Source organism: Anolis carolinensis, chromosome 5, assembly GCF_035594765.1.
Source record: "Anolis carolinensis isolate JA03-04 chromosome 5, rAnoCar3.1.pri, whole genome shotgun sequence".
In the NCBI taxonomy this organism is placed as follows: Eukaryota; Metazoa; Chordata; class Lepidosauria; order Squamata; family Dactyloidae; genus Anolis; species Anolis carolinensis.
Genome location: NC_085845.1, coordinates 118,962,814 through 119,088,164, shown reverse-complemented (window position 1 = coordinate 119,088,164; position 125,351 = coordinate 118,962,814). Strand labels below are relative to the sequence as shown.

The following is a 125,351-nucleotide window of genomic DNA, read 5'->3' as shown; positions in this document are numbered from 1 at the left end:
GGCCAGGGCAGTGGACATGATCTCTCCCAATCATCCCTTCCCATGGAGTGGATCTAAGGAAGCACCCTGGTTCTCTAGGGAACTGATGGTGATGAAACAAATGGGATGGAGATCAGAGTGATAGTTGAGCAAGACCTGGAGCAAGTTTAAACACAGGCTAGAGTTCATTGGAAAGTGGTACTTACATCATTGCATCCACACATCATTATCCAGTAAAGCTATCTCAATTCATTATGGTTCTTTCATTTTCTGCCCTACAAGAGCAGTATATACATCATTCGGCAATCCACTGTGAAGAATTTATAAGGCACTTCGTGGCTGTAATCATTGTGCTCTTTTATGAATGCTATAGTTGATATGAGTTGACGTAACCGTGGCCCTTTTTTGTCCTGTTTAATTGGGTAACTTTCTGTTTGTGGAACCTGAAGCTATGGACATAATCCTTGGAGAGGTGAGAGCCACCACATGCATAGTGAACCCACAGTTTTCTTAGCTGTTAAAAGAAACCCAAAGAGAAATGATGGATTGGATAAGAAGAGTAGCTAATGCCTCATTTCAGTTTCCATCTTGCTTAAAAGAAGCTACGGTAAGGCCATTGATGTAAAAAAAAATGTATTGCAACATACTGGAGAGCACTTGACTAGTCTCCAGTCTCCCTTTTAGGGGCATGTGGTAGCCTCCCAGCTCCAAGAGTTCCCAAATTAAAATGATTTTCCATATCCAATTCAATCTCATTTCATTCCTGGCTAAGGAACAAATGCAGCTTTGGTCACTTCAGTAGATAACTTATGCAGAGAATTAAACAGGGGAAGTGTTTCCCAGCTGGTTTTGATTGACCTCTCAGCAATTTTTAATACAATCAATCATGGTATATTTCTGGGCTACTTCTCTGGGATGGGACTCAAGGCTGCTACTTTACAGTGGTTCTGTCACTTTGTAAGGGTGGACTCAATAGTGGGAATGCCTATTCAACACAATAAGAACCAACATGTGGTGTTGCTAGGAGCTCTGTTATGTCTATCATGCTTTCATGAAGCCCTGGGAGCATTCATCCAGCATTGTGGGGTTAATGTCATCAGTATGCTTAAGACACACAATTCTGTCTCTCCTTTCCATCTGAATTCAAGGAAGCTGTTAATTTCTGTTGTCAGTAATGGACTGGATGAGGATGAACTCATTGAAACCTAATCCATATGAGACAGAGATGCTTCTGGACAGTCGAAAGGCAGATTACGGAGTGAGGTAACAATAGTAATCTTAGCTGAGTATCTTGGAATCGGCTAATTAAGTGTTCCCACAGCAATTTATGGAAAAGGAGATCATATCCTGGCCATATTCATAGTTACAAAGGCTTGTGTTGTCATACTATTGTCTAATCTCTCCATCTAAAGAGATGGGACTCAGTTTCTGATTCCTGAAGGAGGCCACATTCATGTTTGTTGATTGTCTCTTTCTTTTGGTCTGACCTGTCTAAAATCTCATTTTACGAAATTTAAGCTAAATACTCTTCAACAGAAATGATCTAGCTAAAGGTAAAGGTTTTCCCCTGACATTAAGTCTAGTTGTGTCTGACTCTGGGGGTTGGTGCTCATCTCCATTTCTAAGCTGAAGAGCCAGCATTGTCCATAGACACCTCCTAGATCATGTGGCCAACATGACTGCATGGAGCGCTGTTACTTTCCTGCAGAAGTGGTACCTATTGATCTACTCACCTTAGCATGTTTTTGAACTGCTAGGTTGGCAGAAGCTGTGGCTAATAGCAGGAGCTCACTTCCCGGATTCGAACCACAAACCTTTCAGTCAGCAAGTTCAGCAGTTCAGTGGTTTAACCCGCTGTGCCACCAGTTGCTTCAGAAATTATCTACTAAAATAAAAAGACATTGAATCTCCATGTGTAAAGTGAAGCTTATATTAGGAGTTACTGCAGCCAGAACTAGCAACACACAGCTTGATATTTGGCTACCACACTATAGGTTTGTTTTGTTGTTGTTTTGTTACCTGGGTAGAGGTTCTATATGGGTCCAAGCAATCATTGGGGGCCTTAGCGCTCCTTAACAGAGGAGAGTGTTCAGGCTGAGAATTTGCATAGCTAGTGATAAGTCCTTGTTTGGCTTGCTCTAACTTTTGGCTTCTTCTCTGGCTTGACCTCCTGGCTTGACACCATCAACTCTGTCTCGCATTGTGACCCTTGGCTCCCACTCAACAGCTGTCTGCAGTTCAGCATTGACAGCTTGATATGGCAAGACAGAAAATTGTCCCACTTAGAGCAGCTGGTCCCTTTAAATGTTGAGAATAATCACAGAGGCTTGGTGAGAACATGCAGAACATGAAGCAGAATGCAAAGGAAAAGACTGGTTAAAAGGAGAGTGTAGACACTGACAGCATACCCAATCAAAAACAGGCCACAAAACCTTGGACAGCTCCAAGGGCAATAGGTAAAGCACAGCTCAAGCTTCCTATATGAGAGCAGGTCCTAGCCATTGATTTAGGAGAGCATGGAGGCTGCTTAACTGAGTGGCACTTTGGCTTTGCACTCCTGGAATGTTTTATAGCTTAAGATTAATCTCTTAGTGACTCAGGCAGAGAACGAAGGGATGTAGGTGAATTGATATATGTATTTCTTTAAGACAGGAGTGGGCTTGATACAATATATAATACCCCATCTCCAGACTTGCACTTTGTGTGTTGACTGGATCCTCCTATTGAAAAAAAATGCCCTTAAAAATAATTATTGCACCTATAAGACCCCACGTCTGTGGTTTAATCAAAATATAATTTCCCCTTACATTTATATATTAACAGATGCATGCTCTTTGTGGTGATGCCAGCTGCTTTGTTTCTATATTAGTTAAAGGTAAAGTTTTTCCCTTGACATTAAGTCTAGTCGTGTCCGACTCTGGGAGTTGGTGCTCATCTTCATTTCTAAGCCAAAGAGCAGACATTATCCGTAGACACTTCCAAGGTCATGTGGTCGGCATGATTGCATGGAGTGCCGTTACCTTCCCATCGGAGCAGTACCTATTGATCTACTCACATTTGCATATTTTCAAACTAACCTAGTTCATTTGCATATTTTCAAACCTCCTAGGTCATGTCGCTGGCATGACCGCATGGAGTGCTGTTACCTTCCCACAGAAGCAGTACCTATTGATCTACTCACATTTGCATATTTTCAAACTGCTAAGTTGGCAGAAGCCGGGCTAACAGTGGAAGCTCACTCCGCTCCCCGGATTCGAACCGGTGACCTTTCGGTCAGCAAGTTCAGCAGCTCAACAGTTTTATCCGTTGCACCACTGGAGGCCCCTGTTCCTATATTAGTTTGTATTTAAAATATTTTTAAATTGGTGCAGATTCACTGTTAAGAGATATTTACAAGAGTTTTTTATTTTTAAGTTGGCTTTTAAAGAGAGTTCCTAATTTTGTTTTATTGTCATAGCATATAAATATGCTTGGCACAACTAGTGTTGAAATTGCTTCTTGTGGTCTGCTAAGGCAGTGAAGAAATATTAGCCAGGAAGAAGAATGTGTGTGGTTTCAATTTATTGCTGCTTTTAACATATTACTCATTTACCAAAGTTGGGGTGAGATTTAGTACATAGAAAGATTTAAAAAAAGTCCCCTGCAGCATCCACTTCCTAAAGATGAGGTTTTGCACCATCCAGGAGTTGTTATAAATGACAAAGAAGACATCCTTGAAGTGACAGTTAGCATTTTGCCAGCTTGTAGCATGTATACAGCTGTTGCCACAAAAAGAAGGGAAACTCAGGGCCAGGCTGTCTGTCGGAAACAAGAAAAGAAACAGCACGGACCATTAGTTACAGATCACTGGAGGCCCTGTACCACCATCTGCTGGGGGTCCAGGTCGGCATCAGTCAGGCAAAAACTCAATGCCTTTGCTGAGCTATGCCCAGCAGTACATGTTTTCAAGAACAATAAAGCCAACCTGCTCCCTAGACACTAGAAGCTCAACACCCTGTCACATTTCAAACAAAGAAAACATAGCCCCGAGTGAATATGCATCACAAAAGGCCGACTGGAAGTAGAGGGCAGGCATTGCAGTGTAATCCATTCAAGCCAGGAGGAAAAAAGAGAAAGGACAAAAATGTCAAAGTGGTGTGGGGATGGATGGTTGTCATTCAATAGAAAATAGTGCATGGAACAAAAACGGGAAGGCTTTCATAAGAAATGTGAATACAAGGCAAACTAGCAGGTAGGAAATACCAAATCCTTAGTTGCTTTGTGTCTAAATAGTCCCTAACCACCAGCAGCATTCTTCTCTAACTAGAAAAACTACTAGAAGGTATGTGTCCTCTTGAGAAGGAACATGTAGCACCAGCCCACAATATTTTGCTGCCTGAAGGGAAGAACAAGATGATAGTTTTCTAGCTCAAGTTATTTGAAAACTGCTACGGTGGCTCAGTGTGTTAAAGTGCTGAGCTGCTGAACTTGCAGACCGAAAGGTCCCAGGTTCAAACCCGGGGAGCGGAGTGAGCGCCCGCTATTAGCTCCAGCTTCTGCCAACCTAGCAGTTCAAAAACATGCAAATGTGAGTAGATCAATAGGTACTGCTCTGGTGGGAAGGTAATGGTGTTCCATGCAGTCATGCCGGCCACATGACCTTGGAGGTGTCTATGGACAACGCCGGCTCTTCGGCTTAGAAATGGAGATGAGCACCAACCCCCAGAGTCGGACACGACTGGACTTAACATCAGGGGAAACCTTTACCTTTTACAGTAGTATTATCAGCCTTCTACCATGCTTTGGAAGCCTCTGGTTATTTTAGAAAGACGAAGACTATGCCACAATGTCACTAATTCTGTTCTAAGTATATTTCTATTTCAAATAGCACCCACACTAGTTAGATGCTGGTTGACTAGCATATAATTCAATGTCCTCACTGATCAACAAAGCAACAAAGAGTTGCCAGGTCAGAAATGGTTCCTAGTTAAGCCTGCTGAGGTTATTAATCATTATGCATTAAACTACATCCACAATTGATCAGAGCTTGTAATTATGTCATAGGCTACTAAATATGGTAATCTCTGTGCTTTTGGGCCACATTTAGGACCTCATCAGATGGGCAAAATTGTCCGTCCTATGAATATTGGACCTCAGTTGAAGCACAGAGCCACCGACTCCCATCACTCGATGTCAGTCTACTCGTGGTGGGGCTCCGTGGCACAAGTGAAGTGAAAGCATGGTAAGCTGCCACTGCGGCATCTCAGGAGGCTTCTCGTGTTGCATAGGCAACAACAGGGAGAAGCCAGACAGTGGATATTTCTCCCCATGGGATGGGATAAAGAGCAAGGTGGGTTGCAAGGTGACGAGTTTCCCATGCTCCCCACCAGACCCAACAGGATTCACCATGATGCGTGGTGGATCTCATTCTTAATGTGATGAGGTCCTTAGACGAGTGAAGTAAAGATTGTGGGCCTTTCATTCTATCACCACTCACTATATATAGTTTGTCTGAAAGGATTTCCCTACTTCCAGTTTAAAGTGACCTGTCTAAATCCTTGATTTCCATTTAAAGCCTCGGGCAATGTCAAATAAAAAAAAATCTGTGATGCCTCAAACCTTTCTGTTCACTGTCTGCTATGACTGTTCAGAAGAGAAAGAAACAAATATAGGCTGTAACCATGCTGCAGAATTATAGCAGTTTGACACCACTTTGTACTTTTGTAGGATATTTATAGCCTTCTTTATCAGAGTTTTACAATATATTACAAATCCCAGAATTCTGTAATATGGCAATTAATGTGGTTTTAAATTGCTATAATACTGCAATGTAGCTACTTTCATAGATATAGATAAATATACATATATGGAGCAAATGTTCCTTTCACAAGTAGAACCTTTGAAAAAGACTGGAACTAGCAATGTGTCTCTGGAAACTTAAGCTTGGATTCGAAAATAAGTCAGCCTGAGGTTCATGAGAGGAAAGTTTATGGCTTTTTCTTTCACAAATATCCTATAGCACTCCAAAAAGTCAGGAGAGTTGTGAGAGTTCTCAGTTGCAGCTGATGGCTTCCATCTCAGGGAAGCAGTGAGTCTGTAGGCAGATCTGTTGTGTAGTTTATAGGAGCTGTCCAAGGTGCTGAACCCTACCTTCAACATAAGTTGAACATAACATAAGATATCAGAGCTACCAGCCACAACTTGGAGGAGAACAAGGGCCAAAATTGGGAAGATCTTTGACTGATTTGGGATAATTTTCAGGAGGAGTCCCAGTTCTTCAGAGATGCTTGAGCAAGCAACAATTGGAAGACAGAATGGGATTTTTTTTTCTTTTGCAAGCTTATTTAAGATAACTCATTTTTGGATCTAAGCCTAAATAACAACGTGATCTGAGATAATATGAGAAAATGGCATTAAAGGTGCCTAAGAAAGCCCTACAGAATTAAAGGGGTTGCCCTAAGTTGACAGGCAACCCGAAGGCACATACACACAAAATAATAATAATAATAATAATAATAATAATAATAATAATAATAAGGAGCCCTGGTGGCGAAGTGCGTTAAAGCACTGAGCTGGAGACTGAAAGGTCTCAGGTTCAAACCTCGGAAGCAGCATGAGCGGCCGCTGTTAGCTCCAGCTCCTTCCAACCTAGCAATTTGAAAACATGTCAATGTGAGTGGATCAATAGGTACCGCTCCGGCGGGAAGGTAACGGCGCGCCATGCTGTCATGCCGGCCACATGACCTTGGAGGTGTCTACGGACAACGCCAGCTCTTCGGCTTAGAAATGGAGATGAGCACCAACCCCCAGAGTCAGACATGACTGGACTTAACGTCAGGGGAAACCTTTACCTTTACCTTTAATAATAATAATCATCATCATCATCATCATTATCATCATCATCATCATCATCATCATCATCCAATACAACAGCCAGCAGAGTGTCTGCTATGGACTCATCTTGTTGTGTTTCAAATAATAATAAACTTTATGTGTATCCCACCTTATCTCCCCAATGGGGACTCAGGACAGTTAACAACATACATACAGGAGCAAACATCCCTAAGGTGCAATCAACAAATAATAAGACTAAATAGTCCCTTTGGAGAGATGGGGGTGGGTTACAAAAATAAAGTTATTTTTACAATACATTAAATAATAACACATTAAACATCGACATCAAACAATAATAAAATTTACAGCAAATTAGACAGTGCATGACTAAAGATTACATTTGAACTGCGCTATTAAAATCAGACTTGAGAAAACATTAAAATTTAAATAGATTTAAAATCAAAATCAAAATCTGTACAGGATACTTAAAAAGACAAACTAAATGGGGCCCATGTCAAAAAAGAAAAGAAACCAAAGCACTCACGGGCTACAAAGTGTTATATCATTTCCTTATATTTTCCCTGAGGACAAAAGATTGGAAAATATGAGTGAATCTGAAAACAACCAACAGCCCTGAAAGAACAGAGATTTTTTTCTCTGCTCTTTCTTTATAAGATAATGTAAACATATGTGGGTTTTCAGAACAGATGCACACACTCTTTAGACACATACTATGAGGATTCTTGGCCCTAATTTCCAATACTATTTATTAGTGTGTATATAATGAGAAAGCTTCATAGACTACAGTTGATGAAGGCTGATGAAGGAAAATTAAGCTGAATATGGCACGGTGGCTTTTATTCAATTCAGTTTTAAAATTGCAAAGTGGAAGACCCATTAAAATATGAAGGCATCTATGCTCACAAGAAAATGAGAAATGCGAATACCAGATAATTATAAATCAGATACTTATTAGTATCTGGCCTGAGTTTCTCAAACTGTGGTCCTTCATATGTTTTGGACGTCTGCTCCCACAATTCCTAACAGCTGGCAAGTCCAAAACACCTGGGGGAGCACAGTTTGAGAAACACTGGTCTAGGAGATGCTGACTGCACAGGGAGGCTCATACCATATAACAGGATACCATGCAAATATTATGCAAGTTTGATTATGCAATAGCTCTTTTCCTAAGTGCAGGACATGAGCAGCAACTTGTATAAACTTCAAATTAAAAAAGCCAGTGGCAATCTCTAATGCTGAATTTGATTAAACACTATTCCGTTCCAACTGTACTCTTTGTGTGTTCATCTGCTAGCTCATTCCTTATTAAATATTCTTCCGTGCCTCTAGAGGAGGTCTCTGGTTGGATTTGTTTGAAAGAAGAATTAATGAAATATCCAGAAGTGGTGGAAATATATAGCAAAATTTGTCAAGGGAGCAGATGAGCCTATATATATAGGAGCATCCGGTGGCCTAGGGGATAAAAGCCTTATGACTTGAAGGTTGGATAGCTGACCTGTCGTATAGGCAGCCCATTTTCGTTAGCGGGACACGAATATGAAAATGAGACGACACGAATGAAACTACACAAAATTAACAGCATTTCTATATGAATGCACACCTCTATTACCATCAAAGTATCTTGTGGCATCTGTAATGCTTCTTTCTTCTCCACATTAACTTAGTTATGTCTAAGTCACTTTGAAACTAGCATGAAACTTTAACTATGATATGTCCCACTAATTTTAGTGAAAACTAAATCCAACAACTCATTCTGAATCCATCTTATTGTCCAATATTACTTCTCTTCCCTATAATAATATAATAATAATAATAATAATAATAATAATAATAATAATAATAATAATAATAATTTTATTCTTGTACCCTGCCTCTATCTCCCCGCAGGGACTCAGGGCGGCTTACAAATGCAAAAGAGTATACATACAAAAACATCAAACACCAAAAACGCACAAATGAAAAATTAAAACATATGATTAAAATTATAAGACAAAGTTAAAATACATCAATAAAAACATAAGGATGAGCTGATCAAAGTGCACTAAGTGAGACTTGTAAACATAGAGGAAGTTAAAGGTGCTATAAGAACATTGGGGAGAACCCAAATGCGAGTTGAACCCTGAGGCTATATAAAGAAATTACCCATGCGGATGCAACCAATCAAGGATAACCATTTGTGCAAGAATTTAGCATTCAGGAGGGTGGTACTTATTCAAAAGCCTGTGTAAACAACCAGGTTTTCAGGCTTTTCCTAAACCCTTCCAAAGTGGCAGCTAGCCGAATTTCCCTTGGGAGTGCTTACAGATGTTTGCAATGTACAGATGTTTGGTTGCATTTCCATGTAAACTGAAATATCTAGGTCCCATCACCTGACCACAGAAAGACAATCCACTTCCTAAAAGACATGGTTAGATTGCACTCATTTGAGAGAGAAAATTATTTGGATCCTGGCCATGAGTCAAAATAGCATCTTTGCACGGGTCTAGGGAGGATTGCACTAACCCAAGAGTTCTATTGTTCTAGGAATGCTGACACATCTAAAAAAAAATAGATAAGAGAAAATTAAAGACAGAACCATTAGTCTGATTTACAGAAAAAGAATTTTGTCAAGAACATTTGGGAATAGAAGAATGCAAGAACAAGCACAAACCTAGCATTTCAGCCAAGAATGTCTGAGCACAGAGGGGAAATCAGCCAAATGTCAGCCGCTCACATTGTTTAAGTGTCAGCCACAATAGTACAAAAATAAAAATATAAAAATGCAGCTATTGTCAAGAAGAAACATTAAGATCATTTGTTTCCATATTACCTATAGCTGGTTCTGAGAAAGATGTCTATAGGGAACAGTGTTTAATACATTAGAAACAGATGGGTGCTGAGGACACTTTAGAGCCGTCTTCCATAGGACAGAGTGATATATACGGATGGGCTATAATATAGCATCAGCTTCATATGCAGAAGGGAGTAAATCAGTGGTTCTCAGGCTGTGGGTCCCCAAATGTTTTGGCATTCGACTCCCAGAAATCCTAACAGCTGGCAAACTGGCTGGGATTTCTGGGAGTTGTAGGCCAAAACAACTAGGGGCCCACAGGTTGAGAACCACTGCAGTAGATTCAGTCCCTGGCCATTGTTACTCAAGAAATGCTGAGGGTACAGAGCTGGAAGACCCAGAAAAGAGTCACTAACTGAAACAATTTGTAGTAGATGAGTTGTGAGAAGGGCAGAAGACTTCTCCACCAAGCCTTCAGTGAGCCACATGTTATCATGAGATTTGGCCATGTTCCATGACATCTATTGAATCCTAGCTTCAATAGATGCTTTGCCTTGTGGGGGACACAGTCAATATGCACCAAGGATGAACCATATCCTCAATGTTATCTCTAATCATAGATAGTAATCAAGAATCATCAGTGCATCACTTGTCTTCTCAGTTGAAAAGGTGAGTGGCACAGGAGATAATAGTTACTGTTATTTGTGATTAGAGATAAAAGTATGTCTCCCCTGAAATCATCTTGCTTTATCCTTTGCCAACTCGGAATTAATGTCCTAGCTGCTAGCATCACCATCGATTTTGCCATGACTACTAGTGGAGCAGATGGGCCAGATTATATCTGTATTGAGATTACCCTACCCCACAGTAGATACTACTGAGTCAGATCAATATCTCCCAAATTATGTGCTTCACTAGGGTGCCACAGAAGGACTGGCAGCATGTTATAAGAAATACATTCAATGATGAAAAAAGTCCTGAGCCCAAAGGAGCACAGAGAAACTACCTGGTACAAGTACAGATGACTGAATGCTGTAGGTTTGTGTTTTGTTTACTCAGGAGGCATGGTAAGTAATATCATGTCACTTATAGGTAGTATATGATGACTCTTACTTTACACATGAAAAGTAATTATTTCCAGTTGTGAGAATTAGACATGGTCCCAAGCCAAGAGCCTTAATTGATTAGGTATAAGATTATTTTGAGACAGTGGAACTGAATTATGTCACGAGGCTATCTTGAAGCATTCAGATGGGGACTTTCCTATGATTCTGGGACATAGTTCAGAAAATATCTGGGTTTTTTTTCAAAAGCAAAGTCTCTCTCCAATTTTAATTTGGCAAAAATTATTCCTTTAGAATATCAAGTGATAGGGGCACTGGTCCCTATCAGATTGTTCATCTGTAAACTGTAACATAAAAGGTAAGGTTTTTCCCTGACATTAAGTCCAGTCGTGACCAACTCTGGGGGGTTGTTGCTCATCTCCATTTCTAAGCCGAAGAGCCGGCATTGTCCGTAGACGCCTCCAAGGTCATGTGGCCGGTATGACTGCATGGAGTGCCCTTACCTTCCCGCCGGAGCGGTACCTATTGATCTACTCACATTGGCATGTTTTCGAACTGCTAGGTTGGCAGGAGCTGGAGCTAACAGTGGGCGCTCAAGCCGCTCCCGGGATTTGAACCTGGCACTTTTCGGTCTGCAAGTTCAGCAGCTCAGCGCTTTAACGCACTTAGCCACCGGGGCTCCTTGTAAACTGTAACATACACCTTCTAAAAAGCATTTGAAAATTTCACTTTTTCACAGAAGTCTGAAGGATCAAAGTGGAATTGTTTTTCGGTGGTAAAGATGACACAGAAAATTAACTGAAATACTATTCTTCAGAAGGAAAACTATTCCACTCCCATTATTTTCATTTTAAAAAGAATATGTCTTGAGTTGTGCTATCTCTATGGGAATTCCCAGATTATCTACTTCCTGAGTGGTCTCATAAAGTAAAGGGCAAGTAGGAGTTCTGCACAGTTCTGCACAGCCAAGTTATTGTTCAAATAAGACCTCATCAGATGGGAACTTGGACACTATGACACTTGGAATTCAGTTGAGGCATGGAGCTCACCATCATAACACAACGTCGGTCTACTTTGAGCAGGGCTGCATGCCTCAGCTGAAGTCCAAGTGTGATAAGAGGCCACTTTAGAAACACAGGAGGCTTCTTGTGTTGCATAGGAAACAACAGAGGGATCCTGGGCAGTGATGTTTCCACCTGTGGAATGGGGTGAGGAGCAAGGCGGGCGATGCAGGAGCCCCTTGTTGGACCTCACCGGATTCGCCATGATCCATGGCAAATCCTCCCTTCAATATGATGAGGTCCATAGTCTCATCTCTAAGTACTATACACCCAGTGCATAATGTAGGTTCTTATTGGGACACTCTCCACGAGTAATGCCATTTTTGCTCTTTGTGTTGTAGTGCTTCTTACCGGCTGGAAAAGGCATTGTGGGAATAATTTTCACTTTAGTAACATCAAATTTAAAGAAACAAATCAGTTCTTCATTATTATGAAATCATAACTGAATAGCAAGAAGATAAGGAAATCAAGGAATTCTGACCAGGACACCAACTTGTAACAAAACACACACACAATGTGTGTGTGTGTGTGTGTGTGTGTGTGTGTGTGTATGTGTGTGTTTTGTTACAAGTTGGTGTCCTGGTCAGACTTCCTTGACACCTACCAGCTTCTGAAAGGAAAAAAAAAGTTTGTAATAAATCAAACAGAATGAGTGAGAAGTTATTTTGATGGAGTTTCTTTTTCTCCTTCACACTTTGAAGGCTCAGCTTAACTTGGGTAGAAGGATTCTAAGTGTCTCCAGTTTTCATTTAGGAGAAAGGTGCAACAATTTGGGGTTAATGAAAAAATTATTCTTGCTTACCACATTTTTAAAAATCTCTACATTACGTTCACACAGTATTGCTATTTTCCTTTCTCCTGAGAATGTTTATATATTGTGGAGCAGAAAAAAGTACCATAACCAAAAGAGTTTTTATGTTTGTATAGTAACTCAATATCCAAACATCAAGACCAGCAAACACAAAGAGAAATAAGATTTCGCAAATATATTTTAAAATCATTGGTACAGTAAAGTCTCACTTATCCAAGCCTCGCTTATCCAAGCTTCTGGATTATCCAAGCCATTTTTGTAGTCAATGTTTTCAATATGTCATGATATTTTGGTGCTAAATTCATAAATATAGAAATTACAACATAACATTACTGCGTATTGAACAACTTTTTCTGTCAAATTTGTTGTATAACATGATGTTTTGGTGCTTAATTTGTAAAATCATAACCTAATTTGATGTTTAATAGGCTTTTCCTTAATCCCTCCTTATTATCCAACATATTCGCTTATCCAAGCTTCTGCCGGCCCGTTTAGGTTGGATAAGTGAGACTCTACTGTATTATGAACTGTTTGTTTTAATGGATTTTAACTGTGAATTTTTAAATACTGTTTATATTTTAATCTGTTTTAATATTTGCATATTTGTATATTTTAAATTGTATGCTGATGCTTTTATGTTAAGCCGCTTTGAGTATCCTTTGGGAGAGATAAAATGAAGTACAGTAGAGTCTCACTTATCCAAGCCTCGCTTATCCAAGCCTCTGGATTATCCAAGCCATTTTTGTAGTCAATGTTTTCAATATATCGTGACATTTTGGTGCTAAATTCGTAAATCCAATAATTACAACATAACATTACTGCATATTGAACTACTTTTTCTGTCAAATTTGTTGTATAACATGATGTTTTGGTGCTTAATTTGTAAAATCATAACCTAATTTGATGTTTAATAGGCTTTTCCTTAATCACTCCTTATTATCCAAGAAATTTGCTTATCCAAGCTTCTGCCGGCCCGTTTAGCTTGGATAAGTGAGACTCTACTGTATTAATAATAATAGTAATAATAATAATAATAACAACAACAATCTCCCAAGAATTTCAGCCCCTTCCCCGAATACCTCCATCATGAAAGCCCATTGTTTGTGCCAATCTGTTGACAATTTGAGCACTCCACTTCATCTTCTCTATATCACAATTTGATTCCTAGAGATTCATAGAGAGAATATTTTAATCAAATTCAAAAATTATGAAATATGCCAAAGTAAAACCATCAAATATGGCAAGTCAATTAATTTGGGAGAAGTTATTGTTTTGCCTTCCCCCAATGAGGCTACTTTTTCGTTCTTACTTACAGAAATAGCATTTTTAATAGCAAGTGGGGAAAGAGTTGGAACATTGGATGAGATCCTGTTCATTGGAGCCGCAGTGGCGAAATGGGTTAAATCCTTATATCGTCTGGATTGCTGACCTAAAGGTTGGTTGCTGACCTGAAGGTTGCCAGTTCAAATCCGCAAGACGGGGTGAGCTCCCGTCTGTCAGCTCTGGCTTGCGGGGACATGAGAGAAGCTCCCGAGCAGGATGGTAACACATGAGCAACATCTCTGTAGATAGCCAATTCTCTCACACCAGAAGCGGTATGTTCTCAAGTCGCTTTTGACACGATTTAAAAAATGATTTATAATTATACTAATGTAGCTCTGCCGAAATTATTAGATCACACTGATGTGCAAGTAACTTTGTGACAGATGGCAAGGCCATGCATTCCCCCACTGCACAACATTTTTGAATTCCCCAACCACACCTTACGGAAACTTTATGCAACAGATTATCAGTGCCCAGAGCTTGTACAACTTTGAAAAGGATACCATCCTTGTCTGATCTAAGCGAAACAGCATTTACACTAGTATAGAACTACAACAAAATTCCAACCATTTTGTACTAGTCTATGTGGAAGGAGATATCCTAGATGAACTGAATTGTAGGTTTCCTTCTGAGTAACTTCAGCCACATAAAGGGCATCTGAGAGAGAGAAAAAGTCATCCCACCACATAAGCTTTCGAAAATCAAGTCAACATCCCAGCCAATACAAATATTCAAATCTGAGATGCAAGAACATAATTCAAACATCACATGTGGGAATGGACTGTTTCATTTTTCTCCTCACCACTGGAACGTAATTCAGACCCATTGAATTTCAAAGCTGGATACAAATTGGGGAGGGAAGAGTAAATGCATAGGACAGAAAAGGTTATTTGGATGTTTACTTCCAATGACCTAGCGTACCCGCTGTGCCTGAAAGCAAGCCATCGTTTTTCTGGAAAGCTTAAACCCCCTCATTTTTGTCATTTTGAAAATCCACGGAGCTTTGCTTTGAGCGTCAACCAAGAAAAACCCCATCTTATAAATAATAGTGTTTCTTGATTGGCTGAAGGGCTGGGTCAATATTGGTTTTGGCAACTACTTTTGGCTGCATTTAGTCAGAAAAATATGCTGGCCACAGTGCTAAAAAGTTATGTCAGCATGTGTCTCTTTTTCCTGGAGCCATGCTGGGAAGGGGCAGGGAAAATAGTTTTCAAAGTTACTTCCATAATTCAACCTACTGTATCACCTCAACATTCAATCTTTCCCTCTTGCTTGTAATCCAATGGATTACTTGCTGCCCCTTCCCATTGGTGGGTGGAATGGAATTACCGTATATACTCGAATATAAGCCGACCCGAATATAAGCCGAGGCATCTAATTTTACCACAAAAAACTGGGAAATCATTGACTCCAGTATAAGCCGAGGGTGGTAAATTTCAGAAATAAAAATAGATACCAATAAAGTTACATTAATTGAGGCATCAGTAGGTTAAATGTTTTTGAATATTTACATCAAGCTCTAATTTAAGATAAGACTGTCCAACTCTGATCAAATCATTATTCTCATCTTCTTTAATGTAAATGTGCTTATGTATCCTTTTAATAATAATAGAGTAAAATAATACATGTAATAATAATAATAAATACAGGAAAATAATACATGTAATAATAAATAGAGAATAATAATAAATGTAATAATAATAATAATAATAATAATAATAAGATCAGAGTGAAATAATAAATGTATTATTAATAATAATAAAAATAGAGTAAAATAAATGTAATAGTAGCAACAATAACAGAGTACAATAATACAGTAGAGTCTCACTTATCCAACATAAACGGGTCGGCAGAATGTTGGATAAGCAAATGTGTTGGATAATAAGGAGGGATTAAGGAAAAGCCTATTAAACATCAAATTAGGTTATGATTTTAGAAATTAAGCACCAAAACATCATGTTACACAACAAATTTGACAGAAAAAGTAATTCAATACGAAGTAATGCTATGTAGTAATTACTATATTTACGAATTTAGCACCAAAATATCACGATTTATTGAAAACATTGACTACAAAAATGCGTTGGATAATCCAGAATGTTGGATAAGCGAGTGTTGGATAAGTGAGATTCTACTGTAAATGTAATAATAATAGAGTAAAATAATAAATGTAATAATACCAATAATAATAGAGAAAAATAATAAATGTACCATACATTCTCGAGTATAAGCTGATCCAAATATAAGCCAACCAGGATCCTCACCCGAGTGTAAGCCAATGGGGGCTTTTTTAGTCCTAAAAAAAGGGCTTAAAAACTAGGCTTATACTCGAGTATATACAGTATGTCTTTAATGTCCATGGATACAGATGAGGTGGTAAATCTGTGTCTTGCCAGTTTAGTTTGGGATTTGTATGAGGAAATGTTCAACTCATATGACAGACTGCAAGAACTGAGGAACAAGAGGGTATTTGAAAGAAGCAAGTCGAAGCAAGACAGAACAGAGTCACAGTCTGGTAGAGTGAAACAACTTTGTTGGAAGGCAGGAAAGGGTTTTCATCAGTTATTCTTGAGTTCCTGTCTCTTTCTCTCCTGAAAAACAAGGTTGTGTGTGCTTGTACAAAATATTGGATAAATGAGGACCTATTGCACTCAGATCAGGTGGAAGATCTAATCATCGGCTGGAGTAAGATCTAACTTCTTAACATGTCAACTTCCGTACAACTTCCATAATATGGATCTGGCCTCCTCTTCTTTATTACCTCACATGGAAAAAAAGACTTATGCTAGCCTCAGTGAATAGTATTTTCTATCCATTAACTTACCATGGAGCCAAGCATGTGTATTGGTTTCCGCATCGGACTACAACTTTGGAGACCAGAGTTCCAATCCCTAGCCAGGCCATTAGGTGACCTTGGTCAAGTCACATTTTCTCAGTTTCAAAGGATGGCAAAGGAGAACAACCTCTTTCCAAGAAAACCCCATGATAGGTCAAAAAAATACATGAAGGCAAGCAACAACAATATAGTAGTAGTAGCATGGTTTCTGTGCAGCCCATTTATAGCCTGGTTAATGAAATGTTTTCATAAAATCTACTAGATTGTCTTGTTAATCATACACTTTCGTCACTAATTTTTTTTTTTGTACCACAGGAGGTTTGGAAGGTTAAGAAGGAAGAAGGCTTAAGTCTTCTCTATCTATATGGGATAGTGGTGGTCCTGATCCAGATTGGCTCCATTAGTGCTTGCTTTAACATAAAACAATATATTTTGCTATAATCATCATCATCATCATCATCATCATTGTCAGCTCACCACAGCCGCTCCTGAATGAACACACGAGACTCTCTGTGGTATCACCAGGAACTTTTACTGTAGGAAACATGAACATCAGAAAAGCCAAGAATGGGAGGCTCCGGCCAACCCTCCTTTATATACCCTCCCCCTCATTTGAACAGTCTCTTCCCGCTCAGTAAAACCCCGCGCAAATTCCCCGCCAAGTCCATCAGCCGTTTCTCCTCCGAGTCCTGGGACGCAGGTGTCTTATCACTGTCAGTGACCCTGAAACTCAGAGCCACATCCAGGCTCTAGTAGCAGGGTTCTGACATGGCGTCCTCCTCCCCTTCGTCCTGGAAGGAAAAGATTAAACACAACTATTGTTCCCCGCTGTCCAGAGTTCCTTTATACTTTTTTAACAGGCTGCAATGGAATACCGGGTGTACCTTTCCTAGGTCCTTTGGTAGCCTCAGCTCATAGGTCACTTCGTTTATTCTTTTTGCTACCCTGAATGGCCCTATATAGCGTGGAGCCAATTTCTTGGATGGGAACCCCAATTTCAGGTTTTTTGTGCTCAGCCAAACCAGATCTCCTTCGCCTAATTTGTCCCCCTCTCGGCGCCTACGATCCGCAAAGAGCTTGTACTTCTTTTGTGTTTCCCGCAATGCCTCTACCACGGTTTGCCACCCTTGCTTGATTTTGGCCGGCCATTCCTCGTCGGTCTGGCCCTCCCCTTCCTTCCACTCGGGTAGCCTGGGGAAAGGTGCCACCTCCTGTCCGTATACTATTTCGAATGGGGCACGACCTGTGGCCGAATGTACGGCCCCGTTAAAAGCCATCTCAGCAAACGGAAGAAGGTCCGCCCAATCATCCTGTCTATAATTGGTGTACATCCTTAAGAATTGGCACAGTGTCTGTTGGGTACGTTCGACCCCCCCGTTGGTCGCGGGATGAAAGGCCGAGCTCAGGTTCCTTTCTGCTCCTAACAGCTGTAAGAATTTTCCCCAAAATTTTGCAGTAAATTGGACTCCCCGGTCACTAATTATCTTGTCGGGACACCCATGTAGGCGATATACATGCTTCACATACAAATCAGCAAGTTTTTCAGCTGAAGGGAGTTTTGGCAGAGCCACAAAGTGTGCCTGTTTTGAGAATAGGTCCAATATTGTCCAAATGTATCTGTGGCCTCTGCTGGGGGGTAGTTCGCCTACAAAATCCATGGCTACGCATTCCCATGGCCTCATGGGCTCCACCACCTTCTGCAATAGCCCCTGGGGCTTCCCCGGTGGTGTTTTTCCCTCTGCACATAATTCACACTGCGTGACGTACCCCCTGGCGTCTTTCCTCATTCCGGGCCACCAGCATTGTTTGGCCAACAGTTTAATGGTCCTGGTGGGGCCTAGATGACCCGCACCCTTGTTATCATGGTACTTCCTTAACATTTCTCGTCTTAAACATTCAGGAATATACAATTTCTTATTTACAAACACCAAATCCCCACACAATTCTCCCTTTTCTTTGTTTGTTTGTAACCATTTGTCCATTCCATACGCTCGCTTCAACTCTTCCTCCCATATTTCTCCTCCCCCCGTGGAAATGGCAGTACGTTTGTTTTCTTTGGCCGCTTGTGCTCGAGTTAGTACCGCCAGGCCCCATTGCTTATCAAGAAAAATACTCCCTTCAGATTCCTGAATTCCTCCCCCGTGCTGAGGCATCCGAGAGAGAGCGTCAGCGAGTATATTATGTTTCCCCTGGAAGAATCTGAGTCTGAAATCAAAACGGCTGAAATATTGGGCCCATCTAATTTGCTTCGCTGATAGTTTACGAGGGGATCTTAGATACTGTAAATTTCTATGGTCAGTCCACACCTCAAACGGTGTTCCACTTCCTTCCAGAAAGTGTCTCCAGCACTCTAGTGCTTTTAGAATCGCTAAGGCTTCTCTCTCCCAAATCGGCCAGTTTTTTTCTGTATCGCTAAACTTTTTTGACAGATAGCCACATGGCTTCAGGTTCCCCCCCTCGTCTTTCTGTAGCAGAACTGCCCCATATGCCCGGTCTGACGCATCGCAATGTAATACAAAGGCTTTAGACATATCAGGGTGCTGTAGGACAGGCTCCTCAGTAAAACGCTTTTTAAGGGCTTCGAAAGCTTCCTGGCATTCTATTGTCCAGGTCAGTTTGGCCCCTGGGGCCTTCACTTTGGCTGTTTCTCCCCTGCCTTTAGTCTTTAACAAATCCGTTAATGGCAAAGTGAGGCGCGCAAAGTCCTTGATAAATGTTCTATAGAAGTTTGCGAACCCTAGGAAGGATTGCAGCTGCTTCCGTGTTTTGGGGGCTTCCCACCCCCTCACGTCTTCTACCTTCGCAGGGTCCATCGCCACTCCCTGGGAGGAAATCCTATACCCCAGAAAGTCTATCTGGTCTTTATTGAACTCGCACTTGGCAAGCTTCGCATACAGTTTTGCTTCTCTCAACTTTTGCAGGACTTCCCTGACTAGTTCTATGTGTTGCTCCTTAGTCCGAGATACTAACAATATGTCATCTAAAAAAACAAAGACTCCCTTGTACAACAATGGATGCAACACTTCGTTGATTAATTGCATGAACGCGGCGCCTCCGCCGCACAAACCGAAAGGGAGCACACGATAATTGAATAATCCGAATGCACAGGAGAAGGCCGTCTTCCACCTGTCCTCTGGTTTAATCTGCAATTTATGGTACGCTTCAATTAAGTCCAATTTAGTGAATATCTGTCCCTCCGATAACTGGGCGATCAAGTCCTTTACTAAAGGTAGGGGGTATTTATTTCCAGAACTGATTGCATTCAGGCCCCTGTAGTCAATGCAGAGCCTCAGCGTTTGGTCCTTTTTGCGCCTGAACAACACAGGCGCCCCTAGAGGGGAATTTGAAGGCTCTATGAAACCCCTCGCTAGGTTTTTATCAATGTATTTTCTCAGTTCCTCCTTTTCCCTAGCCGACATTGGGTATATTTTTGCCTTAGGAAGCTCTGCTCCTGGGACTAGCTCTATCTTCACTTCAACTCTCCGCTTCGGTGGGAAACTGTCTGCTTCCTTCTCATCGAATACGTCCACAAAATCCCGATACTCTGGGGGTAATTTATCTGCCAGTTCTGCTATCCTGATAGAGTCTTCCTCCCCCCTTTTCCCCGGCTCCCTTTCCACTTCCTGGCTCCCTCCTTCCAACTTCATCCTGAAGATCATGCTCTTATCCTCCCAGTTGATTTGCGGGTTGGCCTGCCCCAGCCATGGCATGCCTAGTATAACATTATAGCTGGCTATTTGTGATATCACAAATGACACCTTTCCTTCCCAACTCCCTATCTTACACTTTACATCTTCGGTACTGTACTTAGCTAATGATCCCGATGCTGTGGATCCGTCCAACTGCGAAAAAGCTATTGGGGATTCTAGGTTCGTTCTTTCGCATCCCAATCCCTCGGCTAATTCAGGGGAGATGATGTTCCTGGAACATCCACAATCCACAAATGCTTTGCAGGTTGCTTGTTTGCTGCCACTTTCCAGCTGAATGGGGACCACTATCATGGCTTTGTCCTGACTTACCAACCCCCCCGAGTGGTGCCTCATCGGTGGTTCTTCCTCGGCGCGTTTCCCTGCCACGGCTCTTGGTTTGGGCGGGCCTCCGCCTTCCCCTTTTCTCTGCCAGCACTCGGCAGCCCTGTGGCCCAAACGGCCGCACACGAAGCAGCCCCTCCTGCTGGTGCTCACGTTCCCTGTCGGCTCCGTTCTCCTCCCGGCTGGGGTTGATCCCTCCTTCCGGCTCCCCTCTTTCATCTGCGGCCGCTGCTGTAGCCCTCCTCGGTGCCTCCTCGCCTGGGCCAGCGATGTCTCGATGCGCCCCGCCAGCTGAATCCATCCGCGCAGTGTGTCAGGCTCATCACGACGCACCGCCCAGGAGAGGATCTCCCGCCTGAGCCCCTCTTTGAAGAGTTCTATCTTTGTCACTGCAGACCATTCCGGCACCTTTTCAGCGAGGCATTGGAACTCCTCCGCATACTCCGATACCGACCTCTGCCCCTGGGAGACGGTCTTCAACTCCTCCCTCGCCCGGATCTGCTCCAGTGGATCTCGGAAACGGGTCTCCAGGGCCCCCATAAAGCGTCGGAGTGACCCCAGACATGGGTCGCGCCGCGCGTGTAGTTGAACGTACCAGCTGGCCGCTCCCCTCTTCAACACTGCACCAATGGCCCGTACCCGGCTGGATTCCGTTCTAAAAGTGTGGGCATTGTCCTCCATATAGCCCCTCACCGTGGTCAGGAAAAAATCCAGTTCAGAGGACTCTCCCCCAAACTCGATCCTTAGTTCCTCTCGTCTCGGTAGGGGTCCCTGTGGTGGCAATCCCCAATTCTCCGCCCGTCGCAAGCCCCCTTGCGGGCCAGTGGGCCCCGCTGCTGCTTCCCTTTGTCCTGTGCCACGCCCGGCATTCGCCAGGGGCACCAGGGTCTCAGTTGGGAGCGTAGCCGGGATTCTCGGAGGCTTTTCCCCTTCGTCGTCACTCTCCTCCACCCGCGTCAGGCTCGTTTGGATCTTGGGCCGGGCACCGGGCTCCTTTCGCATTTCCCTTCCCTTCGGTGCTGGGAGGTCTGCAAAGCCCTGGCTGCTTCCCATGCTCACGTCCCACATTGAGCTAGCCCGGAGTTCCCTTCCTCGCTCCGGCTCCGCCAAAACCGCCAGGCGCTCCATCGCCCTCGACATCACTGCCAGGGTGGTCTCCATCGCCGACATCCTCTCCTCCAGAAACACCATCTTTTGCGGGCCTGGGGAAGGTGAACCTTCCTCTCCTCCGGTGCTATCTCCCCGCACCACTCCGCGCCTCTGGATTACCCCATTTGGCTGGGCATAAGCGGTGGATGACGCCAGGGCCGCCAGCTGGTGGAACTCAGCGTCCGTCTCGGGAGTGGCCCTTTCCGACCTTCCTCCTCCGGCGCCCAAGAGCTCTTCATCCTCCACTTGCATGTTACACCTCACCGCTACAGCGGGATGGTGTCCGTATTCTTGGCTTAGTGTCAGCTCACCACAGCCGCTCCTGAATGAACACACGAGACTCTCTGTGGTATCACCAGGAACTTTTACTGTAGGAAACATGAACATCAGAAAAGCCAAGAATGGGAGGCTCCGGCCAACCCTCCTTTATATACCCTCCCCCTCATTTGAACAGTCTCTTCCCGCTCAGTAAAACCCCGCGCAAATTCCCCGCCAAGTCCATCAGCCGTTTCTCCTCCGAGTCCTGGGACGCAGGTGTCTTATCACTGTCAGTGACCCTGAAACTCAGAGCCACATCCAGGCTCTAGTAGCAGGGTTCTGACACATCATCATCATCATCATCATCATCATCATCATCATCATCATCTTTATTTATATTCCACCCTTCTCCCTGAAGGGACTCAGAGCGGATAGTAGATATTGGATAAATGAGTACTTATACATAGTATATATCAGGGGTCCTCAAACTTTTTAAGCCGAGGGCCGGTCCACAATCCTTCAGACTGTTGAGGGGCCGGATTATCATTTGAAAAAAATACAAACAAATTCCGATGCACACTGCATATGTCTTATTTGTAGTGCAAAAACAACAACAACAAGAAGAAGAACAATGAAAGAACAATACAATATTTAAAAATAAAAACAATTTTAACCAACATATATTTATCAGGATTCCAATGGGAAGTGTGGTCCTGCTTCTGGCCAATGAGATAGTCAAGTTAATTAGGGTTGTTGTTGTTGTTGTGTGCCTTCAAGTCATTTCAGACTTTGGATGAGCCTAAGTCTAAAATTTATTTATTATTTATTTACTTCATTTATTTACTACATTTGTATCATACCCTTCTCACCCCAAAGGGGACTCAGAGTGGCTTACAAATTATATGTACATACAATATATTATATTATTAGCATAGCACAATATTAGCATTATATATTACTATATTGAACTATACCACTATACTGTAATATTATTAGTAATATTATATGTAATATAGAATATATAATTAATATTATTATATGGTATTATTATTAGTGTTATATTGTATTACATTATAATATTATTATCAATATTGTATGTATATACAATATATTATGGAGTCCCGGTGGCAAAGTGCGTTAAAGCACTGAGCTGCAGACCGAAAGATCCCAGGTTCAAGCCCGGGGAGTGGCGTGAGCTGCTGCTGTTAGCTCCAGCTCCTGTCAACCTCGCAGTTCGAAAACATGCCAATGTGAGTAGATCAATAGGTACCGCTCCGGCGGGAAGGTAACGGCACTCCATGCAGTCATGCTGGCCACATGACCTTGGAGGTGTCTATGGACAGCGCTGGCTCTTCGGCTTAGAAATGGAGATGAGCACCACACCCCAGAGTCAGACATGACTGGACTTAACGTCAGGGGAAAACCTTTCCCTTTACCTTACAATATATTATATTATAAAACTGAGGGCGGGGGCCAGGTAAATGACTTCGGAGGGTCGCATCCGGCCCCCGGGCCTTAGTTTGGGGACCCCTGGTATATATAGGGCAGACTGAGGCAAACATTCAATGCATTAATTATAATCACATACAATGAGACACACAACACATGCGAAGCAAAGGCTTCTCCTTTCATTTCCGGCTTTGGAGACGGTGCTCATCTCTGGCTCTGAGGAGGTGCCCTTCTCCATTTTCAAGCTGAGGAGCCAGTGTTGTTACTTCCTGGTCATGTGGCCGGCATGACTGCTATACACTACACTTTTAATATAATTTAACCCAAGGAGTGGAATGGTCCATCTACCCTGGATTTTAATTTGCATTTTATGGGAGGTATCCAGGGTTCCATTTGTTATTTCCCTCCTGCCCAATTCAGCCAGTCTGGATATATTCTTAAAGATTTGACTAAAGCCCAGGGAAGATTCATCAGGTCACTGATTTGGAAGCACTGGGCCAAAGCAAGAGTGTATACACAGGATTATTTCCCATTGGGAAGTTTCACTTTAAGAGTTTGTCTTAAAATTTTCTGATCTGAATGCATTATAATGGACTACAAGGCTTACTAATTTGTTTAAAATATTTCATATGTGTTAAGATAACCCAGCTGTGTCCTGTAGAGTCTCCCAGTTTGACTAGTGTTTCCTGAACACAAATCCTTTCCCTACTTACACACAGTGTGTAAATGACTCTCAAAAACAAGAAGAGGTGCAAAAGGCAATTTCTGATGGTGGAATAGTTAATAGTCATGACCTCTATCTGCCCCAGCTTATTTTGTTTAAGAAAAGTTTAAAACTCCATTAATGTTAATTTATTCAATCCTTGGCATGCTCCTTCACTACTATAATTTTTAAAACCTTAACAAAGTTTGATGTCTTATGATATTCTTTGCCCTTAATGAGTTTTGACGGACTTTTATATAACTGAAAATGTTTAGCATAACTTCAGCTCCACAGATATTAATCAGCCCAATGTACATTCCAGATTCCACCCTTCATTGCCAAAATGTCTTCTTGCTGCTATGCATAAGTTAACATGGAATTTCCTTTTATTCTCTGGAACTCATCTTTTCACATCCCTTAATAATATTACAACTCGAACTATAATTGTTTCTATAGTAGTTATTCTATCTGTTTACAAAAGTGGAGACAATTTTCGATTTGGCAATGTCATCTTTGGGAGGATGGTAAAGAAAGTCTCTGATATTTCTAAAATTAATATTATGGGGGTTTTTTTCTTTTTGTGGTCCCAATCCCCTTTGGTAGATTTTGGGACTGAATGGGGGGCTGAAGCCTGGCTGGAGAACATGAAGTCAGCCCATTCACCCAAGGGAAAGCCCAAAGTTTGGGTAGGAAGTATTGACTAAATTCTGGGAGAAACTGAGATATAATATCCCAATTCCTCCCAAGATTTAGTGATGTCTGGAAGGGCCCTCAGTCTCTCCCTTTCACTGTCTTAAACTTCTTTTATAATGTCGGATCAGAGTTTGGAAAGAAGACATTAAAAGTAATGATGGCCAATGATGTAACTATTAGAGACTGACAGTAAAAACATCATTCCCATTAATCTTCTGGTGTGCTCAAGAACAGCTAGTACTAGTTACTCATTAGAACTTATAAAGGGTGGGAGGTAGCTGGGGTGAAGATTTCTGTTCTTTTAAAAAATAAAACTGTTAAAACAAAGTTTTACAGTACTCAAAGGAGTCTAAAACCCTGTTTGTTGTTGTTGTTATGCTACTATTATTATTTCTGTTCCACGTGACCTTACTCCAGGAGCAGCAATCCAGCACTGCAAGAAATGGATTTGGGAGCCACCCACACTTCCTGTATGGGCTGGAACACAGTGTCGCTAAATAAAATTCATCGGAAGGAACACTTGATGTCCTATGCAGCTCCGAGAAATATCAGATCCTTCTTAGAAGGGAAACAGAAACTGCCACCCTTTTATGCAAAGATAAACACTCATATTGAAACTCAGTGGTTACAACACACAATAAAATATGTTTCTTTGGGGAAAGTGATTACACTATCAATTTGTCTCATATGAGTAACAAGAGTTAATAAATGGCTTTTCAAAGTCTGACTGTAGATTTTCCAATGTCCCATCCAAAAAGCATCCCCACCCCTAATTTATTAACGCAATCTGTGGAACTTGTTTTCACTAATACTCCCAGGAAACTATGGTGGAGATGGACAACTACAAATAGTTTGAAGGTCATTACTGTTAATGTGGGATTTGTGTATTGGTAGTGTTTAAATGCAATTTGTGTCTTGGTTTGTATTGCATACTGATTGCATCATCCAGAGTGTGCTATAGTCTGGAAAGAGTTAATTGCTGAGAAGCTGTGTTGACCTTGATGTGTGGCTGGAACTGGGGAGTGTCCAGACACAAGTGTGTATGCATTACTGATTACATCAGTTTAGTTCAGTTGATTGCTGTCTGCCTAGGTGTTAAGTCCTGTGTCCATTGTCTGCAAGCCTGTTTGTCTTGTACAGTAAAACTTTGTATATAGTTTTACCAGCGTCTCTGGATGTCACTTCGTGCTGCATTCCTCTGACTCCATCCAACTGCTGCTGCGCTGCATAAATTACTCTGACAATTACCACCCCTTCCCCCATTTTTTGTTATGACTCCTTCAAGTTATTTCTGAAAAGCCAGAAATTATATCCAACCACTTCAGGGTGCAGGGTTGTGTGTTTTGCTGTTTGAGACCTTTGGTGGGGGTAGGGGGAAGTTTTTAAACAGAGAATTATGCTACTTGGAGATCTTTAAAAATTTTAATTTCTTTAAAAATCAGACAACCACTGGATCTACATTGCCCTATATCCCAGGATCTGATCCCAGATTATCTGCTTTGAACTGGATTATATGATTTTACATTGCCAAATAATCTGGGACAATCAGATAATCTGGGATCAGATCCTGAGTTATAGGGCAGTGTAGATTCAGCCTCAGACTGGGGCCCCATCTATACTGCCATATAATCCATATTATTAAACAAATACTGTATATACTCGAGTATAAGCCTAGTTTTTCAGCCCTTTTTTTAAGACTGAAAAAGCCCCCCTCAGCTTATACTCTGGTGAGGGTCCTGGTTGGCTTATATTTGTGTCAGCTTATACTCGAGAATATATGATACATTTATTATTTTTCTCTATTATTATTGGTATTATTACATTTATTATTTTTCTCTATTATTGTTGCTACTATTACGTTTATTTTACTCTATTATTATTATTAATACATTTATTATTTCACTCTGATATTATTATTATTATTATTATTATTGCATTTATTATTTTACTCTATTGATTATTACTTGTATTATTTTCCTGTATTTATTATTATTATTACATGTATTATTTTACTCTATTATTATTAAAAGGATACATAAGCACATTTACATTGAAGAAGATGAGAATAATGATTTGATCAGAGTTGGACAGTCTTATCTTAAATTTGAGCTTGATGTAAATATTCAAAAACATTTAACCTACTGATGCCTCAATTAATGTAATTTTATTGGTATCTATTTTTATTTCTGAAATTTACCACCCTCGACTTATACTGGAGTCAATGTTTTCCCAGTTTTTTTGTGGTAAAATTAGATGCCTCGGTTTATATTCGGGTCAGCTTATACTCGAGTATATACAGTAATCCAGATTATCTGCTTTGAATTGAATTCTATGAGTTCACGCTGCCATATAATCCAGTTCAAAACAGATAGTCTGGATTTTATATGGCGGTGTAGATGGGGCCCCAGTTACCTAAACCTCTGCCTATAATGTGATGTATCAGCCTAAACCTAGTGGGCCTGAAAACAGGCTGCAGCAATTGCTAAGTTTATGAACATTCAGAATCCCATGCTTTTTTAAAAAAAAAGAAACAAGGAGAGATCATAAAGAGCTAGCAGTGTTACCATACATAGGGCAAGTCTAAATGGGCAATAAAACCCAGGCTCATTCTGAATTAAGATGGCAGTCCAGTGTAGATTTACTGGCCAGTATAGATTTACCACTTCATCACACATAGGTTTGGAAACATTCTAGCATACTGCCAGGACGCTTCCTCAATGGAGCCCGCCGAATGCCATCACACGACGTAATGCAACTTCCGGCGGGGATCTGTAGAAGAATCGTCCTGGCAGCATGCTAGGTTACTTCCCTGAGAACATGGTTTCTCGTGGTATTTATTTATTTATTTCTCGTGTCAGAAGTGAACCAAGGGTACAAGTCGTAATGGGTTTGCAAACATAGAGATTTTTTTAAGAAAACAAAATTTGGCATGAATACTAAATGTCTTTTGCCCAGTAGCTGGCCACTTGGAGTGCCTCTGGTGTTGCTGTTAGAAGGTCCTCCATTGCGCATGTAGCAGGGCTCAGAATTCATTGCAGTAGGTGGTCTGTGGTTTGCTCTTCTCCAAAATCACATATTGCAGACTCCACTTTGTAGTCCCATTTCTTAAAGTTGGCTCTGCATCTCGTGGTGCCAGAGCGCAGTCTGTTCAGCGCCTTCCAAGTTGCCCAGTCTTCTGTGTGCCCAGGAGGGAGTCTCTCATCCGGCATCAGCCACTGATTAAGGTTCCGGGTTTTAGCCTGCCACTTTTGGACTCTCACTTGCTGAGGTGTTCCTGTGAGTATCTCTGTAGATCTTAGAAAGCTATTTCTTGATTTAAGGCATTGGCGTGGCGGCCAATATCCGAACAGAGGATGAGTGGGAGATGTCAATGCCTTGGTCGTTTCATTGTTGGCTGCTTCCAACTATCCTTGTGTCTCATGGTGCGTTTAACCTTTTGGTGTATATCGCTTAACTCTACATTAAAACTCCCCAGCAGTCACTTTAGAAAGCAGCAAGAAATAAAGAAGTTCGAAGCTGATTTGAGGATGCAATGGCCATAAAATGAACATTGCCAATGTGCACTTCAACATGCACCAAGGGCAAAACATTGCTTTTTTAAAAATCCCAAGGAAGTCTGAGGTCAACCAAAAAAAATGTGCTGCAGCTGATCCTTGTGTATCCCAGATCTAGGGCAAAATCAGCTCCATAGAATGTGGAGCGCATTGTAGATCTTCACCCCTGCTAAAGCACATTAAAGGTAATTGAGATACATTTTATTTTTTACAATGTACAATCCAAACTGAGGTATTTTAGGGTCGTAACTGTTGTTCTCATCACAGACTGTTCACTTTCCGTGATCTGGAGCATTCATTTTGAGAGTGCTCTGAGGCCAAGCAGAGTTTGAAAGATATTGCTAAAGGCACTTGACTTTGTGCGTGCATCGGTTTGCTTTGACGGCTCTCTCCACAGAGTCCACTATAGAGTTACATACATGTTTCATGAAGTTCCAGTCACAATATTGTATTTAATTAGAACAGAAATCCAAACATTGTGATCATCCCTTAGAAAAGTATGAGTAAACCTTACAAGTTAAGAGGGAAAACTCAAGCTTCCTAGCTTCTTGTTTCCTTTGTAAGTTTTTTTTTTTGTGGTCAGTGAGGCATTAAAACAACAGAAAGGGTATTTGCCAGGAGAAATGATGGATGAGTTAAGGGTTGCACATTCCCGTTCTGCCCACAAACTCTTGGGAATGGAATTCTGACATTATTCTCATGAGGAAAATGCATAGCTGTGAATCCAATACTTTTCTCATATTCTATCCTATTCTACCTTATTCTATCACACACAAATCTTTCACCTGAAATAGTCCAGGCACTCCCTTTTTCACTAATCTTGGAAAGGAAATAAAATGCTAGAAATGACGGTGCCAAGGCCAGCTCTACCGTTAGGTAGAGTATGGTGGCTACTTTAGATAACAGATGCTGAAACCACTGGCAAGGAATGTGATGATTTGAAGGACAGAACTGTTGGGTGCCACAAGGTCTGGCTCTGTATCTTTCCGTAGTTAGTCCCAAGACCCATCCCAGGTAGTTAGTTTCTTTCATGTTCCCTTTCTGTCATTCACTTGTAACTCAGCCCTCATTTCTTAGGTCTCACCTTCACATACAGTAGAGTCTCACTTATCCAACACTCGCTTATCCAATGTTCTGGATTATCCAATGCATTTTTGTAGTCAATGTTTTCAATACATCGTGATATTTTGGTGCTAAATTCGTAAATACAGTAATTACTACATAGCATTACTGCGTATTGAACTACTGTTTCTGTCAAATTTGTTGTTAAACATTATGTTTTAGTGCTTAATTTGTAAAATCATAACTTAATTTGATGTGTAATAGGCTTTTCCTTAATCCCTCCTTATTATCCAACATATTCGCTTATCCAACATTCTGCTGGCCCGTTTATGTTGGATAAGTGAGACTCTACTGTATAACACTCATTCCTTTTCTTTTCCTTCCTTCCTTTCTTTCTTTCTTTCTTTCTTCTTTCTTTCCTTTGAATGTTGGACTATGACTCTGGAGATCAGGGTTTAAATCCCTGCTCAGCCATGTAAATCCACTTGGACAAGTCACACTCTTTTAACTTCATAGGACAGTTACGGCAAACAGAGGGCCCTTCTACACATGCCCTCAAATACGGGGAAAAAAACTGGAATAAAAGGGGATGGTTAAATAGCATTTCATGAAAATGCATGCTGATTTGGATTAACAGCCAAAAAACATGTGTTAAAAGGGTGCACTTAAAACCCGATTTCAACCAAAAAAAATGTGCATATTCGCATCACTGTATATCCCTGCAGTCAAGGAAAACATGTGATTTCATTTGTATAATCTGGTGTGGACTGCTCCAGCACATGTGCCATTTAAAAATCCCAAAACAGATGATCTGGACGGAGAGCCACAGACACACAGGTGGCTAAATGGTAGCACAAATGGAAAGCAATTTCCATGAGAACTCTCTGCAACCATTCCTTTGTTCTGATCTTTGAATTTACAGGAGGGTGACGAGAGATAATAAGACATCTGCTTGTGTGTACATTTAGATATCTGCATAAGTGTGTATGAGGTCCAGCGCATCTTGAAGCATCGATTTTTTAAAAATAAAAGTAAACTTCCACCAAATGTCCCCCACCCATCTTACGGATTTCTAAAATCCACTACAAACAAACAAGCGAGCATTTACCGGACTTACAGTTCTGTATTGGGACTTGCTGTCAGATCCCATAAATTTTTGCCTCACTTATTTGTCCCGCATTTTGACGCTGTCTGGAAATGCCTAAATGTATCTTGCCAGGAAAATCCCATGATCCCTGCCATAAGTCAAAGGTCATTTGAAAACACCCAACAACAACTATAAAAATACAGGCTTTTGTCACCTTTTGACATCTTGATTTCTCACAACCTTTTTTTTTTTAGTGCTTGCTAAATACAGACAAGTTTCAAAAATTAACAAGACCTCTTCTCTTTTATCAGTTTTTTCTTGTCTACATTTGGGTTTGGTTATCCAAAGTGTGCAATTCCAAGGCTTGCCTAAAGAAAGAATCGATCCTTCCTTGAATCGCTTTTGGATAAGTGAAAAAGCTCTTTTAGCTTTATCATACATCCAAAAGTGATACATAGTGTGTTATTTACATTTTTCTGTGGCCAAAATACATAAGCTGCCCTCCCACCAACAAAATCTGCTTTCTGACAAGGCTCCAGTCCCTAAGTTGTTGCTTCCTGTAGTCGAAAAGGACATATCTTCCTAATTTTCCAGACTTGGAAGTATATATTGTGTCCTTAGGAGGAACCATATTGTTTTCTGATGTTTCCATAGACAGGAGGTTTCAGTTGCAAATTCATTTTAAGCATTTACAAAATACTTTTTTAGAACTCATGAGGGATTTCTAACAACGAGAACAAGAGTATCTTACTATGGTTAAAATCCCAAAAACATTTCTCCAGGAATGGGATCCCTCTAATATACTAGGACATATATCAGAATAAACAGTCCTAGGATTGTGATCTCTTAGAAGTAAAATGAAAGTAGTTGAACATTTGCGCTCAGGAACTGAAAAATCTATTTTTATCTAGCAGAGCATTCCCAGCACCAGAAAGAATGTTTTCAAAGTTCTTTCAAAAAATAACAAATGATATTTGTTTATTGGAGCTGTGGATGTTCTCCAAGTAATTACTTACATATGTTTGGGTTGTGCCCCAGGGTAAGCAAGTCCTGGGATGAGGTAATAAATAGAGTGACTGTGGTTTTGGAAATTGACAACCGCAATCCCCCAAACGTCCTGAAAGTAGGAACATTTGGATCTTTCAGCACACGGAATTCCAAAGAGACTCCACGAGGTGAAAGAGAATCCAGACATAAATGTCACCAAGCTGTCCTATGAAGAAGTGATAATACAGAAAGAGAAAGTGGAACAAAACATCCTCTCACAGTCTTTAGACACACACACAAAAGTCAGAAGATAACACTTCTGTGCAGTTTCTATTAATGTTGATTGGGTTCCTGCTCAGGGCTTTTGCACGGGTAGGAATACAAGTCCATTCTGACTGAATTTTCTAATAGACTTCTATCTCAGGGTTAAATTACTCATTTACGGCTAGTTCTATCCCATTGCAAATGTTGAAGTATGTTCCAGCTTCTAATCCAGGTAGCCTTTGTCATGGGCAGTAAACAACGGTAGTGCTTATTTTCCGATTCAGCTTTCATTACAAGAGAATTTTGAAGGATCAACATGTAATTGTCAGAGGAAGACCTTAACTGCTACAATCACTTCCATCATGTCAAGTTCAAACAGCTCTACAGAAAAGTGTCAAAAGAAACAAAGAACAAAGGACAAGTAACAGAGATGGTTATTTATGTCTTCTTGAGTCACAGGTGCATAGGTGCACAGAACTTGGAAGATTTCATATTTCAGACCACAACTCCTATACCTCACCACCACCACTATTTCAGCAATGCCATAGACATGCTAAAAGCTTGGAAGCACAGAATCTGAAAAAATTGTTACAAATATACTGGTTCCCCTCAATTTCTTACATTTCACTGCAAACTACATGTGTCTGAGAAAGGAAATAAGGTATACAGTGTTCCTTCACTTATCACAGGGGTTACGTTCTAGGACCACCCGCAATAAGTGAAAATCCACAAAGTAGGGACGCTATATTTGGATGCTATATAGGTACGCTCCCATCGCCGCCACTGCCTTGTGAGGCAAAAACAAAGCCACTTCAGCCTCCTTTTTTCTCCCTTCGGCTTCTCCTTCCTCTCTCCCTCCCTCCCTCCCTCCCTTCTTTCCTTCCTTCCTTCCTTCCTTCCTTCCTTCCTTCCTTCCTTCCTTCCTTCCTTCGGCATATCCTGAGGAAGGAAGTAGAAAGAGGGATTCATAATATTATTTTAGGATTTATAATATTATTTTAGTATTTATTAAAAAACCGCAAAACAGCAAGTCCACGAAAAGCGAACTGCAAAGTAGAGAGGGAACACTGTATATCTAAACTATTGAGCAAGTGCATGGGCTGCAGACATAACCTTTCACTGCTCTGCTTACTACCTGTTTCATTTCCCTAAAATAGCTTCATATTGAGATGATAAATGTTACTTACAACCTCATCATATGGGCTAATTTGCCCATCATATGCCGGTTTCTCTCCCCTTTTACCATGGAGCCCATTAAAAAATGTACATCTACTTCTGGCGGGGATCTGTGACAAAAGGGGAGAGGAAGCAGAGTACAGTGGGCGAAACAAGAGGCTTCCCGTGTTGCACCATGGAGCCCATTAAAAATGTACATCTACTTCTGGCAGGGGCCTGTGGCAAAAGGGGAGAGGAAGAGGCTTCCCATGTTGCACCAGCAGCAATGAGGGGAAGCCTGATGGTGGATGCTTCCCCCTTTGGATTGGGGTCCTGGGTAAGTCGGATGACACGGGGCGTAGGGTGACAGTTTCTTCATGTCCCTCAATGGGACCCACGCAGAGGCGGTTCAATCACCAGGCCAACTAGGCAGTTGCCTGTGGCACCATCTTGTTGGGGGCGCCATCGAGGCAACTCCTGTCTCCTGCAGCCTGTCTCCGCAAGGTATTGAACTGCTTTTTCTGTTGATTTGTTGTAAAACATGGTGTTTTAGTGCTTAATTTGTAAAATCTTAATGTAATTTGATGTTTAATAGGCTTTTCCTTAATCCCTCCTTATTATCAAACATTTTCGCTTATCCAACGCTTTTATTTTTCAGTGATTGGTTTGGGGAGGGGCGCGCCAAAATTCTGTTCGCCTACACTTGAAAAATACCTAGGGCCAGCTCTGGACCCATGGGCTCGGCATGAAGTGTGTCAAATCCCGAGGTTAATGTGATAAGGTTCTTAGAGCTCATCCAGAGTGATCTAAAGAAAAATGAGTCATTGTGATATAGCTTTTGCGGGGGAGGGTTGCTAGTCTCTGTTTCCCCCACATCCACTTATTCCATTCTTTTGGAGTGCTGTTTGTAGTTATTTTATGCATCTGTACTAGTCCTCCTCTTAAGTTAGTTTCAAAGGTGCAGTGAGTTGAGGGAAAGCCAGCTTAGTGTAATGTTTGAGAGCAGGTCTATAGTTCTGAAGACTAGGGCTTGGATCTCTGCTTGGCCATGGAAATCAACTGGGTGGCCTTGTGCAAGACACTCTCTCTCAACCGCAGAGGCAGCCAAAGGCAAACCCCTCTGAGCAAACTTTGCCAAGAAAACCCCAGTGGGTTTCTTTGGCTAAGAAGAGCTTCAAACCCTAATTTCTAGTGTCATAGTGCAGCGTTCAAACCACTTGCTGGAGGAGCGGGTGGTTAATCCAAAGCTATGCATTTCACTTTTGTATTCAGCCTAACCATCTGGCTTCTTTTATTTCACTTCAGGCAACTGTGATAAGTGGGATATAAAAAAATCTTATTTAACGCATATATGCTTGAGAGTATTACGTTAACAAACTATAGTTATCACTTTACGTAGATGGACATTAGCAGGGACTTTGACAAATATCCACTCATTCAACAAATAGTGGAAGGCTTTGTTGAAAAGATGCTGCCCAACCATTCCACCACAATACTTTATAAATCACAGTCAGGCAAATACGGCCATATGGGATATATTACAGAGCTTTACAGCAAAAGGATTGCTTGTTGTTTATGTTAAACCCCATAGCTGCCAGTTAATTGGCTTTTTTTATTTGGAAAAGAACACCCGGCATTTCATTCTGGCTTTACAGCTCCAAAACAAAATGGTTGCCAGTAAATTTGGTTTTTCCAGTACACCCCAACATAATGGATACCACAGCATCTCCAAATTAGCAGAGGAGGCAGTCAGCACTTTCAGTTAGTCTCTTATTATCGATGCTGTAGAAAGACAGGAGGTCAAGAACCAAAATTCTTCTCTTCTTTGCTCAATTCTATTAAATGTTCCCTGACATCTTCCTGACAGATGCTATATCCAGTAGGCATGAGCGATCAATTTAAAAAGTTTCAAAAGTCATTGCAAAATTGGGGGCACTGGCATTTAATTTCTGAAGTGTTTCTAAAGTGTAGTTAGGGAAAATTTCATTACTACGACAAGAGTAACGAAATTTCATTACTTTTTCATTATAGTAAATCATTACTATAATCAGGGAAACTTCAGGAACTCCTTTCTCCCTCATTTTTACAGCTATTGGGGTGAAACTTGCTACAGTGGTAGAATATATTTACCACTGTTAGCTCATCAAGTTTCAGAACGTTTCACTTGTCTACTGATTTTTAGGGAATTTTCAAATTTTTAATAAACAACATTTTAAAAAGAAAATTACAAGAGCTATCTTCTTGTGCCATTTTCTATACAACAGGGGATCATTCCCCCAACTTTCAGAAATATTCATAGGTAAAGGTAAAGGTTTCCCCTGACGTTAAGTCCAGTCGTGACCGACTCTGGGGGGTTGGTGCTCATCTCCGTTTCTAAGCTGAAGAGTCGGTATTGTCCATAGACACCTCCAACGGCATGACTACATGGAGCACCGTTACCTTCCCACCGGAGCGGTACCTATTGATCTACTCACATTTGCATGTTTCCGAACTTCTAGGTTGGCACGAGCTGGGGCTGACAGCGGGCGCTCATTCCGCTCCCGGGATTTGAACCTGGCACCTTTCGGTCCGCAAGTTCAGCAGCTCAGTGGTTTAACACACTGTGCCACCAGGAATAGATTTTAGGAAATTTTTGGAAGTTTTGACAAAAACATTTTTAAGCCAGAACAACTATCTCATGGAATGTCTCTCACATTAAACCAATATTAACCAATTCTACATGTTCATAGAATCCTAGAGTTGGAGGAGACCCCCAAGGGCCATCTAGTCCAACTCCCTTCTTGCAGGCAGAAGGGCACCATCAAAACTCTCCTGACAGATGGCCATCCAGCCTCTAAACTAATTAATATGCTTCCCCTATTGAGTTTGAAGGGACCCCCAAAGGCCATCCATTTGGGGATTTCTTCCCAACCCAGCACAGAGATTTACTCACTAGAAATATTAGTCAGTTCTCCTCTTTGCAAATTCAACAATTTATTGTAACTCTGGCTGGCTGCTGGTACGGAGGGACAAATCTTCCCCCTCTCCTGATTGGGACTTTTTGATGTGAGCAGAATTCTGGGAAATGAGTTTAGGGCAGGGCCTTTTGCATTCTCTTCAATAGGGCTCCTCGCCTTCCCAAACTACATTTCTCAGAGTTCTGTGCTTTCTTTCCCAGTGAACTCTGCTTTCTCTCTGCTGCTTCCCTCTCTTAATGGAAAGATGTCATCAATCTAAGGAGGAAAAGCAGCCTTTTTGGCTTTGCTTTGCTCTGCTTCCTTGCACTGAAAATGACTTCGGGAGGCTTCCAAGATTTACAAAATGCAAACAAAAAAGCATTGAGTAAGTTTCAGTTCTTAAGTTTTTGATGTAGGGCACGCCCACGTGTTAGATATTGCCTCGTAAGTATGAATCTAAAAAATTTGATACGACTTATGGCGACTTACAAAAAAATGCACACTCCTAATATCCAGTCTGCAAAATTACAGCCATTTGAGACCACATTAAAGGTCATGGCTCAGTACTCAATCCTGGGCTTTGTAATTTTGTGAGATATTTATTATTCTCTGTTAGAGTGTTCTGGTGCCACAACAAGCTACGAGCCTTAGGATTCCACAGGATTGTGCCATGACAGTGAATACCATATCAAACTGTATTCAATCTAAAGTGTAGAAGCACCTTAAGAGAGTTAATAACATTTGTATCACCAGAAGTTGGCTCTGCAAACACATCCCTCATTTCTTGTACCCTAGTCCAGTCCGATGTGCCCTCCACATTTTCATCACTCCCAGACCCATCATCCCCAGAGAAACCCAAAAAGGACTCCTCCTCTGTGGGAGCAGTAAGTATATCCCGGAGCTTCTTCCTCTCCCTTTCCTCATCTGATTCCTGCTCCCGAGTAACCCTTTTAGTTCCTCTATTCACATTAATCCCATCTCCTCCCTCAATCATTGATTCCTCATCACTTGAAAACCCTTCAAACGTGTCTTCCTCAGAAGGTGCCATAAGTATCTCCTGGATCCGTTTCCTTTGTTGTTCCTCATCTGGCACCTGCTCAAGATTACCCCTTTTCCTCCTACTAGTACTTCTACTACTGTTTGTAATATTGCCAGGAGACTCAACTACAACACTGGGTAACTTACACGCTATCCGTTTGTGGACTGAGATAGCTTTAATTGCACCGCAATTTCTACTCCAAGGAATATAACTTGCTGCTCCGGAGAAAGCCAGAGAATATGAAAGGAGCCATTTAGCCTGGGTATCAGTTCATCTTCATTCTACATCTCTTTCCAGCTGACCCTATTCTCCTGTCATGTAGGTTCGATTGGTTAGGATCTCTGGCGGTTTGTGTTTCAAGCTGGGTTTCTTTCCATTGGTTTCTTTTTCCATTGGTTTCTCCATTGGTTTCTTTTCTGCCATTTTGACAGCAATAATGAACTATTTGTTCATTTCTTCTGAGCATTTATGTAAATATTCGAAAGTTAAGTGCTGATGGTGCCAGCAATTAGACAAGTCTTGCATTTTCATACCCGCCTACCTGTCCCTAGCAGGCATAATCTCCCACCAACTGTCTGGAAAATCCCAGTGCTGAAGAAGACAGTCAGAAAGCCCAAAGCACTATTGTGTCTCACACCTTCCCACTCCTGAGAACTTATTCAAAATAGACTGCAAAGAAATCAGCAGCTCCTTCCTAATTTTAAACCCTCACCCCAGAAAACATAATATGTAAGAGTGAAAATGAGAAAGGAGATAGAGGAGGGACAAGTCTGTAAATCCAACCATCTTCTCCTTACGTCAAAGCTGTAGCTGTACTACACATGTCTTAACACTTTGGTACCATTTTAACTGGCATGGTGTCATCCTATGGAACTATGGTGTCATCCTTGGAATCCTTTGCCAGAAAGCATTGATGCTGTAGCTTAGGACAGTGTATTGAAAAATGCTGGGTACTTCACCAAATGACCAACCCAGGATTCCATTGGATGAAGCAATGAGGGTAAACGTGATATTAAAGTGCAATAATTGTACAGTATGAGTGTTGAGCCAGGCTGCATTTGTTCATTTGTAAGAAAGATACACTGCATCTGTTCAAAAGGACTAATAGAGAATACTAATTTGGGGCATTTTTATTCTTGCCTGGGTTATTTGAAAAAGTCAGTTTTTTAATTGTACAAAATGCAACCCTGAAAAACACCATCGGTACTTAAAAGTTTGTTATGTTGGGCAAGTTTGCTCTAGGGGCAGCATTGGTGGGGTTCAGTGTGCTCTCTGGCCATAGGTTGAACTACAATTACCACTATGGTGAGTCTGTCCCCACAAACCCCTCCGGTAGGTTGAGTTAGTCATGTGGGTTCTGTGTGCCAAATTTGGTCCAGATTCATCTTCGGTGCAGGTCACAGTTCCTCTAGTTGTGAGTGAACTACAAGTCCCAGAAAGGAAGGTCAGTTCACCCCAAACCCCTCCAGTCATCAAATTTCGGCATAGCAGATATGTGTGCCAAGTTTGGTCCAGATCCATCAGTGTTTGAGTTTACAGTTCTCTCTGAATGTAGGTGAACTACAACTCCCCCAAATCAAGGCAAATTTTCCCCAAAGACCTCCAGTATTTTTTGCTGGTCATGGGGGCTCTTTGTGCCAAGTGTGATCCAATTCCATCTTTGGTGGAATTCAGAGTATTCATTGATTGCAGGTGAACTATAAACCCTGGTATCTACACCTCCAAAATGTCCAGATCAATTCCCCTCAAAACCCATCAGAATTCAAGTTTGGGTATATCGAGTATGCATGGCACATTTGGTCAAGAACCATAATTGTTTGGGTTCATGGTGTGCTCTGGATGTAGGTGAACTGCAACTCTTACAATTCCCTCCAAAGACCTCCAGTATTTTTTTTTCTTGGCCATGGTGATTCTGTATGCCAAGTTAGTTCTGGGTCCATCATTGATGGAGTTCAGCGTGTTCTTAGACTGCATTCTTTAAATGCACTTTCCAAGCTCTGCCCTAGAATCTAAACATTTTGTGAGGAGCCTCCAGACAGATAATAAAAAGCCAGAAGTGAAGACCAACAATGAAACAAAGAAAGAAAGACTAAAGGACTTTTATCTTGGGCGAAGATGAATGTTTTAAAAATGGGCTTTCGTGTATTTATTTAAAATAAGTAATGATAAGATTGGAAAAAGAAATAAATACTTTATTCAAGGCTGGCAGTTCTAAAAGTTCCCACCATCACCACAGATTATAAAGCCACCATGTTATGTGTCTTCAAGTCATTACTGCAGCCTTAAGGCAACCTATCACAATTTTTTTTTTTTTTTTTTTTTTGCAAATGGTATTTGCCATTGCATTCCTCTGGATCTGTGACCCTATATCCCAGGATCCGATCACAGTTGATCTGCTTATACCAGATTATCTGGCAGCGTAGACTCATATAATCCAGTTCAAAATGGATCTGGGATCAGATCCTGGGATATAGGGCAGTGCAAACCCAGGTTCAAACCCCGGGAGCTGCGGGAGCGGCCGCTGTTAGCTCCAGCTTCTGCCAACCTAGCAGTTTGAAAACATGCCAATGTGAGTAGATCAATAGGTACCGCTCCGGTGGGAAGGTAACGGCACTCCATGCAGTCATGCTGGCCACATGACCTTGGAGGTGTCTACGGACAACGGCGGCTCTTCGGCTTAGAAATTGAGATGAGCACCAACCCCCAGAGTCGAACACAACTGGACTTAACGTCAGGAAAACCTTTACCTTTACCTTTAAACCCAGTGTAAGGTCTTCCAATGGATTTTTATACCCTGAATGGAGACAGGAATTTTGGTCTCCAACACTCAAACCAGAATATCATCCTGGCTCCCAAACCTATTATAATGAGGAAAAAATAGACCACATTTTTGATCAGGGTTACCTCTTTCCCTGTATAGCAGTGGTTCCCAACTTTTGGGTCTCCATGTGTTTTGGACTTCAGCTCCCACAGATCCTAACAGCTGGTAAGTTGGCTGGGATTTCTGGGAGTTGAAATCCAAAACACTTGGAGGCCCAAAGATTGGGAACCACTACTGTATAGGCTCTGTCCGTAACTCTCTTCTGTGGGGGATTCTTGCCCTTTTTTCTTTTCTTTTTTTTTTTGCATGGGGGCAATGTCCATACCTCTCAGTATAGAGGCAAACCAGAGGTCCTTTTACTTTACACTATGATTTCACTTTCGCTGTCATGGTCCCATCCTATGGAATCCTGAGATTTGGAGTTTAGGACAAAGTACAGTATTCCTTATCAATGGACCCATTATCCATGATGTCACTTACCCACATTTCAAAAAAAAAACTTGGTCCACAAGTATTTATGGGACTTTTTAGTCCTCCAGTGCTATTTGATGACGTGCTTCCCGCTCAAGCAAGGCAGTCAAAATATAGGGTTTGCTATTATCCATGGTATTCCCCACAGTAACCTATGGATGCGAGAGCTGGACCATAAGGAAGGCTGAGCGAAGGAAGATAGACGCTTTTTAACTCTGGTTCTGGAGGAAAATCCTGAGAGTGCCTTGGACCGCAAGAAGATCCAACCAGTCCATTCTCCAGGAAATAATGCCCAGCTGCTCACTGGAGGGAAGGATATTAGAGGCAAAGCTGAAGTATTTTGGCCACATCATGAGAAGGCAGGAAAGTTTGGAAAAGATCACGATGCTGGGGAAAATGGAAGGAAAAAGGAAGAGAGGCTGACCAAGGGCAAGATGGATGGACGGTATCCTTGAAGTGACTGGCTTGACCTTGAAGGAACTGGGGGCGGCGACGGCCGACAGGGAGCTCTGGCGTGCACTGGTCCATGAGGTCACGAAGAGTCAGAGACGACTAAACGACTGAACAGCAGCAGCATTATCCATAATAGGAGCCTCCGGTGGCCTAGGGGATAAAGCCTCATGACTTGAAGGTTGGGTTGCTGACCTGAAAGCTGCCAGGTTCGAATCCCACCCAGGGAGACCACGGATGAGCTCCCTCTATCAGCTCCAGCTCCATGTGGGCTCATGAGAGAAGCCTCCCACAAAACATCAAAAACATCCGGGCGTCCCCTGGGCAACGTCCTTCCAGACAGCCAATTCTCTCACTCCAGAAGCAACTCCGGTTGCTCCTGACACGGAAAAAAAAATATCCATAATATCAAATATTCACAGAAGATTTTGAAGTGTATCCACTGCTCATATGAGGAGCACACTGTATTTAAAACTCTCAGCCAAAGCACTTTAGTGTCTTACCAAACTACAGACTGCATATGATTTTGCAGAATCATGGTGACTTAATTGGTAGGATCTCAAGAGAAATATGCAGTCAGGCTAATATCCTGGACCTGAGACATATAGGGCTACAAAACTCACTTCAAAACTCCAGATGACTTCTCCCAGCCATTTCATGTATATGTTAAACAACATGGGAGACAAAATGGAGCCCTGAGGAACCCCACAGGACAATGGCCTGAGGTTCAAACAGAAGTCCCCCAACACCACCTTCTGGTTATGGCCCGCCAGAAAGGAACAGAGCCACTGTAAAACACTGTAAAAGACGTCCCAGAAATATAATGTTTGATGGTCTCAAAAGCATGGTATCCAGAACAGGCAGATGATAACATGGCACAACGTTACAATAGCTGAGAAGGCAAATGAAGGCTGCAACAGATAAGTGACCACGGATGGCCATGGTATCCATGCCACTGGATTAGAACCTCTTCTAAAGGTTGGGCTGTAGCACAATTGGTAAATCATCAGCACCGAAAGGTGGCCAGTTCGAAGCCCGGTCGGGGGTGAGCTCTCAACCTCAAGCTCCGCTCACTGTTTACCTAAGCAGTTCGAAAACAGTTTATAAGCTGTAAGTAGAGAAATTAGGTGACTGAATCTGAGCGCAACATCAACCTCCAAGGCACCAAAAAACTGGACTTCAAGACTACGTACCTCCTTCTGTTTGTCTTATTCTGTTCTGTCCTGTCTCCAAACGGCATTGAATGTTTGCCGTGTATGTGTACTGTGATCCGCCCTGAGTCCCCTTGGGGAGATAGGACAAAATATAAATATATCTCACAGCCTCTGAGGATGCCTGCCATAGATGTGGGTGAAACGTCAGGAGGGAATGCTTTTGGAACATGGCCATACAGCCCGGAAAACACACAACACTGGAATATAAATAAAGTGTTGCTGTTGTTATTGTTGTTGTTGTTGTTATTATTATTATTATTATTATTATTATTATTATTATTTTATTGTATGACACAGCAAACAAGATAAATATGCTGGATTTCATATCACAAAATCACAAGTCGAACACTTCCCAAGTGTCTAGGACGGTGTGATGTATTTTTGGATGATGCGCGCAGATCCCAGTAGGGTGGCCTTTTGCAGTTGGCAGATCGTAATTTTGTCAATGTCTATTGTTTCCAAATGCAGACTGATACCTTTTGGCATGGCACCCAATGTGCCAATCACCACCAGGACCACCTGCACTGGTTTCTGCCAGAGTCTTTGAAGTTCAATCTTGAGGTCCTGATAGCAGCTGAGTTTTTCCTGTTGTTTTTCGTCAATGCGACTGTCACCTGGGATGGCAACATCAATGATCCAAACTTTTTGCTTTTCCATAACTGTGATGTCTGGTGTGTTGTGTTCCAGAACTTTGTCGGTCTGGATTCGGAAGTCCCACAGTATCTTTGCGTGCTCATTTTCCAATACTTTTGCAGGTTTGTGATCCCACCAGTTCTTTACTGCTGGGAGGTGGTACTTGAGGCATAAGTTCCAATGAATCATTTGGGCCACATAGTTGTGCCCCTGTTTGTAGTCTGTCTGTGCAATTTTCTTACAGCAGCTGAAGATATGATCAATGGTTTCGTCAGTTTCCTTGCACAGTCTGCATTTTGGGTCATCAGCTGATTTTTCAATCTTGGCCTTAATTGCATTTGTTCTGATGGCTTGCTCCTGGGCTGCAAGGATCAGGCCTTCTGTCTCCTTTTTCAGGGTCCCATTCGTGAGCCATAGCCAGGTCTTCTCCTTATCAGCTTTTCCTTCAATTTTGTCAAGGAACTTTCCATGCAATGTTTTGTTGTGCCAGCTGTCAGCTCTAGTTTGTAGTGCGGTTATCTTGTACTTTTTTTTGTCTGCTGTGCTATGAGGAGTTTCTGATTTTTGACTTCAATCAATGCAGGTTGTTGTTGTTATTGTTATTACTATTATTATTACTATTATTATTATTCTATGAAGATTGTGTGTTGGTCACTGTCCACCAATCCCCGCACATGAAACAAATTCATGTACAGGTGTTTTCCAAGCAAACCAAAACCAACAAAAGACTCTACCTTTGAAAGACAATCATACTCAGCCACAAGTGATTGCTGATGATGATGATGACAATGATGATTATGAGGATCATGAATTGTGCAGTATGGAAGGTCCCCAGATTGCATCAGCCAATATGCTTGAAAGAGTGTACCATATAATGACTGGAAGTCTTTATGTTAGGATGCATATTTGTAGTAAAGAACAGTGGTGAGGAGGGCATAGACACTGGGTGTGATCCTGTGTCCCCATCCCATCCCTCTGCCTTCTTTCAGTTTATATGAGTGCCTGTCTTGTATTCAAAATTCAACAATATCTAATCAAGCAGTATGGCATAATAGATTCAATGCCAGGGAAATGTTTCTACTTGGCTACAAGGTTCACTGTGTCTCAGCCTAATCTGCTTTACAAAGTTGTAGTGAGAATGAAACTGTGGAAGTCTCGAACTATATTACCCTAACCTGCTTGGAGGAAGGGAAGATTGTTAAAATTGTAAATCTTCATACTGCTGCAGTGAGCTCTTCTTCTCAAATTGCAAACAGATTTCCATGCTATGTACCTGTTTCATCCGGGATTTCCCCTGTAGGTTTCCAAGAAGGCAGCCTCCCTATTAGTCATAACGCATGAGCGTGAGCCAAGTTGGAAGAAAGGCAAAAATCAACTCATAAAAATAGGCAATTCCTTCCTGTAATTTACAATACTATAAGTCATCTGAGAAAAAATAGCAATGGAAATGATTTCCAAATGATTTTATGCCCCAGTGAAGACTCCATAAGGTCAGTTGAATATACAGTGGGATATAGAACATATTACTGTACTAGTTTTTATTATGCTTTTTTTTTTAAATGCAATGTTCTAAACAATTTTGTTCGACCTCTTTATGCTATTGCATGTTTTGTAGAATTTCTTCAGTGTCCTATGTCTTTTGTATTATACTTTTTAATTTTTTATAGCAGTGAACATTTTAGTCAGCCAAATTCTAGTGACAGAATATGGACTTTGATCCATGAAACACATTTTGGATTCAAATAAAAACAGGACCTTCTCCAAAATACAGTTGTGTGGAATTCCAATAAAGACAGAAAAATGTGAACTGCCATTGGGTTGGATTCAGATTTTCAGATTTTCCACAGCTGGAAAGGACATTTGGGTTGTGTGCTCTAGTTCTGGTATTTCCATTTGGAAGACAGCATAAAAATACAAAATGTCATCTGTTGACTTTTCGGTCTATCCTTGCTATGATTTATTCATAGCATCATTACTACTGACTGCCTTGGCCTTAATATTGCAATCTATTATAGATTTCTGTTTTACTCAAGGTACATTGGGAACAATTTTACAAAAGATCCTCACAACTTATACAGTGCTGTTTATCCTTTTCCTTATAGGCATTTATTCTAAGATGTTTTGTTTTTCTAAAATTATCTTTTGTCATAATTTATTGTTTTTGTTTTAGACTTTGTTGAGAGCTTTTGTGTAGCCAACAATGGGATTAAATCTCCAGTAGAAAATAAAATAAATTTATGTAATTTAATGAGCTGTTGAAGAATTAATTAATTTCCTTCCTTTCAATGAAAATGAATTCACAAATCAGCTTACAAGTAGTAAAATAAGTACTGTATATACTCGAGTATAAGCTGACTCGAATATAAGCCAAGGTACCTAATTTTACCACAAAAAACTGGGATAACTTATTGACTCGAGTATAAGCCGAGGGTGGGAAATGCAGCAGCTATGGGTAAATTTCAAAATAAAAATAGATGCCAATAAAATTTCATTAATCGAGGCATTAGTAGGTTAAATGTTTTTGAATATTTACCATATTTCAAAGAAAAACAATAAACTAGCTCTATAAGTGGAAAAATAGGGGCAACAAAAACAATATGGTATCAACAATAACCTAATAATAATAATAATAATAATAATAATAATAATAATAATAATAATAATAATAATAATAATAAAACTTCATTTGGATCCCACCCTATCTCCCCATGGGGACTCAGGCCGGCTTCCAACATAGTAACAGGCAAACATTCAATGCTTATATAAACAATACAGAGCTAGATATAGATCTATAATTATAGATACTAATTTCACATATGCATTTCCCCTGAAACATTTGCAAATCCCCTCTGTGTGTGTGTGTGTGCATTTCCCCCCTGTAATATTTGCAAGCCCTATATATAGGTAGGTAAGAATATATTTATATCTATCCAGACATCTCTCTTTATATAGATATTTGCAGAGACTTGCAAACATATGAGGGTAAATTCATATATTAAAATAATGTATATGGCTACAGATACATAGGTACATGGATCTATATGTATAAAGGATTTGCAAAGACCTGCAAACTTGCAAGACTGTTTCTCTTTTCAAAACATTCCCTTGATTAAGAGCTAGGGAGGCTTTTCAAAAGTAAACACTGATAAGAGGAGAAGAGAGAAATAGATCACATATTGCAAGCAATAGCCTGCAGGCTCTGTTGCTGGCCTTGACCCGATTATAAGCCGAGGGAAGCTTTTTCAACTCATAAATAAGGGCTGAAAAACTCGGCTTATCTTCGAGTATATACGGTATTCTAATTCTAATACCATTGAAACAAACATCTTCATGATAGAGGTAATGTTTTCAAAGTTTTGTTGAACATGTCCCCCATGACCTTCTGGCAAACAAACTAGTCAAATGTGGGCTAGGCAAACTATGGTTAGGTGGATCTGTAATTGGTTAAGTGAATGGACCCAATGGGTGCTGACCAATGCTTCCTCTTCATCCTGGAAAGAAGACACAAGTAGAGCGCCACAGGGTTCTGTCCTGGGCCCGGTTCTGTTCAACATCTTTATTAATGACTTAGATGAAGGGTTAGAAGGCATGATCATCAGGTTTGCAGACGACAACAAATTGGGAGGGATAGCTAATACTCCAGAAGACAGAAAAAACGATCTTAACAGATTAGAGCGATGGGCCAAAACTAACAAAATGAAGTTCAACAGGGAGAAATGCAAGATACTCCACTTAGGAAGAAAAACCGAAATGCAAAGCTACAGAATGGGGGGCGCCTGGCTCGCCAGCAGTGCATGTGAAAAAGATCTTGTAGTCTTTGTGGACAAGTTAAACATGAGCCAACAATGTCATGCTAAAAAAAGCCAATGAAGTTGAAAATCAGATGCCCTGAAAAAATTGTAAACTACCTGTGACTCCTCTATGATGGCATGATGGCAACAGTCTTGGACAACAACAGCTCCGAAAGTGACCCATTTAAGGTGAGATCAGATGTCAAATCAGGCAACATTATTGCCCCAGCCTTATTTTCCATTTTTATAGCTATGATTGTACACCGTATTGATGGGAAGCTTCCCACCAGTGTGGAAATCTATTGGACAGATGGAAAGCTCTTTAACCTCAGCAGGTGGAAAGCCAAAACTAAGGTCATAACAACTTCTGTTATAGAATTCCGGTATGTTGACAATAGTGTAGTCTCTGCTCATTCAGAGGAAGATGTACTTTAAACACCAGTTAAAATTAATGAATAAACCAGTTTTTTTTAACCTGAAAAAAATTCTGGAGAGTGGGGCTGAACACATAAACACACACCTTGGCTACAGGCATGCTTCCTGCTGGCTCAAGCCCCATCTGCCTATTTGTGCAATAGTTTCCTGGAACTGTAAGCTTGTTTATATCAAACTGCATTTGTCCTGTACAAGTATATGCTCTTAGAGTTTTGAGAGATCTTTCTAGAGTTCTCGACTGTCTACCCTATATAATTTGGTGTCATCAGCAAATCTGGGTGCCTAAATTCTCACTCCAACTCCAGACCATTCATGACAATGTTAAAAGAAGTCCCAGAATAAATTTGGTGTGTCAAGAAATCATGAGCTTCTCTCCATTGTGAAAACTCTCAATTTCATTAATTTCTTTGCTATTCTTTGATAAGTTACTGATCCATAAGAGGAACTTTGGTATAGGTTTTAAGTTACATTATGTAGCGTTGACTAGTTAAATAATAAATAAATCTTTATTTGTACCCCGCCACCTGAAGGGACTCGGGCGGCTCACAGAAGCACTCCAAGTGCCACATATAGACAACAATACACAAGTACAGTAGAGTCTCACTTATCCAACACTCGCTTATCCAACGTTCTGGATTATCCAATGCATTTTTGTAGTCAATGTTTTCAATATATCGTGATATTTTGGTGCTAAATTCGTAAATACAGTAATTACTACATAGCATTACTGAGCATTGAACTACTTTTTCTGTCAAATTTGTTGTATAACATGATGTTTTGGTGCTTAATTTGTAAAATCATAACCTAATTTGATGTTTAATAGGCTTTTCCTTCGTCCCTCCTTATTATCCAACATATTCGCTTATCCAACATTCTGCCGGCCCGTTTATGTTGGATAAGTGAGACTCTACTGTAATAACCTAGTATTGTTTATTGGCTGTCTTAAATTTTATGAGGTTTTTTTTCAGATCAGTAGTACACATTATAACTGATCTTCTACTAATTCACATGATCAAACACTATACAAAGATTTGACTCTTTTGACTTTCCCATTCACCCTTCTTTTTCCAGTCTCCCTATTTTAAAGACATTTCACCTTTAAGATTAAATGTGACTTGAACATGCTTTGTTGACAATGTTCCACTCACATATGAATTAAATTTGATCACAGTGTTTGTAAGTCTCTCACATGTTCCATTATAAATAAAGGTGTAATCTCACCTTTTATTTGTTCCATTACCACCTATTTATAGGCAAGTCATTTGTGGTATCTAGAATGTTTTGCCTTTTTATTGTGACAAGAACACGCCTATGTAGTTCACCTTGTGCATGGAACAGAGAGCATTTCAGAAAGTTCTGGCTTTCCACATCCTGACTAGCAACCACAATTTGGTTTCCAGGACCTCACAATCAATTTTCTTGAAATAATTGGTGTTTTCATACACCGCAAACACTATTTGTAGCTCAGCACTATCTATTGGGCTTTTTAGATAAGTAGTGATACTTTCAACTGTCATCTGAGGAATGCATTTCACCACAAAGTCTGCACACCCACCACAGATGCAACTATCAATAGGTGCATCTACAATGTAGACTTAATACAAATAGAGTAGAGGGCGATTGGTGCTACTTTTAGGTTCTCCTGGAAAAGGCCTCTTGCCTCTTACTACTCAGAGAAAGGAATAATTCCTTTTTTGATAATAGTTAAGATACAGTACTTAACAAATGGATAATATTTTTTATTGTGTCAGAAACAACTTGAGAACATACTGCAAGTTGCCTCTGGTGTGAGAGAATTGGCTGTCTACAGAGATGTTGCCCAGAGGATGATCGGATTGTGAGGATTTATAAAAAGGCACCATGATATAATGGGTTGACTGGAAAGGCATGTGTCAACAGCTGATTGGCTGAGCCAGCCAGGAGCCAGAATTCTAATTGGCTACTGTCTCTAGCTTGCTTCTGAGACAAATGGTTTTAACTGCCACTTTCACCTCGGAGAGTGAAGAGAGCGCTGGCTGGAAACTGTCAGGAAGGAAATGGCTGCCAACTCTTCAAGACATAATTATTTATGAGGCATATTTAAAGATTGTTTAAAGGGACTATTTATTCTCTATATTCTCTATGTGAATTCCGAGATATTGCTGTATATATTGTTGTCCTGTTTGATCTTTTGAACTAAAGTAAAGATACTGTTACTTGTTACACAAGCCTGAGAGGCAACAAGGGGATCAGCAACTCTTGATCTAATCTTAACAAATGTGGAAGACCTGATCAATACAGTTGAAGTGGTTGGATCCTTAGGGGCAAGTGACCATGTGCTCCTGCAGTTTGCAATACAAAGGAATGCTGAAACTAAGACAAGTCAAACACGCATTCTGGACTTTAAGAGAGCTGACTTCCAAAAAATGAAGGAATTACTGAGCGGCATTCCATGGACGCCGATATTAAAAAACAAGGGAGTTAAGGATGGATGGGAGTTTTTCAAAAGTGAAATACTCAAGGCGCAAATGCAAACAGTGCCAACAAAGAAGAAAAATAAGACAAGTGCAAAGAAGCCAGAATGGATGTCCAAAGAACTTCTAACTGAGCTAAAGCTCAAAAGTGACATGCACAAGAAGTGGAAAAGGGGAGAAATCACCAAAGAAGAATTCAAACGTATAGCCAACACCTGTAGGGAAAAGGTTCGCAAGGCTAAAGCGCAAAATGAGCTCAGGCTTGCCAGGGACATAAAAAACAACAAAAAAGGCTTTTTTGCTTACGTTGGTAGAAAAAGGAAGAAAAAGGAGGCGATAGGGCCATTGCAAGGAGAAGATGGGGTGATGGCGACAGGGGACAGGGAAAAGGCAGAACTACTTAATGCCTTCTTTGCCTCGGTCTTCTCAGAAAAAGAAAGCCATCTTCAACCTCAGCAACACGGAATGGACGAAGGATTGGGGGAAATCCAACCCCAAATAGGGAAACAAGTTGTCCAGGAACACTTGGGCTCTCTAAACGAATTCAAGTCCCCAGGGCCAGATCAGCTACACCCAAGAGTACTGAAGGAACTAGCGGAAGTTATTTCAGAACCACTGGCAATTATCTTCGAGAGTTCTTGGAGAACGGGAGAAGTCCCAGCAGATTGGAGGAGGGCGAATGTGGTCCCTATCTTCAAGAAGGGAAAAAAGAACGACCCAAACAATTACCGTCCGGTCAGCCTCACATCAATACCAGGCAAAATTCTGGAAAAGATCATTAAGGAAGTGGTCTGCGGACACTTAGAAACAAATGCGGTCATTGCTAATAGTCAACACGGATTTACCAAAAACAAGTCATGCCAGACTAATCTGATCTCTTTTTTCGATAGAGTTACGAGTTGGGTCGATACAGGGAATGCTGTGGATGTAGCGTACCTGGATTTCAGTAAGGCCTTCGACAAAGTCCCCCACGACCTTCTGGCAAACAAACTAGTAAAATGTGGGCTAGACAAAACCACGGTTAGGTGGATCTGTAATTGGCTAAGCGAACGAACCCAAAGGGTGCTCACCAATGCGTCGTCTTCATCATGGAAAGAAGTGACAAGTGGAGTGCCGCAGGGCTCCGTCCTGGGCCCGGTTCTGTTCAACATCTTTATTAATGACTTAGACGAAGGGTTAGAAGGCACGATCATCAAGTTTGCAGACGACACAAAACTGGGAGGGATAGCTAACACTCCAGAAGACAGGAGCAGAATTCAAAACGATCTTGACAGACTAGAGAGATGGGCCAAAACTAACAAAATGAAGTTCAACAGGGACAAATGCAAGATACTTCACTTCGGCAGAAAAAATGGAAATCAAAGATACAGAATGGGGGACGCCTGGCTTGACAGCAGTGTGTGCGAAAAAGACCTTGGAGTCCTCGTGGACAACAAGTTAAACATGAGCCAACAATGTGATGCGGCTGCTAAAAAAGCCAATGGGATTCTGGCCTGTATCAATAGGGGAATAGCGTCTAGATCCAGGGAAGTTATGCTCCCCCTCTATTCTGCCTTGGTCAGACCACACCTGGAATACTGTGTCCAATTTTGGGCACCGCAGTTGAAGGGAGATGTTGACAAGCTGGAAAGCGTCCAGAGGAGGGCGACTAAAATGATTAAGGGTCTGGAGAACAAGCCCTATGAGGAGCGGCTTAAAGAGCTGGGCATGTTTAGCCTGCAGAAGAGAAGGCTGAGAGGAGACATGATAGCCATGTACAAATACGTGAAGGGAAGTCATAGGGAAGAGGGAGCAAGCTTGTTTTCTGCTGCCCTGCAGACTAGGACACGGAACAATGGCTTCAAACTACAGGAAAGGAGATTCCACCTGAACATCAGGAAGAACTTCCTCACTGTGAGAGCTGTTCGACAGTGGAACTCTCTCCCCGGGGCTGTGGTGGAGGCTCCTTCCTTGGAGGCTTTTAAGCAGAGGCTGGATGGCCATCTCTCGAGGGTGCTTTGAATGCGATTTCCTGCTTCTTAGCAGGGGGTTGGACTAGATGGCCCATGTGGTCTCTTCCAACTCTACTATTCTATGATTCTATGATTCTATGAGTGACACTTTATTATACTGCAGGGTATATCTTGGTTCTACAACATACAACACGGATGTGTTACTATCCTGCTGGGAGGCTTCTCTCATGTCCCTGCAAGCTAGAGCTGACAGACAGGAACTCACACAGTCTCACAGATTCGAACCACCAACCTTCCGGTCAGCAACCCAACCCTCAAGTCAGCAGTTCAGCCACTACAAAAATTTCCAGACTTAGACATTAGTATAGTATTATGAAGGAAGACAAATTAAATGGTAGGGATGCAACTATAGGTAGGGAGTAATCTACTATGTATTAAATATCCATTAGCATAGTTTGGATATTTACCTTGGTGGTGCAGCGGCTTAAACCTTTGTGCCGGCTGAACTTGCTGACAGAAAGGTTGGTGGTTCAAATCTGGGGAGTGGAGTGAGCTCCCACTGTTAGCCCAGCTTCTACCAACTTAGCAGTTTGAAAACATGCAAATGTGAGTAGATCAATAGGTACCACTCCAGCAGGAAGGTAACAGTGCTGCATGCAGTCATGCTGGCCACATGGCCTAGGAGGTGTCTACGGACAACGCTGGCTCTTTGGCTTAGAAATGGAGATGAGCACCAAACCCAGAGCGGGACACAACTAGAATTAATGTCAGGGTAAAACCTTTACCTTTACCTATAGACACTGATTTAATAAATAACACATACTGACTCAATTATAGAAAGTTCCTTGTGTTGCCAAAGTTTCATACTCTTTTACAGAGTATGCCTTTACTATTCTGCATTTATGGTGCTAAAGGAATAGCTTGAGTCTTTGACAATTAGAATTCACTCATATTTTTTTTAAAGCCCTCACAATGTAAGGCATTAAAACCAACAAAAAAGGAGCAGTGGCCAAACTGGAGCACTGGATTTGTTTCCACCAGCAATCAGGTTTATTTGCTTTGGTTTTATTTTATTTGCTTTCCGATGATTCAGATAGGAGTTCTGTGGTCCTTTCCAAGTGAACTTGCACGTTCTGTATATTTTGAGGCTGCTGGCTTATCCAAACGTGCAAAGCATTGGCTGGCCAACAGTATTTTCCTATCCAGGCTTTTTTTAAAATAAAAACTTTCAGGAGGAACTGAAGGAATGCTTCTTCTAAGCCAGGTTATTCTTCTAAGCAAAACCGTAATACCATCTTTTCCCTGACATCTTTTGTAAGTTCATCCCATAGATCATTTCACAATCTGTTGTAGTAAGAATATAGGATACTTTCTAAACATGTTGTCTGAACTCTTTGGAGAATGAGAGACTCGTGGATGTAAAAGATGTGATAAGTAGAGACAAAAAAGCATCTACACCAATGCCACGACTGTTACTGCTAATGCCGCGACCCCTGAATACAGTTCTTCATGTTCTGGTGACCCCCAACCATAAAATTATATTCGTTGCTACTTCATAATTGTAATTTTGCTACTATTATGAATCGTAATGTAAATATAAGGAGCCCCTGGTGGCGCAGTGTATTAAAGCGCTGAGCTGCTGAACTTGCCGACTGAAAGGTCTCAGGTTCGAATCCGGGGAGCGGAGTGAGCACCCACTTTTAACCCCAGCTTCTACCAACCTAGCCATTTGAAAACATGCAAATGTGAGTAGATCAATAGGTACCGCTCCGGCAGGAAGGTAACAACGCTCCATGCGGTCATGCCAGGAGGTGTCCTTGGAGGTGTCTGCGGACAACGCCGGCTCTTCAGCTTAGAAATGGAGATGAGCACCAACCTCCATAGTCAGACACAACTGCACCTAATGTCAGGGGAAAACCTTTACCTTTACCCTAATGTAAATATCTGATATGCAGGATGTATTTTCCTCCATTGGACCACATTTGGCATAAATACCCGATACGTCCAAATTTGAATACTGGTGGGGTTGGGGGTGATTGATTTTGTCATTTGGGAGTTGTAGTTGCTGGGATTTATAGTTCACCTACAATCAAAGAGCATTCTGAACTCCATCAACGATGGCAGTGAACCAAACTTGGCACACAAAACTCCTATGACCAATAGGAAATACTGGAAGGGTTTGGTGGGCATTGACCTTGAGTTTTGCAGTTGTAGTTCACCTATATCCAGAGAGCACTGTGGACTCAAAATAATGATGGATCTGGACCAAACTTGGCACGAATATCCAATATGCCCAAATGTGAACACTGGTGGAGTTTGGGGAAAATAGACCTTGATATTTGGGAGTTGTAGTTGCTGGGACTTATGGTTCACCTACAATCAAAGAGCACCTTGAACATCACCAATGATAGAATTGGGCCAAACAGAAGGAGATCTTCAGCGTTCTTTGCCAAAGGGGTTCCTAAGACCATCAAAAATACATGTTTTCTGATGGTCTTTGGCGACCCTTCTGACACCCCCCCGGGTGTCCCGACCCCCAGGTTGAGAAATGCTCATCTACACTCTCTCTGGACTTTTTTATGCCTGGGCAGAAAAATGGCAGTGACTTATGTTCTTTAGTGCTTTCCCTCAAAGAAGCACTAAGAGAATAGAGATGACTGGGGTTTCTTTTAGGGTCTCCTGGGATGGACTAAGCTGTTGCCTTTCAACACTCAACACAGAAAAGGTTTCTGTTTCATAACACTTATCAAAAAAGAAACCATCCCTTTCTTTGAGTGAATTTCCCTTCTACGGTGTAGATTTCTCTCACTTCCAGTAATCTAATCCAGGTTCTTAACTATCAGTCGTTTGTATATGGTATTCAACCAAAAGGACAGTGAAAGCTGCCTTCTGAAAACTATCAGGAAAATGTAATCTGCAAAATTACAATTGGCAAACTGTCTCATTTAACAAGATGGTACAAATATTGATAATCATGTTGAAGAAAATGCCTACTTTGCCTTGAGCAAAAATAAAATCACTTTTGTAAAACACAGTCTTTGTATGCATATGCTGTGGCATGCATCTTGTGTGGGCAGAAGTTTTCCATTGTGGACACACAATGACCAGGTGAAGACAGATCAAAAGACAACAGTCATTTATGTGAGCAAGTCAAGAGGTCATATGTAAGATGACAGAAAAAGCTATCACCTGCGGTAGAAGGTGTGAAACCAATTCCCCTCCAAGCATTTCATGTGGTATTTATAACAGGCAGGAGATCAATAGATCTGCATACCAAGCGAACATGCCTCTTCCTCTAGACCAGGATGCCTTAAATTTTTCCACTTGGGACCCCTTTTGGCCTGAAAATTTTTTAAGTGACCACAGATATATGGTTATATAAAATAGCTATAAAAATCAAACGTTTACTGATAATAAACCAGCATTTACAAGGCTTGCTAAAGAGACTGATTTTCCATTTTATGAAGTACAGCTGAAGTTATCACACTGTTTGAATGGATACATTCTTATTATGTACATACTGTAGTTACATATATTAACCAGTTTTCTGTGAACATTTTAGCATACACACTGAAATTTATATAAGACAACACTCTGATCCCAGTTATAATTGTTTTTTAATTATTTGGTCATAGGGTTGCTTTGAGTTTTTCGGGCTGTATGGCCATGTTCCAGAAGCATTCTCTCCTGATGTCCTTGTCCTTTTACCCCCCACCTCACAATCTCTGAGGATGCCTGCCATAGATGTGGGTGAAACGTCAGGAGAGAATGATTTTGGAACATGGCCATACAGCCTGAAAAACTCACAGCAACCCAGTGATTCTGGCCATGAAAGCCTTTGACAACATATTTGGTCATAGTTATATGGACAATTTGAGAACTCGAGAACATCCTGGATTAAATTTATACATAGATACTATAATGTGCAAATACACATGTGCAGCTGTTTTATTGTGGAGTTTTGTTGCTCTCTACAGTATCTTCTTATGTCATTTCTTTTTTCTTTAAGTTTGCCATTTGGCTGTCCCTAAGAAGAAGCGTAAGGGGTTTACATATCCTAAAAGCACTGAATCCTGTCTGATCTTGATAGTTAAGTGGAGTCAGCTCTGGTTAGTACTTAGATGAGAGACAATCAACAAATATCAGATAATGAAGGCTATATTTCAAAGGATGGGACTGGCAAAACTACTTCTAAATAGTTCTTGCCTAAGAAAATGCTATGAGAAATTCATGTGGTTACCATAAATCGACAGGTAACTTGAAGGCACATAGACACAAGAAAGAAGAGGTGCATTTAGGTGTAACCAAGTGGAAAGCTATGGAAACTAATGCATACTGTTACCCTTTTAAACCAAATATGGGATGGTTAGGTCAGAGGTAAAAGGGTACTTTAGGAACTACACATCCCAGCCCCTAAGGAGGCAAAGCAAAGGGAAGCAACACTGGGAAGCAACTCCCTAGCACTCCCTTCCTCTTCTGAAGTCCTTACCACTGAACTCATCCACCAGGAACTCATGAGATTAGTTTTCAAGTAGTTGTCAAAACATGTCCAATCTGTCTCAAGCATGGGTTTGCTGGTGTTTCTTTTCATCAAAAAAGTTAATCTGTCCATATCTTTTATCTCGATCATTTTTTCTATACAGAGCTCCTTTTTGGGGATAGTTTCCGATTTCCAAAATTTTGCAAATATTATTCTGGCTGCTGTTATCAGATATACAAAGAGTTTGTCCTTATTTATATCCTCCGTCACTTTTATTTCATACATCCCTAAGAGATAATGTTTTGCTTTCAATGACAAATATATCTTTAATTTTTTTAAATTCTTCGTGTATCATTTTCCAATATGTGAAGGTTCTATTACAGCTCCACCACATATGATAATAGGAACCGGTTTGTTCTTTACATTTCCAACACGTTTGTCCATATCTTTGTAGATAGTTCCTAATTTTTACAGGGTTATAAGAGGTGGAATATTTAGTAAACCCCATCTCATCATTTTAACTTGGATAATGAAGGGATGTGTACCAAGTTTGGCCCAAATCCATCAAGCTATATTAGAGCCTTTGAGTTTCAATCATTCATTCATTAACACATACATACTTTCAATTTTATTTTTATATTTTTCAGCACACAAAAATACTCAAGGGAAAAATGGCAATGACTGCAATGAGAAATGCTATATTGTTGTCATATTCTCGTTGTAAGCTGCCCCGAGTCCCCACGGGGAGATGGTGGTGGGGTATAAAGTTGTTATTATTATTATTATTATTATTATTATTATTATTATTATTATTATTATTATTAAATGTTTTTCATGTAGACTGGGAAGTGGCCCTTTCACTTCAATTACCTTTATTTTCAGAGAGGTTTGTGATTCGATCTGTATGTATCTTCTAGAGCAGGGCTTCTGAAATTTTTCCCACTCACAACCCCTTTCCATCTGAGAATTTTTTACAGGATCCTAGGTATATAGGTATGTAAAATAGATATAAAATTCAAACATTTACTGACAACAAACCAGCATTTGCAAGGATTGCTACTCGCTAATTTTGCTTTCGGTGGCATACAGCTGAACTATTTTCTAGAGTCCACTGGAAACACTGCATGTTGTTAACAGATCTGTGTAAATGGGGGGCATTCAGAAACCTTTTACTGTGGCCAAATTTTTAATGACCACAACATTGAGCTAAAAAAACCCCATTAGGGGTTGGAACCCACACTTTTAGAACACTGCTTCTTAAAATTTGGGTTTCAACCCCTAATACAGGTTGAAGTACTTACCTACACTGTGAGGGCAGGCTACCAAATCAAATCAAAACCAAGAGAGACTTCAGCACCCTTTACAATTAGAGTCATAGAATCATAGAGTTGGAAGAGACCACATGGACTATTCAGTCCAACCCCCTGCCATGCAGGAAAAAACCTGGAAAGTGAGTTGCCAAAAGAAGCAAGCAAACCAGATTTGTCAAATGTTCTATCAATCACTGTTGTCGTTTTCACTTACAACTCAATCTCTTTTTTTTCGGCCCAGTGTGTACACGCACCCACTTGTGTTTGCTCTGTTTCCTAAAAAGCTTGGAAAGAACTAATTTCCCAGGAATGTGTGACCTTGCTTTAGCAAAACATGTTATTGCACTCTGGTGTAGCAGAGCATAGGACAAATACAGCTGCTTTTGGTTTACGTCTGTCTCAACGGCGGTGCAATTGATGTCGGACTGACTGTACACAATTCTGGGAAAAATGACAGTTAATCATTGCTAGAGTACAATGGGAGAAAACTTAAACAAGTGATTCTGGGATTTTTCTACAAAAAAACAAACAAACCGAAATACACTAAATGAGCAAGTCATCCTTAGTGTTGAGTCTCCTGAATTGAATACACCAAGGTTAAAGATATTCCCCTCAAATGGATAATAATTCTTTATTAATTCACATGAATTCTCTTTTTGGGCCCATGCTTCCATTAAACTATTCTTCTTCTAGAGATGTATTTGTGAGTATAAGGATACAATTTTAAAAACTGAATGATTTCCCAGCTCACTCTATTCAGTAGTCAAAATGCTCAGATAGATATGAATGGTGGGAAAAAAATGGAAATTGATCTCCTTCCAGGCTTCTCTACATCATACCATTTAACATCAGCTGCTTCGGGGAAAGCATTTGAGAAAGATGTGCTGATTTTTTGTGGTTGTCTTGCTGTATTTTATATATAAGCCACCTTGGAAAGAATTGTATCTTTAAAGACAAGACACACATGAAGACTCCACTGTCTAGACCACTGCTTCTTAAACCGTGGGTCCCGATCCCAAATGCGGTCTCCTTAGCTCAATGTTTGGGTCCTGAAAATGCTGGCAACAGTAAAAGGTTCCTGAATGTCACCTAGTGGAGGTTTTAGACAGTTACATGAATTTGCTGTGCAATTTTGACAGCGGATGCTACAGAAGATGCTTCAACTGTACTTCAAAAAATCAAAAAGGAAAATCAGCATTTTTAGCAAATCTTGCAAATGCTGGTTCATTATCAGTAAGTGTTTTACTTTTGTATACTTATTTTATGTATCTATATATCTCAAGTCACATAAAAATTTCTCACACCAAAAGTCGTGAGTGGAAAAGTTTAAGAAGCCTTGGTGTAGACCAGGCACGGGCAAACTTTGGCCCTACCGGTTGTTAGGAATGGTGGGAGTTGAAGTTCAAAACAACAGGAGGACCGAAGTTTGCCAATGCCTGTTCTAGATCAATGATCCTCAAACCTTTTCAGTTTTGGGCCAGTTTGGGGAGTCCTGCTCTCATATAATCATATAATTGGAAGAGACCTCGTGGGCCATCCAGTCCAACTCCCTGCCAAGAAGCAGGAAAATCACATTCAAAGCACCCCCGACAGATGGCCATCCAGCCTCTGCTTAAAAGCCTCCAAAGAAGGAGCCTTGACAAAGAATGATCAACCAACAGTATTGAATGATCAACCAACCCACCCACCCATATGCTACATTTTATCCCTGATTGCATCTTCCCAGCAATCCCCAACATCACATCTGGCTGTTGGTAAATAAAACAACAGATGTGTTCTAGACCTCAGCAGTGTGTCTTATTTGAATGAAATGCATACTTGTCTATTTCACATGCCTTTGTGTCACTCTGTTACCAATCACATTCAATTTATGATGGTAAAAGCCCTTGCTATTTCAAAAATAAATTCACCTTTTTGCCAGCTGTCCTGTTTGAAATTGTCATTATGACTGATGAACTATTTGCGGACATCAAGTTGGCCTCTAAAAGCACAGGATTTGGCTATAACTATACCTTTAAATTGAAGCTGGGCTAGTCAAAATTGGAAATTATTGTTTAAAGGCTTGCCAGGAATAGTGGGGGGAAACACATTTCCAAGAGACCAAGTAACATGATAAAATATATTAGTTTTACTTTATATAATATTTATGCATTCAGGTTTTAAGGTATTTTTCAACAGTGACTTTATTTTAGACCCAGCTTCTCTTATATTAAAAAATTCATTCTGCAGAAATCAAACGTGAAATAATACTGCATCAGCTACAGATGATGTACATAATTAAGCGTTAAATTTCATTTCCTCAATTAAAAATTAAACTCAAGACACCATCCAATTTTTTTAAAAAAAACAAATGAATAATTTATATTCTTTAAAACAGGAAAGTCTTTATTCTGAAGACCTGCACTGCAGTGTGTGTGTGTGTACATGTATACACATACAAATCATTATTACAGGTCATCCTCCTTCGCTGCACAAGCAACTATTATTATTATTATTATTATTATTATTATTATTATTATTATTATTATTATTATTTACACTGCAAAATTCTGTTTGAATCAAGGCATAATTTACAGATACACAGAGGCATTCAGATTTTCAATACTAGTTTTCTATTTTACAAATATTTCATTTTTCAGTGCATTTATAGAAATTCATAGAAATTGTATAATCATGTCTCATCTATGTCCACCAAAGCAATTCCCTCCCATTCCTCCACTGAAGAAAAAGGTCATTATTCTATTTGTTCAGCAGAAACACCAAATGCAGTTTGTTACATTACTATGGGATCACTGACACACAATACTTTTAACCCATAGCAACTGCTCCTCCCGCTAGACAAACTGATGCTAAACAGAACAGCCCAACATACAAAGTCCTTCTTCAGTATTATCTTCATTTACTGAAAAATCCACAACTCCATGGACTGAAGAGGGGAGAATAGACCCATTCTCGAGATGGCATTCAAAGAGAGTTTTACTTTCTTCCAAATGGATCAGACCACACTTTTAATCCTAAGGAAAGAAAAAGTGGATTTTTAAAAATGGCAGCAAAACAGGAGTTATCACATCATCCCTTTCACATATTAATAGGAGTACAGACAGCCCACATCACAAGTATCCACAAGAAACAGAACTTTAGCATGAATGATCCCACAGTAGCCCTGATTTATGGAAAAACTGGTTTACAAAAGGGGATTTCTGGGAACATTCTTGACGTGTAAAAGCCTTGACTTGACAGGCATTCAGTGACGAGTGAAAAAAATGCTGAAAAACTGTATGACACATACATGTATGTTTTTAAAATACCGGGTTTTTTTTTTATCATGTCAGAAGCGATTTGAGAACATACTGCAAGTCGCTTCTGGTATGAGAGAATTGTCAGCCTTTAGAGACGTTGCCCAAGGGACACTTGGATGTGTTACCATTCTACTGGGAGACTTCTCTCATGTCCCCACAAGCTAGAGCTGACAGATGGGAGCTCACCCCATCTCATGGATTCAAACCACCAACCCTCAGGTCAGCAACCCAATCTTCAGATCAGGAGTTCAGCTGGCACAAGGGTTTAGCCCATTGTGCCACCATGGTTCTATTTTTGATCAATTTGCACAGCATATGGACCAAAGGCACAAACATTTATTTCGAGATCAGATATTTGAACAAGATATTTAATTACAGTTGGACCTCCACATTTGCATGTTTGTCTTTTTGCAGATTTGATTATCCATGGATTTGATTCTAAATGTTCTCTCTATGAATCTCTTGTTCTCAGTGCAATTTTTATGGTCGACATCCCCAGGAAAGCTTTTTTTTTTAACTTGAGACAACACCTGTTTAAGAATATCTAGATTCTCCAGTGCAATTCTATGAACAACAGTCAGCATACGTTGACCATAGAGAAGTGCTGGAGAAAGTAAAAATTCCCAGATAGGTGTTCTCTCAGGTTAAAAAACAGTGGGTTTTTTAATTTTCAGTTTTATTTTATTAATTAAGTTTGGGAGGGGGAGTCTGTGCCCTAGTCCCAGTGGCTGTGAAGGATGGACTCCCTTTAAAATAATTATACACACGCTTCATTTAAAGTTGATTCCAGAAGAAAAAGAGAATGTAGTCAGGTTTCCAGCTCAAAATGCTTGATGAAGCAGCTCCATCTGCTGCTTGGGCTGGAAACTCAAGATTATCAGAAAGCGTGGACATTTTCTCAGACAACATCTGACCCAGGAATAATAATAATAATAATAATAATAATAATAATAATAATAATAATAATAATAATAATGTTTATTGTATTTATTTATACTCCGGGTTGCTGTGTTTTCCGGACTGTGTGGCCATGTTCCAGAAGCATTCTCTCCTGACATTTCGCCCACATGTATGGGAGGCATCCTTAGAGGTTGTGAGGTCTGTTGGAAATTTGGCAAGCGGGGTTTATATATCTGAGGAATAATGTCCAGGGTGGGAGAAATAAATTTTGTCTGGCAAGTGTGAATGTTGCAAGTGGCCACCTTGATTAGCACTGAATAGCCTTGCAGCTTCTAAGCCTGGCTACTTCCTACAGGACAGTAAATAAAAGAACAACACTCAGAAACGGGAATTCCAGACAAGAAACAATCAGAGTCAGTTAACACCTCCCCCTGGCAGGCAGCAGCCAGGCTTTGAAGCTGCAAGGCTACTCAATGCCAATCAAGGTGGGCAATTGCAACATTTACACTTGCCTCAAACAGACAAGAGTTCTTTCTCCCACCCTGCACATTCCACAGAAATATAAACCCAACCTGCCTAGTTTCCAAAAGACCTCACAACCTCTGTGGATGCCTGCCACAGAAGTGGGCAAAACATCAGGAATAAGGCCATGTAGTCCACAAAATCCACAGCAACCCAGTGATTCCAGCCATGAAAGCCTTCGACAACATATTTATACCACACTTATTCTCTCCACAAAAGTGCCTTAGTGACAGATGAGCTCCTCTCACCCAAAACCATTTCCCCAAATAAAAAACCAGTATAGCCTCCTCTTCATGAGGGATATGAGTAGAAAAGAAATAATAATAATAATAATAATAATAATAATAATAATAATAATAATAATAATAATACCTAGATTTTTATATGGGTCAGAAACATGCCCTAGAATAACACTGGAGGACCTGGAGAGGTCTACAAACACTTCAGGAGAAGAAATTTCTTGGCAGACTAGTGAAACCAATGGACATCAATTCTATGGATAAGGAGATCATATTATACTCCAATTGCATATTCATAGATGTACCTGGAGGCTGAACATCTTCCTGAATAATGCCAGCTCGATTTGCTGCTTGCTCCTTTCCTGATAAAGGCAAAACATTAAAACATGAAAAGTGGTAAGTAAGAACAAAGATACAATTAAACACATCATTGTAATAAAGGAAAAGGCTTAGAGCACAGACCCGACCCAATTGTAAGTTTACTGCAAGATCTAATCAAATAACATGGGAACCATATGGGAACTCAAATGAGTCATTTCAGCATTGCAGTGAGTGGAAATTATCTCACACTTCCATAGGGAAGTTACTTTTCTTGCTGCCCACAAGCAGTTATGTTCAACATTATAATATGCGATGATCCCTCCACAACTTGGAAAAGTTACACTTGGTTATCACAGTTGCAATGGTTTCCAGAGTGGAGCCAGCATGGCCAGTGGTCCTATTGACTGGAGAATTATAGTCTAAAAGGAAATCTAGTTTTGGAATCAGCCGCAGCATTTTAAAGGGCCATTTAATTTTATTTTTTTAAATTGTGTCAGAAGCAACTTGAGAACATACTGCAAATTGCTTCTGGTGTGAGAGAATTGTCTGCCTACAGAGACGCTGCCCAAGAGACACCCAGATGTGTTACCATTCTGCTGGGAGGCTATTCTCATGTCCCCGGAAGCTACAGCTGATAGACGAGAGCTCACCCCGTCTCACGGATTCAAACCGGCAACCTTCAGGTCAGCAGTCCAGCTGGCACAAGGGTTTAACCCATTGCGCCACCACTGTAATTTACACAGAAGGATAGATCTCTCTATTACTGCTGCTCAAACACACCCTTTGATAACAAAGGTAAGGAACCTCTTGATATGGGAAAACTGATTTGCCACTACACAAATTTTCTACTCCTTTCTTAAAATGTTGTATGTGTGTCATTATTTTGGGGGGTTTTTTTAACTTCAAATGGTGCACAACAAAAGTTTTTCTGGGCATTTTGTTGCTTTGGGTGGGAAGATCATTAAAAGTTACTATATTCCTTTTAATTTATCACCATGCTGGATTTTAATCTACATACGCCACTATGAGCACATTATAAAATGGAGAAGAAGAAACCAATTAAAAGCAAATAAAATAAAAACAGGACTAGTCAGACTTTTTTGCTGCAATCCAGTAGGCACCTATCCAGGGAATAAATCCCATTAAACACAATTGTGACAACTGCTATCTTATTAAGCTTTTAGAAACAGGCTGTGATGGGCTTTTAATGATGTGCGGTTTATTGGATTTTTTAAAATTCAATGTTTTAATGAATTTAAAATGGTTTTAGCTTTATAGGTTGCTTAATTGTTTTTTTAAATTAAGTTTCATGTATATTTTCAAATTAATGTGTGTGTGATGTCAATCTGTATCCATTTTAATAACACAGCCCAACAAAACAAGTATTTTTGCTGGTGTCTTGGATTTGATTACTGTTCCTGTAGTTATTTTGATTGGATAGACTGCATCAGGTCTAGTTTAATAGATACGGTTATAATGCTTTTCTATGGATGAGCAGATGACTATTGGTATATGACATATGATCTGCATTTCCAAAACTAGAGCTGATGGAGAAAACTGGTGTCATTTTTGGATTAAACAGGCAGGTCAAATTGTCTGTTTTAATTTTTGTATTATTCTATTTCATATCTGTGTTTTATGCCCAAGGCATTGTATAAGTGCTGTTTGTAAGCCGCCTTGAATCCCTCTTGGAGTAGAGAAAGACAGGATATAAATATGGTAAATAAATAAACAATACATGAATAAATATGCCCAGAAATAGTTCTAATATTTGCAGCACGAAAATGTGTTTCGGCCAGTGTAATTTATAAGCTGTTTTGAGTCCCGATATTGGGGGGAAGACTGGATATCTATCTATCTATCTATCTATAATAAAAAGTCCGTGTTTGTATGTATGTGTGTATTCATATATGTATGTATGTGTGTGTGTATGCATGTATGTATGTGGCAGCTTTCTGATTGGCTCCTACTTCCACAGACCACTGCGACCCCCACAAATAACAGACCTGGACCAAACTTGGCAAACAGACCCTCCATGACCCACTTTACATCCTGGTGCAGTTTGGGGGAAGATGGACCAGATGATGGGATTTGCAGTACCTTCATCCACTTCCAGAGACTATTGCAACCCCCAAGCATGACGGATTAAAACCAAACTTGGCACACAGACACCCCATGATCAACAGAACATAGTGGGAAGACTGGTGGGTTTTGGGAAGACTGACTCACCCGTGTGGGAGTTGTAGTTCACCCTACATCCAAATTGAACCCCACCAATGATGGACCCGGACCAAACTTGGCACACAGAACTCTGGTGACCAATAGAACATACTGGAGGGGGCGACTGACCCAAAAGCTTGGGAATTGTAGTTTACCTGGCATCCAGAGAGTATTCTGAACCCCACCAATGATGGAACTGGACCAAACCTAGCACACAGAACCTTCAGGACCAACAGAACATACTGGAGTGGTTTGGGGGACTGACCCACCCACGTGGGAGCTGTAGTTCACCCTGCATCCAGGAGCATTCTGAACCCCACCAATGATGGATCTGGATCAAACCTGGCACAGAGAACCCTCATGATCCACTGAACATACTGCAGGAATTTAGGGGAATTGACCTTGATTTTGGGAGTTGTAGTTCACCTGCATCCAGAGATATTGTGACACCCCACTGACAATGGAGCAGGACCAAATTTGGAACAGAAAACCCTCATGATCAACTGAACATACTGCAGTGGATTGGGGGCAACTGATCTAGATTTTTGGGAGTTGTACTTCACCTCCATCCAGAGCACTAAACACAGTCAACAATAGATCTGGACTAAACTTGGTGCACAGATCCAACATAGCCAACTGTGAATACAGGCGGGGTTTGGGGATGACTGACCTTGGAATATAGGAGTTGTAGTTCTCCCTTATCCAGAGAGCACTGAACCCAGCCAACATTGGATCTGGACCAAACTTAAGTAATATTACCTAATTTACCAAAACAAACAATTCCTTTTTCTAATAACCCGGGCATCGCTTGGTCCCCAAGCTAGTAAATAAATAAAATGAAATTTAAAATGTCACAGTCTAGCCATTTGTATTGTTTTTAATAATTTGTGCCATTGTGAGTTCCAATATAGAGGGAAAGAATGTATATAAATGATTAAAACTTAAATTGCACCACCAAGCTAGATAGCATCAGCAGCAACTGAAGCAACAGCCTCCAAAAGCATGCCACTTTTAAAGCAGGATTGTAAATATCAGTTTACCAGGTGACTCTAAAAGTTTAAAATTGGTTGTAACTTTTTTTAAAAGTTAAATGTGGACAATCCAGCTAGTAATTTTCACCAATATGAATGAAGCGGTTAAGCTCTCTTGCTCCTAGGATTTAGGGTAAGGGTGAAGAAACATCAGCAATGCATTTCACAGCACAACATATCACATCACATTTTTATAAAGTGCTAATAAAGACTGACCTCCCCCTGTTGGCATCAGAAGAGAAGGCATAGATCACAACAGTTGTATAGCCACCCTTGACTTTAAAAAAAGGATCCAAAGCAGTGGTTTTCAACCTGTGGGCCCCCAGATGTTTTGGCCTTCAACTCCCAGAAATCCTAACAGCTGGTAAACTGGCTGGGATTTCTGGGAGTTGTAGGCCAAAACACCTGGGGACCCACAGGTTGAGAACCACTCATCTAAAAGGGTCAATGTCAGTTGTTGATGGTTAAGGATGTGTCACTGAATGTTCTTTCTATCCTCAATATATATTCAAAATGCTCCTTTCCCTTAATAAAATAAGGCAAGTTATAGCCAGCAAGATATCAGGAAAAAATGATGGAAATGAAAAATACGAGATTTCTGTGCTTAAATCTGACGAATACCAGTTTTTGCTAATTAAAACACTTTGTGCTGCTTGATAAAGTTAAGTAATGCAATATAACAACTACCAAGTGGGCAGGAGGCACATTCAAGGGACAACTGATTTGAGTAATCTGCATCGAATTCAGGATAACTTGTGTCTAATTTCACTACGTACATTTGGTGAGAATATGCAAGAATATTCTATCGTCTGACATTAATTTTCTTGTGGCTGATTATCTTGTTTATTATTGTTTATTATGATATATCTTGTATAGCTTATGTTAAAAGAACACTGAAGCTGGATCTACACTGTCCTAGATCCTAAAAATATAAACACAGATTATCTGATATGAACTGGATTATATGAATTTACAATACTATATAATATGGGATAAAAAGATCTGGGATATAGGGCAGTGTAAATACAGCCTCAAGGTCTTTCCAGACAGGCCGTACATCCCAGGATCTGATTCCAGATTTGCTGTTTATTCCAGATTATCTGAAAATGGGGACTCAAATAATCCAGTTTTAAAGCAGAAAACCTGGGATCAGATGCTGGGATATAGGGCCTGTCTGGAAGGGTCTTAAGAGTAGTGGGAGTGTTTAGAATGAAAGTTTTCTCACTTTTCTATCCTCATGCACTCTCTAGTTAACGCTCGCTGTGCTCGCTATCAGAGGGCCTTCCCCCTCTCAACTGCCACCGGTTGACCATGTGTACATTCTGATTTTAATTTTTAAAATGTGTATGACACAATATACATTAGTGTACTACAGTATTTCTCAACATGAGGAGGTCACGAGGAGGGTTTCAGGGGGGCTGCCAAAGACCATCAGAAAACCCATATTTTTGATGGTCTTAGGAACCCAAATCTCTCCAGTATTTTCTGTTGGTTTTTGTTTTTTGTTTTTTCTGTGTCAGGAGTGACTTGAGAAACTGCAAGTCGCTTCTGGTGTGAGAGAATTGGCCATCTGTAAGGACAGGGGACGCCCGAATGTTTTGATGTTTTTATCATCCTTGTGGAAGGCTTCTCTCATGTCCCTTCTCTCATGATAGAGAGAGCTCATCCACGCTCTCCCCGGGTGGGATTCGAACCTGGCAGCTTTCAGATCATTAACCCAACCTTCAAGTCACAAGGCTTTAATCCACTACACCACCGGGGGCTCCACATTTTTCTGTTGGTCATCAGGGTTCTGTGTGGGAAGTATGGCCCACTTCTGTCATTGGTGGGGTTCAAGGGGCTCTTTGATTGTAAGGTAAAGGTAAAGGTTTCCCCTGACGTTATGTCCAGTCATGTCTGACTCTGGGGGTTGGTGCTCATCTCCATTTCTAAGCCGAAAAGCCAGCGTTGTCCGTAGACACCTCCAAGGTCATGTGGCCGGCATGACTGCATGGAGCGCCGTTACCTTCCCACCGGAGCGGTACCTATTGATCTACTCACATTGGCATGTTTTCAAACTGCTAGGTTGGCTGGAGCTAACAGCGGCCGCTCCCGCCGCTCCCAAGGTTTGAACCTGGGACCTTTCGGTCTCCAGCTCAGTGCTTTAACGCACTTCGCCACCAGGGCTCTTTGTGCGTTTGAATAATTCACCCACATGATAGACCCTTTTACGGAGACATTACTTCTTAGCACTTTATTCCTTCCTACCCTACCTTATCCCATATTATCCCAGTTGACTCTCTGACACTTGTTTATGCGCTTTATTAAAAGCCTTCGATATTGTGTTTCATGTGCCCGACCCCTTTCATCTCTAGTGATTAATATGTATTATTATTCATTTGTTCTGATTTTATGTGTTTTAATGTATTTTTTAAAATGTTTAAATTGTTTATTAATTTGATTGATGTTATTACTGTTTTTATTTTCATATTCATTGTATTGTTCTACTCTGTTTTGTTTTGGGCATTGCCCCATGTTAGTTAGCCGCCCCGAGTCCCTTCGGGGAGATGGTGGCGGGATAGAAAAATAAAGTATTATTATTATTATTATTATTATTAGATTGAAGGTGAACTATAAATCCCAGCAACTACAACTCCCAAATTTCAAGGTCTATTTTCCCCAAACTCCACCAGTGTTCACATTTGGGCATACTGAGTATGCAGGCCAAGCTTGGTCCAGATGTATCATTGTTTGGAGTCCACAGCGATTCAGGACCTATTACCTGTGAAGAACCTTTGCAGAATGATGGTAATTTCAGGGCCTTGTTGAGATCTGTGCCAGATCAGGAGCCACTGCTCTGAAAAGTCATATCAGGGGGGAAAGTTTCAACCACTCCTGAATTTTTTTTCTTGCTATGGGCCTGGCACATAGGCTGGCTGGGAGTGGGCATGTAAAGCAGAGGGCTCTGTAGCACCCTATGGGAGCTTGGCCTGAGGCAGGTTCAGTTCAGGGGAAGGAGAAGACTTACTGTAGTCTTCCAGGTGCATCAGGGGCCTGAAGTAGATGGGGTAAAGGGCCAGGCCCACCAAGCCCACGAAGCCCCCGAAGACCAGGAAGGTGCGAGGCAGGCGCGCCATCCAGGCAGGCCGGAGGAATCACACTGCTAAGAGTCCCGCACACTTCCACAGAAGCCCTATTTCCGCTTCCGGGATAGGACGGGTTTGGATGCAAAGGTCGTGAGACGCCTACGCCGCCCCGTGACTGCCCTCTCCTGGCCGCAAAGGGGAACGGCCTATGCTTCACTCTCAGAGCCGAACAGATTCGCTCCAGGCTATATGGCCATGTTCCAGAAGCATTGTCTCCTGACGTTTCGCCCACATCTATGGCAAGCATCCTCAGAGGTTGTAAGGAGTGCTGGAAACTGGGCAAGTGGGTTTATATATCTGGAATAATGTCCAGGGTGGGAGAAATAACTTGTCTGTTTGAGACAAGTGCGAATGTTGAAACTGGCCATTTTGATTAGCATTGAATAGCCATGCAGCTTCAAAGCCTGGCTGCTTCTGCCTGAAGGAATCCTTTGTTGGGAGGTGTTAACTGGCCCAGATTGTTTCCTGTCTGGAATTCCCCTGTCTTCTGACTGTTGTTCTTTATTTACTGTCCTGGTTTTAGAGGGATTTTTTAAAATACAGTAGAATCTCACTTATCCAAGCTTCACTTATCCAAGGTTCTGTATTATCCAGGGCAGTCTGCCTTTTAGTAGTCATTGTTTTTGTAGTAAATGTTGCAATGTTTTGGTGCTAAATTCGTAAATGCAGTAATTACAGTAGAGTCTCACTTATCCAACATAAACGGGCCGGCAGAACATTGGCTAAGCAAATATGTTGGATAATAAGGAGAGATTAAGGAGAAGCCTATTAAACATCAAATTAGGTTATGATTTTACAAATTAAGCACCAAAACATCATGTTATACAACAAATTTGACAGAAAAAGTAGTTCAATATGCAGTAATGCTATGTAGTAATTACTGTATTTACAAATTTAGCACCAAAATATCATGATTTATTGAAAACATTGACTACAAAAATGTGATGAATAATCCAGAACGTTGGATAGTGAATGTTGGATAAGTGAGACTCTACTGTACGTACTGGTAGCGAGATTTTGTTCATTTTCATGATTTTTCCCTTTCTGCTGAAATTTTTACATGCTTGTGGATGCAGGAGTCTACCGTATACCATGCAGCTGTAGACAAGTCTACATAGGGACCACCAAATGCAGCATTGCCCGAACATGAATCAACGGACATGAAAGACAGAGCAGACTAACTTAACCAGAGAATAATAATAATAATAATAATAATAATACTTTATTTTTCTATCCGGCCACCATCTCCCCGAAGGGACTCGGAGCGGCTAACACAGGGCAGAACCCAACACATAAACAGAGTATAACAAATTAAAACACATATCAATAACTAAAAACAATAGTACAACAATCATGTAAAATAATCAGTTAAAAACATGACATATAATAAAACATAGAATGACCAAGCAAGTTGAGGCAATAATATCAACATAATGTCTAGGGTGAGAAGTCAGCCATAGCAGAGAACTTGTTGGCCCAACCTAGTATATTATTTGAGAACACAGAAATGCTGGACCACTCCAACAACCACCATGTCAGACTACACAGAGAAGCCACTGAAATCCACAAGCACGTGGACAATTTCAACAGAAAGGAGGAAACCATGAAAATGAACAAAATCTAGCTACCAATACTGTATTTAAAAAAACTCTAAAATAAGGACAGTAAACAAAAAATAACACTTAGAAAATAGGGGAATTTCAGGCATTAAACAATCAGGGCCAGTTAACACCTCCCATCAAAACCTGGCTGCAGGAAGCAGCCAGGCTTTGAAGCTGCAAGGCTATTCAATGCTAATCAAGGTGGCCAATTGCAACATTCGCATTTGCCTCAAACAGACAAGAGTTCTTTCTCCCACCCATATGGGCTATCTGTGGGAAAGACCTGGCACCCAAGCTTCAAGCCAGCTTCACTTATTGAAATAGTCATTATCCCGAACTGTCAATTGTGTACATTGGGCTAATCCTATTGTGCCAACCAAAGCTAACCATTAAACCCATCAAGGACTCATTACATATTGCCACATTGCATTCCTTTCGGATCGCACCCCTTTCAGAGGCAGACCATTGAACGGAAAGATACTTCAAATGATCCAGTGAAAGTTTGTTGAATTACCTGCCAAGTGAAAAGCCAATCATGAAGACATCAGACAGAGTCCTGAGCCACTCAGTATGCAAATCCTAGCCAATCAGGAGCTGAATAGCTGTCAAATGAAATAAAAATGCCCTGTAGTCATACTTTAGACAGTGACAGCTTCTTTAACCATTGAGAATAAACCTTTGGTTTTGCCTTCTATCCCGTCTGTGTTTTATTTGGCCATCTGGATTAGCTAGACACGCTGGACTTCCAAACCCGCAGTTCTTGCGGAAGCTGAAATCACTCAACAGAACGGTATGAGAGAATTACATGTGCAGAGCGCTATGGCTGATTAGTCCTTCCTGCTCAACAAGGAAGAAGCCCACTGTAATGTTAACACAGAGACGATAAAATCTTTGAAGTTGAAAGATCTCTGTTTGTTGTTTCATTCACATGAACAATTAGGCTTTTGAAAATGGCAATTCTTTAATCTGAGGCTTGCCTTCGGATTGATGAGTTTAAACAGAGAAAAATCGAATGCATGCATTACAGCTATAATGGGATCAAGAAATTTAGGAAATTGGCAACAAGGTCTCCTATAACAACAACAGCAATAACCACAAAATCATGTATGTTTACTATTTGAATCATGGTCAGAACTGGTTCTACCATTAGACAATGTGAGGCAATAGGATTTACTGAAAGGCTGCACAGCATTGCTAGATCTTTAATTTTCTATTACTGTATTATACTTATACTGCCTGGAGACCGTAGACCGCAGGTTGTGAACCACTGAAAGAGAGTATGAAACTTTGGCAACACAGAGATCTTTCTGTGGCTCCACAAGCTGTACTTTGAATCTGCCATATAATCCAGTTTCAGAATGCAGATTAATGGCATTGAACTGGATTATATGAGTCTACACTGTCATATACTCCAGTTCAATGCAGTTCATCTGTATTCTGAAAACGGATTATATAGTCCTATAGTTCCAGCCTGAGATGCACCAGGACACAATACCCCATTAGAGAAGCATTTACAATATAAACCACTGACTGGCTAGTCCTCCTATGGCAGCTGTTTGTCAGAGTAATTTGTAACGCAGCAGTAATTGTATGGAATCAGTGAAACGCAGATCGAAGAGACATCAGAGACTTTAGTAAAACTATATACAAAGTTTTACTGTAAGCAGTAATAATCACGACAAACAGACTTGCAGACAAACACAGGACTCTCACTCTAGTCCAGGGGCCCCCAAACTAAGGCCCGGAGGCCAGATGCGGCCCTCCAAGGTCATTTACTTGGCCCCTGTCCTAAACTTTAGATGTAGGGTTGACCTAAGTCTACCTGGTCTTTGGAGTTCTCTTTGCTTACTTATAGCCTTATGAGATCATCTAGATGGTCTTTGGAGGTCTCTTTGCTTAGCTATGGCCGTATGAGACCCTCTAGATGGTTTTTGGAGGTCATTTTCATTACTTATGGTCATATCAGACTGTCTAGATGGCCTTTGAGGGTGCCTTTCCTTACCTATGGTTTTATGAGATCGTCTTGATGGCCTTTGGGGGGCCCTTTCCTTACCTATGGTCTTATGAAACCATCTAGATGATCTTTGCCTTATCTATGGTCTTATGAGACCATCTAGATGGCTTTTGGAGGTCACTTTCCTTATCTATGGTCCTATGAGACCATCTAGATGGTATTTGAAGATCCCTTTCCTTATCTATGGTCTTATGAGACCATCTAGATGGCTTTTGGAGGTCACTTTCCTTATCTATGGTCCTATGAGACCATCTAGATGGTCTTTGAAGATCCCTTTCCTTATCTATGGTCTTATGAGACCATCTAGATAGTCTTTGGTTGCCTATGGTCTTATGAGATTGTCTAGATTAGGGGTCCCCAAACTAAGGCCCATGGGCTGGGTGACCTGGCCTCTGTCCTAAATTTTAAACTTAGGGTTGACCTAAGTCTGAAACGACTTGAAGGCACACAACAACAACAACAATCCTAATTTTGGACTATTTCATCATAGTCCAGTCCCCCAACAGTCTGAGGGACTGTGAATTGGCCCTCCGCTTAAAAAGTTTGAGGACCCCTGCTCTAGGCAAACAGAACTCAACTCAGAACTGAACTGATGCAATCAGTAATGCATAAACACTTGTGTCTGGACACTCCCCAGTTCCAGCCACACATCAAGGTCAACACAGCTTCTCAATAATTAACTCTTTCTAGACTATGTCACACTCTGGATGATGCAATTAGTATGCAATATAGGCAAGACACAAATTTCATTTAAACACTATCAATACACAAATCCCACATTAACACTGTTCATCAGGCAGGGAGGATATAATAAGTCAGTATAGTCAGATCTATAATTGAATCAGTGTTACAATTTTATGTACAGTAGAGTCATAGAATCATAGAATAGTAGAGTTGGAAGAGACCACATGGGCCATCCAGTCCAACCCCCTGCTAAGAAGCAGGAAATCGCATTCAAAGCACCCCCGACAGATGGCCATCCAGCCTCTGCTTAAAAGCCTCCAAAGAAGGAGCCTCCACCATGGCCCCGGGGAGAGAGTTCCACTGTCGAACAGCTCTCACAGTGAGGAAGTTCTTCCTGATGTTCAGGTGGAATCTCCTTTCCTGTAGTTTGAAGCCATTGTTCCGTGTCCTAGTCTGCAGGGCAGCAGAAAACAAGCTTGCTCCCTCCTCCCTATGACTTCCCCTCACATATTTATACATAGCTATCATGTCTCCTCTCAGCCTTCTCTTCTGCAGGCTAAACATGCCCAGCTCTTTAAGCCGCTCCTCATAGGGCTTGTTCTCCAGACCTTTGATCATTTTAGTTGCCCTCCTCTGGACGTTTTCCAGCTTGTCAACATCTCCCTTCAACTGTGGTGCCCAAAATTGGACACAGTATTCCAGGTGTGGTCTGACCAAGGCAGAATAGAGGGGGAGCATAACTTCCCTGGATCTAGACGCTATTCCCCTATTGATGCAGACCAGAATCCCATTGGCTTTTTTAGCAGCCGCATCACATTGTTGGCTCATGTTTAACTTGTTGTCCACAAGGACTCCAAGGTCTTTTTCGCACACACTGCTGTCAAGCCAGGCGTCCCCCATTCTGTATCTTTGATTTCCATTTTTTCTGCCGAAGTGAAGTATCTTGCATTTGTCCCTGTTGAACTTCATTTTGTTAGTTTTGGCCCATCTCTCTAGTCTGTCAAGATCGTTTTGAATTCTGCTCCTGTCTTCTGGTGTGTTAGCTATCCCTCCCAGTTTTGTGTCGTCTGCAAACTTGATGATCGTGCCTTCTAACCCTTCGTCTAAGTCGTTAATAAAGATGTTGAACAGAACCGGGCCCAGGACAGAGCCCTGCGGCACTCCACTTTCTCATTTATGGCCATCTGTCGGGGGTGCTTTGAATGCAATTTCCTGCTTCTTGGCAGGGGGTTGGACTGGATGGCCCATGAGGTCTCTTCCAACTCTATTATTCTATGATTCTGAAACATAGCCATGCAGCCCGGAAAACTCACAGCAACCCAGTGTCCGATTGCATGAATCTTGCCTGCCCTGGACTAGGGGCACCCGACTTGTACTTTCAGGGTGAACAAATGGGTACAGCAAGGAGAGGCTCAAGGGGAGGAAGAAGGGGGCTTGGGTGGTGAATTCAGCTTCAAAAAGAAACCAACAAGTTTGCAGGAAAGGCATGTCTCAGGTGTAGGACTGGCTGGAGTCTTGGAAAGGTCTCTTTCCAAGAATGAGTGCCGGAGGCGCAAGAAAAACAGGTCCTGAGCTGGAGCAGAGGGCTTTCGGGTGGCTGTGGCTGCACCTGCCTAGTCTGGGCGGCCCTTCCTGCTTCCTCCTCCTCCTCCTCTTCGCCCTGGGAGGCATGTCCAGGAAGCAGGATCTCCTTCCTCCTCCGTGGCCGGATTTCCAGGGAGGAGACGCGGTGGGCACCGCTATGGAGAGCTTGGCTCCCTCACCTGCGCCTCTACCTGCGCGCTTTAGAAGCAGCAGCAACCTGGGCTTCCTCGCCCTCCACAAACGTTGCCTCCTGCTGCTCCTGCTGCTCCTGGTGAGTCTTTCCCCTTCTTGTTCTCGGGGTGTTTGGCAGGATGGGATCAGGGTGCCATTCTCTAGTTGCCATCAGCAGCGGCCAAACGGGCTCCCCAAGCATCTGGCTGCGTCCCTAAACTCATTCCCTCCACAAGCCCCATCCATTCCAGATAATCTGGGATAAACAGAAAACCTGGAATCAGATCCTGGGATATAGGGCCTGTCTAGAAGGGCCCTAGGACTGGATTTGTTTACCTCTTCACACCTCTCATTGATAGGAGCCTCGATGGCCTATTGGTGTGTCTAAATTCGCCAAAAAAAAAAAACCTAGCATGACTTGGGTGGTGTGTCACTTTTGAGAGAGAAAAAACCATAATTTCGCAATATGTATAGTTTAAATAACAAAAAATATATAAGTGTAATATATAACTGTATTTAATAAATCAAAAACTATTTACTACCGTTATTTCCATCTATGGTACTTCTTGCAGTTTAAGTTTCACAAAGTTTCCACACTGATTTCTCTCTATTCTAGTTTCAATATAGTCATGAATAATAAATAATATAATATAATAGTACAGTAGAGTCTCACTTATCCAACGTTCTGGATTATCCAACGCATTTTTGTAGTCAATGTTTTCAATATATCGTGATATTTTGGTGCTAAATGCGTAAATACAGTAATTACTACATAGCATTAATGTGTAATGAACTACTTTTTCTGTCAAATTTGTTATATAACATGATGTTGTGGTGCTTAATTTGTAAAATCATAACCTATTTTGATGTTTAATAGGCTTTTTCTTAATCTCTCCTTATTATCCAACATATTCGCTTATCCAACGTTCTGCCGGCCCGTTTATGTTGGATAAGTGAGACTCTACTGTAATAGTAATAATATGATAATATACTATAATAATAGAATAATAATAGAATGAATGATATAATATTAATAAGGTAAAGGTTTTCCCCTGACGTTAAGTCCAGTTGTGACCGACTCTGGGGGTTGGTGCTCATCTCCATTTTTAAGCCGAAGAGCCAGTGTTGTCCATAGACACCTCCAAGGTAATGTGGCCGGCATGACTGCATGGAGTGCCGTTACCTTCCCGCCAGAGCGGTACCTATTGATCTGCTCACATTTGCATGTTTTCGAACTGCTAGGTTGGCAGGAGCTGGGGCTAACAGCGGGCGCTCATTCCGCTCCCGGGATTTGAACCTGGGATCTTTCGGTCTGCAAGTTCAGCAGCTCAGCGCTTTAACACACTGTGCCACCACCAGGTTATTAATATTTTTATATTAATAGAATATAAAAATATAATATAATATAATGATATAAAATATATTAATAGGATAATATAATAATAGGATATAATAATAATCTATATATATATATATATATATATATATATATATATATATATATGTACTGTTCATTTGTAGGACGGAGTAAACAAAAAAACTGGATGAAATGACACCAAGTTTGGCCACAAAACACTTAACAACCCAAGAGGTGACCACCGCGTGTCAGCAAAATTGGCTAGACGTGTCAGTGCTGACACGCGTGTCATAGGTTCACCATCACTGGCCTAGGGGATAAAAGCCTCGTGACTTGAAGGTTGGGTTGCTGACCTGAAGGCTGCCAGGTTCGAATCCCACTTGGGGAGAGCGCGGATGAGCTCCCTCTATCAGCTCCAGCTCCATGCGGGGACATGAGAGAAGCCTCCCAAAAGGATGGTAAAAAAATCAAAACATCTGGGCGTCCCCTAGGCAACGTCCTTGCAGACGGCCAATTCTCTCACTCCAAAAGCAACTCCAGTTGCTCCTGACACGAAAAAAAAAACAAAAAACCTCTCATTGATTTACACTAGCAAACTGAAGAGGCTTTGGCATTTTTGTTCTTTACACAGAACTACAGTAAAGTCTCACTTATCCAACATAAACGGGCTGGCAGAACATTGGATAAGCGAAAATGTTGGATAATAAAGAGGGATTAAGAAAAATCTTATTAAATGTCAAATTATGTTATGATTTTACAAATTAAGCACCAAAACATTATGTTTTACAACAAATCGACAGAAAAAGCAGTTCAATACACAGTAATGTTATGTAATAATTACTGTACAGTAAAGTCTCAAATCCCAGGTTCAAATCCCGAGAGCGGCTTGAGCTACGGACAACGCCAGCTCTTCAACTTAGAAATGGAGATGAGCACCAATCCCCAGTGTCAGACATGACTGGACTTAATGTCAGGGGAAAACCTTTACCTTTTACCTAGAGTCTCACTTATCCAACGTTCTGGATTATCCAACGCATTTTTGTAGTCAATATTTTCAATACATTGTGATATTTTGGTGCTAAATTCGTAAATAAAGTCATTACTACATAGCATTAATGTGTAATGAACTACTTTTTCTGTCAAATTTGTTGTATAACATGATGTTTTGGTGCTTAATTTGTAAAATCATAACCTATTTTGATGTTTAATAGGCTTTTTTAAATCTCTCCTCATTATCCATCATATTCACTTATCCAACATTCTGCCGGCGTGTTTATGTTGGATAAGTGAGACTCTACTGTATTTACAGATTTAGCACCAAAACATTGCAATGTATTGAAAACATTGATCTCAAAAACACTGGCTACTAACGAATTGACCACAAATAAAATGAACTTATAGTAACAACATTGTTGGAAATTATTAAATGCATAAAAAGTTCAGTCCTTGCTGCCTAGGCCGGGCTGTGGTGCAGGCTGGAAAGTAAGTCAGCTGCAACAAATCACTCTGACCAAGAGGTCATGAGTTCGAGGCTAGCCCGTGCCTGCATCTTGTCTCTGTCTCTGTTCTATGTTAAGGCATTGAATGTTTGCCTTTATGTGTGCAATGTGATCCGCTCTGAGTCCCCTTCGGGGTGTAAATAAAATAAATAAATAAATAAATAAATAAATAAAAACAGCTGAAGGCAGACAGCGTTGGATAATCCAGAACGTTGGATAAGTGAATGTTGGATAAGTGAGACTCTACTGTACATGAAATCTGAACACAAGTTTATGTACTGCTTAGAGTTAGAAGAGACCACATGGGCCATCCAGTCCAACTCCTTTCTGCCATGCAGGAAAAACGCAATCAAAGCACCTCCAACAGATGGCCACTCAGACTTTATAGTAGTAGTAATAGTAATAATAATAATAATAATAATAATAATAATAATAATAATAATAATAATAATAGCAGAAACCACAGGGGCTGTCCAGTCCAACCCCCTTCTGCCATGCAGGAAAACCACAATCAAAGCATCCCCAACAGATGGCCACCCAGACTTTGTAGTAGTGGTGGTGGTAGTAGTAGTAGTAATAATAATAATAATAATAATAATAATAATAATAATAATAATAATAATAGTAGAAACCCTAGGGGACATCCAGTCCAACCCCCTTCTGGCATGCAGGAAAAACACAATCAAAGCATCAGAACTACTAGCTGCCATTACAAATCATACCCTCTAGTATTTCACATATGAAACCTGGGACGATAATGGATTAATTGGGACTGACAAGTCGGGGCGGTAGAAGTGTATGATAATGCACAAAATAATCATTTGGTTTCCAATCACGTGAAAGGGAGGGACTCTTAACAACAGTTTTTTTTTTCAGTTTTCCTTAAATATTAAAGAAGCACTATCATTAGACTCAAATTTACATATGCCACAGATTTGAAGGAAAATTGGATAAAGATGTTTTATAGATGGTATTGGACACCACAAAAAATTGCAAAATTCTACAATAAAACATCAAATAAATGTTGGAAATGTGGGGAGGAGGTAGGGACCTTTTTTCATTGTTGGTGGACATGTAAAAAGGCAATGTCCTACTGGAGGGAAGTACATCAAAGAATTCAAAAGATATTGCAGATTAGAATTGAGCTGGCTCCGAAATTCTTTCTATTGGGGATGTTAAATTTAGGAAAAGATAGGAACAAGGAGATTCTTTTTAATTATCTCACTACCGCTGCGAGAATGATCTATGCTAAAGCCTGGAAAAACAAAGAGGTACCGGATATAAGTGATTGGTTAACAAAAATCTGGGATGTGATGAATATGGACAGACTATCCTATTTGTTACAGATTAATCAAGGGAGGCCAAAAAAACAGACAAGTTGGGAATTGGTAATAAAATATTTGAAAGATATAGGATATAAGGTAATCAGTTAAGAAGGAAGAAAAGTCTCACAAAGGAGCTGTAAAGGATTATTAATGGGAGAACAAATAATAAGGACATCAGATGGAAATGGTTGAATGAACAAATTTTGTAAAAGACACTGTGTAAGGATGGAAGTCAATTTTATGTATTCCCTTCTTTCTTTCTTTCTTTTTTTTTTTTTTTTTTTTTGGGTTTTTCTTTCTCTTTTAAACCTATGTAAATGTATGTATTCCTTCTCTCTTAAATTCCCCCCACAACACCGGTTTACCCTCCCACTCCCCGATCCGTGCACAAGGTGGTGTGATTTTATTTATATATGGAAAGCATCAATAAAATTATTTGAAACGAAGAAGCACTATCATATATGTGCATATTTGTCTTCCTTAGAAATATGAACCATCTTTGGGGAAGAAAACATTCCTGACCACACCTGTCATTCTACAGCCTGATGACAGTGTATTTTATGAAGATTTCATTCATCTCAATGTTTTGGACAAAAGGGTCCGCAATGATACTGAAATTTCAGTCACTTATTTATGTTCAAAACCTTGCATTGTGACCATAGAAGCCATAGCTTCATTGGAATTCAGAACTGGTGTTTCAGTATATAAGAAAAGCTGGGAGAACAACAATCACCTCCACACCACTTGGAATCAAACAGTGAACTTGACTTTCCCAAGCAGTATGGTTTTCAGAGATGATTTTGTGATCAAACACTCTTTAATCGTACACACAGTGATACTTTACGCATGGCTTAGTCACAAGCAAGCAAGAGTCCCCCATGCGAAACAAGAAGAAGGATACCTGCAGGCAATTGCAAGGGATTATACTTTGCTAGACATAGTTCCGCCGTTTGAACGTCCACACAAAGATCACAAAGTGTGCTTGAAATGGAGCTTGGAATATACCTGGAGACTGCAGGCTAACAGAATACCTTGGTGCCCTCATGAGACTGGTATGTATTTTCTTTTTGGAAGTGAGCTACAAATCTGTTAAAATAAGACAAATTGTGTGGATTTGCAAAAAAATAAATAAAAATGAGATGCCTATCCAAGGGGGATCATGTAATGTCTGGACCTGTTTGACATTTGGAATGTCAAATTATTTTCTTTGCTACTGTAATTTTGCTACTTTTATGAATCGTAATGTAAACATCTGATATGTGGGATGTATTTTCATTCACTGGACCAAATTTGGCACAAATACCCAATACGCCCACATTTGAATACTGGTGGGGTTGGGTGGGGGGAGGGGTTGATTTTGTCATTTGGGAGTTGTAGTTGCTGGGATTTATAGTTCACCTACAATCAAAGAGCATTCTCAACTCCACCAACAATGGAATTGAACCAAACTTGGTACACAGAACTCTCATGACCAACAGAAAATACTGGAAAGGTTTGCATATTTTTGAACTGCTAGGTTGGCAGAAGCTAGGGCTAACAGTGGGAGCTCACCCCGCTCCCCGGATTTGAACTGCCAACCTCTCGGTCAGCAAGTTCAGCAGCTCAGCGGTTTAATCCGCTGCGCCACCAGGGAGCCCCGGTGGCATTACTATTGCATATTATAGGCATTACTATTGCATAATCCTACATGCTACATGTTAATACTGGAGTGTGTGCATACAATGTGATGGATCTTGGCAGCAAAAGACAGGGCTCTACAGTCCATTCATTCTACTTGCTAGTATTTTTTTCCATAAAACCATGAAAAACATTGTGTTGCATTAAAATAGTAATGAAAACATCCAATTGAAGCAGGAGCAATCTGACAACCATGAAAACAATGCCAAGAAAATAAATGAAATATTACAAAATGGGAGTAAATAAAATAACATTACTATATATAGTAAAGGTTTCCCCTTGACATTAAGTCTAGTTGAGTCCGACTCTGGGGGGTGGTGCTCATCTCCATTTCGAATCCAAGGATCTTATCTTATATAACATTGGCCAACGTACATTTTGGTGCTTCAAATGTTGGACCTGTTTCTGGGTATTTTTGTTTTATGTTCTTTTATATTGTTACGATGTTTTAATTTATGGATCTGTGTTTTAACCTATGTTGTTGGCCTTTTTTTTCGTGTCAGGAGCAACCGAAGTTGCTTCTGGAGTGAGAGAATTGGCCGTCTGCAAGGACGTTGCCCAGGGGACGCCCGGATGTTTTGATGTTTTACCATCCTTGTGGGAGGCTTCTCTCATGTCCCCGCATGGAGCTGGAGCTGATAGAGGGAGCTCATCCGCACTCTCCCCAGGTGGGATTCGAACATGGCAACTTTCAGGTCAGCAACCCAACCTTCCAGTCACTTAGTCCACTACGCCATCTGGGGGCTCCTGTTGTTGGCCTTATCCCCATGTGAGCTGCCCCGAGTCTCTTCGGGGAGATGGAGGCGGGATACAAAAATAAATTGTTGTTGTTGTTGTTGTTGTTGTTGTTGTTATTATTTTATTATGACACAGCAAACAAGATAGATATGCTGGATTTCATATCACAAAATCATAAGTTGAACAATTCCCAAGTGTCTAGGACTGTGTGATGTATTTTCGGATGATGCGCGCAGATCCCAGCAGGGTGGCCTTTTGGAGTTGGCAGATTGTAATTTTGTCAATGTCTATTGTTTCCAAATGCCGGCTGAGATCTTTTGGCATGGCACCCAATGTGCCCATCACCACCGGGACCACCTGCACTGGTTTCTGCCAGAGTCTTTGAAGTTCAATCTTGAGGTCCTGATAGCGGCTGAGTTTTTCCTGTTGTTTTTCGTCAATGCGACTGTCACCTGGGATGGCGACATCAATGATCCAAACCTTTTTCTTTTCCACAACTGTGATGTCTGGTGTGTTGTGTTCCAGAACTTTGTCAGTCTGGATTCGGAAGTCCCACAGTATCTTTGCATGCTTCTTCTTCTTCTTCTTATTATTATTATTATTATTATTATTATTGATCTGTGATATGATTTTAATATTGAATGTAAAGTTTTAAATGTTTACTATGTATTAATTTTAAATTTAATTGATTTTAAGCCTCTGTTTGTATGTATTTTAAGGCATCTAATGGTTGCCGTATTTTATTTATTATTTATTTACAGCATTTATATTCCGCCCTTCTCACCCCGAAGGGGACTCAGGGCAGATCACATTACACATATAGGCAAACATTCAATGCCTTTTAACATAGAACAAAGACAAACAAACATAGGCTCCGAGCGGGCCTCGAACTCATGACCTCCTGGTCAGAGTGATTCATTGCAGTGATTAATTGCAGCTGCTCTCCAGCCTTCGCCACAGCCCGAGCCCAATTTGTAAGCTGCTTTGAGTCCCCTTCGGGGTAGAGAAAGGCGGGGTAGAAATAAGGTAAATAAACAAATAAATAAATCTGCTGGTTCCAAAGATGGCACCAGTTTTCTCCCATCAGCTCTAATTTTTAAGATACAGAACCTGTGCTATATACCAGTCTTCATCTGCTCGCCCATAGAAGACCATGATAACCATATCTAAGAAACTAGAGCTGATGCAGTCTAGCCAATGCAATTTTCTGAATCAGCGCCCCAAATAACTACAAGAGCAGGCCTAAAAACCAAGACACTAAGAAAAAAATTGTTGCGCTGTGTAATCTTTTCTGGTTTTATAGAAACGTATCAGCTGTGGAAATGTTCTGCTACTGAGGAATGAACAAAGGAGTATTTGCAAAATCAGAAACTTTGTGCTATGGTATCAGTGTCTCGATCATCTGTGAACAAACAGAAGAGCTGTATATGATACGTATAAGTGTCTGACTGTTTTCAGTTCCTGACCCGTTTGAAAATGATGACATTTTACAGATGCAGTGGAGATCCTCAATTTTCCATATGCATCCAGTGGAGAGATGGCAGGATTGGTGAAGAAGTTTCCGAAATTTAAAAACAGAGAGCTTGAAAGGATCAGAAAGAGACAAATCAGCTCCCCAAAGTAAGCAAATCTTTACAATTTTGCAAACCATTGTGTTTGGGTTTTTTTTTTTTAAAGCATAATGTATTTCCCTTCTGCCGGTGCTCTTTTTCTGATAGATTTACAAGTATTCATCTCAGAGACACTTGCAAATTTAAAGAATTCAAATCTTACACAATGGCTTTCTTGAGAATTCGTCTCATTCATTCCTCTGTGACGTTTGCACATTACATTCCTGCAACTAGCTCTGGTGAAACTCAGTGTTATTCATTTAATTTCTATTGTAGGTTTTTATTGTTTTTTAATTTAATGTTACAAAAATCTGTTAATCATTAAGCCTGAACCACGCATATCATTGTTCTTTCTCACCTCCTTTGTAAACCCTACATACGTATCCCTGGTTGTGATTATCTGTAGAACATACAGTTCAATCAGGCTGGATCTACACTGCCCTATATCATAGAACTCGGGTCCCTTCCACACAGCTGTAAAGGTAAACAATGCCAAGAAAATAAATGAAATATTACAAAATGGGAGTAAATAAAATAACATTATTATATATAATATATCAAGTAAGTAAAGGTAAAGGTTTCCCCTTGACATTAATTCTAGTCATATCTGACTCTGGGAATTGGTGCTCATCTCCATGTCTAAGCCAAAGAGCCAGCGTTGTCCATAGACACCTCCAAGGTCATGTGGCCGGCATGACTGCATGAAGCGCCATTACCTTCCTGCTGGAGCGAAACCTATTGATCTATTCACATTTGCATGTTTTCAAACTGCTAGGTTGGCAGAGGCTGGGGCTAACAGCAGGAGCTCACCCCACTCTCTAGATTCAAACCGCTGACCTTTTGGTCAGCAAGTTCAGTTCTCAGTGGTTTAATTTGCTGCGCTGTCAGGGGCCATATAACCCAGAATATCAAGGCAGAAAATCCCACAATATCTGCTTTGAATTGGGTTATCTGAGTGCACACTGCAATATATTCCAGTTTAAAGCAGAAAATGTGGGATTTTATTCAGTTGTGTGGAAGGGGCCCCAGTGCAAAGCAAATATTGTGGATTATCTGCCTTGATATTCTGGGCTGTGTAGACTCATATATTCCAGTTCAAAGCAGATAATCTGGGATCATATCTTGGGATATAGGGCAGTGTAGATCCAGCCTCACTTATAGACTTGCAAATAATAATAATAATAATAATAATAATAATAATAATAATAATAATAATAATAATACGATCTGTCAACTGCAAAAGGCCACCCTACTGGGATCTGCACGCATCATCTGAAAATACATCACAGAGTCTAGACACTTGGGAAGTGTTGGACTTGTGATTTTGTGAAACGAAATCCAGCATATCTATCTTGTTTTCTGTGTCATACAATAAAATAATAATAATAATAATAATAATAATAATAATAATGATAATAATACATCACACAGTCCTAAATGCTTGGGAAGTGTTCAACTTGTGATTCTGTGATACGAAATCCAGCATATATATCTCGTTTGCTGTGTCATACTCTGTCTTTGTGTCAATAATAATAATAATAAAAATACTTTATTTATATTCTCCCCTATCTCCACGGAGGGACTCAGGGCAGATTCCAGACATAAAAGGCAAACATTCAATGCCTGAACACAACAACTGTACACCAGTAATAACAAAAATTGATAACCCAACCTATAAAAGCAAATTATGACTTAACTAAAATTAAATTTAAAAAACACAATCTGTTATATCGGACATAAAACAGAACATCAAACATCGAACAGAAGCATCACTTTTGAAAGAGTGTGGTATAAACGGGAATGGAAACTTGAAACTGAAACTAGTCTAATAGTATTCTGAAATGCCTAATCTATTTAGGTTAAATCTTGAAAGGGTCCAAGAAGGTAGATAAGATATTTGTATATTTTTGGTTTGCCCTTCTTTTATTTTCTGATTTGTGGCAAGTCTAATAACAATTCTCCCCATTTCCTATGGGTGGTGCATATGAGGATTTCATCTATATATACATAATTGCAGTCATCCGTTCTAATGTTCTAGCAACAGATTGCATGTGGAATGGTCCAGTGCTGTCTTGAATACAAAAGTAATATACTGTATTTCAATGATCTGAAATTGTAACCATGATTGGATAGGAACATAGCATGCATCCTATTGGACAGGACCATAACATACAGTCTCTCCATGTTCAGAACACCTTGCATTTACTCAATTTCAGTACATTCAGTTTGTCTAGCCTAGAGTATTCATGAGAAAGGGGTTTCTGTTTCATTAATTGCAATTAACTAATTGGTTCTTCCATTTCGGTGGCTCAGATGATCCGATCTCTGGCAAACCTGTCATAAAGTTTTCTTGACAAGTCACACTATTTCAGCCTCAGAAGAAAGCAATGGCGAATCTTTTCTGAACAGATTTTGCCAAGAAACCCTTGTGATAGGTTACACAATATAAGCAGTCAACTGTAGCCCTCTCAATTTTATTACATTCCAAATCTGTCATAATTTACTTTCCTTGCTGGTCCAACATCCTTGGAAGGCCACATTTGTTTACCTTCATTATAAGGGCAAGGTAGTAAATGGATGGACCCATGCCCAGCACGCAGTTCTCGCACACCCAACATTTGAAATTAACATAAATATGGGATCTAAAGTAGTCTAGTGCATCATGGCCATGGTAGTCCATGCCGAATAGATTACTACAATGCACTCTACATGGGGTTGCCTTTGAAAACTGTTCAGAAGCTTCAAATAGCCCAACAAGAGGCAGCCAAATAGCTCACTGGAGTCGGGTATAGGGAGCACATAACTGCCTGTTACTCCAGCTCCACTAGCTGTCAGTCTGCTATCGAGCACCATTCAAAGTGCTGGCTTTAGCTAACAAAGCCCTAAACCAGCGTTTCTCAACCTGAGGGTTGGGACCTCTGGGGGGGGGGGGGGTCGTGAGAGAGGTTTAGAGGAGTCACTAAAGACCAATATTTTCTGTGGGTCATAGGGGTTCTGTGTGGGAAATTTGGCCCAGTTCTAGCATTGCTAAGGTTCAAGGGGCTCTTTGATTGTAGGTGAACTATAAATCCCAGCAAGTACAACTCCCAAATATCAAGGTCTATTTTCTCCAAACTCCACCAGTTCACATTTGGGCTTATTGAGTATTTGTGCCAAGTTTGGTCCAGATCCATCATTGTTTAGTCCACAGTACTCTCTAGATGTAGGTGAACTACAACTTCAAAACTCAAGGTCAATGCCTACCAAATACAGTAGAGTCTCACTTATCCAACACTCACTTATCCAACGTTCTGGATTATCGAACGCATTTTTGTAATCAATGTTTTCAATGCATTGTGATATTTTGGTGCTAAATTTGTAAATATAGTAATTACTACATAGCATTAATGTGTGATGAACTACTTTTCTGTCAAATTTGTTGTATAACATGATGTTTTGGTGCTTCATTTGTAAAATCGTAACCTATTTTGATGTTCAATAGGCTTTTTCTTAATCTCTCCTTATTATCCAAGATATTCGTTTATCCAACGTTCTGCTGGCCCATTTACGTTGGATAAGTGAGACTCTGCTGTACTTCCAGTATTTTTTGATGGTCATGGGAGTTCTGTGTGACAAGTTTGGTTCAGTTCCATCATTGGTGGAGTTCAGAATTACCTTTGATTGTAGGTGAACTATAAATCCCAGCAACTCTCAAATGACAAAATCAACCCTGCCCAACCCCACCAGTATTCAAATTTGGGCATATTGGGTATTTGTACCAAATTTGGTCCAGTGAATGAAAAGACATCATGCATATCAGATTCATAACAGTAGCAAAATTACAGTTATGAAATAGCAACGGAAATATTTTTTTGGTTGGGGGTCACCACAACACGAGGAACTGTATTAAGGGGTCACAGCATTAGGAAGGTTGAGAACCACTGCCCTAAACAGTTCCAGCTCAGCTTACCTGTTTCTCCCACTATGAACCATCTCAGAGATTAAAATCATCCAGGGAGGCCTTGCTTTCGGTTCTACATCCATCGCAGGAACAACTGGTGGGGATGAGAGACAGGGCCTTCTCAGTGGTGGCCCCTCATCTATGAAACTCCCTCTCCAACAAAATTAGATCAGTTCCTTCTCTCCTGACCTTCAGGAAGAAACTTAAGACGTGGCTTTAGGATCAAACTTTTGACAAGTAATGGGAGCAGTGCAATAAGTAACCATGAATCAAAATGATTGACAAATGGAACGGCCCTGGATTATGATTTGAATGGCATGATTTCAATTGTTGTTTTATTTATTTATGTTTTTAATTGTTTGGTTTTAATTGTAACTGTCATTTTAATACGAGAATATGGCATCAAATTGCTGCCTGTTGCAAGGCCGCCTTGAGTCCCCTCTGGGATGAGAAAGGCAGGGTACAAATAAGGTAAATAAATAAAATAAATGGAAATACTTCAAAAGAACCCCTGCCCCCGCCATCCTATCCATTAAATTCCGCATTCTGATAGCCAGCAGTAATTTACTTTCCTGGAACAGAGAGGACAAACTTTTGCACACAGTCTTACTTTTCTGCAATCTGCACAAGCTACACCCTTATTTACTCGATGACAAGATTGCAACAGCTGTGCAGCCTGCCTGCCTGAATAGTTGCTTTGCAAATGTCTTGCCTGGCTACAATGCATTCTGCTGTGCAGAACAAACCGGTTTATCTCTTCCCTGCCATGGCCATAATTAAAAATCCAGTCACTGTGGGATTCATTCCACCCCTTCCCCATCATCAAAACTTTTTTCTGAAAAGCAGAGTGTCATTATCAGGCTAAGACTTGATATTAAAAGTGAAAAATAGAGGGACAAGGAGATCCCTGCCCCCAGTTGCAACAGAATATACATCTGACCACATAACTTTTGTGTTAAAGTTGTCTCAATAATCCACCATTAATTTCTCATCCATGTTTTGTGCTTATACAGCTTTACTGTTTCAATCTGGCTTTATTTACTCCACTACTGCAAAAAACCCTTATGTGGAATTCTCTATTTCATTGATTTGAAAGAAATGTATGGTAGCCCTGCTGTATTTCTAAACGATGAAGGTAAGTAAGAATGCTAAGATTCCACTATCTTTCCCTTACAGTATCATTTAATTCACAAAATCATTTCAAAGGCCATTCTAGCTCCTTAAAAAGAGAAGTTAAGTGGACAACCCAAGGAGGGTGTGTGATGGTGGGAGACTGAAAAACAAAATACAGTAGAGTATCACTTATCCAAGCCTCGCTTATCCAAGCTTCTGGATTATCCAAGCCATGTTTTCAATATATCGTGATATTGTGGTGCTAAATTCGTAAATACAGTAATTACAACATAATATTACTGCGTATTGAACTATTTTTTCTGTCAAATTTGTTGTATAACATGATGTTTTGGTGCATAATTTGTAAAATCATAACCTAATTTGATGTTTAATAGGCTTTTGCTTAATCCCTCCTTATTATCCAAGATATTCACTTATCCAAGCTTCTGCCGGCCCGTTTAGCTTGGATAAGTGAGACTCTACTGTAGGAGAAATATAAAGGGCTGGGTTTTTTTCTATTGTCCACTAAATACAAACTTTAAGGACCATAACATTCCCCCTTTGTGGAGATGCAGGAGTCTGAAACAGCATTAGTTTATTGGTAGCTTTTTTCGTGTCAGGAGCAACTTGAGAAACCACAAGTCACTTCTGGTGTGAGAGAATTGGCCGTCTGCAAGGATATTGCCCAGGGGACACCTAGATGTTTGATGTTTTACCATCCTGTGGGAGGCTTCTCTCATGTGCCCACATGGGGAGCTAGAGTTGACAGGCAGGAGCTCACCCAGCTCCCCTGATTCAAACTGCTGACTTTTTCATCAGCAGTCCTACCAGCACAAGGGTTTAACCCATTATGCCACCAGGGGCTCCAGTTTATTAGTACAGTAGAGTCTCAGTTATCCAACATAAACAGGCTGGCAGAATGTTGGATAAGCAAAAATGTTGCATAATAGGGAGGCATTGCTCACTTGCTCACTCAGGCTCAAAGGCTGCCACCGCCTTTGTTGCTGGAACAAGTGGGGTAGGGGCCCAGAGGAGGCTGGAAGGGGAGGCCAGGCTCCTGCTTCTGACGCCACTACTGCCTTTGCGCCCGCCTGCCCTCCCTCTCTTGCTTGCTCACTCACCGGGTTGGGTCCTGGTTCTGCCTCCACTGGCGCCACCACCTTTACGGCTGGGACCCAGCCCAGTGAGTGAGTGAGCGAGCGAGTGAGTGAGCGAGTGGAGGCTTTTAAGCAGAGGCTGGATGGCCATCTGTCGGGGCTGCTTTGAACGTGATTTCCTGCTACTTGGCAGGGGGTTGGATTGGATGGCCCATGAGGTCTCTTCCAACTCTACTATTCTATGATTCTATGCCGCCGCTGCCTTTACCCAAACCCTGCAGAACCAGGACCCGGCCAGGGGGTAGGTGAGTGAGCAAGTGAGAGAGGGTGGCCCCTGGGCGTCGGATAATATGGAGTGTCAGATTGAAGGGGCAAGGATGTAAAAGATGTAAAATTACTCCTCTTAATACAAAGTCAAAAGCAGGAGGCCCCTTTTCTGTGGAGAGCGCAAGAAAAAACACCACAAAAGTTGGATCTTCAAACTGCAAAAGAACTATTTATTGCGTGGCCATAGCAATGTGACAAATACATGCATACATGCAATCAAAGGATTTGTCCGAATTTCCAAAATGGTTGCGAGGGTTTTATCACCTTCACAGAAATTAGCAAGCATATCCTTATTGGCTTACAAAGATCATTTTCCCCATTTGTCTAATGTTGTCTACATCACAAGCATTTTAACCATCATGCAATCCCATTGGTTTTCTATGCTGTAACAACATGTGATTCTTTAGACAATGGTGCTTTCATGTTACTGACCCTGACTTGTTGCAAGTATACGCTCGAAATCGTATGGGAACCGGTTCTGACTTGATGTATTGTTATTATTTGAAAGTAACTTCTTTTCTCTGGGGTACATTTCAGGTTGTGTTCACATCCAGATGCACCTTGTCAATGGAGAAGACACTGCCGTGAAAACTACATTCAGCCTTCCTCTTAAGCAGTGGCTTCGGCTTGATCTCTCCGTTAATGGAGAACAGGTATATGGGACATCTTCATAGCTGAATTTGAGGGGAATGTATAGTGGGAATGTATGAAATATTTCTCTCCAATATTCTATCAGTGGGGCTAGGTCTGGGAGTGCATATACACTGCAGAAATAATACATTTTGGCTGCACTTTAGCTGCTGTGGTTTAAAGCCATGGAGTCATGAGAGATGTAGCTTTACAAGGTATTTTCCCTTCTCCTCCAAATAGTGCTGGTGTCTCACCAAAGTACAACTCCCATGATTCAGTTATGTTGGGGATTGTGGATGATAGATGGAAGCTCTTACATGTGCCTGTGAGCACAGAGACACTCTGCAGAATGATGCACCACTCAGCTTTGCAGAACAAATAACGCAGGAACGTTTACTAAATCCAAAAGATCAACAGAACAATGCTATTTACAATAGCCCTTCTGTTTGCTTACAGAAAACAGCAGTCAATAGGCAATCCTTCCTTAATCAATGAGTCTGCTTCAGTGAAGATCAGCAGCAAACAAGGCCTCAGAAATAGGCCTCTCTGAGTACAGAGCCATCTTCTTTCCAGCCAGTACTCATTAGAATCATACACACACATACACAGAAACCTGTTCAAGCTGGTTCTCCAGCAGCAGGATAGTTATAAACTAATTCCCAGGTCCTTGCAAACTCAGCCAATTAGCTCTATGAATTTGATTTTCCAGTTCACATATAGTATCTTTGCATACCATGACAAGTGGTACCAAGTTGCATTCATTCTACAGTGTACATGGCCCTAAGTTTGTCTGTCCCTGTCTTCTTCTTTTTACCTGTCAGGTTAAAAAAGAAACCAATGTCTTCCTGCTTCATTTTATCTATTGTTACTTTCCTTAATTTATCTTTTTATGTCTCTATATACTGGACTAGAAAAGCATTTCCTGCTTGCATACATCAAACAGTGACTGGTGTGGGTGCAAGGATTCCTACATTATTTTTATTTGAGCAATATATAGCTATTGGAATTTCTAGGGCAATGGTTTTCAATCTGTGGGTCCCCAAATGTTTTGGCCTTCAACTCCCAGAAATCCTAACAGCTGGTAATCTGGCTGGGATTTCTAGGCCAAAAAACCTGAGGACCCACAGGTTGAGAACCACTGCTCTAGGCGTATTAGCTTACTGTAAGCAATGGATGGCATTCCATCTTGGTGTGGCTTGTTCTTTAGAAAATGATATCCATAACCTTTTAGAAAAGCATGACCTTTTGGAAAAGCATGACCTTTCAGAGAATAGCCAAAACCCCGTTTGAGTTGTATCTTCTCATATGGTATACAACCAGATGTAATTATGCAAAGCTATTGGCTTCAGTTGCTAGACCGAACAACTTGCTGTCTCTGATCTGTTAGGAAAGCAGAGAGTATGCCAGTGCATAAAAATAGCAGTTCCTCAGAAGTGTTTTTCAGTGGCCAAAAAATATATCTACTCTCCCATAAAACAGCTTGCTTTATATTATGCACTGAAGAGACAAAATAAAGTAGACTTTGGTAAAAAAAAAAATTGGTTTACTCACAACCTTCATGTGTTCAGCAATACACATGTACATAGCTTATCAGTTCAGTTTCAGTTTCAGATGTGTTTGAGATGTGTGCAGATGGCACAGGGCATCTTTGTTACAACAACAGCAAGCATGTGTTGGTCTGAGCAGTCCCAAAGTCTAATGGAGTTTGAGATCTGAGCAGTTTCAGACCAGATAATGTGGTCTGCAGCCCCTTCCGCAACTTCTCAGGAAACATAGAGCACGAGAAGCTGCATACCAAAACATACAAAACAATAAGCAAACAAAATCATGGATTAACAAATTACTAGAGGAGGCTTGAAGAACGTTGTAATTTCCAACATGTTCAAAATGTAGTGTTGATAATAGTAGAAAGAAGCCAATAGAGAGATCAGAAAACATTCAAACAACTGTAAAAGTTCCTTATTCATCTAGGACTTTACCAAGAGGGGCAAGTCCCATAAGCCCATGATCTGTTCCCAATATCTGGCTCCAAATAGTATAACTCCAAGGAGCTCATCATGCAAGGCAGACAAATCCCAATTACAACAGGCCAACAACATCCTTGGACATCACATCACCTCACTCCTTTCCCAATGCTTTCCCAGAGGAAGCAGCCTAGAAATCAATTCTTTTATACACACAAATAATCTATCAAAGACTAACTTTTGTAAAATAAACGCCTCCCAATAGTATCTTACTGCAAGAGCAGCAGGGAAAGAACAAAGTCATGTGTTGTGTCTAAACAAAGATGCTGTTGTCTTCCTGTAACTGAAATTTGCCTGTCTCAAGTAATAAACTCCTGAATCACAACCAATGAAAGTTATTTTTATGATGTCTAGAATTCCACTCCCCTCACAGCATAGTGACCATAAACATTGTCAAGCTCTGATTACACCTTAGAATTTACTTTGAAAAGTACATTTGAGATCCATTTGTTAAATTGTAGTAGTGACTATCCACAAAGAGAGTTATTGAGTTATTTATGGTTTCTTCTCAAGGATCAGCTTTGGCATCAAGCAAAGGGTAGATAATTGTTATGATTTTTGGTGTCACTATGTCAGAACTAATACTTAATGTTTTTCTTTTCAGATCGAAATACGCAGTGTTGGAACAAACCTGAAAATTCATCAGCATGAAATATTTCAGTAAGAGCAACCTCCCTTAGCTCAAATTTCTTACAGATCTGTAATCATTCCTTTTAGATTAATCCCATTCCATGATCTGGCTCTTGGTTTCAGTGCTATTGAGAGACAATGTGGTTTTTAGCATGTGTTCTTTAAGACTACCACTGCATAAATAGTGTGGAACTGTACAGATCAATTTTCAGACTATTTACATCTCTCTCTCTTTTTAGTTTTAGAGAGGATTTTTATTACAATGACACGTCTGGATATTTAGCTTTGGGAGGCAGCACATATTCACCTGGCATCGAAGGATACTTCGGAACAGTAAAATACTATCGTTTACATGGCCTCGAGACTGAAAGGGTGAGTGAGTGAGTGAGTGTACAAGAAGTACTATGAGCGAAAAGTACTTTTAAATAGAATAAATGGTAAATTAAATGAACACAGGTACAATGTTATCTCTTCATGACTCTGCTGTTTGGGAGCCTTGCTGATTATCACTGTCAGTTTTGTAAAGGGTCTGTCATGCCTTTGTTCATGGTACAGGACAGTTCAAATGAAATTAAATGATTTTCAGTTTTTCAACATTCAGCCCATAGGACAGGTTTATTAATGCTGATACCAAAATGCTCTTCTAGCGGTCACCAGCCAATCCCTCTGCAATGCCAGAAATACATCTTAATGGTGCAACATTAGAAAATGTTGACCATTTCGTCTACCTTGGCAGCCATCTCTCCACAAAAGTCAACATTGACACTGAAATACAGCACCGCTTGAGCTCTGCGAGTGCAGCATTTTTCCGAATGAAGCAGAGAGTGTTTGAGGACCAGGACATCTGTAGGGATACCAAGGTGTATGTTTATACAGTAGAGTCTCACTTATCCAACACTCGCTTAGCCAACATTCTGGATTATCCAACTCATTTTTGTAGTCAATGTTTTCAATACATCTTGATATTTTGGTGCTAAATTTGTAAATACAGTAATTACTACATAGCATTACTGCGTGATGAACTACTTTTTCTGTTGAATTTGTTGCATAACATGACGTTTTGGTGCTTAATTTGTAAAATCATAACCTAATTTGATGTTTAATAGGCTTTTCCTTAATCCCTTCTTATTATCCAACATACAGTAGAGTCTCACTTATCCAACACTCGCTTATCCAATGTTCTGGATTATCCAACACATTTTTATAGTCAATGTTTTCAATACATCATGTTATTTTGGTGCTAAATTCGTAAATACAGTAATTACTACATAGCATTACTGTGCATTGAACTACTTTTTCTGTCAAATTTGTTGTATAACATGATGTTTTGGTGCTTAATTTGTAAAATCATAACCTATTTTGATGTTTAATAGGCTTTTCCTTAATCTCTCCTTATTATCCAACATATTCACTTATCCAACATTCTGCTGGCCCATTTATGTTGGATAAGTGAGACTCTACTGTATTCGCTTATCCAACATTCTGCCGGCCCGTTTATGTTGGATAAGTGAGACTCTACTGTAAAGCTATTGTCCTCCCAACGCTGTTATATGCCTTCGAAACATGGACTGTCTACAGACATCGCACTCAACTCCTGGAATGATTCCATCAGTGTTGCATCCGAAAAATCCTGAAAATCTCTTGGGAAGACGGGCAGGCAAATGTCTGCATGCTGGAAGTAGCGAAGACCACCAGCATTGAAGCAATGATCCTCCTCCATCAACTTTGCTGGACTGGCCACCTTGTCCGAATGCCCGATTACCATCTCCTAAAGCAGTTGCTATACTCCCAGCTCAAGAATGGAAAACAGAATGTTGGTAGACAGGAAAAGAGATTTAAAGATGGCCTTAAAGCTAACCTCAAAAACTATGGCATAGACACTGAGAACTGGGAAGCCCTGGCCCTTGGGCGCTCTAACTAGAGGTCAGCTGTGACCAGTAGTGCTGTGGAATTTGAAGAAGCACAAATGGAGGGCAAAAGGGAGAAACGTACCAAGAGGAAGGCACATCAAGCCAAACCTTCCACTTGGAAACCGATGTCCTCACTGTGGAAGAACATGCGGGCCAAGAATAGGGCTCCACAGTCACCTACGTATCCACCATCAAGACACTGCACTTGGAAGGCCATCATACTTGGACAATGAGGGATCGCCTAATTAAGTAATGTTGAAAGTTTTTAGTAGATGTGACTGTCCTGTTTTCTTCGACTCCTTGGAAATCTGTGAATTTCTTTGGATTCCTTATTCTTTCTTAGGATTTCTTTTTTAGGATTCTTTATTAGGAATATATAGGTTGTTAATAATGCCGGCTTTCCATTCATTTCTAGTATTTTAGCATTTTTTTATCAGTTACAATTAACTGAAGGCAATACACACACAGTAGACTGCTGGATCGCACCAGAACTATATTTTAAAACAACGCTTTTGTTTTCCAGTATAAAGGTATCCAAATCTATACCGAGTTTTTTTTCTCCCCAAAGTCTTCCCCGGTAAAGATATGCTGTCACTGCTTTAGTTTCCAGTATTGACAAACCAGATTTCTCTTCCAGATTTCTAACCCTTTCTTCAGCAATGAGGTTTTGAAAAGAATTGATGCATACCATCAGAAATGCCCAGCTATCCAGAGCATAGCATCCAAGTATGGATTCACACTGAGACAAGGTGAAGAAGAGCAAAAATGTAAGTTTAAGGTTTATTTATTTATTTACTGTACTTATACCCCACCCCTTCTCACCCCCGAAGGGAGACTCAGGGGGCTCCTTACAAGAGAATGTGTTTCATTTCATTCAGTTGTATTTTGCCTTTTCATATGCTTAGGGTCATGCAGTTTAAGGCTGGATCTACACTTTCCTGTAATGCAGCTTGTAACTAGATTATATGGTCAGTATGGTCCTATATAATGCAGTTCAACTGTATTGACACTGCATTAAATGGGTCTACATTGACCATATAATGCAGTTCAAAATATGACAGTGTAGACCCAGTCTCCAGCACAGTTATGCCCATAGTGTCAAGCATTCTAAAATTAACCTAGTTTAACACCAGCTTAAACCAGACAGAAATAACCATGAAGTGGTTTTCTTGTTGGCACGCAGTTGGCACGCAGTTTCCTTTTCTTCAGGTATTCGTGACAACTATTATTTGGAGATGAAAAACAAATATGGAGGGAATCTCAAGTGTGCTGAGATCATCTGGGAAAAAGAACTAATTGGAAAACACAACAGCATGTCCAGACAGTTGCAAAAGGCAGATCTACAGTTGCCTGAAGGTAATGTATTTCTTCACAGATTATGTACTTAAACTGTGGTTGGTGTGACCACCAACGTACCAGTGTATATTTTCAGTTTCAATGTATGATTACCTAAAATTAAAAAAGGTTGAGGGAAATCAGGAGGGCTATCTTCAATTTCAGGGCAGTGTGCCATTAAATACCAATTGCTGGGATCATGTCCTTCTTGTGGACGTCGGATGGTCATCAGGGTGGCCAATTTAGGGACAAAATGCTTATCTCGATAGGCCTTCAAACCAAACCAGTAAGGCTCTTCATACATTCTTAATTGGATAGTTTTAAAAATATTGTTTCAAGAACTTCCTATACCTTTGAAAGAAATTTCAGGCTCTTCTGCATCTTCTTCTATCATTTTCATCATGGCTTCAGGGATCACTAGTGTGTATTAAGAACCACTGAATTTTCCTGGACCACAGTTTTAAAACGAAAGCTTTAGGGAGAAAAGCTGATTTCTATATAGGCAGTCCCCAAGCTGCAAACATGACAGGTTCTGTACGTTTGTCCTTAAATTGAATTTGTATATAAGTCAGAACAGGTACATTTTTAAAGTGTAAAGTAAAAGTAAAGGTTTTCCCTGACGTTAAGTCCAGTCATGTCTGACTCTGGGGGTTGGTGCTCATCTCCATTTCTAAGCCGAAAATCCGGCGTTGTCCGTAGACACCTCCAAGGTCATGTGGCCGGCATGACTGCATGGAGCGCCATTACCTTCCCGCTGGAGCGGTACCTATTGATCTACTCACATTGGCATGTTTTCGAACTGCTAGGTTGGCAGAAGCTGGAGCAACAGCGGGCGCTCACTCTGCTCCTGGGATTTGAACCTGGGACCTTTCGGTCTACAAGTTCAGCAGCTCAGCGCTTTAACACACTTCGCCACCGAAGTGTACCTCCAGTCAAAATATATACTTATTGGATTTGGATAGCATATGGACAGGTTAACACCTCATGGTGTTTGTTTTGCTGTCTGTGCTCCTGTTCAAAAGATTTAATCTCACTTTCTGTCCCTGTGAGAACTGGATTTTGAAAAAAACATGGCTTTGTTGTGGAAACAAGGATTGGTGATAAAGCTTAATTGGAGACCCCTTTTTCTCCATGATAACTCTTTCAAGAGTAAATTTGCCTTCAGAGGGGTAGATTTCTCTCACTTTCTGTTGTCTCACCATCATTTTTAACTGTGAGTCATATGTAAGTTGGATGTTTATAACTCAGGGACTGCCTGTATTTACGATTGCAGGAGATGTGGCTGCTTCTCCTATTGGCTCCCAGGAAAATATTATATGCCCAAACCCCATTTGTTTGCTTTGATGTATTACCGATGTGACGTGAGAGTCAACAATATAGAAACATTGCTTACACTACATAAGAATAGACCCTCAACATTTTCAGTAGTAAGGCAGTCGGGAAACTAACTATCTAACCAGGACTTCATTTAATCATCAGCTATATTTGGGCGCAAGTTATTTGTGACAACTCTTCAAAATCTATCCAAGGATGATGGTCTACATTATATAAACTCTTCCCTCCAGTCCCTGATGGATTCCAGCTGTTTGGGATATCACAGAGCTTCCTATGTTCTTGGTGTTATCTTTGAAATAGGACTAGGTATGCCTACAGATCCACTTCAGGTAAATATGTTAATGTTTCCCTTTTGACCAAGGATTGCTTGATTGACAACCTTATCACATTATCTGCTGGAATCGCCACAAATCATGGCAAATCCGGCTGTGCCTGGCATTGGGCATGGAGAACCCACACCACACATTGCCGAACTTACCTCAAACTTTATTCCACGAGTGGAAGTGTCTCCACATTGATCCCTATGCAACACAGGAAGCCTCTGCTTTGCCGCCACAGCAGCATATGCCGGTTCCTCTCCATTTGCACCACAGAGGTAGCTCTATGTCATGGAATGGGAGCTGGCAGGCTCCATGGGGCAAATGGAGAGGAACAGGTATATGCCAATGATTTGAAGCCCATCTGATGAGGTTGTAAGACTTGTGGCACCTGGAACACTAAGGCAAAGCCCTATTGAATAGTCCAATAACATAGTAAAGTGGGATCACCTTCAATTTATTTAACTGAGAAGGGGGTCCATACCTATCTCTCCTCTCCACCCTTCTTACATCTTTCCCTTCTCAGTAGACACAGGTAAAAACAAACTGCTGTAGCTTTTCCTAGCATATTTGTTCTTTCTTATTAATAACTTTGGCCATCTTGACCACACTCTAATATTGCTTGGTTGCATCTGGGATATGCAAATGGCCACACAGAAATAAAAATAAGACCAAATGGTTGTCTGTTTTCCTGTTGTCTGATGGACCTGCTTTAGCATCTGCAACATGTTGATATTCAATCTATATTTTCAAATGCCAGATTTCATTAGCTGTTTCTAAACTTACATCCCAATGTATTAATCATTTCCAGGGACTGCTATACAGTTTGGTTGCAGCTCAAGGAGGCGATAGATTGGCCCTAATGAACCTTGGATATAAGCATTACCAAGGCATTAATGATTACCCCCGAGATCTAGAGCTGTCCTATGCTTACTATAGTGATGTTGCTGTCAAGACGCCACATGATCAAAACACTGCAGAAGGAGACCAGGTAAAAGAAAGCTGTTACCAGAATTATATTTCAAAATTATTTTTAAAGTACCATATATACCAGGCATGGGCAAACTTTTTTGCCTTGGGCTGCATTGCGGGCCCGGTCAGGAGCGCCTGGCCAGGACGGAGGAGGACCAGGGCCAGGAAAGGGTTGTTCTCCTGGCATACGGACGGGGTTACTCACCTCATCCTTATGCTAGAGAAAGGCAAGACATGTGGCAACTGCCCCAATCCTCGGACTGTCCTCTTGGCATTATGCCAGGAGAAGGGCAACAGATAGTGGCTGAGAGTGCTCTGAAAGGTTCTCGGCCACCGCATACCTTTCTTGAGCCATACTCCTGGCATATCCATACACTGGGAGGAAGGCAAGACATGCTGTGGCTGAGAGCATTCCAGAGGGCTCTCAGCTGCTGCATGCCTCTTTCCCTTCCTCCCTCTCTCATCTTTTTGGCATAAGGATGTAGTAGGCTACCATGTCCTTATGCCAAAAAGAAAGGAATATAAGGAAGGCCTGAGATACGCACCCGGGGGGCTGCATCTGGCCCCTGGGCCTTAGTTTGCCCATGCCTGGTATATACTCTTGTACAAGTCAACCTCATGCAAAAATCAGTGGCAGGTTGGGGTCTAAAATTGTGGATTTTGATATGACTCGAAATGCTTTGGACTGGACCTAGACTCAGGCCCTTCCACACAACTGAATAAAATCGCACATTATCTGCTTTGAACTGGAGTGTTGTTACTCAGCAGCAGTTCCAGAGTGAAGATGAGAAAAGGGATTTTGGATTACAGATGCAGATGTCAGATGATGGGATTCATGATGAGTTTCAGGATGATGCTGAGGGGAATTATGGAATTCAGACACAGGCTGGTTCAGAAGTGCAGCCTGTTGATGAGTTCTAGATGCAGCCTGTCACGGATGAGAACCAAGAAAACATTCCCATGGGAATGAGCTTGATCTGTCTCAGGCTCAGGTTTAGGTGCAAGATAATGGTAATGAGGAGTTTGGCCTTGATGGTCAGGGCGAGTCTGAAGGCCCATTGCTCTCTCGGGCTGATCGTTTACAATGGAAAGGAATGCCACGGCAAAGTCTTAGATTACCTGGGAAAAGGGAGGCCAGTGAAGGGAAAAAAGAATGCATTTTTGGGTTGTTTTTAAAACAGTGTGTTGAAGGGCAAATCTTTGTCAAAGCAATTTCTCACTTCATTTGGGTGGATGGTCCATGTCTTCATGCTACTTCTGCTTTGGATATACTCTTGTTCATGAATCCTTGTAACCTTTGGATTGGTGTATCTTTGGGAATGGACTATTGCTTCTTGTCTATGGATTATTGGATTTACTGACTCCATTTTGCAACTACCTTTGGAACTATATTTCTGCCTGCTTTGATACTATATATATTCTACTATGTGCTGCCTGGTGTCTACAGCAAGGTGAACTAGTCTGAGGTACGACATGGAATATATGGCAATGTGGACTCAGATAACCCAGTTCAAAGCAGATATTGTGGGATTTTCTGTCTTGATATTCTGGGTTATAGGGCTGTGTTGAAGGGCACTGAGTAGCTAAAGTAGATGTGAAATGAGGACACCTTTTCAAAATTGCCTCCTTAACATGTAATATCAGGAAATGAAGTGGATCTTTCCAGGTGCAGCAGCCTTCTGCATCAGCTAACTATTCCCCATTGATCAACTTAGCATACAGCCAAAAGCAAACTGAAGAAACTGTTGAGCACGAGTATGGGACATACAAATGGATAGCAAGTACCTAAGAGTTTTGTGGTTTTCTGATTTTAATGTTCTATTCCTTTCATTTTAGGCATTTGTAGAACCAGTAAGACTACAGGATGATGAATTACTGAAAGCTCAGACCAGAGAAAGTGGCGATCTCTTTATGTGGCTGAAACATGAAGCAAAAAGAGGAGATGCAGCTGCACAGGTAGCATAGAACATGAATGAATACATTTCTGCCTTCTGTGTTGCTGTTCTGGACCTGAACTAAAAAAAAAAAAAAAAGAAATCTTCCTTTAACTTAGGCCCCTCACACAGCTGTATAAAATCCACATTAAACTGGATTATATGGCAGTGTGGACTCTGGATGTAGGTGAACTACAATTCCTATAAATCTCTCCAAAGACCGCCAGTATTTTTTGTTGACCATGGGGGTTCTGTATGCCAAGTTAGTTCCAGGTCCACCATCGATCGAACTCAGAATACCTTAGACTGCAGGGGAACTATGCATCCCAGTAGCTATAATTCCTATAAATCATGGTGAATTCTCCCCAAACTTCTCTAGTATGTTCAGTTGCTGATCAATTCCTCTGTTTGCTGTGTGCCATAGAAAAGAATAGGAAAGGGTTGTGTAAGAGGCAGTGGGCAGGGTCATGCAAATTCCACAACTATTTTGAGAGAAAGAAACACTGGGATGTCTGTAGTGGAGTAAAAACAGAAAATCTATGATGAAATTGTCCCGTCTGAAAGCCTTCGCTTGGGTGGTGGGCAGGATGGTGTTTGTGGAGGACATTGGCAGGGCTCTTGGGTATGTTCATGGCGCTCATTATAACCTGCTATGTCATTGGAGGGAAGGCCATTGGTGTCTCCTATTTGTGTAGGTAGACACTTGCCTGTGTAAGTAGACACCCCAGCCACCTACACACATACGTATTGTCACTTCTATTGTATTGTATTGTATTTGTGCCCATTGGTTACATCTTTTCCGTCTTTCCCGGAAGCTTGCTGTGGACTGGCAAATGTTGGATTGTGGACAGGCAGACGTCCACAAGCTCCATTGATTTGGAGCCCTTCTCACGACCCCATTTAAACATGCATATGCTTTTGTTGGAACATCTATAACTGACCTTTACATTTCTCATTATTTACTTTCCCCCCTTATTTTAGCAACGTCTAGGACAAATGCTGTTTTGGGGACAGCAAGGAGTTGGGAAAAATCACAAAGCAGCTGTAGAATGGTATGCAAAGGGTGCCTTGGAAACTGGAGACCCAACATCCCTATATGATTATTCCATTGTTTTATTCAAGGTAAAATAACTTTTTAAATATAGTGTATTTTCATTGTATTGCATATTTAAGAATTCAGTTTGCTTTTTTACATAATCAGAATATACAATAGAGTCTCACTTATCCAACATAAACGGGCCAGCAGAATGTTGGATAAGCGAATATGTTGGATAATAAGGAGGGATTAAGGAAAAGCCTATTAAACATCAAATTAGGTTATGATTTTCCAAATCAAGCACCAAAACATCATGTTTTACAACAAATTTGACAGAAAAAGCAGTTCAGTACACAGCAATGTTATGTAGTAATTACTGTATTTACGAATTTAGCACCAATGTATTGAAAAGATTGACTACAAAAACATTGACTACTTAAAGGCCAACTGAGTTGGATAATCCATAATGTTGGATAAGCGAATGTTGGATAAGTGAGACTCTGCTGTATAACAATTTCCAGTTTTCTCCAAATGTAGATGGTGCCCTTGATCAATTTTCTCTGATTATCTTGACCATAAGTACAGGCAGTCCCCAAGTTATGAGCAAGATAGGTTCCGTAGGTTTGCTCTTAAACTGAATTTTTGTGTAACTCTGAATAGGTCCATGTTTTAACCTTAATTCCAACCAGTGGTGTTTGTGTTGCTACCTGTGCCCTTGTACAGAAGATTTCACATTACTTTCTGACCCTGTGATAATTGGATTTTGAAAAATATTGCTTGTTGCGGAAACAAGGATTGGTGATAAAGCTTCTATTGAGACACCTTTCCCCCATGATAACTATTTTATGAGTGCATTTCCCTTCCAAGAGTGTTCTGTCACGCGCTGGGCCTGTAACTATTGTCTTTTTATAGGATTTTTCTTTATGCCCAGCGGGAAGCCAGGGCGCCTCAAAAGAGAGGTTCTTGAGGATTTTCCTGAAAAGGATAGTCCTTTGAGTCTTTAATGAGATAACAAAGTCTTTATTGTTGAACAAATAATAAATCTTCAAAGAGTCAAATAACTCTTCAAGGTTTCCTTAATAAACTGTTGACTTTTCAATCTTGTCCCCAGGGGACAGACAATTGGCTTTGGATAACTGTGCTTTCTCTATAAGAAAATCCCCTTATAACCTCTCCCAGGCTGTCTATTATCTGGGCCTAGCTGATGTGGGACTCACTAACGACTCCAAATGCATCTGGGTATCGAATGGACCTACCAACCAAGGCTTGCAGATGTTTCAGCTGGGCTTCCGTGGACCTGTGGTGCTGTTCCCTCTCCGAGGTTTCTTTGGAAACTTTAGGGCTGTTTCCCCCAGGAGCTGTGAGGCTGAGAGGCTGTGAGCTCTTAGCCAGAACCTTTGGGACCTTTCCCCTGGAATTTCTGTTTCTGATTCCTCGGATGTTCTATATCCCCAGATGTTCTTGAGATACGAAGCTTTTCTACGGCACGAGCTGGTCTACATGCTATAGCTTAGCTTCCTTAAGAGAGACTGACTTAAAAATGGCTCCTTCCCTCCCAGAGCCCTGAACAAGGGGCTGAACCAAACTTAATGATGATGGACAGGCGGCCTGCCCTATGACTGCAAACATTAGCAGAAAGAAAATAAAATTGGAGCTTCTAGTACAGCCGTACCAGCACAGAGAGACTGATTTCTCTCATTTCCTGTTTTCTCACCCCCATTCTTAACTATGAGTCAGCTATAACTCGAGGACTGCCTGTATATTAATTTTCAAAGTTTCTTTGTGATCATTGAAGTTAACTACAGTACTTATTTCCAATTCCAAGTTAAAACAGATTTAGGAGCAACTAGAAGATATGGACCAACGTCACCCATCGAACTGGTGGAGTGTTTACTTATGTGGAGTGTGGGTTCCCAGAGAGGTAGAATGGAGGTGAACAGTCAGATGGTATCACGCAAGAGCATTTCCAATGTTCACCATGGTCACTCTTGGCCCTTTGGGTCAGGGAAAGAGCTCTGTCTGGGCACAAATGACAGCTTAATCACACTTTCTTATATGAAACTGGGGGAAAGTAGAGCAATCTTTGATTTTCAGATAAGGGATACCCAACTTGAGACATAGTGGTTTGAGTGTTGGGACTCCTGTTCTGGAAACCATGGATTGAATCTCCACATAGTCATTGAAACCCACTGGATGACTTTGGGCAAGTCACACTTTCTCAGCTTTAGAGGAAGGCAAGGCAAACCCAAGCCCTCTCTGAACAGATAAAATAGGTATCGCTTTTAGCGGGGAGGTTATAAAAACGCAAGGAACCTGGAAGCTCTGTTGACAGCATGGAAGCTGGAGTTGCAGAAGTTGTTGCAGAAGTTGAGCACAACCTCCAAAGATGTCTTCTGTGTTGTCTGTCCTTGTTAAATTGTGTAAATTGGCATTGAATGTTTGCCATAGATGTGTTTTGTAAAGCCGTTGGGGTGAGAAGGGTAGGGTATAACTACAGTAAATGAATAAATAACTTTTGTCATTGCTTAGGGTCAAGGTGTGAAAAAGAACAAAAGACGTGCTCTACAACTGATGAAAAAAGCAGCATCTAAGGTAACTTCTATCAAAAAGTCAACATAGAGTGTTGTGACTGAACCAATGTAGGTTTCCTATCCTCTTTTACCGGATGAAGTGAATGATTGGCTAAATTCAGCATAATCATGCCTACCACATTTCACCGGTGTAAACTGGGCCACATGTGGCCCAACAACAGAGTGTGATCAAAATGGGAAAGGTTATTAATGAGGAAGAATGGATAAGCTAGCTATTGGGCAAGTTCCCCTGTTCTTTATCAGGTATGGAATGGCTTTGGGGAAAGGAGGGTCTCTAGTGATTCTACGGTATGCTGGTATATGTGTGCTTTTGTCAATGTGAAAGCAGAAATAGAATACCAATAGACGTACATAGGTTAATTCTACATATGCATGCTATGAACAGGATGCTAGAATGTCAAGGTAAAGAGTTTTCCAAGGAGTGACCATTCATGTGAACTTTCTGTAACAGTCTACAGATGAATCCATCATGTCCTCTGAAATACTCCAGGATTCTGTGTGAAGTGTGAGAAATGTCTTAGAGTTTTAACTGGGGGGGACTGGCATGGCTTGTACACATTACAATTGTCTCTACAAGATATTTATTGATCCATCCAGCCAAGGATAGTGGTGACTGAACATTCACCACAACTGGAATAATTTCAAAATAGTCTTCTTTATCCACTTTTCTATCTGTAGGGACTTCCTCAGGCAGTAAATGGACTGGGCTGGTATTATCATAATTTTCAAAGAGACTATGCAAAAGCAGCCAAATACTGGTTAAAAGCTGAAGCTATGGGCAGCCCTGAAGCATCTTTCAATCTGGGTGTCCTGTATTTAGATGGAATTTATCCAGGACAGACTGGTCGAAATCATGTGAGTATAAAAAATTATTTGTGTACAAGTATAAAATAATTCAGTTGTTTCCTCAGCCCACAAACAATCCGCAATATGCGCACAATCTGCTAAAGCTAAAAACAAAAAGTTTGATATTAATATCACAAAAACAGCCAAGCTGGAAGGATGGAGACCCTGAGCGAAATCAAACAAAGACATGATGGAACCAAAAGGATTCAGCAGCATTGACACTCCTGGTTTGAAGACACAGATAAACATACATATCATCCCCTCTGTCTCAAGTAGAAAATCCTAAAAACAGAAGCTGAAAAGGCCTTATACCAGTTTTGGTATTCAGATTTTCTAGAGTTATCTTCTTGAGCTAGACCTCTCTCCAGCCTTATTCTAACTAGGACAGTGTTTTCCAAATGTTTGTCTTCCAGATGTTTGGGACTTCCGCTCCCAGAATTCTCAACTGTTTGGGAGTTGAAGTCCAAAATAGTTAGAGGACCAAAGTTTGGCAACCTACTAAGCAGGAGAAAGGGAGAAGCCAGTGTGGAGTCCCATGTCAATCCCTTTTGCTATACAGTAATCCAATAATGAAAAATGTATTATGCCCAAACATAACATTTCAGACAACTGAAGCTGGTATGAAGGAGCAATAACTGTGTAGTGAATACATCCATTCACATCTCATTGAAGTGACTTTTGTAGGCTTTTTACTGCATAATCTGTTTAACCAAAATTTATCATGCAGAAAAATCCACTTTTGGTTCTCTGTTCCTGGTTTCCACCTTTAAGCAAATCAACATTCTGAACACCTGTCACAAAAGAATATATCTTACTGTTGATGATATTTTCGTACGTGACTTCTAACATGTATAATGCTGCCCTGTTCATTTCAGTTGTTACTATTCAATTATAATTGTATTAGTTGTGATAATTCTAGTAAAAAAAAACTTTGGCTCTAGTGCTTGGATATGTCGTTTTGTCATTATTAACTGACAAAACGTTATTAAAATAGTAAAAAAAAATAAGCAAGAAAAAATATATACATTTCTACCATTATTTTAAACAGACTGTGGCTGCTGACTATTTCTATAAAGCAGCAGAAGGAGGTCACATGGAAGGAACATTGCGATGCTCTCAGTATTATATTTCAGGAAATTTGGCTCGCTTTCCCAGAGACCCTGAGAAGGCAGTAGTGTAAGTAAAGTGAAAAGCTCTGAGCAATAATATATATAGATATAGATATAGATATAGATATATAGATATATATAGAGAGAGTAGAGTCTCACTTATCCAATGTTCTGGATTATCCAACGCATTTTTGTAGTCAATGTTTTCAATACATCATGATATTTTGGTGCTAAATTTGTAAATACAGTAATTACTACATAGCATTACTGCATATTGAACTACTTTTTCTGTCAAATTTGTTGTATAACATGATGTTTTGGTGCTTAATTTGTAAAATCATAATCTAATTTGATGTTTAATAGGCTTTTTCCTTAATCCCTCCTTATTATCCAACATATTCGCTTATCCAACATTCTGCCGGCCCGTTTATGTTGGATAAGTGAGACTCTACTGTATGTGGAGGAGATTATTATGCAAAGAATATAACTTGAATGTTTCCCAACCTAGCAGTTTGAAAACATGCAAATGTGAGTAGATCAATAGGTACCGCTCTGCTGGGAAGGTAACGGCGCTCCATGCAGTCATGCCGGCCACATAACCATGGAGGTGTCTATGGATAACGCCGGCTCTTTGGCTTAAAAATGCAGATGAGCACCAACCCCCAGAGTCGGACACGGCTAGACTTAATTTCAGGGGAAAACTTTTACCTTTATCTTTTATAACTTGAATGACATCTCCTCCACGATGTCCCGTGCTCATACATTTCCTCTCCTTTCATACTGAGATATTCACCCCTTATTTCTTGAGTGTGAACGCTTGCAAAATAGGTGGTAAGGCACAGCAGGGGTGGGCAACCATAGATGGCCCTTTGTGCTACCAAATTGCAGCCCTTATCTGTAATTTGTTAGAAAAAAAACCAGACATGACCAGATGGTTGGGTCTTTTTTCTTTAAAATGTAAGTCTGGACCAAAATAAAGATGTCAGCTGGGTGGGTAGGAGAACCATGTTCCCAGTAAATTCCAAAAACATAATTCCCAGTGAGGTATTCCTTTCAGAAAAAGGACCATGCGGGTTTCTCAGGGGCCATAACGGGACATGATCCCTACCCTTGAGTTAAAGTGTAGAGCAGGTGAGAGCACAGCATGCTGGAAAGGACATCCTCTAATGTGCTCCTATATAGGTGTGCAGGGTGTGTGTGTGTGCAATGTTTTAATTTTAATGCTATGGTTTTCATTTACAGTTGGGCAAAATTTGTGGCAGAAAAGAATGGCTATTTAGGTCATGTCATCCGAAAAGCACTCAATGCTTATCTAGATTTATCCTGGTAAGTTTGGTGCTCCTGTTTTTTTTTGGTTTTTATTTTAAATCTTTATGATGCAGTTCATTCTAAGAACAGTTACTAAATGTGAGCTTTCCTACTGCCTCCCGCTTGTCAGATGAGAGTAAAAGAAAGGAATCATAAAATAAAAGTGTGGGGACTTGTAAAAGTCATCATGATGTAATGAGTTGACTGGAAAAATATGTGTCAGCAGCTGATTGGCTAAGCATGCTAGGAGCCAACATTCTGATTGGCTACTGTCTCTGACTTGCTGCTGAGAGAAACAGTTTGAGCAGGCACTTTTACCTCAGAGAGCGAAGAGGTAACAGCTAGGGAATTAATGGCTGCCAACTCTCTGAAGCCTGATCATTTTTAAGGCAATGAGGCATATTTAAAGGTTGTTTTAAAAGGATTGTTTATTCCCTCTGTTCTCTGTAAGAAGTCAAAGAGACTACTGTATATATTGTTGCTCTGTTTGACCTATTGAACTGAACTAAAGTTACTGTTACTTATTTCACAAACCTGAGTGGCATGTTACTACACTGCAGGTTCAGAAGCCGTGGTAAAGCTTCTATTTATTTACATCTACAACATCCAACAAAAAGTTCTATACTTTATGGCGTGGTGTGGCCTTTGAATTAGAAGAATGAATTCAGTTGTTAACTATGTTAGTGCCAAGAGATATAACATCAGCCAGTATTTTGTTGTTTTATTTATAAAAACTTTAAATACATTTAAAAATAATTATCATCTCTCAACCACCACCACCACCACCACCCCTCTCCACACCCACAAACAGACAATGAAATTTACAATAGATTGACCTAGGAATTCAGATCAAAGTAGATGTTTATCAACAGTGCCATCACTAGAAGGATGCAGGCGGTGCAGATGGCACCAGGTGACACCATCAAACCAAAATGTCTCTTTCCCCAAACCATTGTTTCTTTATAAAATAGACCCCTGCAGCTAGATATAACCACAGAAATCTTTTTGTAAGTCTAGCTTACATGATCTGTATCAATATACTTAAGAGTATAAAACTAAAAACACTTCTTGTGTGCATTCCCACCAGTCTGAACTGTCATTATCACCCAGTTGCAATTATGCTTGAAGTCATGTGGCTTCCAAGCAGATACGTTTGTTTTCATTGATGCTGAATTTTTTTAGTCATTGATTTTATCAAATTTACAAGTATCTTAGCTACTGCATTGTGGTCTGCAGGGAAAGAAGTTCATGGAGATGACACAACAAGTTTACCGCACTGGGTGGCAGTAACCCCAGTGACATTGCTGTTTATCAGGTCTCTCCAAGCTTGCTTAAAATTTAGCAAACACCTTGGATAGCTGATGAAAACATTTACTGTAAAGTGTGGCAAATGGCAGCTGTGCAGGAACAAATGTCATTTGAAAACATTACAAAAGTGGAACCTCCAGTGGCACAATGGGTTAAACCCTTGTGCCGGCAGGACTGCTGACTGACAGGTCGGCGGTTCGAATCTGGGGAGAGTGGGTGAGTTTCCTTTCTCAGCTCCAGCTCCCCATGCGGGGACATGAGAGAAACCTCCCACAAGGATGGTAAAAACATCAAACATCTGGGCGTCCCCTAGGCAGTGTCCTTGCAGACGGCAAATTCTTTTATACCAGAAGCGACTTGCTGTTTCTCAAGTCGCTCCTGACACGAAAAAAATTACAAAATACTGTAATTAGTAGAGCTGAGCAATAACAGATCTTCTGTTTAGGATCTGACCAGTAGGTGTAGCTATTGCTTTGGAGATTTGGTTTTTCTTTCTCATGGAGCCCTGAGAACTAAAATCCATAAACTAATTGGTGTCAAAGAAAACTCCTACTGGAAGCTTCCATTCTTGGACTAAGAGCAACTTGGTAAGGAGTTGCAGAATTTAGCGCATGAGAAAATGTCTTATTTTAATGCACTTATTTTCCAACTGTGCTGTGCTGCTGTTTACCATTTTTAAAAGATTGACATAGTGATACATGTAACACCATCTGTACCTTAAATGATAGTCCTTTCTCCAAACACCAGCCTCTTAAGCCTAACTAGACATGATACCTCAATCAAATGAATTTTGGACAGGGATAGGATCGAGTAAGACCATATAAAAAGAGAGCTGAGTCCTTATTCTAGTCCTGCTTTCCCTCCTGGAATGACTACAATTCAGTATATTTTCATGTGAGCAAAGGAACAAGAGTAAAGTATAATATCCACTGATTGAAAATGACTTTTGAGGCAGTGGGAGAGGAAAGTATACAGTTGTTGTTTCTCCCCAAACCATCATGTACTATAATTCTTTCCACACAACAAGTATTCTTCACAACCTCTGTTTGGCTCTGCTGTTGTGTTGTCTATTTTTGCCCCTAGTATTGTAGTTATTCATAGCAGTATTTTCTTACTTTACAACTTTATGAACTCCTTTCTACAGGGACATCTTTCCAGGAATTCCCATGTCCTGGAAATTATTCTGAAGGGTTTTTGGGAGAGTCTACACTATGGACCCCTGAACAGATTTCATTCTTGACGCATTTGAGTGAAGATTATGCCCTGAAAGGATTGTGCCTTCTGTGGTGGTCTATATCAGGGGAAATCTGTGCTGATATTCAAGATAATTTCCAGGGACACATATTACCAATCATCTCACTGAGACATATGAAAGGCTCTCATAGTGAAGCTGTGAATCCTTTCCTGGTTTTGGTCAAAAGTTGAAAGGAGTTGTCCAAAGTGCTGAATTCTATCCTAAAAATCAGTAGTGTCTTGGATAGCTCTTCTGAAGTTCAAACTAAAACCTGACCACATTTACCAACAGTGGCTTCTGGCTTTTCTTACTTTTTTCTGGATCTACTGTTTTCCAATTTTAGGCATGAAGCTCTGCTGTATTACATATTTGCTGCAGAGACTGGGATTGAAGTTTCACAAACAAATCTGGCACACCTTTGTGAGGAGCAAGCAGTAAGTAAATCTCTTCAGAGCTTGGTTTACTTTATTTACATTATATTTTTAAAGCTCTCTTCGAGTATGAAACCTGCCCATTCCACAGGCCAGGCATATAAAATCCAAAATCAAATTTATGAGTAAGAAAAGGTCAATGGAAACAAGTAGATGTTCAACATTTTCCTAAAAGTCTGCAAAGAAGGACTTGAAGAACCCCAGAGGACAAAGCTCCCACCAAGCAGACCTGTCCCCTTATGCCTAACATCCGAATCACTTATAGTGACTTTTTATGACTGTTTTTATCGTTGTTGATGTTTTATTGCTGATTGATCTGTTTTTATTGTTTTGCTTTTGCTTTTATATTGTTGTGTCCGGGCTTGGCCCCATGTAGGCTGCCCCGAGACCCTTCGGGAAAATGGGGTGGAGTATAAGAATAAAGTTGTTGTTGTTGTTATTATTATTATTATTATTATTATTATTATTATTATTATTATTATTATTATTTATATATTATTATTATTATATATGCGCCTGGTCTATTTTGCTGACCTCAAAAGTCAGGGCAGGCTGGTACAGGTGAATCCTTTTATCACTTCAAATCATTCAACAGTTTGTCTGTAAAGCACACTAAGCCATCCTTTTTCTCACTCTCTCCAGAATCTGGCAAAAACATATTTGGCTACTGATTGTGTTTGGAGATATTACAATTTCTCAGTTTTTCAAAGCAATGCTCCCACCTTTGGTATGTATGCACATGGGTTAAAGGTAAATCTGCATGTCTGCTCTTTGATAATGTAAAATGATTCCCTGTCAGCATTGTTTTTGAATAATCTAGTACTTGGCAAAAAACGGTAAACAATCAGATTGGTAATTGCTAGATTTGGTTTCATAATCTGAGTTGAGTATGAAAGGGATTGTCTATTGAATATGAAAAGAACTGAATGTTAATCTTTGCTTCTTTTTATAGCTTACTTAAAAGTAGGAGACTTCTACTACTATGGATATCAGAATCAGTCCAGAGATCTGGATATGTCAATACAGATGTATTCCCAAGCTGCATTAAATGGAGATGCCCAGGTAAGTGGGGTCTAAATGAAGTGGACTGCATAAAGCCTGGGAACGTATGACTGAATCATGTAAAGGCCTCTATGCTGATGTCCTTAAGGATCAACAGGGCTAAGGCATTAGTGGATCTTGCCTCTCATTGTATGCCACAATACAGCATTGGATGCACTCACAGAATGTTAATCAGGATTCAAACCATTTAATCATCAATGAGGTTAGTTGTCTTACTCTCCTCTAAACTCTAGCACTGTGGTTCTCAACCTGGGGTCCCCAGATGTTTTTGGCCTACAACTCCCAGAAATCTCAGCTAGTTTACCAGCTGTTAGGATTTCTGGGAGTTGAAGGCCAAAAACCTTTGGGGACCCCAGGTTAAGAACCACTGCTCCAGCAAGTCTCTGTTATATCAGTACTAAAAAAAGAGCTGAGGATGGATAATTATCCATAGTTGTCATTTCTAATGTTTCTATGTTAGTGTCTCATAGAAGTTTGCGAGAGAGTCAGCACAGTGTAATAATTGGAGCATTGCACTATAACTCTGGAGACTGGTGTTCAAACCCTCACTTGTCCATGGAACCCCACTGGGGAACCTTGGGCAAGTTACGGCCTCTGAGGAAACCACCTTTGAGCAAATCTTGCCAAGAAAATCCTGTGATAGGTTCACCTTAGAGCAGTGGTTCTCAACCTGGGATCCCCAGATGTTTTTGGCCTACAACTCCCAGAAATCCCAGCCAGTTTACCAGCTGTTTCTGGGAGTTGAAGGCCAAAAACATCTGGAGACCCACAGGTTGAGAACCACTGCCTTAGAGTCTCCCTAGGTCAGAAATGACTTGAAGGCACATAACAACATCAACAACAGAGGTGGTGAATAGTGCTATACTGGGATAATTCATGGTTAACACTAATTGCTGTTTAGAGGCTTGTCTATCTAGTATCTATCTAGTAACTTCTCACACCAGTGGTTCCTTGTTCATCTTTAGTACAACTTCACACGGGCACAGGTTTTCCTCTCCTTCATGGGAGTTATGATCAACATGATTGTAGTAGTGTAATAGTTGCTGTGTTTTTCTTTAACAACTGGCTAGTCCCCCTGTGTCTGTATGTCTGTATGAAGTAGTTAAGGACTATAGTATGAAAGAAAAAAACTGTAAGCCTTTCTCCAGTCATGATCCACCTGCGTTCTAGAAGCTGTCTTGTTGCCTTCTTGAGAAGCAGATTCTGTGAAGCTTCAGGTCCCCAATAATGCTTAGGAAAGCTATTTATTGCTACTACTTTTCCCAGAAGCCTTGTAAAGGTAGGTAAACATTAAGTCTAGTCGTGTCCGACTCTGGGGGTTGGTGCTCATCTCCATTAATTGGCGTTGTCTGTAGACATTTCCAAGATCATGTGGCTGGCATGACTGCATGGAGTGCAGTTACCTTCCCGCCGGAGCAGTACCTATTGATCTGTTTGCATGTTTTCGAACTGCTAGATTAGCAGAAGCTGGGGCTAACAGCGGGAGCTCACCCTGCTCCCCAGATTCGAACTGCCAGTCTTTCAGTCAGCAAGTTCAGCAGCTCAGCGGTTTAACCTGATGCGCCATCGAGGGCTCCCTAGAATTCTTGAGCATGGCAAAATAATATCCCCAAAAGAAAATGACTCTTTAGGGGATGAGGATATCATGCTTCAGAACTTAAGTTTCTGCACAGTGCTTTTTTCAGTTATCTAGCTTGGTGGATTATATGGTAGTGTGGAGTCAAGATAATCCAGTTCAAAGCATAATAATATAAGATTATAAATGGGTGATATAGCTGTGTGGAAGGGCCTTGAGTCTACACTGCCATATAATCCAGTTCAAATATGATAATCTGTATTTTATAGGCAGTGGGGAAGAGGCCTAAGTGAGGCCTAACTCTGCCTGTCCCCTGGGTTGAGTGGGTTGCTAGGAGACCAAGTGGGCGGAGCTTAGCCTTTTAACTGGCAGCAATTGGATAAAAACAATTATTCCTCTCCCTCTAATTAGGACTTTATTTTTCTTTTCTTTTTGTTGTATGAACGTAGAGGCATGGATGAGGGGTTATGCTGCCAAGTTTAGTGTTTCTGGGATGTGTAGTTTTGTTGTTTTGTCCTAGGCCGAAATTTCATTACCCTTTTATATATATAGATTATTGTCCCATTTCTTTTGTCAGCTTTCAGAGAGAGCTGAGCCAAGATGCATTGGGCTACCTGTAGTCATTTTCCCATATACTCTGAGACTACATTCTTTCATTGAGTGTTACCAGGCCTCATTGATTTTTACTGAGTTGAGGCAACCAGAAGTTTGCTTACATTGGCACTCATTTAGATATTTTATGTAATTGTTTGCCTAATATACACATCGTTTTAATGCACAAGAAACAGAAGAGCTTAATTTAAACCTTATTCAATATTCAGAATAAGCCTTCTTTTGATGCTATCATGGTAAACTATAGAATTTACACAATTATCATTAGGCGCCGTGGTGGCACAATGGGTTAAACCCTTATGCTGGCTGAACTGTTGACCTGAAGGTTGGGTTGCTGACCTTAAGGTTGCCGGTTTGAATCTGCGAGCGACGATGAGCTTCCATTTGTCAACTCTAGCTTGCGAGGACATGAGAGAAGCCTCCCAGCAGAATGGTAATACATCTGGGTGTCCCCTGGGCAACGTCTCTGTAGACGGCCAATTCTCTCATACCAGAAGCCAGTACGTTCTCAAGTCGCTTCTGATACGATTTTAAAAAATTAGGGTTCATGAACTTTTTATCATTACTGAATTTAACAACATTCCATTGTAACCTGATTTGTTAATTTATGTAGCTGTGTAAATTGTTTGCTCTATAATAACTGATCTGTGCTGTAAATCATGAATGTTTTACAGATCCAAGTTGTCCAATAATGTCATGGCTACGTGGAGACAGGGCCAAGATTTGCAGCTTCTACCCACAGAGCAAATAATTCTGCCCCATACCATTCACTTTTGAGATTTAGATTTACCTCCTTTTGGGGCTCTTGTACATGAAACAAAAATAAAAGTCCCCATTGTAACTCCTTCCGCAAGTTCTGGTTACACGCCTGGCTAGGCCATGCCAACTGTTGGACTGGGAGCTCTGGCATGTTTTAATCAAGATAGTAACAGTTTTTTCCCCTGCCTTAAAACAATAGAAAAGTAATGCTAAGTCTCTGGGGTGGGAATATTGGACATCAGAGACAAATACAAACATGCTGGAGACAGTACAGTCTCTCAGCTCTTTAAGTATGGATATGTAACAGGTAACGGTTTCCCTTTGACAATAAGTCTAGTTGAGTCTGACACTGGGGAGTGGTGTTCATCTCCATTTCTAAGCCAAAGAGCCAGCATTGTCCATAAACACCTCCTAAGTTGTGTGGCCAGCATGACTGCATGGAGCGCCGTTGCCTTCCCGCCTGAGCGGTACCTATTGTGCTATGCTAATGATATAATATATTGTATGTACATATAACTTGTAAGCCACTCTGAGTCCCCTTCAGAACGAGAGATGGCAGGATATAAATATAGCAAATAAATAAATACTAACATTTGCATGTTTTTGAACTGCTAGGCTGGCAAAAGCTGGAGCTAACAATGGGAGCTCACCCCGCTCCACAGATTCAAACCACTGACCTTTTGGTCAGCAAGTTCTGCAGCTCAACAGTTTAACTGGCTAGGCCACATTGGCCCCAATGGATATGTAGTCATCAGAAATATTACAGAGGCATTTATGTCTCCACATTTACAAGTAAATATAATTCAGAGCGAATGTGGGACTTTGGATGTTGCTCGAATACAACTCTCAACACCATTGGCTAAGATGGCTAGGACTGATGGAAGCAATTAATCCAACAGCATTTGGAAAAATACATCATTTCCATTTCTGGTCTAAATCTGGAGGTGATCATTTTTTTGTTGAAACATTTATTAATTTTAATTAAACAATGTATCTATTACAGGGATTCTACAATTTGGCCACCCTACTTGAAGAAGGTTACTCCATCCCAAGTGACATTTTAGATCATTTAGAAATCTGCAGGTCTCTCCACACCAGTAATACGGCCCTTCGTCAACAGCTTTATGAAAGGTAAGCCAACTTTTGTTCATGTTAATCTGGGTCTTAAAAATAGGTGGTGAAGTATTTATGGCACCTTACATTTGGGGAATTATATTTTCTCCCTGCCCCTAAAACCCCAATTAATACTGCCCCTCACTTGGTCGACTTGGAGCATGATACAATGTTGAAATATATATACTTTTGTGTAACAATCTCTTTACCATTGTCGGTAGGTGTTGCAGTCTTAGCAACCAAGAATCAATCAGCCCCTGCACGTTTGCCTTGCTTTATTTTCACCTGAGGATTTTCTGCAGTGTTTGGCATTCTAGCCTGGTGCGTATGACCCCACTGTCCTTTGAGTAAATGCCTCACATTATTTACATTTAACTAATACTGGTTCCCTGAATTCATTGCAGATTTATTTCCTGGGCTCCTTCTTGGCCTTCGCTTTGGTTGCATTTGTTATGCAGTGTTTTCAGCGTCTGCTTCGTAAGTATTTAACACGGCTACAAAAATGAAATGCCATTAAGTAAAAAAAGAAATAGAGTTACACATTTATTCCAGAGTTCCTTCGGCTGAATTTCGTCTTACCTCGTGCTCACAATCTATCTCCATTTATTATCTATAAAGAAAATACCACACTACAATTTTATCTATCATAAAAAGAAGTCCTTTCACATGTCCAGGGTGTGTGTGTGTGGTTGTTTCTCTGTGTGATTTTTATCTTTCCTTTTCTGTATGCTGAGGATTCAAGGACTGTATGATTCACTTCTGCCCAAACCAGATACTACCAGTTTTCAGTGCTGGTGATTTTTCTTAAAGTAGCATGATTATTTCTACATAATTCCAGATGAGTAAGTCAGAGGATTTATCCGTAGTAGTTTTACTCAGGGTCATAGGATTGCCAGTAACCTAGTCCGGCCCACAACTAATAATGCAGGAAATGTTCCCCCACCACAGTGGTTCTCAACCTCATAATATTTAACCACTGGCTCATGCCTTACTTTCTGGAGCAATAGAGGGAAGAATGGCTAAATCATCTATCTGACAAACAACTGAAGATGGCAGCCATATGATCTTTTGAATAGGTTTTCCCTAGATAAAGTATATTTACTCAGACTGAGAGCAGATTCACTGGAATTAAGGAGACTGAAGTCCCATTGGTTTCAATGATCTGTTCTAAGAATGACTAAGTCACCCAATAATTTTTAGACAGTTGAAAGTAGTTTAGAGAGAGACTTTCACTTCCTTTGTCCCAGAAACTAAGCAGGACAAGTGTCCCTATCATAAACACTAATCTTTTTCTTCGTTTTGACATATGGTGCTGTGATATTCTTTTCTTCTGCCGCTGCAAACACCAGTTGCCTTTTTGGAAATTATAGCTTTTGATCCTTCACCAGAAATTCTAGAAGAGTTTAACAACACGAGCAGTTTCACTGACAACTGGGATTTAAAAAGAAATGTTAAAATCTCCCTTTGTCTGAAGGATCTGGTTTCAGCCTGTTCCTAGGCAGTAGCCAACTATAGCATTCCACTAGGTTAAAAAAAAGGTTTTCTAGTAGAATATTAACAAGGTAAGATAATGGGTAGCAGGAAGAGATAATTTCCTTTACAGCTCTTGTGTTTCTCGCCTTCTGGCACTGTCTGAATAGCCATATAATTGAGTGGATAGTTTTACAGCATGGTTTTCAGGTTATCTGTTCTGAAGGAGACTCTGTTCATCTCAGTCTGACTACAGAATTACACTGAAATGCCATATAGAAGGAAGAACATCACCCCATGTAAGAACTTTCAAACATGAGAGACTGAAACCAGGGGCTACTCTTCCCCAGAACGGAGAAGATAATTAGTTTTAAAACGGGCTACCTTTCTAGCAGATAAAGCACCCAAAGATTCTTGGAAATTGCAAGCCACCTCTTCACATTATAGTGATCTTTGGATTAGGGCCGCAGATGCCAAGACCAACTGTTTCCGCTAAATGAGGTGGCTCAGGTAGTAGATCTGAGAGAGGAGAGGAGACAGAACAATAAAGCATTGTATCCACCATAAGTTCTGCCCAGTGCCACCTAAGCTGTCCCTAGGTGCAACTGGAAGGAGGTTATCCTATTGCAAGCACTGCAGTAAGAATCAGCTGTATAGTGCATTTTGTTATTTACTTCAGGCAGCAACATGACTTTAACCAGACCTGCCAGCTGCTAATGTCATAATTTTCAAAGTGATACTCCAGGTTCACTTTTGCATATGAGTCTGGTGACCTCATCAGACTGGCTGATGTACCCGTCCTACGCCACTTCTCCCCTTTCACCACAGAGTAGAGTTAAGCGCGGAATTCGTTTATCCCATTTCCTTCGTGTCTTTCATTTCTTCAGAAGCACGGAACAAGAAAACCCCTCCCACTATGGAAATCAGTTCGAAATTAAAGCAAGCAAGAGCAGGTACCAGCTCCTTGCCTTACTCACAGAGTAAGAGGCGTTCGGCTGCAGGCCCTGCCAGGCACAGGCCCTTTTGCATGCCACACACACACTCTCATTGAAAATAGAGGGTGTGTGTGGCATGCAGGCCCAATGTACTGGGCCTGCACACCACATAGGGAATCATAGAATCATAGAATAGTAGAGTTGGAAGAGACCCCATGGGCCATCCAGTCCAACCCCCTGCCAAGAAGCAGGAAATCGCATTTAAAGCACCCCCGACATATGGCCATCCAGCCTCTGTTTAAAAGCCTCCAAAGAAGGAGCCTCCACCACAGTCCGGAGGAGAGAGTTCCACTGCCGAACAGCTCTCACAGTGAGGAAGTTCTTCCTGATGTTGAGGTGGAATCTCCTTTCCTCTAGTTTGAAGCCATTGTTCCGCGTCCTAGTCTGCAGGGCAGCAGAAAACAAGCTTGCTCCCTCCTCCCTATGATTTCCCCTTACATATTTGTACATGGTTATCATGCCTCCTCTTAGCCTTCTCTTCTGCAGGCTAAACATGCCCAGTTCTTTAAGCCTCTCCTCATAGGGCTTGTTCTCCAGATCTTTGATCATTTTAGTTACCCTCCTCTGAATACATTCCAGCTTATCAACATCTCCCTTCAACTGCGGTGCCCAGAATTGGACACAGTATTCCAGGTGTGGTCTGACCAAGGCAGAATAGAGGGGGAGCATGACTTTCCTGGATCTAGACGCTATACCCCTATTGATGCAGGCCAAAATCCCGTTGGCTTTCTTAGCAGCTGCATCACATTGCTGGCTCATGTTTAACTTGTTGTCCACTAGGACTCCAAGATCTTTTTCAAATGTACTGCTGTCTAGCCAGTCGTCCCCCATTCTGTATCTTTGATTTCCATTTTTTCTGCCGAAGTGAAGTATCTTGCATCTGTCCCTGTTGAACTTCATTTTGTTAGTTTCGGCCCATCTCTCTAATCATTTCAAAGAGAGTGCGTGTGTAGTGTGCAGGAGCGCCCGCACCTGCGAGTGCCTACAGCCAAGCACGTCTAGAGTAGAAACAGCAGATAAGAAGAAACTTCCTTAAAGTGTGTGCCGGGAAGGGGAGCCCTCCCCCCAATAATGGGCTGATAGAAAATTGATTTTTCGGCACCGGAGACGGAAAACGGATATCTGCCCTTCCGATTTCAGAAGGCTCCCAAAAAACAGATCAGGGCCCCCACCAAAAGCTGGGACACGAAACGGGTCAGAGTTTACCCCGAATGCACAACCCTACCACAGAGCCCTTCCCATGATGCACACCAACCTCCGTTCAGGCTCAGCAACACAGAAGGCTTCCCATATTGCCTTAGAAACAATGGGGAAAGTCGGGTGGCAATGCTTCCCCCCCATGGGATGGCGGTCTGGGCAAATCACACAATGAGGGGCATGGAGTGCTGGGTTCTCCATGCCCCCATGGATTCACCACGATGTGCGGTGAATCCTCAGCCTAATGTGATAAGTTTGTGGGTAAATATATGTATTTTATTTACTCTACCAAATTGTGCTTCCCATTAGGTATTCGCTCCCAGGTGTCATCCGTCCCTGGACAGGCTCCAGTTGACTGTTCTTCCCCAGACGAAAGCACAAAGGTTTCTGGAATGGCAGAGCCTGAAGTACATCCTGTTCCAAATAATGGAGAAGAGGCAGACTTAAACCCTCAACGTCCTTCTTCTAGTAGTTGAGATATAAATTTTTCACCAGGTGTTGCCTTCAGAAGATGAACTATGAACCTTTACTCCCATCTACAGTCAACGGCTAAATGTCTGCCTTTTTGTTAGGATCCACTCCGGGAGCAAAATCCCATGTTCACAATCTCTCTTGTTGCTTGAACTTTGAGGAGTCCTGTGAGCTGCACCCAAAAGTGGATTAGCAAAGGGGGTGGACTGATTCTAAGAGGAAGAATCTTTGAATGAAGAGTAGTGGCAAGCAAAAATCCAGTCAATTTATTGTTGACCTTGGAAATGGTATAAACCAGATCATAGTCAACTTGGTCTTATCACGGAAAAGGGGATTTCTGTTCCTTTAAAATCAATCAGATTGTTAGAGCCTTGAGTGACGCACTTTGGTAAAAATAACTTATCAACACAAGTTGAGCAAAGCATTCTCTCACTTAGGTTTCATTTTTCTAAAGCAGACTTACTAATGTGATTTCAGAGGCCAAAATCCAATCACAAATGCAAATTAGAATTTGTTTTTCTGTTCAACAGTTTATTCAGTACGTAATTTATGTTCGGTGGGAATTTCAGGTCAGAAATAACAATGTGATATCCCTAGACATGTAAAGGGAAGATTTTGCTAAGCTAAAAAAACAAAAATTAAAAGAGATATTTTAGCAGATGGATTGATGGAACAGTCATTGTCATTCATTCATTGTCAACCAGAGATATTTTATTTTTTGTTCACTATTATCTGGCAGTGAACCGGAAGTGAGTTTTTTCAATCCCAGTCGCTTTACTTTTGGGAGGCAATATCTGTTATATATTGTAGTAACCTCCAGAAGTTGCAGGCGTTTTTTGAAGCACTTAATCCAGCCCACCATTGAAGTACCTCCAAAGATGGCCATCTACCTCTATCTACAAACCTCAAATGAAGGAGAATTTTCCATTTCTTGAGGGAGTTTGTTCCCTTTATACCATCTATACATTCTTTTTAATGTTTAGTTAGACTCTCCTTTCTTGTTTATCTTAGTTTTGTTCCTGGAATTGTAGAGCCCCAGTGGCGAAGTGCGTTAAAGCGCTGAGCTGCTGAACTTGCAGACTGAAAGGTCCCAAGTTCAAACCCCGGGAGCGGCGGGAGCGGCCGCTGTTAGCTCCAGCTTCTGCCAACCTAGCAGTTCGAAAACATGCCAAAGTGAGTAGATCAATAGGTACCGCTCCGGCGGGAAGGTAACGGCGCTCCATGCAGTCATGCCGGCCACATGACCTTGGAGGTGTCCACGGACAACGCCGGCTCTTCGGCTTAGAAATGGAGATGAGCACCAACCCCCAGAGTCGGACACGACTGGATTTAACGTCAGGGAAAACCTTTACCTTTATGTGCTCTTTAATCATTTACATTGTTTTTCATTTGTATACAACTTAGACATTAAAAAGGGCAGTGGGAATGATGATTACAACATTACAATGATTAGCTATTCAAGTAAACCCATAAGCAGAACATGACAATAATTATTGTTGTCTCTGTCCAAATCCAGTTATTTTGATGATTTTGAAAGTAATTAATGAGCAGCACTTTTAATATTCCTTGGAGCAGAAATTGACAACATGCAATTATCCAGATATTGTTGGACTGTACCTCCGACCATTCTTCATCATTATTCATTGTCTAAAGCAGGGCTTTTTAAAACTTTCCACCCGTGACCCCTTTGGGCCCAAGAATTTTTTATGTGACCCCAAGTATACAAGTTATATAAAACAGGTGTAAAAATCAAACATTTACTGATACAAAATAAGTATTTACAAGGTTTGTTAAACAGGCTGATTTTTCTTTTTCTGAAGTACAACAGAAACACTGCACAACAAAGGTGTGTAAATATATAAAACAGCCACTTGATGCCATTCTGAAAACTTGTACCATTGCCATTTTTTGCCACCCCAGCAATGAGCAAGATCCACAATTTAAGAAGCAGTAGTCTAGAGCTGCTGAGAGTTTCAATTGAACACCTAGAGCAGTGACTCCCAAACTAGTCTACTAGATGTTTTTGTCTTCAATTTCCAAAAGCTTCAGTTTCCTTGGCCAATGATCAGGGTTTCGCAGAATTGAAGTCTCAAACATCTGGAAGACCACTGGGTTATAGCGGTGTTTTCCAAACTTTGATCTTCCAGGTGCTTTGGACTTCAGTATCCAGAATTTCAGAAGGTTGGCTGAGGCTTTTGGGAGTTGAAATCCTAAACAGATGGAGGACCAAAGTTTGGGAAGCACTGATCTATATGATCATGCTTTTCCTAGCCCAATTCTAAGATTATTGAAATGTTGCCTTTAATTAAAAGAAGGTACTGCCATTTTAGGCCCCAAATCAAGGAAAATATTTCTGCTATTCTTATCTCTCTTCAGCTGGCTATCAAATAAAGACTCATTACCCTTCTTTATGTATACTAGTTGTTAATAAAATTATTTTTCTATTGCTGTGACAATATTGTATGGTTTTTGCACTCTTGTTTTACTACAATCTGACAGGCTTTTTTCCTGAAGGTTTTTGCTGGAGTGAATCATCCCATTGCACGAGAAAGCCTGATGTGCTTATATGAGTTATTATGCTGCTCAGCTTTGGCAACATTCCTTTGGGGAAGCAGTCGGGAAGGGAGAGAGCAGCAACCCTTTAGTTTGTCAATTACTTTTTGTTTTTAATAACAAGAAGCATTCATTTTTCATTCCTTATTTTTGAAGTTAAGCTTAGACAAGTCACTAATCAAGGGGGGTGACACATGCAGGAATATCTGGATGGATGGAAGGACCATCATGGGAGATAATATTAATTTAATCATCCAGAACAATAATAGAGGACAGGGCTGATATCAAGAACTGGACAATATCCTCTACCTCCAGGACCAGCTTGGTAGACTAGATGGTGAGCAAAGGGGCAGCTCCATGTCCAAACACTCCTCACCTGGTGACTTAGCTCAGCTGGTTAACCACCAGCTGCAATAAATCTTGCCAATTGAAATGTTGAATTGAAAGGTGAGCACCCAACCTTAAGCCCAACTCACTACCCACCTAGCAGATCGAAAACAGCTGTGAGTAGATAAATAGGTACCACTTAAGCAGGGAGGTATTTTAAAAAAAAAAATCATGTCAGGAGCAACCGGGGTTGCTTCTGGAGTGAGAGAATTGGCCGTCTGCAAGGACGTTGCCCAGGGGATGCCCAGATGTTTTGATGTTTTACCATCCTTGTGGGAGGCTTCTCTCATGTCCCCACATGGAGCTGGAGCTGATAGAGGGAGCTCATCCGCACTCTCCCCGGGTGGATTCGAACCTGGCAGCCTTCAGGTCAGCCACCCAACCTTCAAGTCATGAGGCTTTTATCCCCTAAGGCCACCGGAGGCTCCAGGTATTTTAATGGCACCATAGGAAATACCAAAAAATGCCGGAGATCCGAAAAGGAGGAAGTCTGTGAACAGGGCTCTTTGACATGGCAGATGGAGCAACAGCACCCCCTGTGGCCGGAATTGAGCACAACCTCTAGGATGCCGAATATGTGAAATACCTATATACCTCTATTTGTACTGTTGTCTGTCCTGTCTGTGTATAAAGGCATTGAATGTTTGCCTTATATGTGTTCTGTGATCCGCCCTAAGTCCCCTTCAAGGTGAGAAGGACGGAATATAAATACTGCAAATAAATAAATTCATCAGCCTCACTCCATATTACACGTGTATTAAAGCAAGGTTGTAAAAATCACACATGTGGAGCAGTACAGCAGAGGTCCCCTAGTTATTTCCGATCACCGAAAAGGTGAACAGAATGAAAGGCGCTCCACTGTTATCTCCAAAATTGATTTGAGATAACAATGAGATTCAGCCTTGAGATTCCCAGTTAGCATGAAGAGCATTTCTCTGTTGTCGCTGATATTTTTACCAATCCTTAGTCCCTCCGGTGGCCTAGGGGATAAAAGCCTCATGACTTGAAGGTTGGGTTGCTGACCTGAAAGCTGCCAGGTTTGAATCCCACCTGGGGAGAGCGCGGATGAGCTCCCTCTTTCAGCTCCATGCGGGGACATGAGAGAAGCCTCCGACAAAGATGGTAAAACATCAAAAACATCCGGGCGTCCCCTGGGCAACGTCCTTGGAGACGGCCAATTCTCTCACTCCAGAAGCAACTCCGGTTGCTCCTGACACGAAAAAAGTCCCTCTTTTGGGGGAAAAGTAGCATATAAATAAAGATAAAAGTAATTATTATACTTTTAAGTTTTTTTTAAAGGTCATCTTCATTTCTGTCCCTTCCAATGTGCCTGCAACTTGGACACAAAACAGAGCAGAGGAATACCCCTTACTGTCAAGTCAGTAAATTCATCTATTTCTCCTTATAGCTTTCAAAGAGACAAGCAGCATTTACGTTTGGCCCCCTTTATCCACAGGTTCTTCATCTACAGATTCCACCAGTCACAGCTTGAAAATATATTTTTACAATCCAAAAAGCAAATCTTGGTTTTGCCATTTTATATAAGACGCACCATTTTACTATGCCACTGTATATAAGAGGACTTGAAAATCAGTATCCAGAAGGGGTCATGGAACCAAGGGCCCACTGTACATACCTGAGACAGGTGCTCCTAAAGTAGTGGTATATCAAGCTATTGCCTAACTTGCTTTACATTTAAACTAATTGTAATTTACAGAGTGACCAAAACTACTTGTTCTACACAAGAATCAGTACAGTTATTATTCTAAACAAAGGTGTAGCTATGTAAACTACAGAGCATGGGCTACCAAAAAGGACCTTCTCTTGCTTTTAGTTAGTCACCACAAGGGAAAGCTGCATAAGTCTCTTACTTTTATGTCACACTTCACTAAAGGCTAGTCAGTAGGGTTGTGCCTTTAAGAAGGCTTTTTACCTGCTATTTCTACTCTAGAGTATGAAGTGTGTGGCTGGCTGCAGGTCCTGGCAGGTGTGGGCACTCCTGCACAATACACATGCACTCTCCTTGGAAAGAGTGTGTGTGTGTGTGGCATACAGAAGCGCCTGTGCCTGTCAGGGCCTGCAGCCTGCCAAGCACTTCATACTCTAGAGTAAGAGGTGTTCAGCTGCTGGCTTTGGCAGGCATGGGTATTCTGGGCCTGCACGCCACACATGCACTATTTTTTCAAGTAGTGTGTGTGTGTGTGTGTTGTGCAGGAGCAACAACACCACCAGGGCCTGCAGATGAGCGTGTCTTACTCTGTGATGCCGAAAAGCAGGCCGGGAGCTGGTAGCCATTCCTACTTGCTTTCGAGTTGAGTAGATTTCCATTGAGGAAGAGGCTTTCCTGTTTCGTGCTCCTGAAGAAATGAAAGACACAAAAGAAACAAATGAAACAGGAGAAACAAATTCCGCGCAAATGACTACTAGTCAATATGAAGTGTACTTTGTCATACAAGCCTATCCCATCATGCCTTTATTGCTTACGTGCTAAAACCCACAAAGTGATATCACCAATTGTGAAATCTCTCAGCTTCCAAAAACATATCTGTTCTCTTAGGTGAGTCTGTTTCAACCGCTGGTGAGGTTGCTTTGCAAGTTCAACACAAACATCATTTAATTCTGTGTAGAAACATTTTCAGGCAAACTTTACAATTATTCTTTAGCAGAATATTTTATGCATTACCTTCTTTAATATATTCTTCTTTCTGTTGTTTGAAAAAGAAATGGCTGCTTCAAGATGCAGTTGTTTGAATGTTT

General features: G+C 40.9%; 2 protein-coding genes across 3 annotated transcripts; one reads left to right on the top strand and one right to left on the bottom strand.

Annotated features, from left to right (window-relative positions):
- Positions 1-59,413: 59,413 nt before the first annotated feature.
- On the bottom strand, positions 59,414-68,788 carry smim20 (small integral membrane protein 20). Its single transcript, XM_003226121.4, has 3 exons — positions 68,595-68,788; positions 62,321-62,377; positions 59,414-60,069 (listed from the first exon to the last, which is right to left on the bottom strand). Exons 1-3 carry the CDS (start codon positions 68,701-68,703, stop codon positions 60,032-60,034), a joined length of 204 nt encoding a protein of 67 aa, XP_003226169.1. The 5' UTR covers positions 68,704-68,788; the 3' UTR covers positions 59,414-60,031.
- A 5,879-nt stretch (positions 68,789-74,667) lies between these two features.
- sel1l3 (SEL1L family member 3) lies at positions 74,668-120,314 on the top strand. Of its 2 annotated transcripts, none has more exons than XM_008118824.3 (24): positions 74,668-74,866; positions 79,432-79,999; positions 82,856-82,982; positions 87,926-88,047; positions 89,987-90,102; positions 92,708-92,763; positions 92,973-93,105; positions 95,281-95,410; positions 95,853-95,999; positions 97,458-97,642; positions 98,442-98,621; positions 100,439-100,558; positions 101,518-101,658; positions 104,102-104,164; positions 104,842-105,018; positions 106,058-106,185; positions 107,361-107,444; positions 110,312-110,402; positions 111,042-111,126; positions 111,352-111,461; positions 115,412-115,539; positions 115,743-115,842; positions 115,926-115,998; positions 119,493-120,314. In XM_008118824.3, exons 1-24 carry the CDS (start codon positions 74,681-74,683, stop codon positions 119,657-119,659), a joined length of 3,417 nt encoding a protein of 1,138 aa, XP_008117031.2. In that variant the 5' UTR covers positions 74,668-74,680; the 3' UTR covers positions 119,660-120,314. The 2 variants fall into 2 exon arrangements, with proteins under 2 accessions (XP_008117031.2, XP_008117030.2); XM_008118823.3 differs by having other exon boundaries at positions 95,838-95,999.
- The last annotated feature ends 5,037 nt before the right edge of the window (positions 120,315-125,351 follow it).

Excerpts from the sequence above, each read along its gene's own strand:
- sel1l3 (XM_008118823.3), top strand. The coding sequence starts at position 74,681 with ATGTCCAGGAAGCAGGATCTCCTTCCTCCTCCGTGGCCGGATTTCCAG. Across the intron at positions 95,411-95,837 it reads AGGTGAAGAAGAGCAAAAAT|TTTCCTTTTCTTCAGGTATT; the intron begins GTAAGTTTAAGG and ends GTTGGCACGCAG. Across the intron at positions 97,643-98,441 it reads TGCCTACAGATCCACTTCAG|GGACTGCTATACAGTTTGGT; the intron begins GTAAATATGTTA and ends AATCATTTCCAG.
- smim20 (XM_003226121.4), bottom strand. The coding sequence starts at position 68,703 with ATGGCGCGCCTGCCTCGCACCTTCCTGGTCTTCGGGGGCTTCGTGGGC. Across the intron at positions 62,378-68,594 it reads GATGCACCTGGAAGACTACA|GAAAGGAGCAAGCAGCAAAT; the intron begins GTAAGTCTTCTC and ends TGCCTTTATCAG. Across the intron at positions 60,070-62,320 it reads GGAAGATGTTCAGCCTCCAG|GATTAAAAGTGTGGTCTGAT; the intron begins GTACATCTATGA and ends TTCTTTCCTTAG.